This window comes from Schistocerca serialis, chromosome 3 (genome assembly GCF_023864345.2).
Source record: "Schistocerca serialis cubense isolate TAMUIC-IGC-003099 chromosome 3, iqSchSeri2.2, whole genome shotgun sequence".
Lineage (NCBI taxonomy): Eukaryota > Metazoa > Arthropoda > Insecta > Orthoptera > Acrididae > Schistocerca > Schistocerca serialis.
Genome location: NC_064640.1, coordinates 17,938,464 through 18,082,642, shown reverse-complemented (window position 1 = coordinate 18,082,642; position 144,179 = coordinate 17,938,464). Strand labels below are relative to the sequence as shown.

The window sequence follows — 144,179 nt, the reverse complement described above, 5'->3', positions numbered from 1 at the left end:
AGCATGAGCAGGGATAGTAGGAACATCAATAAGAATACTTATTCGTGCTGAACTCAGTCAACCAGGGTCTCTAATTGGAGATGATCAGATTTATAATGTCATTATTACAGCCCATGCATTTGTAATAATTTTCTTTATAGTAATACCTATTATAATTGGTGGATTCGGTAATTGACTTGTACCATTAATAATTGATGCACCAGATATAGCATTCCCACGAATAAATAATATAAGTTTTTGATTATTACCACCTTCATTAACCCTTCTTCTTACATCTTCTATAGTAGATAATGGTGCTGGTACAGGATGAACAGTTTACCCCCTCTAGCAGGAGCTATTGCACATGGAGGTGCATCTGTAGATCTAGTTATTTTCTCACTACACTTAGCAGGTGTATCATCCATTCTTGGTGCAGTAAGCTTCATTACAACAGCAATTAATATACGATCAGAAAGTACAACTTTAGATCAAGAAAGAGGAAAAGTTGAATCATTTGGAACATTACGTATAATTTACGCCATACTATCAATTGGACTAATAGGATTTATTGTATGAGCACATCATATATTTACAGTAGGAATGGACGTTGACACATGGGCATACTTCACATCAGCAACAATAATAATTGCTGTACCTACGGGAATTAAGGTATTCAGATGACTAGCTACACTATATGGAACTAAATTCAAGTTTAATCCACCATTATTATGAGCTCTAGGATTTATTTTCCTATTCACAATTGGTGAATTAACAGGATTAGTACTAGCAAATTCATCACTTGATATTGTATTACATGATACATATTATGTAGCAGCCCACTTCCATTATGTATTATCTATAGGAGCAGTATTTGCAATTATAGCAGGTGTTATTCAATGATACCCACTATTAACAGGATTTACTATAAACAATACATGATTAAAAATTCAGTTTACAATTATATTTATTGGAGTAAACTTAACATTCTTCCCTCAACACTTCTTAGGATTAGCAGGAATACCACGACGATATTCAGACTACCCAGATGCATATACATAATGAAATGTAGTATCAAGAATTGGGTCTACAATTTTTATTGTAGGAATTATTATATTCATTATAATTATATGAGAAAGAATGGTTACAAACCGAGCAATTGTATTTAGAGCTAATATAAGATCAACAGAATGGCTACATAATAACCCACCTGCAGAACACAGTTACTCAGAATTACCATTAATTTCTTGATTCTAATATAGCAGTTTAGTGCAGTAGATTTAAGGTCTATAAATAAAGGTTTGACCTTTTATTAGAAAATATTATAAATGGCAACATGATCAAATTTATCCCTTCAAGATGGAGCTTCACCATTAATGGAGCAACTATCATTCTTTCATGATCATACTATGGTCATATTATTATTAATTACAGTAATTGTAGGTTATGCTCTAAGTTATTTACTATTTATTGCCTATACAAACCGAAACATACTTCATGGACATTTAATTGAAACAATCTGAACAGCATTACCAGCAATTACCCTAATTTTTATTGCTTTACCAACATTACGACTATTATACTTACTTGATGATTCAGTAGGTGCAATAATTACAATCAAATCAATTGGACGACAATGATACAGAAGATTTGAATATTCAGGCTTTATATACACAGAATTCGACACTTATATAACACCAGAACAAGATTTAGAAAATGATGGATTCCGACATGTAGGTGTAGATAACCGAACAGTTCTCCCAATAAATACAGAAGTACGAGTATTAACGAGAGCATCAGATGTTCTTCACTCATGAGCAGTTCCTGCATTAGGAGTTAAAATTGATGCAACACCAGGTCGACTAAATCAAGGAACATTTACAATAAACCACCTGGGCTATTCTTCAGACAATGCTCAGAAATTTGTGGAGTAAACCACAGATTTATACCAATTGTAATTGAAAGAACTCAGTAAATTTATTTATCAAGTGATTATCTAAGATAATCTACGGAGTTAGTTAGATAAATAACATTAGAGTGTCAATCTAAAATAACTAAACAATTAGTACACCTTGAAACATCAGATGACTGAAAGTAAGTAATGGTCTCTTAAACTAAACAATAGTAAATTAACGACTACTTCTGATGGGGAAATTAAATCTAAATCCCTCAAATATCCCCTCTCATTTGATTCTCCCTATTCATTATATTTTCAGCTACCCTAATCCTATTTAATCAAATAAACTTTTTCTCATTTAAACCTAATATTATTAAAAGAGCAGAAAAAAGAACAATTGAGATAAAAAACTTAAACTGAAAATGATAACAAACTTATTCTCAACATTTGATCCATCAACTAACATCTTCAATTTATCATTAAATTGAACTAGAACATTTTTAGGACTGTTATTAATCCCATCATTGTTCTGACTTACACCATCGCGAATTAATATTATCTGAAATAAACTAAACTTAACCTTACACAACGAATTTAAAACACTACTAGGACCAAAATCATTTAATGGAACAACATTCATCTTTATCTCAATTTTTATTATAATACTATTTAATAATTTCATAGGATTATTTCCTTATATCATCACTAGAACAAGACATTTAGCATTAACATTTGCAATCGCCCTACCTATAAGATTAAGATTTATGTTATTTGGATGAATTAATCATACTAATCACATATTTACAATATCTTGTACCACAAGGAACACCATCTGCATTAATATCATTCATAGTATTAATTGAAACAATTAGAAATGTAATTCGACCTGGTACACTAGCAGTACGACTAGCAGCAAATATAATTGCAGGACATTTACTACTAACCTTACTAGGAAATACAGGACCATCTATAGCAATAAACCTAATCTCACTACTAATTATTGGACAAATACTTCTATTAATTCTAGAATCAGCAGTGGCAATAATTCAAGCTTATGTTTTCTCAATTCTAAGAACTTTATATTCTAGAGAAGTATACTAACCTATGTTAACAACTCCCTCAAATCACCCATTCCACTTAGTAGATTATAGACCCTTACCACTAACAGGAGCAATTGGAGCAATAGTCATAGTATCAGGATTAGCAAAATGATTTCACCTATTCAACATCAACTTATTTATAATTGGATTCGGAATTACATTACTAACTATAATTCAATGATGACGAGATGTAGTTCGAGAAGGAACATATCAAGGACTACATACAGGGTTTGTATCAATTGGATTACGATGAGGTATAATCCTATTTATTGCATCAGAAGTATTATTCTTCGTTTCATTCTTCTGAGCCTTCTTCAGAAGACTAGCACCAACAATTGAACTAGGAATATTATGACCTCCAATAGGAATTCTACCTTTTAATCCTATACAAATTCCATTACTTGGTACAGCTATTCTTCTAGCCTAAGGAGTAACTTTAACATGAGCACATCAGAGTTTAATAGAATCTAACCATACGCAAGCATTGCAAGGACTATTTTTACAGTAATATTAGGACTATATTTCACAATACTTCAAGCATACAAATATTGAAAAGCACCTTTCACTATTGCAGACGCAGTTTATGAATCAACGTTCTTTGTTGCAACAGGGTTCCATGGTCTCCACGTAATTATTGGAACAATTTTCTTAACAACATGCCTACTTCAACACTCAATAAATCAATTCTCGCCAAGACACCACTTTGGATTTGAAGCAGCAGCATGGTACTGACACTTTGTAGACGTAGTATGATTATTCTTATACATCTCTATTTATTGATGAGGTAGATAATTGTTTTTGTAGTATAAATAGTACATTTGACTTCCAATCAGAAAGCTTGATATAAATCGAGAAAAACAATCCAAATTCTATCTACAAGAGATTTTATTAAATTTATTATTCCAATAATTGTTATAATCCTTGTAACAACATTATCAAAGAAATTAATTAATGATCGAGAAAAAAGATCCCCATTTGAATGTGGTTTTGATCCAAAGAGATCAGCACGAATACCGTTCTCTCTACGATTTTTCTTAATCGCAGTAATTTTTTTTAATTTTCGATGTGGAAATCGCACAAATTCTTCCAATTGTAAGTATTTTCAAAACCTCAGACATTATAATCTGAACATTATCAGCAATATTCTTCCAAAATTCTAGTCCTACTAGGAGGACTATACCATGAATGAAATCAAGGAGCCTTACAATGAGCAGAATAAAGGGTTGTAGTTAACTACAACATTTGGGTTGCATTAAAAAAGTATTCATATAATCAATCAACCTTAAATAGAATAAGAAGCGAAATATTGCAGTCAGTTTTGACCTGGATGATTGGTAAATAAAATACTCTTATTCTCATTAATTGAAGCCAAAAAGAGGCATATTACTGTTAATAATATAATTGAACTATAAAGTTCCAATTAAGAAAATGTAAAGCCAATATGAAAGCTGCTAACTTTTTATATTAGCGGTTAAACTTCGTTAACATTTCTAAAATTTATATAATTTAAATAAAACAGTACATTTTCACTGTAAAAATAGTATATCTATATTTATAAATATCTAAAAGTAAAAACAGTTCCTTAACATCTTCAGTGTCACGCTCTAATTATAAGCTATTTAAGTACACGAAAAATAATATCACCAAAATAAATATTCAAAAAATAAAAGTTAAAAGATAAATCTTAAAATTAGAATCATATCAACCCTGAATATATCTAATTAAATAAATAAATAGTCTATATAAACCTTGACCACCAAATAATTCACCTCAACCATAATGAAATGATTTAGATGAATAATAACCTAACTTTAAAAGGAATATATCTAACGAACTTAGTTGAAAGAAAAGGTATAAACCATATAGCACCAGCAAATCTAATAAAAGAAAGCATACTTAAAGAAAATAAATCATGAGAAAAATCAAACTTACAAATAAGGTAACCCAAATAAGCACCTAAAACAACTACTATAAGGCAAAGCAATCACATAAGGAATAGGAATAATTAACCAAGACAAAAGGCTACTACCAAAAAGAGCAACAAATAATAAACCAATTATACCAAACGAAATATATTAACCCTTATCATCAAAAGAAAATCTAGAATAAAAATTATTATCCCCAGATATTGAATAATAAAATAAATGAAAAGAATAAGAAGCAGTTAAACCAGTAGAAAAAAATAAAGAAAGAAATTTAACAATTAATTCATCTTAAACAAACCATTTCAAGATTTTAAATCCTTTGAATAAAAACCTGCCAAAAAAGGTATACCACACAAAGACAAACTAGAAAAATTAAAACAAACAGAAGTTAAAGGTATAAAATTAACAATTGAGCCCATAAAACGAATATCCTGAGAATCCTTTAAATGATGGATTATTGAACCTGCACACATAAATAATAACGCCTTAAATAAAGCATGAGCTAATAAATGAAAAATGCAAGATTTGGATAACCCATAGCCAAAATTCTTATTATTAAACCAAGTTGTCTTAAAGTAGAAAGAGCAATAATCTTCTTCAAATCAAATTCAAAATTAGCCCCCAATCCAGCCATAAATATAATTATACAACCAATCAAAAGTAAAAATCAACCACAATTATAAGTATCTAATATTGGTCTGAAACGAATTAATAAATAAACTCCAGCAGTAACAAGAGTAGAAGAATGAACTAAAGCAGAAACAGGAGTAGGGGCAGCCATAGCAGCAGGAAGTCAAGAAGAAAAGGGAATTTGAGCTCTCTTAGTTATAGCTCCAAAACAATTAATATAGTAATAAGCTTTATTTCAAAAGAGTGCGAAATAAAGTCATAATAATAAATATAATTCCAACCACCAAAATTTAATTTTCAAGCAATAGAAATTAAAACAGCAACATTAGAAAGTGCAGTTAATATACCAGCACTATAAGATTTCACATTTTGCTAATAAAAAACTTAACAATAAGAAACCAAACCTAAACCATCTCATCCTAACAAAATTCTAATCAAATTAGGACTAATAATTAAGAACCCTATAGAAAGAACAAATATTAAAACAATAATAATAAAACGATTTATATTCTTTTCACCCAATATATAATCCTCTCTATAATAAATAACCAAAGAAGAAATATATATAACAAAAGATATAAAAATAAGAGACATTCAATCCAAGATTAAAGATATAACAACCATAGAACCATTTAAATTAAAAAGTTCACAATCCACAAAAACTCTATAATCAATTATTAAATAATAAATACCTAAAATAAAAATTATAGTTCTAGAAAAAAATATAGAAAAAAAACTCAAAGAACAAATAGAAAATAAATTCATGGCCTAAGATGAAAAACTTCATATCATTGATTCCACAAAACAATATTTTTAATTAAAATACTTAAGCAAATTAAACAAAGAAATATTCACCCTTTAAACAGAGAATATTTAAAGGCAATCAATGTAAAAGTAAAAGATGATATTCACGAAAATAACCAAGAGAACAAGTATAAACCCCAGAATAATAATTACCATGCTGAGAATAAGAATATATATATAAAACATATACAGCTCTAAAAAAAGATAAAAAAATTAAAGCAAAAAATCTAAAAGAAGATCGAGACATAATTCTATTTAACAATCTAAGTTCACCTACCAAATTTAATGAGGGAGGAGCAGCTATATTTGAAGATCTCAAAAGGAATCACCATAAAGCCATTCTAGGTATTAAATTAATTATACCCTTGTTAATTAATAATCTTCGTCTACCTAAACATTCATAAATAATATTAGATAAACAAAATAACACAGAAGAACATAAACCATGACCAACCATTAAGGAAAGAGAACCTATACAACCTCAGCAAATTATAGTTATCAATCCACCAATAACCATTCTTATATGAGCAACAGAAGAATATGAAAATAAAGACTTTAAAACAACCTGACCAAAAGAAATAAATCTACCAATAACCCCACCAGATAAACCTAAAGATAACCAAAAATAATTAAACTTTAAACCCAAATAAGAAATAACCTTTATAACACGAAAAATACCATAACCGCTTAACTTCAATAAAACACTAGCAAGAATTATTCTACCTGAAATAGGGGCCTCTACATGAGCCTTAGGAAGCCATAAATGAACCAAAAATATTGGTATCTTAACTAAAAAATCCAAAATTATAAACACATAAAATATAAAATAATAAGAACCAAAATCAACCAATAAAGGAAAATGTAAAGTGTTAGAAAAATCATAAACCTTAAATAAAACAAGCAATAAAGGCAATCTAGCAATCAAACTATAAAAAATTAAATAAACACCAGCCTGTTAACGTTCAGGTTGATAACCTCAACCCAAAATCAAAAGTGAAGTAGGAACCAATCTAGCTTGAAAAAAATTATGAAAAGAAAGAAGACTTAATCTAGCAAATGAACAATAAAGCATAATCATTAAAATTAAAACCATAAAGACAAAAAATTAGAATGATAAGAACTTAAATAAACTGAACCTCTAGCAGTAAATATTAAAGAACAAATTCAAAAACTTAACAAAATCAAACTAAAAGAAAAATAGACAATACCAAAATAAGATCTAATTATATTCAAGTCTGCATAAGAATAAATACAAATCATAAAAACCAAACTCGACAGAAACATTAAGGAATGAACAAACCATCAACAATTATTCAGCAAACAAAGACAGATCAAAAAAATAGTTATAAATAAATACTTTAACATAAAGATAATCCAAAAGAATTAAAAAAATCATTACCATGAGAACGAATTATTGGAATTAAAGTAGAAAGACCTAAAGCACCTTCACAAACAAAAAAACTAAAAAAATAACAGGAAAGAAATAATCATATTCAAACTCAATAAGAAAAACAATAATCAATATAAACAAAGAAGGAACAATATACTCTAATTTCAGAAGAACCATCAATAAATGTTTATATTTAGAAGAAAAAACATAAACACCAGCACAATAAACCAATAAAGAAGTAAAATCAGAGAATATGAACATTAGTTTTAATAGTCTAAAAAAAAACCCGGTCATGTAAACCGGAAATAAGTCTAGCCCCCATTTTTAAAACTTCAGAGGTGAAAAATCTTCCATCATCGGTCCCCAAAACCAATGTTTTAAATAAACTAACCCCTGAAATGATTAAAAAAATAATTATATCACTATCAAACGTAATAAATATTAATTTTATCAAATTAAGACACCCAATATCAATAATGCTTTTCATTATCCTACAAACCTTTTTAGTTGGATTAATAACAGGAACAATAATGGAAAGATATTGATTATCATATATTTTATTTTTAATGTATCTTGGTGGTATATTAGTTCTATTTATTTATATTACAAGAATTGCATCACATGAAATATTTCAACCTAAATTAATTACACATTAATTATCCTAGATACAACAATATTTATAGACTTTTCCAAAAATACTGAAACTATAAAAATTGATAATTCAATCAATTACCAAGAAATAACAATATCTTTAGAAAAATTATATAACAGCCCAACATTCATTAGTACAATAATAATAATAATATATTTATTTTTAGCACTATTAACAGTAGTTACAATTACTAATATTAACCAGGGGCCTAGTCGTAAAATAAGATAATTTACTAATGAATAAACCCTTACGATTAAGACATCCTTTAATTAAAATTATTAATAACTCTTTAGTTGATTTACCTGCACCAACAAATATTTCATTTTGATGAATTTTTGTGTCCCTTCTAGGGTTATGCTTGGTAATTCAAATCGTAACTGGACTATTTGTAGCTATACATTATACATCATTTATTGAAATAGCATTTAGTAGTGTAGTACACATCTGCCGAGACGTAAGTAATGGTTGAATTATTCGAACTTTAGATGCAAATGGTGCTTCTATATTTTTTATTTGTATTTATTTGCATGTAGGACGAGGAATTTATTATGGATCTTATATATACATGCACACCTGAATCATTGGTACAGTAATTCTATTTTTAGTTATAGCAACTGCATTTATAGGATATGTTTTACCTTGAGGTCAAATATCATTTTGAGGTGCAACAGTAATTACTAATTTATTATCAGCAATTCCATATTTAGGAACAGATTTAGTTCAATGGGTATGAGGGGGATTCGCCATTGATAATGCAACATTAAATCGATTTTTCACATTTCATTTTGTATTACCATTTATTATTGCAGCTATAGCTGCAATTCACTTATTCTTTCTTCACCAAACAGGGTCTAATAACCCCTTAGGACTAAACGGAAATATTGAAAAAATCCCATTTCATCCATATCACCCATACTTTACTTTCAAGGATTCTATTACATTCGTATTAATAACATCATTATTAATTATATTATACTTAATCAATCCTTACCTTCTAGGAGATCCAGATAATTTTGTACCCGGTAATCCATTAGTAACACCGGTTCATGTTCAACCAGAATGATATTTCTTATTTGCATACGCAATTCTGCGATCAATCCCTAATACGTTAGGAGGTGTTATTGCATTATTTTTATCACTCAGAATCTTAATAATTTTACCATTTTATAATAAAACACCGTTACAAGGTATCCAATTCTATCCTATTAATCAGATTTTATTCTGAATTATAGTAGTTATTGTATGCTTATTAACATTAATTGGTAAACAACCTGTTGAAGAACCTTACATTATAACAGGACAAATCTTAACAATTATTTACTTTACATGCTTCTTAATTAATGTCCATGTTGCAAAACGCATGAGATAAGCTAATTAAGAAACAATAAGTTAATTAGCTTAGGAAAAGCATATGTTTTGAAAACATAAAACTCTTCTATTAACTTTTCTTAAAAAATTTCACTAAATAAATGAGATAAATAAAATCTTTAAACCAACAAAGAAAATAAAAAAATTTAAAGATAAAGGTAAAAAAACTTTTTCAAGCTAAGTATATTAACTTATCATAATGGAACCATGGTAATGTACCACGAACTCAAATAAAGCCAAAGGATATAATAGGAAGCTTAATAAAAATATAAAAGAATAAAAATCACCACCTAAAAAAATTAAAGCTAATAATATTCTTATAAAAACAATTCTAGTACACTCAGCTAAAAAAATTAAAGTAAAGCCACCCACACCATATTCAATATTAAACCCTGAAACTAACTCAGACTCACCTTCGGCAAAGTCAAAAGGAGTACGGTTAGTTTCGGCTAAACAAGAAGCAAAGCAAGCTAAAGCTAAAGGAAAAGAAATAATAACAAATCAACAATAAAGCTGATAATTTATAACATCAAACATGTTAAAACTACCAATTAAAATAATTAACGATAATAAAATTAAAGCTAAACTAACTTCATATGAAATTGTTTGAGCAACAGAACGAAGAGAACCTAATAAAGAATAATCTGAATTAGAAGATCAAGCAGCAATCATAACGGTATAAACACCTAATCTAGTGCAACATAAAAAAACAAAAACCCATAAGAAAAAGAACATATATAAGTTAAGCAAGGGAAAATTACTCAAACAGCCAAAGAAATTATTAAATTAAAAACAGGAGAAAAATAATAAAGTAAATAATTAGATATAATAGGAATTGGCTGCTCGTTACAAATCAACTTAATAGCATCACTAAAAGGTTGTAGGATTCCTACAAATCCTACCTTATTCCGACCTTTACGAATCTGAATATAACCTAAAACCTTACGCTCTAATAAAGTTAGAAAAGCAACACTAATTAAAACACAAATAACTAATAGAAGAAAATTTAAAATAAACATAAATAAATCAGAAAGTATCAATACTATTAGTAGAAAAAAATCTACATAAATGAATTCTAAATTCAACACATTTATCTGTCAAACTAGTAAATTAATTAATATTAATCAATATAATAAAAAATATTTCAACCATATGGTCCTTTCGTACTAATATGGATTAATAATCTTAGGATAGAAACCGACCTGGCTCACGTCGGTCTGAACTCAGATCATGTAAGAATTTAAAGGTCGAACAGACCTAATTACTGGGCTCCTGCACCCAAAATTTTTCTTAATCCAACATCGAGGTCGCAATCTGCTTTGTCGATATGAGCTCTCAAAAACAATTACGCTGTTATCCCTAAGGTAACTTAATCTTATGACCATAAATTATGGATCAAAACAACAAACATAAATCAATGATATAATAATGAAGAGTTTATTTATTCTTCATGTCACCCCAACAAAACATCATCATTAAATATAGAAAGACAAACAAAAAACTATATAAAAATAAAATGTTAAGTTCTATAGGGTCTTCTCGTTCTAAAGAAGAATTTAAGCCTTTTGACTCAAAAGTTAAATTCAAAAATTTATTAAGAGACAGTTGGTTTCTCGTCAAGCCATTCATTCCAGCCACTAATTAAGAGACTAATGATTATGCTACCTTTGCACGGTCAAAATACTGCGGCTCTTTAAAAATCCGCTCAGTGACCAGGCCAGACCTCAAAATATTTTCAAGAGGACAGGCGGAAATCAATTTTGCCTAGTTCCTTATAATAAATTTACAGGGTAAAAATGTTATACAAATAAATATACTAATTCCATCATTATTACAAAAATTTTAAAATTAAATTAATAATCTTAATAAAAAAACCTAAAATACTTATAAAATCAAAATAAAAAATAATGAACTAAAATGTAATCTTAAAGATAGCTGGTTTAAAGCTTACTATTATATTTTTATAAAACAAATTATAGGTTATTAACTTCAAAGTTTATCCCTTAAATAATAAATAAGTTAATATTTATACTAAAAAAATAAATAAAAACAATTAACTTCAAAAAATTAAATTTTTTCTTAAGAAACTAGATATCTTAGGAAACGATTAACATCTCATTTCTATAAATAATTTAATAATAATTATGATACATTAACTATAAATTATTTATAAATCAACCCAAATCAAGACAAGTAAAATAAATACTAAAATTTTGATAAACCCTCTTATAAAAGGTACAATAAATAAAATCTACTTTAAAAAATTTAAAATAATATTTCATAAAACACTTACATTACCAATAAACTATAATTTAAAAAATCGATTCTATAAAATATACTAAGACAAAATTCAACAAAATTATTTATATTAAATAATTAAATAAACAAAAAATAAATGTAATAAAATAAATAATCAAGATATCCTGATTTGCACAGAAAAATTTTCAGTATAAGTGAAACACTTTACTAATAAGTTATATCTTGGACCTCTTCCTAGATACACTTTCCAGTACATCTACTATGTTACGACCTATCTCATCTAAATTGAAAAAATAATAAAAATAGAATACAATAATGAGAGCGACGGGTGATGTGTACACACCTCAGAGCCAATATCAGTTACATTAAATAAATTAAATTACTATCATATCCACCTTCATTAACAGTATTTCACCATCAAATCCGTTATAAACAAAAATCTATTGTAACCCACCTCCTCTTAACTATAAGCTGCACCTTGACCTGAAATATTTTATAATTATAAATCTTGAGAATTATAACTCTAAAAATATTCTCTGATAACGGAGATATACAAACAAATAAATTAAGTAGAGTAATTGGTCCATGGCCTCTTAGCCCGGAAGTTTTAATTACTGAAGAACAAGCAAATAATGAATGAAGTTTACTGCAATGCAGAATGAGAATGGCTGTGAATATAAAAATCTATAAAAATAGGTTGATCTTTGAGTTGGCACAATGCAAATATATTCTTAGCATTTAGTTACTGAATTTAGTTCTGGATGTTTGCAGAGAAAAAGGAAAAGTCGGTACTTCTCGCTAGTGTAATACAATGTGAACCAGTAATTACCCTTTCCTTAGTACACGACTCAAGCAGGTCTCCAAGTAGCTACCAAGGCACTGCTGCATTTTGTTCCCTGACATTGCTCTGATGACGGTTAATGCGATAGTTCCAATTATGAAATACAAAACGTATTGCAGGTTAGTTCCTAGGATAGTGATATTAAATTTGCGATGTAGATGGCACATGAACGTGATACGACTATCCAGATTACTCGTCAATATATAAAGACAATATTTTGGGAATTGAGCATGGTCCTTCGGCACCAGTCCTGAAAGAGAGTGAATGACCACAGGCGTGCCAAACCCTTTCAAAACGTCTGCCAAGTACCAAAAACAGTAGCAATATGAGTAAGGCATTGGACAGATCAGAAAGGCCTCACAGCTATCCACAGCCTGTTTCTGTCAGCCCTAGTGAAGCTGCGCTGCCAGACGCCAACCAGATAGCACATTACACCGCTGAAATCGACCAATGAATTGTGCACTTATACTCATCAGCTTCAGTGAAATTTGTTATACATGACTAGGATGTTGCTGCCATAGTTAATACATCAATAATAACCTCGTTAATTGCTTCAGTGACTGTTACCGTCTTGTTTGACACCGAGATAATGTAAACAACACAAATTCTAGTCTCTTCAGGGACTTAGGCTTGTTTGGTTGTTGTTGTTGTAGATTGGCATTCGCGAAGAATACTACTGTCACAAATCCTGAGAGGTTTCCGAAATACATATACGGAGGGCTAAGAATAGTCTCTCAGTTTTGACCTTTAGAATAGTAGTTGCCACGCAGTGTAGCCGCGCGGTCTAGTGCGATGTGTCACAGATTTCACGGCCGCTTCTGCCGGAGGTTCGAGTCCTCCCCCGGGCATGGATGTGTGTGTTGTCCTTCGAATAAGTTAGTTTAAGTTAGTGTAAGTAGTTTCTACGTCTAGGGACTGATGACCCTAGCAGTTTGGTCCTTTAGGCATTAGAACTTAAAAAGAGCACTAGCGGAAGGAATTGATAAGATCAAGCTTCTGCAGAAAAACTGGAACTAATGAAAAAAAACAGCTACAGTTATATAAATTGAGCACTCTACTGCAGCAGTACCTTGTTTGCACAGTAGTAAATACTGCCCTTACCATAATCGTAGCTGACGTATACAGCTCCCAACGTGAAACATGAAGAGTACGACCACCTTTTGCATGAAGCGACCATTTTGAACTGAAATACGTTTCCTAACTCAAAACCACTCCTTCTGTGATAATTATTGACAATATTTGATCGAGATCACAAGAAAATATTAACTGGATGCAGCAGATACAATGTAGTCCCACAACCGCAAATCATTCTCATACCAACACAGTTGCCAAGAAAGGTGTACGATGTTGTGAGTCCTAGACTACGTGAGTGGCATGAAGATTCCGTTTCCTTAGCAGGAATTCTTCACGAACGGATGCGGATGCAATGCAGTCCGAATGACAGATATGGCGGTATGCCTACATGTCTAAAAAGAGCTGAAAACCTAATTGTTAACCCTTTGAGTAATATTCCCACGTCTGTGACTCGTATCATGGTTAAAGCCCATGTATTACCACTGTTTGTGCTTACCTACATCATCAAATAACAGCAGAAATGGAGATAAATACTTTCGGAGTATACGCCTTGATATTTGAATTCATTTTTGGATGTAGCAAGTTTTCTTTTTCAGTAAAGCTATTGTTTCTATTTCCAAACAACATTTCATATCCTTCTTACTTCTGCTGCAGCAGTTATTTTGCTGCCCACATGGGAAACCACGCCTACGACTACCACCGTCTCATTTCATGACCTAATACCCTCTGCATAGCCTTACGTAATTTTACTGCTGCTCATTACCCTTTTATTAAAGGCTATACATCAAGGAAAGAGAAATAACATCTACATGCAATGTTTACCGTGATGCAATCAGAAAATTGTGCTTATAAAAGCGCTCAGAACCGCTGAACGAGCCTTTCAATTTGCATCACACTCCAGACCGAATGAAAGAAAATAATAATAAGAGGAGCAAGTTGACCATAGCGAGCGTCCAGAGGGTTTAATGTAGTGCCGTGAAGTTGGACCAGTTTCCATCGAATTTAGTTCCTGATATACCAAAATGTGATCTTGATACACAAGCATCAGTGTACTCATATGGGAACTACTTCCAACGTGTAATTGATAGAATACCTGGTCACGTTAGGTAACGTTTCGCTTGCGACCATCACTGCTTTTAATTTCAGCCCATTCCTTGATGACTCACTGAAATGTTTTCAAACTTATTTTTATTGTTTCCGACCTCAAGGAATTCCTAAAGCGTTAATATCGTGTGTTAGTCACGCCATAAGTTATTCACCCATAAAGCTCTGACTTGCTTTAGAGCATCAAATTGAGCAGCGATTCGAAAATACAAAAGACCACTTCTGAAGAAGGGCCTGCTGGCAGCAAGTCCCGGAATACAACACTGTGAGCAGTAACAATGCCCATGTTTTACGTCACAAGATACAGAAGTGATTTATATACTTTGCGAAAAATTCATTTATTGAATGCTTTCGAGACTGGTAGCGTATGGGAAGGGTGTTTTTGTGATGAGAAAAAGTCGGGCAACGCATATTTCACTAGTTTCGTTGGATTTGAGAATGGGAGTCGGTTTTTGGGTAGTCGAGTGATGTGATCATGGTCAAGACCGACTGCTATTTCCACATCACGGTGGCTGCCGCGGCGTTCCTGTTTTGTCAACACAAACACCACGTGACCAGGCACACTGCTCATCACGTCACATGCTGCGAGTGGCAGTGTCAAGAGGGCGCACTGTTTTTTCAACATGTTACTGAAGTAATAAGTCAAATGGATTACATGAATATTATAAGTGGGACAGAAACCTTAATTTACCTTTCATTGCTTATTTGTGGGCTGACTTAAATGAACAACAGCATTGTTTAATTTTTTGCCTAATGATTGTCATTTCCTTCTTAATAGTGATTCTTGACAAAGCATTTTAACAAAGTTTATATTTTTGTGTGTCAGATAACTGAAAAAAGATATTCTTTTATTTTGTCAGTCGTTGTTTCTCCACTGAGTTGTAAATGGTTCTCTCTATAAAACGCGTGGTAACGTCACAAGGGCGACAGTCGCAATGCAGTCGCAGTGGAATCGAGAGAGTAGGGTGCGTGTGGTTGCACTGATTGAGCATGGCAACTACTCAGCATCAGAAGCTGGAGAAAAGTGTGGAGTACCGGCAAGAACAGCTAGATGCTGGTGGAAAGAATACCAGGAAAGGGGCTATATAGGGCGGAAAAGAGGAAGTGGCCGGCCCCGTGTGTCTACTGCAGCAGATGATCAACGTGTTTTGGAGAATATACGTGCTAATCCATTCCTCAGTTGCCGTGGCCTGAAAGAGATATCTCAGTTTCCCGGCAGTGGATAGACTGTTGCGAGGAGACTGAAAGACGCCAGATTATATTGTCGGAGAGCTGCTGTAAAGCATCCATTGACTGACTATCAGAGGATTGACCGCATGTCTTTTGCAGCACAATATATCGACTTTGATTGGAGTAGAGTCATCTTTTCGGATGAAAAAATATTTTCTTCCTGTAGCGACGCCCCTGATCAGGTGAGACACGAAATTTTCTCCATAAAGTTATTAGTTTATGCTGTTAGTGACATTACATTTGTAGTAAGCACAAAATAATAAATATAAACAGTTTCCTATATCATGATTTTAGTAGTGCATCCCTTAACTGATAAGTAAATGTAACCCCTGAATTTGTGAATATTTGCATTAACACGCAAATGTTTTTTGCGTTCGGTATACCGCCCACGAGGACAACGCTTCCAGCCAATGAATCTTAACGAAAGACAAAGAAGTAGACGGTTCTCTGTAGCTGTATGGGGCTATATTTCGGCTCATGGGGCAGGTCCTCTCTGGAGAATAGAAGGAATTCTTAATGGAGAGGCCTACATTAACATACTGAATTCCATTATGAAGCCGACTGCTGAAATGCTGTACCCAGATGGGGAAATATATCTTCTGTAGGTATTAACAGTGGACGTGTGGAACAATTAAGAGTGTTTCCGGTTTCTCCTACGATTTATTCATTACTTTGATAGGCTTTACTTCTTATCGAAGTGACTAATCTACTTTGTCAGTCGTATAATTTTGATTTCTCCACCTTGCTTTGATATTGATGGCCGTGAAATATAGCTTTCCCGGGCATCATCTTATTCTCTTTCTTAGTGACTCGTTCGGTAATTGTATGTGTAAGGAAGACGCCGTGTATAAATAACTGATATATATAAATTTTCCTACTTACAAATGGCTCTGAGCACTATGCGACTTAATTTCTGAGGTCATCAGTCGCCTAGAACTTAGAACTAATTAAACCTAACTAACCTACGGACATCACACACATCTATGCCCGAGGCAGGATTCGAACCTGCGACCATAGCAGTCCCGCGGTTCCGGACTGCGCGCCTAGAACCACTAGACCACCGCGGCCAGCTTCCCTACTTACATTTTCTCTTCTTAGGCTTCTCTCCACAGTTACTTCTTACACGACTCTGCGATTCGTTTCTATCTCCTACCTTGTTTTGGTCATTTTCCACAACATTCAGTATCCTGTTACCTGTAGGCGGACCATACTTTAATTTTTCAGATCCAGTCTTTCACTTCCAAAGAAAAGAGTACTCCACATCGTCCATTTTGCAGTGTGTTTCTATGTTTCTATCACTTGTATGTTTACTTGAAAGAACATTATTCGTAAACATAAATGGTTTGCTAGCACTTTTATTAGCTTTACTTTTGTTAAGCATCTATTTCTCTCTCATTCTGGTCCTGGCGTGGCTGAAGTGCTATACTTTTAATGCCATCAGTTTTTATTGCTGTGTTCATATGTTTATTACTTTTTATCATTGCCATTACCATTGGTGGTTGTTCTTACATTCCAGTGTTATTATTTTCTCGATTTTCGGGTAATACCTGCAAAATGTTGTGCATTTTGTTTCTAAATTTGGAATTATTAGGAAATCGTTAACAAATGTGATGCAGCGTATCTTTTCACAATTGAATTTCACTTTTAATGTTAACTGTTCCGTTGTTTGTATTGCTTCTGTAATGTATATACACGGTGTTAAGGAAAGTGGTTTTCCATGCTTTGCGAGTCGGTAGTATGGACTAAAACAAGACAAACTGCATATCGTAAGAGCTACACGCACTACTTCTGTACAAGAGAAGTGTTTTAAGTAGAACACCATATGTTTTTCACAGTGGTAAAGGTGAAGAAGTACTCATTGCTCTTAAGATATTCATTTCAGACTCATTGCTCTTGTTTACTGAATATGTTTGTCTTATTTCTGTCCATCCTATCAGCTCTCGAAATATGGATTACTTGTTTTTAATACCCTATATTCGAAGCAGATCTGTAGACAAAGGACGTCCTCACTTACTCATTTCCAGAGGTCATATTCCCATTTTATTCCATTTGTATTGATTATTGAGCTAATCAACTCAATCCAGGACAGTTTTTGTAATAGTAAAATTATACCTTCCATTTCGAGCCATTCCTAAATCAATGAAGGCATTATTTCTTTATCGGTTCATTTCTTCTCTTTTAACTAGCAGCACATACGAACCTGTAACTGATTTGGTTGTTCTTACTTTGTTCCCGAATAGGCCTGCCCCAATAAACCGATCTATATTTCCTTTTATTAAAATAGTACAATATTCGTACGTTTCTTGGAGGCATGCCATACTTTTCACTGTTGACTGCCTCGACTGATTTTTCTTTTAAAGTTAAGCATGAGATAAAATATACTTTACAGTACTTTACTAACATTACAGTCATGATCAATAACATATCCCCCAAGGTATACACTCTTTTTCTCCAGGTCACTTCTCGTAACTTAGAATATAACTGTGCAGTAATGTCCACATGTAAAATTAAAATGTGTTCAACGTCTTCGTAAGTGTATTTCCTCACCTCCTGGCATGGGTGAATGATAACATATCTGTCAAACAGGTCGCTCGCACTTGTTTCAGCCAGCCACTTTGACATGGGAAGTGCGTGGTGACAGGGCTAGGAACCGGAGAGTGAACGTACTGGTGACGTAGTTAGAGGTTCCTTGTGTCTCAACCTAAAGCCGCTCACCCTAGTGTGCTTTCTGTCAGGAAATATCGTCCTCGAAAAGTTGACAGGATGGTTTTCTCATCCTTTGAAATTGTGTGATAGCCAGATCAGCACGTTTCCAGGATAGTACAGAGTTGTTCATGGGTTCGAGATTTGTTTCTCATATATCTTTTTCATTATTCCTTCTTTACATTCAGTTTTGATATCAGCTGGCAAATGTCCGCATTGCCTTGATTAAAAATTATATGACAAAGAAACAAACTGTTTTCATGTTTAATATTCTGTAGGTGCATGCAAATATATGAATTGGGTTACTATTTGCAGATTTTATGATCTTAGTCATAACAGCACCGTTGCATACACGAATTGTTCTTGACCAATGAGCATTACATAAAGATACGTACTCATAGTGCTATTTAGTTCTCACTAATATGAAGGGAAGATTTATTTTATTAACATTCCTGAAATCAGCCGTTTATCTCAACTGCAGGCGTTTACTCTGAGCGCGGGGCCGCGTTGACACGAGGTGTGAACAGGTGACGTCAGCGGCCATGGCCGCCTTCCGTAAATGCAACACGTTGAGCGAACGAGCACGTGTAAAGTCCGTAGAGAATATCTCACTATAAAACAGATTTGTTTCTTCTATATATCTTTGTCAGTGGAAGTACAGAAGAAAGAATTCTATAGTGAAGGCTATCAATCGTTTTGAATAAGCTAAGCAGATTAGCTTTACAACCATGCAACGAGTCTTAACAGTTCAACAGACTGCTGCACTGTATTGAACAACTTACACTCCACCTCATCATTACCAAAGCATAGGAGTGGCCGAGCGGTTCTGGGCGCTTCAGTCTGGAACCGCGCGACTGCTATGGTCGCAGGTTCGAATCCTGCCTCGGGCATGGATGTGTGTGGTGCCCTTAGGTTAGTTAGGTTTAAGTAGTTCTAAGTTCTAGGAGACTGACGACCGCAGATGTTAAGTCCCATAGTGCTCAGAGCCATTTGAACCATATTCCGAAAGAAGGTCTACCTGCGTGTTATAACTGGTGCCTTAAACTATATTACCATTCGCTCTGTATTCTGATCTCCATCCCAGCACCCTCACCTTGTCAGTGTAGGTTTTTGTCAACAGCTATCAGCAAAGTATTTTATACTGTGGAATCCTCCGAATGATTTATAGACCTGTAGCTTAGACTACACAGCCACTGCAGTTGTCGAATTTTTTCACAGTATGGAAATTAAGTATTCATAGTATTAGAAGTACTGAATTTCGAAATTAATGGATTATCATTTCTTTACAGGATCCTAGCCCGATTCATAATAGCAGAGCCGTCCAGAACTGGTTTCAAGATCAGCAGAGAATAAAACTACTTCCTTTCGTGCCAGAATCACCAGACTTCAACCCAACTGAAAATATGTGGGCGGAGGTTACGAGGTCATTACCACCTGGGTCAAGGAATTCAGAAACTCTGTGGGAAAATATAGAGAATACATGGTGGGACATCAACGATCATCAGAATCTCTCGAGGAATTTAGCCTTATCACTTCCCAGACGCCTTCGAGCAATTATAGAAAACGAGGGAGGATGGGTAGAGTACTGAAAGAAAAATAAAGGTCAAACCAGTTGCGAGGTCCTGAAGTGTTCCGGAAACCTACTGATGCTAAATGGTCCCTGTGTATTCTCATTAAATGTGTCACTGCGTGATTCTTCCACATAGCAACTACTAATTAAATTCTTTACTCAAAGAAATAAACAAATGCATGCACAACAGATAAATGTTTGATTTTGTAGTATTAACCCCAAATTTGGTACACTGTTAATCACCCGACTGTGTTTAAAGAAAAAGTGTAAGTAACCAGAATCGTAACTGGACCTGCATAATAACTCCTCTTCCATTCTACAATCTATTTCTTTTCATTCTGTCTTACTTTAATCTCTTAAAACATAACAATGGTATTACCAGTAACATACAGGATTAAATTCCCGAACAGATGATATTGCAACAGCTCATACAAAGATATTTCTACTTCCTATGATTTCTTATGAAGATAACCTTTTTCTCACCTACGGGAAGGAACGAAGGATAGCCCACAGTGCTTGATTCATAACGTCACAGCCACACACTATCACTCTTATTACCATTGGACAAAGCAATGATCGTATCTCCACGCAGACTAGTACTAGAAAAAGTCTGTAACTTCTTCAATCACTGTCTCATCCCAAAAACACCTCTCACTTATTGATGTGCCTCGATGTTAACTAAGTCTCGCGTCGTTGGAAAGTTCGCGCGGTCGCGATTCTGAAATTTACGTTCCCCTCATATTCGTGCGCGGCACGTTATTCCAACTGAAAAAAACCTCCACAAGTTACTTAGACTGATTTCCTAGTTATATCTCGAGACCATTGAACAATATACCATCCAAAACCTCCCTTCCAAAAGATACATAAATACACACACAGAACTTTTCACAATACTTACAGTTCGTGTATAGCGTGCATAGCATGGCTACACGAATTACTGTTTCCCCTTTATTTAATTCAGGAAACCTATCTCACTGATTCCCACGTATCTTTCAAATCCTGTTGTTCTAAAAATCAGCTTCACACGTAAAAATTTCTACTGACTCATTTCACAAAACGTGACTTCTTATTCTTTCATATTAAATTAGCAACCTTTCCTTTATCCATGAATTTTAGAAACCCGTCAAATTACAAATTGAAACACATGCAAGCTGCAAATGGCTTCTTTGAAAACTAATTTTTTCCGATCAAAATTAAGAACATTACTTTCTACCATGAATTTCTGTTAGCAGCTCGATTAGTTGGAGCCATGAGTTAATATTTTCCTGCACTTCCAGATCACATTTTGACACAAACTAACCAAAATCATGAATTTAAATTGACCATTACTAAAACAATTATGGTAAATCAACACATTCCTACTTATAAACTAATGGTTTCTAGCACTCAAAAATGGTTCAAATGGCTCTGAGCACTATGGGACGCAACTTCTCAGGTCACCAGTCCCCTAGAGCCTAGAACTAGTTAAACCTAACTAACCTAAGGACATCACACACATCCATGCCCGAGGCAGGATTCGAACCTGCGACCGTAGCAGTCACGCGGTTCCGGACTGTAGCACCCAGAACCGCTCGGTCACATCGGCCGGCTCCTAGCACTCAGTCATCCACACTTCATCATTTCTGCATCAGCCCCATGTGGTGAGTGCCAGGTCTTTTGGCTATAATAGTTCATCACATGCATCCTATTTGTGTCGTACCTGCTTCACAATTGAATTCTAACACTTTACTGTTCACCGAATTACTCAAACGAAATATCAAATTCCGTTAACTTTCAAGTTACTCTTCACGGTCGTGATATAGTATTCTCACATTCGCCTATCTTTTACCTGCCTATAAACAATTTGGTTCCCACCAAAATATTATATTAAATGAAATCTACCCTGAAAGAGAAGGTTTCTACCTAAGGTGGAACATTAAAGCCTTAAATAACTCATTTCCTTTCCCTTTGAGGACAGCATTTTTGCTCCGCCACTTCCTCAGTCCATCCGGCTGCTTCAGTCGTCCTCAGGTAAATGCCTTTCTCTTACCACGCTACCGCTCTCTCCCTGCCTACGGTAAGGGTGGTGTGCACCCTGGCCAATCAAGGCTCCAGAATTTCAAGCATTTGAAACTCCTGGCTGTCTTCTCCCCAGCACACAATGAAATCTGCCAGCGCTTTTCTACTCAATGAGCTTAACGTAAGAATACAGACAAACCTAGTCCCCGTCTCTCCAAAGTCAGAGACAGACCTTTACCTCAGAAAACTATCATGTCGCTGCATGTCGATACGTCATTGCCTTCCCATGATTCTAATAATTTCGTTTCAATATTCACTCCCATCTATCCACATTGCATACTATTTACCTTTCTCTCAACCCAAAAAAAGGCTCTGAGCACTATGGGACTTAACATTTATGGTCATCAGTCCCCTAGAACTTAGAACTACTTAAACCTAACTAACCTAAGGACATCACAAGCATCCATGCCCGAGGCAGGATTTGAACCTGCGACCGTAGCGGTCACGCGGTTCCAGACTGAAGCGCCTAGAACTGCACGGCCACACCGGCCGGCCTCTCAACCCAATCATCAAATATTTAGGATAGGATAACTGGGAAAAAGTGGGTTTTCATACATTATACCAAAATAATAACTCATTCAGTTGATCTGATCAATTTCCTTGACACAGCAGGTTGATTCAATAAAAATTAACTGTGTCTGATAACAGATACCTGATACCTGACGTAGCAAGGTATTCTAGCAATTACATGTGGATAGTAATTCCCGTGTGAATATGCTGATACTTTTGTAGTGACAGCGCCTTTGGGCTATCAGGAAGTAAATTCGGAGGAATATGGCCAAATTCAGGGCACTGCATTGACAGTGCCCACGCTCAGTATGATGAGCCTGCTGCTCTTCCTGTTATTTTGTTTCTTTCGTTCTGAGGTGTACCACGAAATAAAGTTCTCATCCGCTAAGCGATTTTCGCTTCTATTCGAAAAGCTTCTTGAGTAACCCCGCAGTGAACATTACGTAGAGATGATACTTATACTTTTTGAAATATGGACATATGTCTAAGGATAACGAACTGTAGTCGAAATTAAACCAGATGATGCTGAAGGAATTACTGTATGACATGCAACACTGAGAGTGGTAACCATTGTTTGCTATGTGGGAAGCAAGACACCTGAGGCCTTCAGTAGTAACTTGTATGTCAAATGCAATAACAAGAAATCCTTTTTGATGGGGTAAGGATGCTAAAATCATATATGTCTGAGGTTCAGGAAACATTATCTGAAAGTATATGACAGGCTTCCTGCTATTATGTAATGTCGCTTGCTTTCAATAAACATATAGATAACCCATGGCAGGGCTTTCTCGTCATCCGAATCACATAAATGGGAATAGCCATCAGAGGGTTATTACTAAATTGTAGGCACATAGCCAAAAATATGGAGAGCAGAATCTCTCGCGACAGATTGGATGTCTGGATCTTATCATGAAATATTCAGGCTACGATAACACGTTCTTCTTGCTGTCAGTGTAGTCCAGACTGGAACGTTGTAGGCATCATTTGGCAATCCTGTTGGCATAATAATGATTTGCAGCTGTGGGACAGATTTATTCTGCTAAATTCGCCTGACATTTTCTGGTCATCTCTATGAAATATTCTGAATATTTTGTGAATACAAGGTCATTTCATGCAGAAGCTACCCCTTGTCTCATCCTTCATGTTGCGAGTTATCAGTTATCTACTGCAGCCGCTATTATGGCAATGAGAGTGTTTATGCTGGAATTCCTTGGCAGCACAGTTTTAGTGACTTTATAAAATGGTAGTTGCCTCCGAAAGCTGTTCCAGGTTTGCTGCAAAAGATGTATCAATTCCTTTCAGTAAATTTTAAATCAGGTGCTACCTGTCACATGTAAATGTGTCCTAGCAAGCTCGCAGGGGTTGCCGTGATCGTAGACCTAACTAATCTTAAGTCACATCAAAATAACTGACACGATTACTGAACAGATTCGAAGCATCTGTAAGAGTCATGAATTTGTACTTTTTTTGATCAATTTGGTCTGAAACAAGAGGGAAAAAACTACAGGGACAATGACCAAGTTTGTCAGTATACATTATCTGTGGTAGATCTCGAGGTGAAAATGTACGAAGAAGTTCAACTGCTGTTTTATTTTCGCATCGATAGTGTTGTGAACCCACCATCTGGTATCGATGCATTACATTAGCATCCATTATATATAATCATTTGGATAGTACACCGGATATTATAGATGAGTAGGACACAAGACAGGATGTATATAATGTCCGTTTGACATCAACAGTGTTTAACATTTTACTTTTTTTGAATAGGACAATGTTGCTCCCCAATCATTTTTAGATTAGTTACAATAAGCTTACTCTGCAAGAGAATTCGCTTGTATTTTTCAATATGTGGTATGTTGTCGGTTTGAAGGTCTTCCATTACATCGGCAACTTAGTGCAGCTCCACCGAGGGCTCTCTGAAGTAGGGTGCAGATAGCAATGTGAAAGCCGCGAGCTGTTGAAGATGATCTTCATACTGTTAGTGCGACTGGGACTTCGAATACTCTTGACGACGTTTAGCACCTTTTAATGAAATAAAAAAGAAAATATTTATATATATTTATTATGTAAAAATTGAAAAAAAATGTGAATAGATTTGGAAATGGGGAGAAGTGTTGCTTTGTATATTTTTGTTATTTACTCTTTCAGTACGAACTTTGTTGTAGAACCTCTTATTTACGCGTGATAATAAAAATTCATTTAGACAGAATTAAGCACATTTAAAATTACGTGAACCTTAGCAACCCTCTCATGCTGATAAATTCATATTAACTGATTAAGAACATTTAGTTGAAAATTGTATAAATTAAATTTTTTATGTGTTTCGGCCTTGGCACACATTTTCTAAATGCAGTGGTTTTTAAATAGTTACTGAATTCTTTCCCAGCGTTAGCTATGGAACACAAGACTGTCTCTGTTAACAAAAAATGGTTAAATATTGCCAAGCCGACCTGAACGCTTAATTATCATTCACAAAACACACTTCACTATACGTTTAAGTTATTTGCTTTAGAAATTGAAAGAACCAACAGATTAACAACTTCAACGTTAATTATCCACCTATGAATGCACAAATGTAAAACCAGTAATAAACTCCGTCAGCCTCAGGATCCCTGTAAAAGAAAAATATTTCATAATTCACTGCTAATTTTATTTGCTCCAGATTTACGGGTTTGGTTAATTTTTTTTAAGCGGAACAATTTTTTAAATGTGCCGCCACTGCAAATCGTTCGGTCGCGGCACAGCCCAGCAACACCAACGATAATCGCTAAAAATGCTGAAAATTCTTTAAAGAAATAATATAAATGACATGGGCAAGCTAATTTACATTAGTAATACACAATTTTGATAAATTATAATGTATTTAGACCACAACAATAATTAAACTTACATTACTTTGTAATTTCTCCTCTAATGGCGGCTAAAGATATAGACAAAAGAAGTCTACTCATTCATAAAATGCTACGTCACAGGTTCCTCTCTCTCTCTCTCTCTCTCTCTCTCTCAGCTCTCGAGGAAGACGACAAAGAATGCACATTATGTATTCCTATTTATACTATTGCTGATTGTTAATGTCTCTTTGTAACCTTACAACATTATTTTCCTCTGTGGCTGTTTTTTACATTTTTTTTATCGCAGATATTAACATATTTCGTAATTACATTATGAGTATTGAAATATTACGATCATAAATACATCGAGAATATTATTACAGAAAATATTACAATAATAACGAATGTCCTTTATACAAAATTCAATAATATTTTTTTGTTAAACAATTATAGTACATACGAATTGCTTCATAGTGGCGTACATAGTACAATTAAACGTCATTTCATTTTATTAATAGTGTGTGTGCTGCCAGGGAACGTTACAACCTGTGCGATCAGTAACCCAATTTCAGAATTCATGTTGAGTAATCCTGCTCCATTCAAAAAATATTGTCTTTTTATATTGATGAGTAATCTGGATAGTTGTCGCGTTCATGTGCCATCTACATCGCAAATTTAATGTTACGATCCTAGTAACTAGCCTGCAATACGTTTTGTATTTCATAATCGAAACTGTCTGCATAAACCGTCATCCGAGCAATGTCAAGGGAACAGACTGCAGCACTGCCTTGGTAGCTACTTGGGGAGTCGTGTTCTAAGGTTCACATTATATCACACTAACGAGAAGCATCGACTTTTCCTTTTTTCTGCAAACATCCAGAACTAATTTCAGTAACAAAACGCTAAGAAGATTTTGCATTGTGCCAACTCAATGATCAACCTATTTTTATAGATTTTTATTTTCACAGCCATTCTTGTTCTTCACTGTAATAAACTTCATTCATCATTTGCTTGTTCTTGTTACGATTATTATTGTCATTCTCTCACTCGCAAGAGTTTTCACATCCCTATTTGGTATCGATGCACATGAAGAGTGGCTATGAAAGAAGGGAATACTGTATGTTGCGTTATGCAGAATACACTCATTTACTTCTACTCCTCGTGATCAACACTAGAGGAGAAGAGAGATACATAAAGTTGACAATGGGAGGACAGATATGCTGGCACAGCTCTGCAACTATTCCTGTTGTTTTGAAATAGCGTTACCACATAAACAGGTGCTGCAGAATCGAAAATGTAGTACGGACTTTGCCACAATAGCAGAGAGCTGCTAATTTCGGACCATGACCGTGGATTACCCTTCAGTCGGCTGCTGGTTAGAGTGTTGCAACTGTAAATGGATGACTTTGTTTGAGAGTATTGTGCTGATGCTGTCTGAATAAAGTATGCCATTGGATAAAAAACGGTTTAGTTTTGAGACCTAACCCTCGAGAGGGGAAGGCACAGTGGTCTGCTTAATGAATTCCAAGCAAAAAACACAAACAATACAGGAAGGGTTCAAACAACTACTTTCATGTGGAGACATGCATTTGGAATCTGTTCATCGTTAAGGGGCCAAACAAGAGCGTAACATTACGGAAACAATGATCAAGCTACTTAGTATATAATAAAGCATACAGATTTCAAGGGGGAAACGTATGAAGACGCATACTTTCTCGTTATCCATATGTCTGGTATATCTTTCGCGTTAACGAAAGTAATATCACGCTTTACCTCTTCTTACATCTCAAATGAAATGAATGCCATGAGGAATCGAATATTTGTTGACTGCGTCTCTTCTTGTTTCCATCCCCACCAACATATTTCTTCATTTTCGTGGTAATCATGACATTCTATACGTTGCTGCAAAAGATTGCACGTGGACACATTCGACATAGAGGTGCAAAGCGTTTGCTATCTTAAATTATATTCAGTTCAAATAAGCTTCCGATGTATTTTCACTTCGATTGAATTTTGAGATGATTACGAACGTTACGGAAAATTATCTCACATGATTTATGCTGAATGAGGAACACTGAATCATCCGTTTTGCTTTCCCAACGTTGAAATGATATAATGTCAGCGTCAACAGCCTTTTTCCACGCCGGAAAAATGGCTCTGAGCACTATGGGACTTAACATCTTAGGTCATCAGTCCCCTAGAACTTAGAACTACTTAAGCCTAACTAACCTAAGGACATCACACACATCCATGCCCGAGGCAGGATTCGAACCTGCGACCGTAGCAGTCCCGCGGTTCCGGACTGCAGCGCCTAGAACCGCAAGACCACCGCGGCTGGCGTTTGGTTTTCCTGCGGCGTTCTCCCCTGACAGTTTCTGACGTCGCCTTGTGGGCTATGTATACATTTGAACCATTTGAAAACGTGCACGCGCATCTCTCCTCTGAAGAACCGTATCGGACACCACGACAAGCATTTCGCTAAAGAGCTATCTCGTAATAGAGCCGAGAATTGGCACCGTCGTAGCAAATATTTGTCAACACTGTGATAGAGCATTTACTTATAAAAGTTGCGTGTTGAGGCACAGGCAATATCGCAATGACTATCGTGTGTCGTTAGCTCAGTGGTTCCCTTATGTGCTGCAATGCTTGTGCTATATGAGATTGCAGTTCCAATCTCTATGAGAGCCGCTGAGTACAACTTTTCAATTTTAATTAATGGAGTTGCAAACTGCTAGAGAAAATTCCTTATACGAAATCTGAAGAATGCCTTTACACATCAATCTTCGTGCAATTTCAACTTAGTATATTATGTTAATATCATGGATGTCTGCTTTCCAAATGCCAAGGTGCTTCACTGTAAAATACTTCCTGAAAAGATTCAAATCGACTATCAATGGTACGAATTTGAGCTTTGTTCGTCATATATCATTTCCGATCAACGTTAAACACTTCATGAAACCATACATGGAACACCAAATGTGTAGTGTTCCTGCACTGCTACAAAGCATGCATTGCAAGGTATTCACACAATTTATCACATAGACTTACCATAAGGAATGAAACAAGACTGTAATACACTTTACATCACAGACGCTCACTCTGGCTTGACGAAAACATCCGAATATTGGCCGAAAGTTGCACAAATAATTGACTTTGAAAGGAAAAGAAACGAGGTATGAAGCAGTTATTAATTCATCGAATGTAGTGAGGTGGTTTAATTTCGTCCCAGTCTATAAAATTAATTTCGGGCCATACTCAGCTCATGCTGATTAGTGTAATACAGTACCCGCTTACTAATCAGGGCGTCTGTCTCCGTTGCTTTCGAGCGTGAATGGAAATCGTAGAAATTTTCTGTGGATCAACATTAAAAAATAAAGCGTTTTAAATTATCAAAAGCGACGAGTGGTACGAGGCGCTTTCGATAAAGAGCGAGGGAGTGCAGCCCCACTGCTGTGGCCACGGCTGCTGCCGGTAGCCACTACCTGGATCCCTGAGCTTTGCCGCATACGGCGTCCAGAGGAGGAAAGTCTGCAAGAAATCTGCCGCAAAATGGTTACTGTATAAAAGTTTGTCATCGGTGTGTCAGAAAGCGAAATAGATTGAACCTGCGCTACCATTACATTCACGTCTTCAGCATTCAGACAGAGGAGGCTATAAAAATATTTTGCGCCAGCTGTTCTCGATCCACAGACGTCGTGAACAGGAAAAGCACACGCTACGGCTAGACCACAGGCGTGAACAGCGTACGATTTCTCTATCGTGGGACAAGATTTCCTCCAGGAAGTGCCGCAGTCTACAGTGTTGCCAGATTGTGCAGATTACCGGACTTAGAGAATTAGCGAAGTGGTCAGTTTATTTGTCCCATGTCGCGATCGGCACGTACTTAACCTCTGCAGCGGCCGGCCGCCGGTCGAGTTTTATGTCAAAGAGTGTACATATACAGCCAACAGCTTCAATTTTTGAACAAAACAGAAGCACGTCCAACTGCCGACAGTTTCTCGCTGAATAAAAATGCGACCCCAGAAAGATCAGTTTCTGAGGACACTTTTTCCTTCACTGACGATACTCAGGATCCAGAAACTGATTGTAACGAGACATTCACAGAGGAAGTACGTAATTCTGACATACCGAAATCACGCAGTGACAAGAAGAGGAAGCTTGACCCTGTAGAGGTAGAGCTGATCAATGCACTGCACAGAAAATCCAATCGCCATATGTATTTTTTCAGCGGGATAGTTCCAACGCTGGAAACATTTGACGACGATGAGGTAGTAGAGTTTCAATTAAGAGTTATGCAGATTGTTTCCGAAATTAAAGAACGTAAAAAGTCGTGAGATAAAAATAATTCTGCTGCTCATCCTAGTACCTCACGTGAATACACATGTTTACCCATTTATGAGGTGCAACCAATTACAAATGCAGAAGTCAACAGGCAACGACCCACAACCTACACACAGTGTTACCAACAAGCAGTGGAGCATTTTTCAGGGACATGTTCCAGATCCTCTACGCCATTACAAACCTCTGAAAATTCATGTGCTGGGTCGTTCAGTTTTTAAGCTATGTTTCAATTTTTTAATATGATTACAAAAATGTACATCCTTCAGAATAATAAACATTTTAAAAATTTAACTATTGTTTATCCCACTAACCTGATTGTAATTGCCAACATTTGTTTAGGCTGGATACATTCTCGGAAGGACGTGTTGCGGCGCTGAATGGAACTCTTCATTCGATCATGTAGATCGTCAAAAGTTCGTAAAACTCATCCGAAAATAATTAAAAAACTTATCTTCATCTCCCCTTAATTCCTCAAAAAGAACAAAGAATGCACCCACTTCGTCTCTTCTCACATTGAGTGGATGAACCCAATGCAACTTTCTTCTTCTTCTTTTCTAACATCTGTACAAGACAAGCCACGCTAATAACTGGTCGGGCTCCATTTGCCATCTGAAGGCAACTGCCGGCGGAAGGACGGCGCGACACGGCATGCCGTGCTGCTGTCGGGTGAGTGTGAGGAGACGCGGCTCTTGTGTAGGCCCGGCAAGAATGCCGGCTTGTTGGCTGCCGGTTAGATGTGAAGTAAGCCTTAGCAAGTGCGGGCAGGTGAACATTGCACCGTGCGTGCTATCTAGTAGCCGCAAGTACAACCTGGCTACTTAACATTCAATAAAGACAGACGAATATTATGATGCACATTATTCAGTACATGATGTAAAAGGCAATATTTTGTTTAACAGCAGCAGATAAAGTAACATTTTGTCTACATCATCAGAGCTTAGAAGTACAGTTTGAAGTATGAAAACACCATTATAGAAAATACAAGAATGTTTTCTCCTTCATATTGTTTTAAATGTCTTCCTGTCCGCTTATGTCTCTCGGCTGAAGAGATATGAAAGATGGTTAAAAAAAAATGGCTCTGAGCACTATGGGACTCAACAGCTGTGGTCATCAGTCCCCTAGAACTTAGAACTACTTAAACCTAACTAACCTAAGGACATCACACACATCCATACCCGAGGCAGGATTCGAACCTGCGACCGTAGCGGTCGCGCGGTTCCAGACTGAAGCGCCTAGAACCGCTCGGCCACTGTGGCCGGCTATGGAAGATGCATGGAAGACGCGGGTACGATCTGAACAGTATGTTTCCTTACGAAAAACATTCAATGATATTATTTTCTTCTACTGTAAGCGCCAAGAAAGTTTAATTGGCGGGCCTCGTTTTCGAGTTCGATGGTGAAAGATATTTTCTCAAGAAGTTCATTGAAGCCATTGAAAATACGGTCAATGGCATCAGCAGGTCCCTTGTAGATGACTAAAATCTCATCATTGTATCTGAAACAGGAGAGAATGCCTAGCGCTGTACCTAAACAACAGTTGAAAAACTTTTCTTCTTGAGAGTTGATGAAAATATCAGCAAGAATACCAGCTAAAGGATTGCCCACAGCGAGACCGTCGGATTGCTAGTACAATTGTTCATTAAATTCAAAATGGTTGTATTTGACAACGACTGTGATGAGATTCATGAAGTCAGTGATTTGTTCATCTGAAAGATCTTTTTTGAAATGACGTAGATTTTTTTCTACAATTGTAAGCGTTTCTTGTACAGGAACGTTAGTATAAAGATTTTTGATGTTTAATGAAAACAACTTGGTATCTCAACTGCATTCTATATCTTTTATTTTATGGACTAAGGCGTGACTAATGGGGATGTAATAATTGTTATCAAAAGAGAATGATTTTTTTCAGTTTCATGCAGAAATTTGGCCAAATCATGGTACGCGCTATTCACACTATTAGATATCGGCCGTATCGGATGGTTAAGTGTGTGAATTTTAAATTGAGACCGAAGTTTTGGGGGCTGAGGGTGCATGTTCATAAGAATTTTCTTCTGGAATGGAATTTTGCTTTATTGATGGCTGACCTGACTTCTTTTTGTAATTCTGGAGTCGGGTCGTCATGCAGTTCCGAAATATTATTTTCGTTAAAAAATCTAAGGTTTTGGAAATATATTCAGAATTGTAGGCAATAACTAAAGAACAACCTTTGTCAGACTTAGTTATTAGAGCATTAGCTTCTTTAAGTTTATTATTAATGGATTTAACCAAATTTCTATTGTTTTGCGTAACATTATGAAGAGAGGCTGTGTTTTTACATCATCAACAATTCTAGTTTGACATGAATTATGTATTTTTTTACAATCAAGACCAATTTTTAGGTCGACATGCATTTTTTCTATTACATTCTTCTCTGACAGGTTGGGTATGACATTGTAATTCAGCCCTGTTTCAAGTAAGACAGTTTCATTCTGTGTAAAAATAATGTTAGTTTTATTTAGAATTCTTTTATAAAATACGTCACTGCTTTTCTTGAAAGTACTTGAAGGACATTTTTCAGCAGGAAACAGACAAAAAAATTTTATTAAGTTTCTTTTCGTGCTTACACAATATGCCTTGTTTGCAAATTTCTAAATGTTCATTAAGCTGCATCCATAAACAGTCAACATTAAAATTATAATTAATATGGAAGATACAGAACTCACAAATATCTAATAGTGTGAATAGCGCGTACCATGATTTGGCCAAATTTCTGCATGAAACTGAAAAAAATCATTCTCTTTTGATAACAATTATTACATCCCCATTAGTCACGCCTTAGTCCATAAAATAAAAGATATAGAATGCAGTTGAGATACCAAGTTGTTTTCATTAGACATCAAAAATCTTTATACTAACGTTCCTGTACAAGAAACGCTTACAATTGTAAAAAAAAAATTACGTCATTTCAAAAAAGATCTTTCAGATGAACAAATCACTGACTTCATGAATCTCATCACAGTCGTTGTCAAATACAACCATTTTGAATTTAATGAACAATTGTACTAGCAATCCGACGGTCTCGCTGTGGGCAATCCCTTAGCTGGTATTCTTGCTGATATTTTCATCAACTCTCAAGAAGAAAAGTTTTTCAACTGTTGTTTAGGTACAGCGCTAGGCATTCTCTCCTGTTTCAGATACATTGATGAGATTTTAGTCATCTACAAGGGACCTGCTGATGCTATTGACCGTATTTTCAATGGATTCAATGAACTTCTTGAGAAAATATCTTTCACCATCGAACTCGAAAACGAGGCCCGCCAATTAAACTTTCTTGGCGCTTACAGTAGAAGAAAATAAAATCACTGAATGTTTTTCGTAAAGAAACATATTGATCAGATCGTACCTGCGTCTTCCATGCATCCACAATCTCATAAAAACGGTTTCTTTCACTCTGATAGTCACCGAGCTACTTCTATTCCACTCTCGAAAGAAAAATTCAATGATGAAATTAATTTACTCAAAACGATAGTTAATAACGAATATGAACCTGGCATAGTGGATGACATCCTTAAAAAGAAAACTTAAGAGTTAGTACGCTCAGCACCTCTATCATTGAATGTAGCCCAAAAAAAATTTTATATTCCTTCTTGGGGCCCATCTCCTATCAGATCCAACGCCTTCTTCGTAATAAATACAACTGTAACGTTGCCTTTTCTACCAATAATAATTTGGAAAAAAAACTTCATTCGTACCGGTAATTTAAATTTGACTCGCTCCCCTTTGGAGAGTTCTGTCGTCTATAGGATTTTCTGCGACACCTGGTCTTCTGATTACTTCGACAAACATGACGTACGTGTGCCTTTACAACCAGATATAAATAATCTCTTTTAAGAAAAATTGCACTAGCACCCAGAATTCTTTTGCCGACCACTTTCTGATTACAGGTCACGCGCCTAAAGCTATTCACGATATCAACATTTTGCACACCGAGAAGAATGGGCGTAGATTAGATATTCTTGAAGAACTAGGAATTTTTAAACATATTTCTCGAAATGATAGTCTCATTCTCAATGGGCAGTTGCAGTTGCGTACTAAAAACTACTTCAACGGTATAAAGCCGTTACTTGATATTTAATTTCGCGTTTCCTCATGCAGTTACCGAAATGCTTTTTCCATCTAAGTCAATTCATAATTTTTAGTTTATTAAATGGTTTATATTGGATGTATTTCAAGTTATATCTTTTTCTACAGCCCTTCTTGTATTTTCTATAATGGTGTTTTCATACTTTAAACTGTACTTCTAAGCTCTGATGTAGACAAAATGTTACTTTATCTGCTGCTGTTAAACAAAATATTGCCTATTACATCATGCACTGAATAATGTTCATCATAATGTTCGTCTGTCTTTATTGAATGTTAAGTAGCCAGGTTGTACTTGCGGCTACTAGATAGCACACACGGTGCAATGTTCACCTGCCCGCACTTGCTAACGCAGACGCCTCAGTCTGTTGCTACCTGTGGTTTCATAGGTATGAGCAGCCCATAGTGGCTCGCCTTTCATGTATTCTTTTTATCTTTTTAAAACTTTTGTGACTAAAGCCTTTCTGGCTTGATATTTATCATATACGTGACGTGTAAGTAAAGTTTCTTTCTTGTACTGTTAGTATGTACACTTTTTTGTACAAAAGTTTTTCCCATAAATTTGTACTTATCTTATAGACCAATTTGAATATTTAATTTCTGATGAAGGCACTCATCAAAGTGTTGAAACCTGGTGAAAAGACTTAAAATTTGTGACAGATGGCCTATTTAGTTTAACACTCACACTTAATTGGTGTCACCCATCTTGCTTCTCCTGGAACACTGCCGAGCAAACTCTTTTTGGAACTCACTCATCCCATTTCTCCAGAAGTGCCCTGAGAACTCTGTACTGTGTGGTACCAACCTGTGCAAGAGCTTCGTCCAAGGTGAACACAAACATCTTTGCTACCTGGTATGTGCTTTATACGGTTGGCTATTCTGCCACAGTAGCAGACTACTTTTACTCCCACAGCTCAAGATACTAAAATTTACCTTGTACACACCCATGCATGCTTTTCATTCAACAAGTGAGAGGAGGAAAGGATGTATATACTGCACATAGATATATTGAATATGTGTATGGGGCTACCATAATCACCAAAAATCTTAGTAAAATGTGTGGTGAAAGAAAGGAATATACCTTGTGGCCACTATCGACACTCAGTTGCTCCGTCTTTTTTTCATGTAGTTTACAGAATTGAGGTGCCAGAGGCGGGTACATAAGTTAAATGTTAAACAAAATGATGATTAGGCTCATGTAGACACCCTTCAAACTGACTTTTGTGATTTTGGATTAGGGGATGCAGTACCTATACACCAGATTTTTTTGAACCTTACACATTGCATCTAAATGGTGCACAAGGGTGGAATGACCATAGTTCATCACATATGCCACTTCTTGAGTGCACTGGTGTGGATCATTGTGGATTAATTCAATTAAATTACCTTCGCCAAATCCCAGATGTCTTCCTGAACACAGATAGTCACCAAGGTCAAAACAATTCCCCTTAAAATGAGATTCTTGTCGTAATCTGTCCAGTTGCAGTATCCCTATACATAGCAGAGCTATTTCTGGTTGCCTCCTCTGCTGTCAGCCCTCGACAAAAAAACAAAAGAATATGTTGGAAATGTTTAGATTTCCCCACTTGGTACTACATTTTCTATCATCTACAGCTCCACTTATTATCTACAAATGACAATATGTAAACTCAAATAGCAACAGTGAACTACCAACAAAAGCGACAGTTGATAAGTCAACCCATAGCAACCAGAATAGTAACATGCAAAATAAAAATGCTATGAACTTATGCACCAACCTAATAACTAACCAATGTTTAAACACTGTGAATATTTGGTTTCAATTCAGTAATATTCCTTAGTTCGAACAACTTTCTACATTTTGGATATATGGGTCTATAGACGTTTGAGTGTGGGTTTGCCACTACAGCAAACAGACGTATGTAAATGTCAAAAACGTTTTTAACTCACTTGTTAACAATTTGGATCTCTTGTGGCTCTTAATTATGACTATATCTCCTACCTTCAACTGCATTACTTTAACCCTAGCATCATGTCTCTTCTTTCTTGCTTCATATTGTTACTTCATTACTTCTTTTACTATAGCTTCTCTCTCTCATGTTGATATATGAGGATTTACATTCTGGAAATTCAATAAGTCTGTTAATGAGATTAGCACAATAAGTCTGTTAATGAGATTAGCAGGCTTTCTGTCTAATAGTATTTCATATGGTGAAAAACAATGCCTTCCATGATTTAGAGACTCACTGTGATCCATTATCAGACCTCATTCCTACATGTGCACCTGCCTGTGTAAAATAGTCCTTGTGTATTTATTGAATCAATGCCTTAATTTTTTTTAACAGGGTATATTTCGATATATTAAGAAAATATATCCACTATGACAAATATAAAATAGTATCCCTTTCTTAGTCATGACAATGAACCCTAAAAATCTGTGGGTACTGGACTCATAGGTTCCTCTGGTAGTATGATTTACAAACTAATCTGACAAGATTTGTTACTCACCTTTACTCATTTGCATTTGACAAAAGTTGAGATTTGATTTCTTACCTTTTCACCACACTGTAAAAGTACACATTTTCCTGTAATTTTTTAAAGTATTTCTGAGCACCAAAGTGTCCACAATTTTCATGAGTGTGCATATACTGACAGAAAAAATATCTCAGCACCAAGGAGTTTTGAGACAAAAAAAAAGATGGTAGGCATGTTTCTGCATCTGAAATATGATGTCTATTCAGATTTCATGCCAGTCGCATAAGACTGATGCTAGTATCACCACTATGAGGATGCAAATCAGGTTTACTTTAAATACACAATGTAACAGTCACGAGCATTAGTTACCTATGAAATTAGAATGGTGAGTTGATGTTAGTCAAGAATGCCTTTATGGCAACAAAGACACCATTATCAACACCTCACTGAGTTTGAAGAGGTCATGCAATAGAGCTACTGCAAAAAGACTTGGCAGGAATGTAGCCACTGCACACAATTGCTGGCAGCAGTGTTCATGAGAATGTATGGTTACAAGAAGACCAGGCTCTGGATGGCCACATGGCACTATTGAGAGGGAAGACCATTATGCTCAGCATATGGCTCTGGCGGACTGTACTGCATCTGCACCAGCAATTTGAGCAGCAATTGGCACCACAGTGACACAACGAGCCAGTTGCCCTGTAGGGTGCATTCCATTGATCCCAGTCCACCGCCATTTGCAACTTCAGTGGTGTTAAGTGATATCTCATTGGAGGGCAGGGTGGAGGTCTGTTGTGTTTTCTGATGAAAACTTGTTCTGCCTCAGTGTCAGTGTGGCCACATGTTGGTTAGCAAGAGGCTAGTTGAAGGCCTGCAACCAACCTGTCTGCATGCTAGACAAACTGGACCTACACCTGGAGTTATGGTCTGGGGTACGATTTTGTGTGACGATAGGAGCACTCTCGTGGTTTCCCACACATCCTGACTACTTATTTTTACATCAGTCTGTTGATTTGGCCTGTTGTGCTGCCATTCACATACAGCATTCCAGGGTGTGTTTTTCAATATGGTAACACTCACCCACATACTACTGTTGTAACCCAATAAGCTCTACAGAGCGTCAACCTGTTGTCTCAGCCTGTTCATTTACCAGATCTGTCTCCAATTGAGCATGTACGGGACATCACTGGACTACTCCATTATCATCCACAACCAGAGTTAATTGTCCCTTTACTGACCAACCAAATGTGACAGGCATGACATTCCGTCCCAGAAAACCACAACCGGCACCTATACAACTCTATGCATGCATATTTGCATTTATCATTCTGGTGGTTACATTACATTGGTTATTAATGTACCAGAATTTCACATCTGCAATGGCTTACCTCATGCTTACATTAACCTGTTAACTTGCAATGTTAATCACTGAAGTATGTTATCCACATAAATTTATTCACAAAATTTCATTGCTCTACATTATTTTCTGATGTTGCAACTTTTTTTGTGCAGTAAGTTTGGCAGTACACTGCTTTGGCCAACACAATCTTCAAAGGTTTGAGTCTAAATCTGTTCTCCAAAATAGAATTCTCTCATTTACTTGTCAACTTTTTCGCAATCCTCCTTATCAAAATGACTTTTTGCTTGTTTCCTATTATCATCGTAATTCTGGTTTCTAGAAATATCATTATGGATGCTCTTCATTATTTTCTCACCTTTAACACCTTTCAGATACATAATTATGAACCCTGTTTTCCTCCTCATAATATTATCATCCACCTTCTATTAGTATCTACAACTGGGCTTCCATATCCCTTAACATACTGAATTTCAGTCAAATTGTTCTAAGAATATGGCCAACATTGTTAACCTACTGTAATAAAGCTTGCACTGTTTTAAATATCTTAAGGCCCTGTGGTCTGAGTAGACAACAGTTTTATGTCCCACCAAGTAGTTTTGAAATTTAGTAAATGCCGAGTGTAGAGCTAACAGTTTTTGCTCAGTTACAGTGTAGGTTTTTTCATGGTTTTGGAGGGTCCTACTTCCTAAAGCAATAGTCTGGTGTTTATCTTCCCCATTTGCAAATTTTAATTAGAAACAAATTTATGCTAAGTCCACAATCAGTAGCATCACACGATACACAAAATAGTAAGGATAAGCCTGGTCTACACAGAAATTTCCAGTTGTACTGAACATTATATATATATGATCTTCTTCGCATTCTTCATCCCACATAAAAACAGAATCATTTTTAAAAAATAGTACAAACTTGATGCATTCATAGTCTAATTCCTAATGTACTTCATATAATATCCACATTCAAAAGGAAGATTTCAAATGTCTCTTATTTTTAAGTATTACAAGACTCAGCAATGGCTCTGATTTTGTCAAAACCTGCTAATATCCCTATCTCAGCAATGCAATGTCCCACAAATTTCAGTTCATTAAACACAAATTTACATTTTTCTAATTTAGTGCCATCCTTCCTAATCTCAATTTGTCCAACACTTCTTTTAGCAACAAATAATACTCATCCCAAATCTGACCATAAAGAAAAATGTCAAAACACATAGTTCATTTAGAAGACAATTCCTGAGCCAAAACATTTTACCATTGTACAAACAATGCTGTGTAGTTCTGAAATACTGGAGCAGATGGAACTTGATGATATACAGAGGTTAAATTTAAACTTGTCATCAGTTTAATACACTCAAACTTACGTAATAACTCATTTATGTTCTCAGAATGGTCATTTTCTCTACTTACAAATTTATTCATAAGCCTGGAATCTGAAGTAAGTCTACACCTCCATCACATTTTGCCACAGTTGCCAAAGCATTACTATAATCACTGCAAATTCTCTCGATCATACCATATCTTTCCATCTTTTGCAACTCATTTCAACAGCTGGTCTCTTTGCAACTGGTATACCATACAGTTTTTAAAAAAATGGCTCATGAGGATTCAGTTTTAGTACAAATTCAAAAATATTCATACTTCTTGGTATTTCACAGCACATATTTCCATATATCTACAACAAACCTTTTATCTCATTCTTTTGTTTGCCATTCAGCCCCACAATTTCAAATTTTCCTCAGTTGTTCTCATTGGCCCCCTTTTCTTCAACTTCTGGCACAAAATTACCCTCTGCTACATAACTCCCCTCTTTTACTAATGTAAGCCCGTTTTTTTCCCCCCAATCTTCTTCCTTTTCCTCATCTATTAATTTTTATCATACTTATTATTTTTGCTTTCTTATTTGCCAAATATGTTTTCTATTTCCATTCAAGGACTGCACTAAATTTATGTAACCACTCTGTTCCCAAGATAAATTCTTAACCTAATTCTGTAATTATCAAACAACCATGTTCACATTCTGCACACCCAATTTCAAATTTTGGTAAAGTTTTATATCTCACTGACTTGCTGTGTTTACCAGCAGTCCCTCTAATCATAAATCCTGTCACTGCCATTTCGATGTAATTCTGACTATTTTATTTCATTACTTGAAACTTCTGACATCCCAGAAATTTTGCTACCTGAATCAAGTAACGCTTTACCTTCTCAATTTCCTACTTTCATTGGTTTCTTATTTCACCTTTGTATCAATGCTTTCATCTATTCAGTCCTTTTGAACTTCATTGAACTGCATATCCTTGCTATTTTGAATACCCTTGGGCCTGTTCTAGTTAAGTCACTTACCTCCTTCATCCACTTTATATCAGAGTCAGCACTGCCACTTATATCATAGTGGTCATTATACAAGTTACATAAAAACAACTCTTCACTCACCCGTACCTTTCTTTTATATGATTCATAAATTAAATTGCAATTTTCTTCCTACCAATCAGGGTGAACTCTTTTTGCAACAGATTGCTAACTTTGGAAAAAGTGTATCACTAAATAGCTCTTGCAAAATATTTGTCCAAACTGAGCGTAGAAAACTTTCGCCATTAACTTCAGGATTTAGAACTGAAGACTGATTAGAGAACTCACACACAGATTTTTTCTGGACACTAAGTCATGAGCATCATCATTCTTATACATATCACACTTTTGCACTTTCGCATTTCATTGGCAACTTCATCTACACTTCTGCTTATCTCCCCACTCCAGGTCCGGGGGCTAGAATAGGCCTGAGATATTCCTGCCTGTCGTAAGAGGTGAGTAAAAGGGGTCTCTCATGTTTCAGCCTTTATGTGATGGTCCCCTGTAGGGTTTGACCTCCATTTTTCAAAAGTTTCCCGAAGAGTGAGCCAATTGGGGAAGGGTGCTTTAGATGATGCATAGTGTCCATCATGCGCTGAGACCTCTCACATACTTCATCGACGTGGATCTGCACTTCTGCTTATTCTCCAGCTGTTGGGTGAGGTCACCCTCGTGGGTGCATTTTCCTCCATCCTCTGTGCGGTATCGCTTTTTGCGCTGTTAACAATAATGGACTTCTTCGCTTGCTTGTGCTTGATATCCAGCATGGTAGCCAGTCCATTGTGGTGGGGCTGCCATGCACCCTGTTGGTTGTAGCCCCCTGACCACACAGGGATCACTCTGCTGATGCTTGTGCCGTTAACTCCCCACCTATGCCGAGGAATAGATGCCCGTCATCCAGGGGCATCGGGACTCCCAGCAATGGCCATCCTGCCAGGTGGCCTTTGCTGCGGCTGGGTGGTACCCATGGGCAGCACCCTTGTTAAAGAGGGTGGCATCAGGGCGGATGGCATGCCATGAAGTGTAGTACGTCATCTCTTGCCGGTGGTCAAACACCAGCAGTCTCTGAGCAGTCAAGGTCTAACTTCAATGCTACAAAATATGACCTCAAATCATCCCCTCCCCCCCCCCCCCAGCCTCACCATGGGAGGAACACTAGGCTAAGGATGGCAGCAAAGCTTATTACCCCAGTACCTTGCATGTACGAGAGATGATGGGTAATCTTTCTTGTTGATGAAACCTCAGTTTTTTGTGGAGCATTTAAAGGACAAGTTTGGGGAGGTGGGCTTGTCCAAAATGCAGTCAGGGTCAGTCTTGAGCCAAACAGCATCCTCTGCCCAGTCATGGGCACTCCTCACCTGTGACAAGCTGGGGGATGTTTGTTTCCATCACACCCCATAAGAGCTTAAATATGGTCCAGGGTATCACATTTCACAGGGACCTTCTTTCGCAGTCTGACAATGAGCTGCATGCCAATTTAGAGCAGCAAGGAGTCCATTTCTTCTGGCATGTCCAACAGGGTCTGAAAGATAATCAGGCTGCCACCAGAGCCTTCATCTTGGCCTTCAAGGGTGACAAATTACCCAAGAGCATCAAGGTGATGCTCTACCGCTGTGATGTAAAGCCATATATGCCTCCTCCGATGAAGTGCTTTAAGTGCTGGAAGTTCAACATATGTATTCCCGTTGCACTTCCAGTGTCACCTGTTGGGATTGTGGATGTCCTTCACATCCCAATACTCCCTGTGCCCCGCCTTCCATCTGTGTGAACTGCGGAGACCACCATTTGCCTTGCTTGCCAGACTGCAGGATTCTCCAGACAGAAAGAAAAATAATGGAATACAAGACCCTTGATCAACTGTCCTACACTGAGGCTAAGACAAAATATGAGAGCCTACATCCTGCGCATATGACATCAACCTACACCACCGCTGTGACAATGGTTCTACCGCTTTCCATTGCACTGTGTACAGTGGGCTCTGAGGCGTCAGACTTCACCTACCCCTTTGATGGTGGGGGGAACTTCCCTCCCCATTGCTCCTGCACAACCTACTTCAGGAGCGACACCCCCCCCCCCCCTCACCCAAACCATTGGGGATGTCAGTCCCCAATTCTCAGCCGGAGAAGCGTAAGTCTTCTTCGGCTCCTCTCACTAGGAAGGGGTCCCTTGGGTCACTCCCTTCCCAGGTTTCTACCAGTGGCAAAGCTGAGCCGCCAGTGGCTGAAGCAACCACAGGTAGCTGGTCGTAGGGCTTCACGGTCCTCCTCAGTCCCTGATACTGAATCAGTGAAGCCCTCCCAGATGGACAAACCTAAGGGGCAGTGAGAGAAACATAAAAAGAAAAACCCCCAGGAACCAAGGCACTGCGGTGGCATCCACACCACCACTACCTACAAGCTCTGTGTCTGAGGATGAGGTGGAGATCCTGGTGTCCGATGAGGCCCTAGATCTCGCTGGGACCTCAGACACAATGGATGTCAAAAGCACACATACTCATCTGGTGGCAGCAGGTGACCCTGAGGCATAGACCACATAATTGTTTCATGCCTTCTCAGTCACATGATCACGTAATCCTCAAGTGGAATTGCGGTGGTTTTTTCCACCACCTGGCAACTGTTAAGCTTTACACCTGCTTTCTGTATTGCCCTCCAGGAAGGACATCTGGTTCCCAGCAATGCAGAACCCTGCCCTCCATTACTGTAACAGATATTACAGGAACTGTAGGGACTATAATAGTGTGTCAGGTGGAGTTTGCATCTATGTCCTAAATTTAGTATGTAGTGAACCTGTGCCCCTTCAAACCCCTCTTGAAGCTGTGGCTGTCAGGATAAGGACAACACAGGAAATAACTGTCTGCTATATATTTCTTCCTCCAGATGGTGCAGTACCACTGAACATATTGGCTGCACTGATTGATCAACTCCCTAAACCTTTCCTACTTTTGGAAGATTTTAACACCCATAACCCCTTGTGGGGTGGTGCCATATTTACTGACCGACATAGAGAGGTCAAAAATTTACTGTCACAACTTGACCTCTGCCTCTTAAATGCATGTGGCCCCACACATTTCAATGTGGCACATGGCACATATTTGGCAATTTATCTCTCTGTGTGCAGTCCTGGCCTTCTCCCATCTATCCTGTCACTCCCCCAGTGTCATGCCCGCAGACGTCTACCCAGATGGACTTTAAACAAGGCAGACTGGGATGCCTTCCCCCCTGTCACCACTGAATCTCCCCGACACTGTGCCATCGATGTTGTCATTGACAATGTTACTACAACGATCGTTTCTGCAGCGGAAAACGTGATCCCTTGTTGTTTATGGTTCCCCGCAGAGAAAGACGGTCCCTTGGTGGACGCTGGAAGTCACTGAGGCAATTAAAGAGCATTGGCGAGCTCTACAGCGTCCCAAGTCTGGACGAAGATCAGACGTCTTTTTGGGTACCTTCAACAGGTGTGCCTGGTATTAACATCAATGGTGTGTTATTTACCAACACAAACGCAATTGCCAAGCACTTTGCTGAGCACTATGCCCAATCCTCTGTGTCGGAAAACTACCCCCAGCCTTTCACACCCTCAAACAGCGGGTGGAAAGGAAAGTCCTCTCGTTCACTACACGCCACAGTGAACCCTACAATGCCCCATTTACAGAGTGGGAGCTCCTCAGCACCTTTGCACATTGCCCCGACACAGTTCCTGGGCCAGATTGGATCCATAGTCACATGATTAAACATCTCTTATCTGACTCCAAGAGACATCTCTTCGTGATCTTCAACCGGATCTGGTGTGATGGTGTCTTTCCCTCGCACTGGCGGGAGAGCACCATCATTCTGGTGCTCAATCCCAGTAAAAACACGTTTGATGGGGACAGCTATAGGCCCATCAGCCTCACCAACATTATTCGTAAGCTGCTGGAACATATGGTGTATCGGCGATTAGGTTGGGTCGGGTCCTGGAGTCACGTGGCCTACTGGCTCCATGTCGAGGCGGCTTCCGCCAGGGTCGCTCTACCACTGATAATCTTGTGTCCCTCAACTCTGCCATCCGAACAGCCTTTCCCAGACGCCAACATCTGGTTACAATCTTTTTTGATTTACAAAAAGTGTATGTCATGACCTGGAGACATCATATCCTTGCCACATTGTATGAGTGAGGTCTCCGAGGCCCGCTCCCGATTTTTATCCAAAACTTCCTGCCGCTCAGCACTTTCCGTGTCCAAGTTGGTGCCTCCCATAGTTCCCCCGTATTCAGGAGAATGGCGTTCTGCAGGGCTCTGTATCGAGTGTATCTCTACTTTTAGAGACTATAAACGGTCTAGCAGCAGCTGTAGGGCCGTCAGTCTCCTCATCTCTGTATGTGGATGACTTCTGCCTTTCGTACTTCTCCTCCAGTGTTGTTGTTGCTGAGCGGCATGTACAGGGAGCCATTCACAAGGCGCAGTCATGGGCTCTAGCCCACGGCTTTCAGTTTTCAGCCGCGAAGTCGTGTGTCACGCATTTCTGTCGGTGTTGCACCATTCATCCAGAACCAGAACTTTACCTCAATGACGATCCATTCACTGTAGTGGAGACACACCAATTCTTAGGACTGGTTTTTGACACCCGATTGACTTCCCTACCTCACCTTCGTCAGCTTAAGCGGAAGTGCTGGCAGCACCTCAATGCCCTCCACTGCCTGAGCAACACCAACTGGGTTGCAGATCGCTCCACACTGCTGCAGCTCTACAGAGCCCTTGTTCAATCCCGCCTTGCCTATTGGGAGTCTTGTTTACAGTTCAGTGGCGCCCTCAACATTGCATTTACTCGACCCAGTGCACCACTGTGGCGTTTGCCTAGCGACAGGAGCTTTTAGAATGAGTCCAGTGACCAGTGTCCTGATGGAGGCCAGAGTCCCTCCATAGAAGGTTAGTTGTGCACAACTGCTCGCCAGTTATGTTGCATACATTCGTAGTTCTCCTGTGCATCCGAATTACTGACTCCTTTTCCCTACCATGGTGGTTCATCTCCCACATCGGCGGCCCAGGACAGGGCTTACGATTGTGGTTCACGTCCGGTCCTTTCTGTCTGAGCTGGAGTCCTTCCTGTTACCACCTATCCTCCAGGTCCATTCACATATACCTCCATGGTGGATTTCATTAACCCTGTAGCTCTCCTCTATAACTTCCTCTCGATTCTCGACATGTACATGTACCGGAGCCATGAAGTGGTTTACACAGATGGCTCGATGGCTGATGGTCACATTGGCTTGGCATATGTTCATGGAGGACATATTGAACAGCACTCCATGCCCAATGGCTGCAGTGTTTTCACTGTAGAGCTGGCGGCCATATCTTGTGCTGTTGGGCACATCCGCTCATGCCCTGGTGAGTCATTTCTCCTGTGTACTAACTGCTTGAGTAGCCTACAAGCTATCGACCAGTGCTATCCTCGCCATCCTTTTGTAGCGTCCATTCAGGAGTCCATCTATGCACTGGAAAGGTCCCGTCATTCAGTGATGTTTGTGTGGACCCCCAGTACACGATGGAATCCCAGGCAACGAAGTTGCCAACAAGCTCGTCAAACAGCCTACGTGGAAAGCGCTTCTGGAGATCGGCATCTCCGAAACTGACCTGCATTCTGTCTTACACCACAAGGTTTTTTGGCTTTGGGAGACAGAATGGCATAACAGCACGCAAAACAATCTGTGTCATTAAGGAGACTACAAATGTGTTGAAGTCTTCCATGTGGTCCTCTCGCAGGGAATCTGTTGTCCTCTGCCAGCTCTGCATTGGCCATATGTGGCTAACACATGGTTACCTCCTCCGTCGCGAGGGCCAACCTCGGTGTCACTGTGGCTCACAAATGATGGTCATCCACCTCTTGCTGGACTGCTCACTTTTAGCCGCTCTGTGGCAGACTTTTAACTTTCCCAGCACCCTGCCTTCAGCAATGGGCCACAATGCCTCAACAGCAGCTTTAGTTTTACTTTTTATTCGTGAGGGTGGGTTTTATCATTTGATCTGAGTTTTAGCAAATGTCCTTTGCCCCTCTGTGCCCTCCACCCTAGTGCTATTAGGGTGGAGGTTTTATGTGTTGCAGAGTGGGTGGCTTCTCCTTTTTACTCTCATGGTCAGCCAGCCATGGTAATCTGCTATCTTGTTTTGATCTCTCCTACATGTTTCTTGCGTCTCTCTGTTGTTCTCTTGTCCGACTATTTTACTCCCCCCTTGTGGAATTATTTTAATTGGAATGAGGGAGCGATTACCTACCAGTTTGGTGCCCCCCCCCACCCCCTTTTAAACCAACCAACCAAGCTATATATCTCTGTCAATTTAATTAATAACGTAGACTCATGTTCCTCCTCATCTAACAAATCATCTTTCATCCAAAAAATAATGCAAGTTTTCATTTTAATTATTCTTTTTTACTCCCTCATCGCTATAATCATTTATATTACATGTACTTGCTGAATCCTCATCTATCATACATCTCACTCTGCCCATGTTCCACTGCTACTTCACTTCCAGAAAAGATTTCATAAATATTTAAGCTATTATCACCAGTCTCATTAAAATTTTTTCCCTATATCAATATTGTAAAAGTTTTCTACATCACCTTCCTGGTACTCATAGTTTAGATTTTTTTGTTTCTGTTGTGTTCTGTTCTTTAACTCGTTCTTTCCAGAAAGTAGGCCCACTCAAAAACTCTTTATCTACTCTTATTTCATTAATTTGGTATTTTTGCGCAATTACTGCCCAGCTGTAGCAACAATTTTCTTTAACAATTTTATTGCCCTTATTTGTCCATGTATTTAAGTTATTACCTTTCACTCTCACATCCAGCACAGTGATCTTCAGTTATACTGCTCACTAATTTTAGCACCATTATACAAAAATAATTATTTCTCAAATTTCCATTGGAATCCCTTGTCTGACAAGCAGGGGATGCCTACTCATTATCGCCAAATTCGTCCAAACTAATTTTGCATGTAGGGCATGGTGAAACATGAAAGTGTCCCAAGTGGGAACTTCAGATGGCGAAGCATTTAGGAAATAAAAGGAATTTTGATATGGTTTTGTCACAATGCGCACGTTATCAATTGTCCCTGTGACAATGTCTTTAGGAAGCGGTGTTTGGCTCAGCGATAAGCGAACGGATTGGTATTGAAAGGGTTGCAGGTTCAACTCTGCCCAGCAGCAAGTATTTTTGTGCTCATTGGCAATGCGCACACTACTGACGTCACCATTAACCCACATGTCATCCTATGCCCATACTTTTTGTGCTTATATAAATTAATAAAGTAATCTATATGATGTTGCGGTTAATTGTCATGTCAGTAGTGTACACACTGCCAAGGAGCATAAAAATATTTGTCACTGGGCAGAGTCGAACCTGCAACCCTTTCAATGCAAATCCGATCTGTTACCACTGAGCCAAACACGCTTACTAATCACGCTCTCACAGGGACAATTGATAAGGTGCATATGGTGATAGATCTTTATCAAAATTCCTTTTATTTCCTGAATGCTTGGCCATCTGAAGTTCCCACTTGGGGCACTTTCTTGTCTTACCACACCCTACATGTACCATAAATTTGGACAAATTCGGCAATGACAAGTAGGCATCCTTTCCTTGTGAAATGATTTGAGCTAAAATCCTGTCTGTCATTTACTTGAAAAGCTATGCTATTTGCACATCTCCTCTTTACTGTGCATTATTTCCATCCCAAAATGTTTCGAAATATATTTTCAAATAAGAGATCACAAAGAGAAAAGTGGTATGCACCTACTCTGTCCTAGTAAGCGGTAAGAGGTTAAGATTATCAGCAAAGTTTGAAATGAAATTGTCTATACAGTGTTGTAAGAAATCAAATGGATGCAAACTGCCATCTACAGGAAAAGTTTTCACGGTCAAATTAGAAAACTATTACAACCTGTATAAAAATATTTTTTTAGCCATACCTTCATGTAAACTAAGAGGGTGATTTCAAAAGTTCTCGGAAGAGATTAGGAAAAAAGTACTTACATCACTGAAACTTTTTTTTATTTTTTAGTGTAGTCTCCTTGTAGATTAATGCACTTGGACCTATGATGTTCCCGTGCCTTGATACCATCTTGAAATTGAGTTTCCTTCAGGCCTGCAAAATAGTTGTTAACTCCGGCTATCAATTCTTCATCTGAAGTGAATCTTCATCCATCAAGAAAAATTTTCAGTTTTGGGAAGAGATGGAAGTCTGACAGAGCCATATCAAGTGAATAAGGCAGGTGTGGCAACAATTCATACCTTAGTTCGTGTAATTTTGCCATGGCAACAGCACAGGTTTTTGATCCAGTGTCAAGAGTTGTGGCACCCATCTTGCAGATAATTTTTTCATTTCTAATTCTTCAGTTAAAACGTGATATACCCTTTCAGATGACACCTGGCAAGTGTGCGCAATTTCAGTTGGCAATCCTCCATGACCATTTTGTGCACTTTTGCAATGATTTCTGGAGCAGTGACACATCTAGGCCAACCACTGCACTATCTAACAGGCAACAGTCCAATGAATATCATGTGAACAGCTCTTTGTGCTAGTGCTGGTGATTCTGAGAACTTTTCAAACCACCCCATACTTAAGTGTTTTTGATCATCAAGAAAATTATTCTTCAAACATAACACACTAATTTTTCATCCGCTATCCTTATCTGAAGCGGTCTTTTCAACACTGCAAAATTTTGTTTCCCAACAATTGTTAACCGGTACAACTCCATTACTTAAATTATGTTCTACTTTTGAAATCTCACCTTGTAGATTTATTTCCAGATCAGTTACTTTCTTATTAACAATCTCTCAGACTTTTAATTCTGTGATTTTGAAAGTCTGTTTCAACCAGTTGACTTAATTTATTTCTAAGCAAGGACTTGCCTAGTTGGTTCAGCTCACTATTCCATAATCTGATTTACTACACTCAGTATAACAGTGCCACAACTTTCAGAAATCTTATATCTTAAAGCATCATTGTTCTGAGCCACAGTAATTGCTGTTTTAAAGCTCCCTGCTTTCTGTAATTCGGCTGTACTGAGTTTGTTTTCAATAATCTGGTTGCCTAGAGCTTCAGTATCAGAATTCGACTGTTTCAATAATTTGCTTACCTAAAGTGTCACATTCTAGTTAAAACCCCTATTGCTGTTGTTGTTTCTCTCATAAATTGTACTAACAATGGTTTGTTTTCTGCATATCCCAAACTTTGATTCTGAAGTCCTAGCACTGACCTGTCTGCCACAGACATATCCTGAACTGAAGCATTTTTTTCCTTTCTTTAGTGCCATTTCCAAAAATTTAAGCAATATTGTAAGTTAACATACAAATTCCAGAATGAGAAGGTTCGCAGGAGAGCTTCTGTAAAGTTTGGAAGGTGGGAGACGAGATACTGGCAGAAGTAAAGCTGTAAGACCAGGCGTGAGTCGTGCTTCGGTAGCTCAGATGGTAGAGCACTTGCCCGCGAAAGGCTAAGGTCCCGAGTTTGAGTCTCAGTCGGGCACACAGTTTTAATCTGCCAGGAAGTTTCAACATACAAATTGTTTCAAATGCAAAACTGATGTCACTAGTAGGACTTATGTGTCTATTACATCCTCTCTGTTCTCCAGTCATATTGTTCATAAGTTGTCATTTGCAGGACATGATGCTGGCCGCAGATCCTGTTCTCATACAAAGAAACATTAACTGATGAAAGGATTGCGATATTCAGGTGACTTCTGAAGAAATTTGGTACAGGGGGTGTAGCTTTGGGACAGCACATAATATTCAGCATTTGAATTAAGCATGAACACTATTTGTTTGAAGTTTGCACGCAACTGCTGCTACCATAAAGTTATTGTGTACTGCCCTCTGCCAGTGTTTGGAAGCCATCAAGCAACTCTCTCAATAGATCCCATTTGTTTCTAGCACCAAATGTTCAAGGCTCATTTTTCCCATAAACTTTTATATGCCAGTAGGAAACTGTGCATATTACATTACTAAGTTGTATTTATTTTGAGAATTACATGCTCTGCTTGTGATCTATTAGTTCTTTAAATTTGCATTTATTACCTCCAAATTGTAAAAAGTCGGCCATGGGTGGGGTAGTTTTGGACTGTCCCAAAATTAATCCCAAGTGCTATTTCAAATATTTTTTCACCTTTCTCCAGTGTCATAACTGACTAACGATGCCCAGAAATCCATAAAACTCTTGGAACATGACCAAACAATTACTCAGAAGAAATGTAGAATGAAATGATTCGAGTAGAATCCCATCTAGCCACACTCTGTTGAAACACCTCAATGACATTTCCAACACTGGAATAATTATCATGAAAAGGGGAACTAAGTACACAGAGATGATACAAAAATCACGTAACTGTGAAGCATGCAAATCAATATTGATGTGTGGAAATGCAGCAGAGGACATCACACCATTTTATGTAAACTACAAGGAGTAAATGAGGACATCTTGGACCAAAACTGGCACTTCCAAAGGATATTACAATTAAACCAAATCAGGTTGTTTGATGTGTACACCTTAGAGCCTGGTTCAAATCAGCACATTACCTAGTTTGAAGTGCGAGGATGGACCAAGGCCACTACTGGTGAAAACCTTAGTTCCCACATTAATCACAAAAAACAGCTGTCATTTTATTATTAAAACCTTTTATTTTTGTCTCAGATGTTCATATGGTTAATGTTTAACTGAAGAAAAAAACAGATTTCTGCTTGTACTTCAAAGCAAAAATTTAGCTGTCCCAATGGTACCCCACATAACGCAACAAGATTGGGACATCGAAACAGCATTTATTACTAATACTTTGCTCATAAAATAGACTCATGTCCATATTTTGGATGAGGAAGGTCATCTTTATCTACAGTCTTGGTGTAATGGCTAGGTAAGTACTGACAAGAGACAAAAGAAACCTATAAAAGTGTCCCTAAGTTACTCTGTTTTACAGTATTGAATGAAATAAAATTTCAGAACTTTGAAATAATTATATTCTGCAGTATTTCACACTCTGCACAACTGACACAAAATACATCTGCCTTCAGCAGTTCTACAGAAGCACTTGACCCCCATTTACAACTACATCTTGCCAAGGTTGTGCACAACAAAGAAAAACTGAGATGAAACACATAATCCAAAGTGTTTATAACTTAAACAATAACAAATCACTGGTACACTTTAAAAAAACAACAACATGAATTTACAGCATCTTAAGTAAAATGCTTCAACATTAATTCAGATATGTCAGGAATGAATATTTAAGTATTTAATAACTAGTTTTTATGGACATGTTATTTTCATTTATTTTTTTATTTACACATCAAGATCCGTAGGAGCAAATCTCCAAGGACATGGAATGTGTCAGTACATGAAATTACTACGTAAAAGTAATAACAGATAAAAATAAAATGTTTATGAACCCAAAAAGAGTCAAGCCACAATTTTACTTAAATGCAATCAACAATACAGGGTTATTACAAATGATTGAAGCGATTTCACAGCTCTACAATAACTTTATTATTTGAGATATTTTCACAATGTTTTGCACACACATACAAAAACTCAAAAAGTTTTTTTAGGCATTCACAAATGTTCGATATGTGCCCCTTTAGTGATTCTGCAGACATCAAGCCGATAATCAAGTTCCTCCCACACTCGGCGCAGCATGTCCCCATCAATGAGTTCGAAAGCATCGTTGATGCGAGCTCGCAGTTCTGGCACGTTTCTTGGTAGAGGAGGTTTAAACACTGAATCTTTCACATAACCCCACAGAAAGAAATCGCATGGGGTTAAGTCGGGAGAGCGTGGAGGCCATGACAAGAATTGCTGATCATGATCTCCACCATGACCGATCCATCGGTTTTCCAATCTCCTGTTTAAGAAATGCCGAACATCATGATGGAAGTGCGGTGGAGCACCATCCTGTTGAAAGCTGAAGTCGGCGCTGTCAGTCTCCAGTTGTGGCGTGAGCCAATTTTCCAGCATGTCCAGATACACATGTCCTGTAAAGTTTTTTTCACAGAAGAAAAATGGGCCGTAAACTTTAAACCGTGAGATTGCACAAAACACGTTAACTTTTGGTGAATTGTGAATTTGCTGCACGAATGCGTGAGGATTCTCTACCGCCCAGATTCGCACATTGTGTCTGTTCACTTCACCATTAAGAAAAATTGTTGCTTCATCACTGAAAACAAGTTTCACACTGAACGCATCCTCTTCCATGAGCTGTTGCAACCGCGCCGAAAATTCAAAGCGTTTGACTTTGTCATCGGGTGTCAGGGCTTGTAGCAATTGTAAACGGTAAGGCTTCTGCTTTAGCCTTTTCCGTAAGATTTTCCAAAACGTCGGCTGTGGTACATTTAGCTCCCTGCTTGATTTATTCTTCGACTTCCGCGGGCTACGCGTGAAACTTGCCCGCACGCGTTCAACCGTTTCTTCGCTCACTGCAGGCCGACCCGTTGATTTCCCCTTACAGAGGCATCCAGAAGCTTTAAACTGCGCATACCATCGCCGAATGGAGTTAGCAGTTGGTGGATCTTTGTTGAACTTCGTCCTGAAGTGTCGTTGCACTGTTATGACTGACTGATGTGAGTGCATTTCAAGCACGACATACGCTTTCTCGGCTCCCGTCGCCATTTTGTCTCACTGCGCTCTCGAGCGCTCTGGTGGCAGAAACCTGAAGTGCGGCTTCAGCCGAACAAAACTTTATAAGATTTTTCTACGTATCTGTAGTGTGTCGTGACCATATGTCGATGAATGGAGCTACAGTGAATTTATGAAATCGCTTCAATCATTTGTAATAGCCCTGTACATCAAGAATCAGCTTAATTTTTCAAGGAACTCCTCGACAGAATAAAAGTAGTGACCCCACGAGGAAATTCTTCAGTTTCGATTTGAAAGCACCTGGATTACTGCTAAGATTTTTTAATTCTTGTGGTAGCTTATTGAAAATGGATGCAGCAGTATACTGAACACCTTTCTGCACAAGAGTTAAGGAAGTCAGATCCAAATGCAGGTTTGTTTCTTGCCAAGTATTAACTGAGTGAAGGCTGCTAATTCTTGGGAATAGGCTGATATTGTTAACAAGAAATGATAATACAGGATATACCCAATAGCCAGACTAGTGAACAGGGGTTGACAAGAGGTTTGCAAACTTACACCACTTATTGCCCGAATTGCCCGTTTCTGAGCAAAAAATATCCTTCTAGAATGGGAAGAGTTACCTCAAAATATAATACCATGTGACATAAGATAATGAAAATAAGCAAAGTAGACTAATTTTCACGTCAAATGGTCACTAACTTCAGATACCATTCAAATAGTAAAACTGGCAGCATTAAGTCTTTGAACAAGACCCTGAGCGTGAGCTTCCCATGACCAATTACTATCTATCTGAACACACAGAAATTTGAACTGTTCAGTTTCACTAATCATATGCCCATTCTGTGAAATTAAAATGTCGGGTTTTGTTGAATTCCAGGGAGGGGGGAGATGAGTTCTGACACCACATCCACTCACACCCCAAATGATTTGGTGAGTTGGAGGGCCAGCATATCAACTTGAACTCGCCTCTGTCTTCCTCAAGCCACTCTATCACACTCCTGGCCTTGTGACATGGCACATTATCTCTTTGAAAAATGCCACTGGAAATAAGATCACAAAAAGGGTGTACGTGGTCTGCAACCAGTGTACAATACTCTTTGGCCATCATAGTGCCCTGCACAAGCTCCACTGGACCCACGGATGGCTATGTGAATGTTCAAAGCACAATGGAGCCACTGCCAGCTTGTCTCTATCCCACAGTACAGATGTCAACAAGCTGTTCCCCTGGCATACGATGGATTTGCACCCTCCAATTGGCATTATGAAGAAGGTATTGGGATTCATCAGACTACGCAAAACTCTGCCACGGCACCAATGTCCATTTCAATTTTAGTTACCGATGTCGTTGTGTTAATATTGGCACACTTGTGGTTCGTCAGCTGCAGGTGGTGGTGGTGGTAATAGGGATTAAACTATTGGATCATCAGTCCTTCCATTTCATGAGAGAAATGTAAAAAGGTAAAAAGTGAGGACTTGGCTGCTCCAACTATATAAGCAAGTCAAAGAGGTAAAAAAAGAATGTGACAGTAGTCATAACACACTAGGCAAAAAAAATTTGAGATAACCCAGGCAGCATCAAGCACAAGAGGCTCTAAAGGCACAACAAGGTGAGGCGGGGGAAGAAAGTAACCTGCAATCGGATGGGGGGTAGCTGCTACAGGTGGTGGCTCTCCTCAGCCCACGACCTCCCCTAACATTGAAAGTGGGGGAATTTTATCGATTAGCATAAAATCTGCTTTCCCTCAGGAAATCCAACACTTTGGCAATGGCTGTCTTGTCATCCGCAATGATCTGAGGGAGTGAGGTAGGCAAGCACAGCGCGTGCCGCAGATTGGCCAGCATGGTGCACTCAACAAGAACATGTGCTACCATCAGTAGACTACTGCAGATGCAGTGAGAAGGATCCTTCCAATGCAGAATCAACTCGTGGATGAGTCTCGCGTGGTCAATATGCAGTCAGCACAAACAATGGCATCTTTCTGAGAGGCCTGGAAATATGTATGCCACACTTTAGTGGACCTCTTAATCGCTCTTAAATTGCTTTGGGTCACAGTAACCTGCAAATCGAATTACCAGAGCCTCAAAATATGGCATCAAAGTTGTAATCATAAGTCTGGACCCTGTGTTCTGATGTAAAGTTAATCTGCAGTGGTGTCTTCAGCAAAACGGTCAGCAAGTTCATTACCTGGAATGCCTATGTGGCTTTGTGTCCAGATGGTCACTGTACTTCCAGAGCTGTAGAGGCCAGCCATTAGGCCCTCGATGTTGGTGACCAAAAGATTTTTGAGACAGCACAGGGATACTCCTTTTAAGTAACTCATCAACTCACTACAAATCAAAGTTTTTCGTGGCTAGGGATATGACATACCATGAAGCCTGAGATATGGCAACCAACTCTGCAGGGTATACATTGCAGACACTCAGCAGAGAGTACTTCTTGTCCCCTCTTGCATGTATAAAAGCATAACCAACCTTATCGTTGACTTTTAGATGCATACTGAATTAAAATTATCATGGAGGATTGAACAAAGCAGGTGTCAAGCAAGGGTAGGATCAGCATCATTCTTGGGGCAACAAAAGAGGTATCACAGGACAGGGTACAGACCACGGGGGTGTTGAGTCGAAGCCCTAGGAACACAGACTAGAGGAGGCTGTTGGAGGTCCTTCTAGGGTATCAAGTCAGACCTCACCTGGTCTACCCAGTTTTGGGTGGTGTGCAAGCTGTCTGAACTTTGGTCATGGAACAGTGTTTATGACATGTGCGAGTAGGCATCTGACAGGTTGTGACTGCGTAATTAGCCAGAAGCTGCAGTTGTCTAAACCGCAGTGGTGGAACACCGGCTTCTGCCAGGAGGCTGTAAACAGGGCTTGTATGGAAGGATCCCTATTGCCAGCTGCATGACTGGGTGGTGAACAGGTTCCAGCAAGCTCAGTGTGGACAGTGTTGCCAACCCATAGGCAACACATCCATAGCCCAAGCAAGATAAAATCAGTGCTGTGTAAAATCTCAGAACTATGCACAGTCCACACCCCATCAGAAGTCACTAAGAAAATGGAGAGCTTTTAGCATCTTCATTCAAGTTGCCTTGAGCCAGCAGACATGTGGCAGCTTGTTGTCAAATAAAATACCTAAGAATTTAAAACATGAAATGACTTCACAATAAATTTCTGGGTGCTGGTGCACAGTCCAGAGTCAGCAAAAATGCACAACTCGTGATTTTGCAGCAGAGGGTTGATAGCCATGATCCAAAGCCTAGTCATGTACTCTCCAGAAAGTCATTGAATTTGGCACTCAAGAGTGCGCAGTGATGCAGAGTATAGTACAGGCAATGATCATCCACATCAAGTGATGGAGAGGCTGTGAGGGCTACTGCATTTACAATGCCATTGATGGCGATAGTGCATTATGCTCAGAACCGATCCTTAAGGTATTTCTTTCCTGTACATATTGGTTGCTGAGAGTTGAACCTATCCAGGCCTAAAAATGTTGGATATAGGAAATTCTGGATAAAGACAGGTAAACTGCCCCAGTAACCCCACTCATGCAGTGTAGACAGGATGTGATGTCACCAGGTGGTATCGAATGCCGTCTGTAGGTCACAGAACACAGCAGTCAGATGCTGGCAATATGCAAAAGCATAGTGCACTGCAGATTCCAGACAAACCAGGTGAGCTATGGTGGACCAGAAACCCACTTTGGAATCATGATATTTGCCATCTGGCTTCAAGGCACCACCACAGGTGGCAATTGACCATTTGTTCAAATAACTTACACAATGCATTTGTCAGAGAGATTGGCCAGTAGTTAGTTAAAATATGAGATTCCTTTCCCAGTTTCAGGAAAGGGATAATAGTATCTTCCCATCATTGAGAGGGAAATTCTCCTTCCTGCCAAATACGATTAAAAAGTCTGACGTATGTCTGATGCTGTCGGCACAAAGATGTTCGAGCATTTGCTTGTGGATTTTGTCATGTCCAAGGGCCGTACCTCAATACAGTTCGCATTCACTAAAACTGGCGTTGTATGATAGTCATGTGCATGGAAGGATACCAGGTTGCACTCAGTAAGGTGTTGCTGTGTCAGGAAATGAGGATGGTAATTACTGCAAGCGGACACTTCAGTGAAGTGAGTCAAAAAACAGACAGCAAGTACCACGGAATCAGTGCAGATGTTACCATTGACAAGGACACGAGGAACTGCCGTGGGTGGTTGATGACCACAACTGCAACAGAGTTTAGTCCATACTTAGGACGATTGGGTGTGGCATCGCATAGATTACACAGAGTGCCCAACACTCCTGGTTCATTTTTTCATTAAAAACCACGCTTGCACAAGGAGTCTCTTGAGTGCTTTTAAATTATCCACTGAAGGATGGCGCTTGTGCTGTCGAAGTGCCCTGCAGCATTCCCTGACAGCTGTGACTATATCTTCACATCACCATGGCACCGGCAGTTGTGACGAGCCGGAGGAGTAGGGGATCATTGCTGCTGCAGCACGAATAATAGTATCAATAGTATCTTGTACCACTTGGTCGATATCAATCGCACGACTGGCTGCAAAAAGGGATGTGGAGGAGAAAGCCTGTCAGTCACCTTCCAAAAGTGACCAATGTGGAGCATGTTCCAGATGTCTATAAGTGGAGAGGGAGAGAATGATAGGAAAATGGTTGCTGTCACAAAGATGACCATGGAAACACTGCTGATCAGGGGTAATATACTCGGGCTGCAAATGCCGAGATCGATAGTTGAGTATGTTCTGTGTGCCACACTGAGATGGTTGCAGCTCCAGTGCTGATTAGGCGGACATCCAATTGTGGAAGGGAGTGTTCTAGTACCCGGCACCTGCGAGACAGTGTCACCGCTCGAAAGAGGATTATGGACATTAAAATCCCCAGTAAGAGGAAGGGGAAAGGTAGCTGCTCCATTAACTCTAACAGCACTGGATAATGGAAACGTCTGTCTGGGGGGAGATAAACATTACATATTGCCCTCCGAACTGACAGGTAGACACTAAAGGCCATGGCCGTTCAGTGCTAAGGGGCACCTGCAAACTGAAAATATCGGTGTTTATGAGGGTACAAACCCCACCAGACATTCTCTCAACAATAACGCAATTTGTACAGCAGGGTTTGTAGTTTTTCAGAACCGGGAGATGTGTTGTCATAAACTGTGTTTCCTGAAGTGCTATGCCAATTACGAAATAAGTAGCCAGTTAACAACAGAGTTCAGTCAGATGGCAATAGCAGCTGTTACAGTTCCATTGAAGGAGTGTTGGACTAATGTCTGAGAAAGTTGTGAATGTAAAAGATGGGTGTGATTACTTCACTACCGTGCTACAGTCCACCTCACCTGATTGTGTCAACGTGCAAAGGCTCGATGTTCACAGTGATGGATGGAGCGGGGGAGGGGGGGGGGGGGGGGGGGGCAGAACATCTGAAGCCTCAGAAAGTAATTTACCTTACTGATTATCCTTCTTACCCATGTAAGACTTCGGTTTCTGTGAAGATTTCCCCATTTTATCTTCCAGGAGAGAAGAGAACCATACATTTCTTTGGCATTTGTCCTGAGTGAGGGGCACCTTCACCGGTGCCCTCATCCCTGATGACATTATGGGGCAGGCCCTCGAATACAAACAGGACCAGAAGGTGTCGTGTGATACCTCGTCATCGCATGAGATGTGGACTGTGACACAAAATTTGATACCATATCAGTGGGATGAAGTCTTTCAAACTTTTTCTTTGCATATTGATAAGACAGGTGATCAAGTGTTTTATGCTCTTGAATTTTCGTCTCCCTCTTAAACACTAAGCACTGCAGTGAACAAGGAGGGTGAGGTTCCAGACAGTTGACACATAGGGGGTGTTGATCACAGGGGCTGCCCATCCATATAGACAAATAGCCTCATTATAACAAAGGGAGGACATGTCCAAACCTCTAGCACCTAAAAAATCTCATCAGAGGAGGAAAATAAGGCATGACACCACACCTATGAACCATGACCTTAACCTTCGCAGGCAAAATGAAGCCGTCAAAGGTCAGAATGAAAGTTCCAGTGTCCACACTTACCTCTGGGTCCCTTCTAGATGCAGCAAATAAAATGGACTCCATGCCACGTCAGATTAATATGCAGCTCTTCATCAGTTTGTAGCATTAGGTCCCAGTGGAAGTTGACACTTGGAATTCTATTGAGGTTATTTTGAGGAGAAATGGTGACTGGTATATCTCCTATCTTTACACAGGCCTGAAATGCCCACGATTGGTTGGTGTGCAATGTTTTGATCAGCAAAGATCTACTTGTCTTTTTGTATTGCTCCAATCTCCCCAAACCGGTCTTCGATGTTTTCAATGAAAAACAGTGGCTTTGTTGTAACAAAAGATTCACCATCAGTTTGGGAACACACGAGGAACTCGGCAAACTGTCCACTTCCATTTCTCCTAAACCTGGCTCTCGTCTATAGGCATCGTGAAAGATGGAAATGCCATAGGACAGTAAACCTCTGCATTATAACCACTGTTCCTGACTGCTGATGTGGTCGTGTTGGCACAGCCAATACACAGTCAAGAGTTAATGCACTGCAGTAAGGCATCCATCCCCAAATGACCCGCCCTTCTGTAAAATTTGGAAAATAGAGATCAAACCCAAAACGGGGACCAGAATTTAAAAAGCCGAAAAAGGTGATGGGGGGGGAAAAAAGAATTAAAGAAAGTGAAAGAGCAAAAACCTCAAGGTAAAACTGTAAACAAATAAAAGGATTCCTCTTAGTTGCCTCTTACAACAGGCAAGCAAGAGCTGCTGGTCTATTCTAGCCCTCCACCACTGCAGGGGGGTTGGGGGTGGGAGACAGTAACCTGTGGTAGCACGTTATTAGTTGTACTCTGTCCAGCATTAAAGTCTGATGTTAGTTGTGCCACATTTCACAGTTGGTCCTGTTTTACCAGTCTGCCCAGCCTACGATGTCTGACATCTGCACAATGAGGGGTGGTTGCCCAACCCCATGATATTCGGACGTGGTTTCGTCATGTGTTGAAGACACTCACTACAACACTCCTCTAACATGAGACAACAGTTCTAGCCCAATAATTATTGAGTTATATAATGCATAGTCTAACGTTATTTATAATTACCTGGGTTGTGCAATGAATCCCCCCATTCATATCTCCATTAAGACTGATACTGAACCTTAGTATCACTGAACAAGGCCCAACTGGTTGATGTTAAAAAGGCACCATAATGGCAGATCTGAACAAATCAGACACAGAGGGTTGGTTATGCAAGTGTGGAATTCAGACTTACCCCTTTCCATGGCCAGGACAATTTCTAACCAAGCTCTCATTTTCTTGAGACAGAGACTGTAGCAGGTATCCCATAGGGTGTTCTGACAAGAGACGCCATTGCTATGGTTAAGCATCTCCTTCGTGAGCACACATTTACTGGAGGAGAAAATATTATACCCAGCAAATGAAAATGCATTAAGTGAGAGAACAGTTTCATATGAAAACAGTGGGAAATAGACATTATGTTTCATTCTATGAGCTAACCTGATGGTAATATTGCTGGACGATCATAAGGAAATGCTGAATAATGTCTTTCAGTCATCGTACTGAATGGCAGCACTCTTTGGATTTATATGAATGTCTGATAATGCATATAACACATATAATAAATCTGATAATGTCTGGTTAGAAGATCAGTCATAAACTTCAGGAACATATCATATCATTCAAATATCTTAGGGTAATACTCCTACAGCAATATGAAACAGGGTGAACGTAAGAAATCAGTTGTGGGAAATATTTTAATTTATTGAGCAATAAATCTGATAATGTCTGGTTAGAAGATCAGTCATAAACTTCAGGAACATATCATATCATTCAAATATCTTAGGGTAATACTCCTACAGCAATATGAAACAGGGTGAACGTAAGAAATCAGTTGTGGGAAATATTTTAATTTATTGAGAAGTTTCTAAGAAAGTAGGGTGCTAATGTACAAGAAACCATATGTAAGGCACTAGGTCCACCTCATCTAGAGAACTTTGTCACTATTTGGAGTCCTCGATAAACATCCACCACAGCAGATGTCCTACATATTCAGAAACTAGCAGCTCAGGAAAATAACACATCCAAAAGCATAAGAAAGATGTGCAGTAAACGGGACTCTTTGGAGAAAAAGAGACTGTTTTCATAGAATCCTATGGAGTAAATTTAGGAAACTGGTGTTGGAGGACTGTAAAACAATTCTGTTACCATCATTGCATGTTTTGGGTAGGTACCATGAGAACAAAGTAAGAATGTTTATGGCACATCCCCCCCCCTTTTGCTTCATTCATTAATTTAATGTTGATTCAGACTGCTGTCAAAAGTAAGAAGATTCTTACCTGGGGGGGGGGGGGGGGGGGGGGGTAAAGTTGGCTTGGGTGATGGCCCTGCCACCCTCCCCCTCCTAGTGCTTCTGTAAAGAAAGGATGCACTCTACCTGCAGTCAGGCCAATAGCCCACCCGGGGTGGGTGGGTGCCACAGACTTCACCTTTACCTTCTTACAGTGCAGTGGCTTACAGAATATGCATGAAAATACAGATGGTGAATTTAGTGTCTCAAGTCATTTATCACTATATCAATTGCATTGTAATTGGTTGCCCAATCCCATTGGTAATACCTCCAAAAAGATTTATTTTTGAAACAGTGAACTTGCTTGTGTAGCACTGATAACTTTCTTCTTGCTTACTGGTACTTTATTATTGACTTTTGGAGACGATTAGTACATGTTGTCCCTTAGTAACGTACACAATCTTTGAAACAATCCCTCTTTACGTAAAGCAGATAGAAATATTTGTTTTTGTGTGTAGTAATTCAGAGTGTAGTAAAAAACGTTTTAACACTTCTGTTTGTTGCAGGATTGGAAATAAACATTTCTTTATCATTTCAAGATCAGAAGTGTTACTGGGAAACAAAGAATGTGAGAGGTTCAGCAACATTTGAGAATTGAATGTGGAACACCGCCGCCTTCACAGTTAACAATTTCAAGAATCAAAGACAACTTTGAAGGCGATGAAATGATGCATGATGTGAAGATGAGATGTAGCTGAAGAAAGAAATGTTAATTCAATGATACAGCAATGCACAAAATTACCAAATAAGTTTGTGAGGCAATATTCTCATGAGACTAGGATCAGCAACACCGGTGTTCCCAGAACTTTGTAACTCAGATATGGAAACCTTATATTCTGACACGCTTCATGCTCTGAATCAGGATGAAGCCAATAAGTGAACTAAATTTAGTAAGTGGTTTATCACCACTTCTGAAGAAGATCAACAGTTCCAAGAACTAATTCCTTGGCTGGATGAGTTCTCCTTTAAACTTTATGGAACAATTAACTGTTATAACTGCTTGTACTGGGGCTAATAAAAATCCATACATAACAGAGAGAAGGCTTATTAATCTACCAAGTGTGTCTGTCTGGTGTGGTCTATCATCTAGAGGGTCAAATGCACTACTTATTTGAAGGGACTGTCACAGGTGACTCTTGCCTAGAAAAGTAGCACATAGTAACTATGTCTTAATGACTACTTTGACAAAGGAGACTGTTACTTTCAGCAGAATGGGGCATGTAAGGGAATTTCTCAATCACACTTTCTTTCAATACTGATAGGATGAAGAGGGAGTGCTGTGGAATACCTTGCTCTATCATTGGAATTCACCCCCTTCAGACTCCCACCTTTGGGGTACCATCAGGAACACAGGGTGTGTCACAAAACCACTGGATGATCTACGAGAAAAAAATTGAGCAAGCCTGTGACGCTGTTTGATTAGAAACAAGACAACTGGTATGCTGCTCTGTTCTAAGTCATTGTTAATGATGCACTGCAACGGAAGGATGTAATTTTGAGCATATACCATCTTAAGGTAATTAAAAACTTTGTAACACTTCCATTTGTTGCAGGACTGGAAATAAACATCGCTTTATCATTTCAAGAATCCCACACACTAACGTCTTTTATGGTTTTTCTTTTACTGATAGACCGGACCTTCCTAGCATGCTTCCAGCAAGTCTACGGGTTCGTTTTGCCTTTCATAATACTGATTTTACGTGTTTAACCCATTTCTTATGTACATGACACCAGAAACATTTCATCTGCTTCAATTATAAAACATATTCAGTTTCAAAGAATGTATACATTCTTTTGGGACACCCTGCATAAATGTGGGAACTCAATGGTGAAATAAAATAAAATAAATAAATAAAAATCCAAAAAATGTATCATTTAGAATGAATACAGTTTTCTCAAGAGTGTTTCCTGCAGGACAGTGTCAACAAGTGCATTTAGGTAACTTAGTATCTTATGTATGTTTGAAAAATCTGCTAAACAATACATGACCAGACAACTAGATGTTGCAAAAAATCTCCATTTCTGAGAATTTGTACAGTATAGGGAGTACATCAATGTTTACAGATTATTCTAAACACAAACATACATAACACATGCCTACATTACTTACTAAATATTCACCTGGCTTTACTATTTTACTTGATACTTCATTATACCTTGAAGACTTAGCACTTTTAATGTATTTCATGACTTTATAACTTCATCCAATTCGTGTATGCAGAATAAAAATGTCAGCAAAGATATAATACAAGGAAAGGTACAGTGGCTGTAGAAACAAAAAAAAAAAACAAAAAACAAATTACTAAATTACATCCCAGCCATAGATCCAAATGAGTACTACAATGGGCACTCTTTCAGTGCCATGTTTTAATATTAGACCCACAAACATACAAGATAGCAGTTCTGACAATGTGTGTAACCCCAAAAGGAATTATTTTAAATTTAATCAGACTGTTAGAGAGTACTAACAAGATTTAGTAAAAATAACTAGAAAGTAACTGTGTATGGTGATTTCAAAATTGGTTTCATTTCAAATATTACAGATTGTGGACTCTAGACTTACTAATACTCAACTTTGGCTAGTTCTCAACAAGAATGGAAGCATGTAAGATAAGTGCAATTCATAATTTATTTCTATATCCAATTTCTTGCATGAAACAGATGTGAACCCCTACAATAATTGGGCTGTCTTATGATGATAAAATGGCAACAGCAAAATACCCCATCAATCAAGTTAAGCAAAGAAGGGAACAGTACAATTTCACAGACTCATTTTCTGACACACACTATCCAGAGAGACGTTACTGGATCAATAATGGGGAAAAAATTTACTAAGGGCACATGGTAGATGAGATATTTTATTATTTTCTTAAAGGATTCTTGTAACACTGTTAATTTAGTTTATATTTAGAATCGGTCACAGACAGGGCAGGTCCTGGGTTTGGTTCTTGAAAGGACATGGGGGAATCAATCTTCAACTGCCTCACTCCCCACCCCGCCCCCCAAATAACTTTTTGCCAAGCTTCATTTCACTTGCCACAGATACAGAAGGATTTAATAATAAAAATAAAATATACAAAATACAGGGTGATCCAACTGAGATATCTGAACACACTATATACAATGAACCATGCACGCTAGTTGCTTATTAATAGTATATACATGTCAAGGAGAGTCTGGACTGTGTGTCTAAGTTTGTGTCACAGCACATTAGCACTCAGCATGTCCACCACTGCGAATGCAGCACGTGTCATATTCCGTCCACGTTGTACCACAAGGTGTGCAGCATTTCTTGAGTGATTTGATGAAAGGTCTCTGTAATCTGCCTCCACATGTTGGCCAGATTCTGTGGTCTTTGTGCATACACTCTTGCCTTCACACAGCCAGACACAAAAAATCTATAGGCATTATGTCGTGTTACTCAGAGACCACGGGATAGGTCCACCATGGACAAACCAGTGATATTTAATATCTGTTTAAATTGTTCCCGTATTATTTGACCCAATGTGGTGGAGCACCATCCTGTTAGATACTGGTGTCCAGTATCACATCTTGCTGTGATCAAGGGACCACATACTGCACGATCAGTTCAAGATAACTGATGGCACAAAGAGTCTCTTCCACAAAAAAGAATGAACCAATACCATTCACCAATGCCTGAAAGCTCCCTGGGTCTGTACCACACTCAAAAATTTCACATACCATAAGACACATTGACCTTGCTGTCGTGGCATAATGACCATTTTCACTTAACAATTGAGACACACTGTTTGCATTAACTTGTGCCACCTCCAAAGGTTCTACAGAGTGTTTCTGACATCTGCTATTTGCACTTTTGAACTACGCACTGTTGGCTTGCCTCCCGGAGCATGGTTACTCATTGTTAACTTTCACCATTTTCATGTACACTGAAGAAAATTGCTCATACACTTGCCGCAACAATATCAATTTCATTGTCTTCCCGTGATTCCATCACAGAACGATGGCGGCTACGGGGGATACGAAGTTTTTCCAACAATTTGATTCCATGCCGAATTCAATTGAAAACGGCCGTCTCGATTAATAAGAAACTTACTGTCAGACAGTCTTATTTCCATGGATTCATTAATAACAGAACTCCAAAAGTTACTGTCTGACAGCGAGTCTCTTATTAATCGAGACGGCAGTTTTCAATTTAATTCGGCATGGAATCCAATTATTGAAAAACATCGTGTCCTCCGTAGCCAGCGTAGTTCTGTGATGGAACCGCAGGAAGACGATCGAATTCATATTGATACAGAGAGTTTTCACCACGGAGGGCACATGGTGCAGCAGAATCGAACGCGCTCAAGTAGTGTACGTGCAACACCAAGTGAATCCACCACACGTTTGCTGACGGGGCCTTAAATACCAGTACTCTGTGTGTTTTCGTCAGTACCACCTGAAGATGGCCAGAAGATTCTGCACTGAAATATTGTGGCAAGAAGTAACAAACATCCAGCAGTTCACCAGAAATTTTGTGAAACTATATGTACGCTGGTAAAGTTTTAAATCTCATTTATTTTCCTATTGTATATGTATGATGTCTACTACTAGTTGCAATTTTTTGTTTAATGCTGCATGTAGATACTTTTTACGCAATACTCAGATATGCCTCTGTAACTTTGGCCAATTTTTGTTGCTCAAGCCATAAATACATTTTGCTTGCTGTGTTATTTTGTGTGTGTATGCACATTATGAAGTAGACATTAAGGCTTTGTAAAAGCTATTATGTACTTCACTATGCCTTCAGTTACACACAACCCAAACAGCAGTTTTTGGTAGTATAAACATTAATTGATGATCAGACGACTGAATTGCCTCATTTTTATCTGCACAATGAGTATACTCCTTAAAGAACACACAAATTAACTGTTTATTGTGATAGTTGTTTGGTAATGAATATACAAACATTCTGCTTGTTGCACTCATTTCTTTTTAAATTAAACTGACGGAAATTAATGAGCATTTTGTATATCTGGCTTCTTCAGTCTCATTTCATCAGCAGGTAAGTTCATAGCCTCTCTGTTTACAATTTTGAGATTTACTGCGGACTTTCATTTTCAGTGGCCTCATCAGAAAGGTTTCTCATCACAGGTCATCCCACATTTGCTACTTTCTATTTGTGTATACAGTTCCTTGTAGTGCTGATGATTTGTTTTTGTGCCTCTTAATTCTCCTGGACTCTTTCTTTGATTTTCCTTCTATAATTATCTGAATTAATCGTTAAGTAAATTTTCATGGTAACTATAAGATTTAAATTCCATTATCTTCAAATTTATTAACAGTTAATTCAGTTTTGATAGTTTTCTTGTAATGTATATGAACATCAATTTCATAACACACATCCTTAAATCTTCGTGGTTCACGACAGGTTTCACCAAACACTTTGAACTGACATGTGTTCACTGCTGACTGACTGACTCACTATCCTTACACTTTAATTACTGGACACTGACTGCTGCTTTGTGTATGACACCTATTTATTAACACGCATACTACAGAAATCACAAAATTGTAAGTACAGGACTATTATATTTTATATCTCAACATGAATGATAGAGACAGTGAAAGATACAATAGGCAAGTAAAGTAAATTTGTGCAACCAAATGCCATATAGTTTGAAAATAGCAAAACAGTAGGTCCAGTTTTGAGAGATGGAAGTTTTAACATGCACGGAGTGTCCCAATGCCTGCCCAGGATTAGCTAGAAAATTTGGTTTCATACTGTGAATAATTGACAAAGTAACATGTTATTTTAGTAAAAGCATACATTTTTGGGAACAAAAAAATTAGGCTACAAAACTGAAACACTTGGTTTTGAAAAGAATTACATCTCAAGATGGAACATTCTGGAACATAAAAATTTTGAATATGAATAATTATTGAAATACCATTTTTGGACAAATCAAAGCGTTTATTAAAGAGAAAAAAAATGATAAGTATCCCAATGTTTAAAAAAATAAAAATAAAAAATAGGTTTCAAATTTTTATGTGAACCAGGTTTATAGGTATTGCAAATTTTAAATATTTCCCTTAAATAAAATGTTTATGGATGAACACTTTACAATATTGTCACTGTAAATTGTAGCAAGAATAATAATGTTTCCTGAAATACTGCACGAATAAGAATTTGGCAATTTTAGTTCATGCACTGTATGTTTATTGAAAAAACTAATTTATTTATTCAAGGAGTAGAATTGCAGCAAATGGAGTTATTGTGCCTTTTCTGCGTGTCTTTATTTTGAAGCTCTTCATATTGTGACTGTCTGTATTGCATTCCTGTAATTGATTTTTATTTATATTTGGCAACAGCCTAATAATTGTGTAAATAGTTATGAAAAATTGCACAAAGCTTGATGGACATAAGAAATCAAGAGTCCGCAGACCAGGACGTGGACTCCACTCAACTCTGGAACACTTCTGTATCTTGTAGCATGCATTATATGAGCTGTTTATTTTACATTACCCATTGTCCCACGTGTTAAATTCTCCCCTCTCAGCCAGATCAACATTTTTCTCTTATTTCAGAAGCAACACATTACCAAATGCAATACTTTCTTCTCATTTATGATACTTAATAAATTTATAAAAAAAACATTAGCTCCAGTATTTGACATTGTGGTAAACTGTCTTTAATGACTTTAATATGTAATGTATCTGCAGTGCCTATTATGCTAAATCATTTCCCAAAAGTAAAATTGAATTTTAGATTCTCTATTTCATGTCACATTTTCTCCTTAGAATTTTTGGAAGTACGGCGAATTGCTAATGATGGTACCTAATAATTAGTGAATGTAAAATTTCTTAGTCACAATAAATTTTGTTTGAAGCATATCATCTTTAATGATTTTACTCTCATCATGCAGCTTTCATTTATGTTCTCATAGCTGATACACATACACTGTCAAAATTTAATCAAATTTGGTATGACATTGAAATTAATTTTGTGCATTTTTTATTTGAACACTAACTTCAATTGTACAAGCATAAAATATCAACAAAAATAATCAATTTTGTAATACTGTGAGTGGATGGATAAAAATCTACTCACCAAATGGCAGCAGGAGAAAACAGAAAGGTTAACTAAATTTGCAAGCTTTCACAGCCAGTAGCTCCTCCTCCTGTCAGGAGCAGTCTTGTAGCTCTGAAAACTTGGAAATTTTCCTAATCTTTGTGTGTTCTCCTGCTACTGCTTGATGAGTAGTTCTTTTATCTGTCCAGTTACATTACAAGCATAATAGATATCCACAGTGGCTACAATTTGAGCCTTCCGGAAATTCCTCCACTAAACACACAATTATTATTTTACACTCATCCATTCATTTAAAAGTTCTATTCTGTAAATTGTCAATACAGAGAGCTTTCAGGAATGTTGAATGTATGATGTTCTACATTAGTGGGCAGAGACATATTACAGACTATTTATGTAAAGTATTATAACTAATTACAAATAATGCAACATTCACACTGTTAATTACATAATTTATTTTTAGATTAACTTTTTTCTTAATAAATCAAGATATCTATAACAGTACAGGAGGAAATATCTTGAACAAAGCCACTGCTCTTCCTCTTAAACTATTCAGTTGCTGCTATTACCAATAACTTCATATTAAAAATTTACGTAATTCTATGAATCTCAGCCAACAATGTCAAATTTTTACCTGCTGCAAAAGTTAGATCCTGTTACAGTTTCATGTTCCATGGACCATTTGTATGATTAATCATAATGACATGGAAAGAGTCAATCTACATTCACATTACACATTTGTACATAAGTATGGCTGCATGCTGACCATTTACAAGTATTTTTCCTTCACAAAAATATAGATGTGAGTTAGCAATTCCTACCTCACCACCTTTCACACATTACAAAAACAAATAGTACTATTCAGTAGGAGGAGTTGTCAAGAAGATATTTACTTTCCTGACTGTCTAATATTTTATACCACTGCACAAATGATCAAAAACTTTAGCTGCAGCATTATGCACCCTTTTTTGTGTGAAAGACAGTCTTAATGTGGAGTAATGCTGATGACACCTCTATCCTCATCAACAAAACTCCCAACCTCAATCTTGAGGAATCTGCCAATATTGTCTTTAGTGAAGTATGTAATTGGTTTGTAAATAATGGGTTATCACTAAATGTTAATAAGACCCAGTTTGTACATTTCCAAGTAAGGAAAAAATTTGAGGATCAATTACGTATTACACTGAATTATAGTGAGTTACTACAAGTTGAGTCAACCACGTTTTTGGGTGTACACATTGACAACAGTCTAAAATGGTCTGAACATATTTTGCACCTCCACAAAAAACTCAGCTCAGCAACATTCGCTGTTCATATTATTTCCACTATATGTGACCGAGACACCACAAAAACTGCTTATTTTAGTTATTTCCATGCACTATTGCTGTATGGCATAGTTTCCTGGGGTAATCAGCCACTATCCAAAAAAATATTCATTGCCCAAAAGAGGGTTATTAGGATAATGAGCGGAGTCCAGCCTAGACATTCTTGTAGGAACCTTTTCAAAAAATTGAGGATACTGACAACTGCATGCCAATATATCTGCCCCCTGTTATGTTTCATTGGTATAAAATGGACAATTGTACAAAACCAATGATTCATACCATACCATACCATACCATACCCACAATACCAGGAGGAAGATGGACCTCCATTATGAATCAAAAAACCTTACTATTGTACAAAAAGGAGTCCGTTATATGAGCTTCAAGGTGTTCAATGCTCTCCCACCATCACTGAAATTACTTATCCACGAGCTTCCCACATTTAAACAGCAGCTCAAACAGTATTTATTAGATAATTCCTTCTATTCAGTAGAAGAATATTTCAGTAGAGTTTATTGTAACTCATTTTTCCATTTACTAATTTGATGTACTATTGTGCACTACGATACTCACAATCACTGTTAACATCACTGTGACTTTCATTTAGCTATTAAGACCTACCATTTTTGTTAATGTAATTTTTTCTTCTATACCTATTAATGTGTATTTTGTCTTATACCAGATATCCTCTTGCAAGAGGTATTTTTATGTATTCCTTTTGTATTATTTGTAATAATTCTGACACATCCTACATCCACGCGAATGCCTCGCAGTACTGGATTTATGGGATGTAAATAAATAAATGCCATTTTTCCTTCTTGAGTTGTCATTATGCTCATCATTGTTCCTTTTAAACTGCAGTGGATTATTTACAATAAACTTCACGAGGCAATAAATATACCGTGAACCTGTAGCCGCTATGGTTATCTCCCTAAACAGTCTGTAATGCTATTGTAAATATAATACTATAACAAAAGTAAGCTTTTGTTAAGTGTGGTTTATCTGTTTCAAATAACCGCTTTGACATAGGTGGAATAAATGTACTAAATATATATTTTGTAAATAATTATGTAATATTTCAAGTAAAACTGTAATTAATTATGTCAATTTTGTATGTATATGCTGTCATGCAATTTTAGATGGTTCATACTTAGGGTTTTTGTAAGCAGAAGTGTAAATAGAAAAGGTGTAGTGATCATAGGTAGAACAGAACTCCATTCTGTGGTGGAATGGAAAAGGTGGTGGGCCGCGCGAGTGAGAATTGGCGCGCAAGTGGCTCAGTCAGTTGGTAGCTGCACTGCAAGGGCCCAAATTTACCAGCAAGACTTGGTTTTCGCCTCTGACGTGTTCTACACGATTGGCGCAGTACGGCAGATATTTGCATTTTTATCATCGCCACCAAGAGGAAGACAGAGCTATGTACATCAAGAGCCGTACCGCGCAATGTTACTACACAGCACCACCTCACGCCTCCTTCGACATCAGTAACAGGCAAAGTACTTAATATATAAGTGTATCACAGTATGAACCATCCATCTTCAATCAGTGGAATATAAGCGTTAAATGTACCTTTGTGTTTAACCATAATTTTCCTATTTCATTTACCTCAGTAGGGTCCTTACCTAAACAAATTTATTCCGAGTATCCGGATGTTTATTAAAGCTTGAATAATAGTAAATTACTGGCAATAGTACTGTTTTGGTAGTAAATTCTGAAAATCATTATTAAATACTAAAGTTTGCGCATATTAGTTTAAGGGCCACTGCTTTGCGTGACCATGAGGATAAGTTTTCAATAGCATTTTTGAAAGTAAAATAACAATTGTTTAACTGCAACAATCTTAACAGTAATTTTTCATGCTGCTTCTCCATGTCAAAGAAGGCCAGACAAATATTGGTGTTAGTAAAACGTTAACAAATAACAGTTCAAAAGAAATGAATTTTAGTCATGCTAAATAATAGTTTGGGTCATATGAATGATAGCTATAAGTTTAATATTTTTTTGTATCCTTATTGAAACATGTGTGTGTCTTCCTTAAATAATTACCAAAGTATAGTGTTAAATTCCGTAAGTAACAGAAAGTGGGATTAATAGTACTTACTGCCAAGTGACTGTAGTCAATGGAAATTAAGTGGTTGTGTCTAAATTACGTAGTAAGTGTAAGTAGTTATTTATTCAGTGTCAAAAATTGACTTCATCTTTTTGTGTAGACACTGTGCCCGATTTGGGCAGGCAGCCGTTTTATTAAGTGAACCAGTTTATTGTTATAACAGGCTTTGTCTGATAAAAGGTTTCCAAAAGTAATTATTCTCGCTGCTTTTCCCACAAACTGTATGATTTGGAGAAAATTGTTCGATACTTTACCATTAGGTTGAACACTGTTAAAATCTCTGACAGTCTATGGTTTGGAGTGTTACTGCTGCGTAATTTTATGTTGGTGTTCCTGTCGCTACTTACTACACAGTTCTGACATTCCAAATCGCAGGTCTTCCGTCTTTACAGTGGTAGAACTTAAACATTCTAGTACCGTACTGACGAGAATGCGACAGAACCGTTGCACATGTCACTGTGTGACAGGACTTTTGAAGCGGTGAAAGTCTAGAACAAAGGTCCAGAGACACAAATTTGTAGCAGTTTGGGAGGAGTGAGTCAATTACAGGACCATTTAAAAGTAAACTGTTAGCTATATTCAATAAAATCGTGGATAAAGAAGTAGGCACGAGTACCCCAGTAACAACAACAGGGAATGTAATTGAGCAGGCCGAAATGGACAGTCAGACAGACAAACATACAAAGCAACAACAAAACATAGCAGGAGACAAAGAAAGGGACGATGACTTCTGTGATATGTGGAGTCCATCACCCATTAAGAAAGAAAGAGTAGACGAGGAAACTGTAGAAGAATTGCGCTATGTAACTGAGAAAGCCAAAATTGAAAGTAGTAAGTAGTAATGTATCGGACATTCACGACTTACTGAGAACATGAATTCAGCAAAATAGTAACCTAGAAAAGCAAATGAAAGCACAAATTAAAGAACAGGGTGACCAAATTGGTACACAAATGAGAGCACAAAATCAACAAATTAAGGAACAATGTAACCAATTAGTAAACAGGGAGAATACATCATTCAGAGAATTGATGATATGGGCGAAGTATTAAATACAGTTATAGGCTAAGTTAAAGAAGTGAAAACCAGAATGCAAGAGGTCGAGAATAGAGTAATAACTGTAGAAAGTCAGGTCAAGGGAATTAATGAAAGATTCGACTCCGAAATTGAACAGATTCAAGAGAATGTCACACCCCTCATTAATGAGACTATAACTAAGCGGTTTGAAGAAATTAAATCTGAAGTACATATCGAATGCCAAACAGAAGTCTCAAATTTGAGAGAAACTGTTTGGTTGTCTGAAAAGCTGTTAGCAGAGAAAGTAGACAATTGTAAACAGAAGTGTATTAGCAACACTTCCAATATTCTCGGTCATATTAATGTGCTGGAAAAGAAAATACAGGTGACACCTAGTCAGGTGGTAACTAGAGTATCGTAAGTTACTGGAAGGGGAGGAAAAATTCGATCCTTCCAAGAAACATAATGGATGACATCCATTAGACTTTCTGAAAAATTGTGAAATAGTTTTCCCCAGAAATCTGAGTGACCAGGAGAAAATAAATTTGGTAACTAGTGCTATGACAGGAGACGCCAAAAGATGGAGTCTCAATCTGGAAACTGAACGTATGTCTTTTGATGAATTCAAACAGCAATTCATCAACGAATACTGGTCCACACAGAAGCAGTATTGCTTGTGGTGTGAGTTTATAATGGCTAAAATGTATGACAACAGGGGCAGAATGTCTATGAAAGACTTCTGTGAGTTGTGGTACCAGAAATTGATACATTTAAGGGGTTGCAGATCCGACTCCAAAATTATCTGGGAGCTTTGGAAAAAGCTTCCGGAAGACTCGAAAAGATACGTAGGAAGCAACCAGCACAATTTCACGGTCTTCCTAGAGCACATTGAAGACAAAGACCACTGGAGAAATAACCGTGACAATTGACCGAAAAATTCTAATAGGAACTATCTGAATGTACACGATGATAACATGGACAATCACGACTGTTGGTACCACGTCAACGCCATGGTGCGGGGGCGTGGGAGAGGTTGCGGTCGGGGTGGACAAAGTGATCGTGGGAGAAATTATGGCCCCCGAACACAAGAATTCAATGAAAAAGAAAACTAAGGCCCGCGTGGGTGGAGGGTCGTCGCCGCGTGGAAAAACAATATAGACCCAATAGAGAAAAGTTTCAGCCGCTAGGTAGGCTGCGTACGCAAAGTAATGGAGAGCGCAGCAAGGTGAGCAGAGCAATGCAATGTAACGCTCACAACCTGCCATATGGCGCCAGCAGTGGAACTCAGCCGGCAATCCGTCACTTGTCAACAGGGACTGGGCGAGAAACAGTACAGAGATACGTCACAGAACTACCTACCGCAATACCGCATCATGAGGCGGAGCAGTGCGTGACGACACAGGAGAGTTCGGTGAACTCTTAACCAGCAGGGATGATCTGGTGCGCGTGAAAACAACGCAGAATTGCAATCAAGTAAATCATGCTCATATCAGCGCAGCAAATAAATATGAAACAAAAGATACGCAGAATAGTTTCCAAGATCAGCAGGTACGGGAACGGCATGAAGAAATGAATAATTTAGTCACAGACTTAAAGCAATATGGATGGGAAGAGGCGACGAAGGAAGAGTTAATGAAGTTTGAAGAGAAGGAAGACGAAAAGCAGTTCGTCCAAAAGGAGACAATACTTGCTAATGTTATAAATGAGGAAATAATAGACGCCGCACAAAGATCGTGAGAAGTCGACATAAATGATAGGGAAAGACATAAGGAGGAAAAGGTAGACAAGATATTTGAGTATGTTTCTGATGAAGATGACAATTTGCCAAGCGTGACTAAACTCGATATGGAAGCCACCCAATATCCTCACGGTCGGAAAGTAAATGAAATTCAGGCATATAATGTAACAGGAGAAAATGAGAACATACGGATTAAGGAAATAGGGGAAGATTATACAAAGTTTGAAGTGAAAGCGGCGGTTCGTAGGTAGTTTAATTCAGAGGATGACTTAAGAGAAACAGCTTTGAAAGAAACTAGCCTGGCTGAAACAAGTAAATCAGATACTATATTGTCAGGCAAAGATGTTACAAATGAAACAGGTTTCTAAACAGAAGAACTGGTTGACAATTTCAATGATGATAGATCAGGTGATGAACAGTTCGCAAAGGAATTTGTGATCGGTAAAAGCAAAGAACCACCTGATATAGTACTGGTGCAGGGGCATGTCGCAAAAATCATTGCGGATCCCACACAGAAGAAACCACCCGATATTGACCAAACACGAATAAGCAACATTTCTTGGGAAGACCTAATGGTTGAACAGGATCTGTTAAGGGAGGAGCAGGAAGGCTCCGATAAGAAGAGCATTAAACAAACTGTTATATCTGTCAATATTTACAACTGTAAAGTACAGGTTTTGCAAGACACCGGTTCTCAAATAAGTGCCATATCGGTATCATTTTTCGAATACATCAAAGACCAACCAGGGATAGTCATTATGTCTGTGGTAGGTGTAAAAATCATAGGAGCTACTGGAAAACCAAGCAAGCCTATGAAACATCAGATACTTGCTGAATTTAGCATTAAAGGACAGACTTTCGAACACTATTTCGTAATAGTATCGGATCTAAGTACTGAAATGATTCTGGGGATTGATTGGTTGATTAAACAGCGAGTAACTATTGAATATGCGAATGAAATCATGAAGATTAATACAGGAAAAGGCTTGTTAGAAGTTACTTTCGAAGAATCATCCAGTGATGCAAATAACACATATCAATCTTTGAAGGTAGAAATCAATTCAGAAAATAATAGTTTATTAAATGTGCATGAATGTTACCACGTCAAGCAATCACGTGGTGAAGACGAACTGAAAGACAATGTATTGGAAATAGCTGATATAAATGAGGAGCAGAAAAGAGGATTAATTAAGACCATAGAGGAGAACCAAAGTGCGTTTTCTGATCGACCTGGACTAGTGAAAGGCTTTGTTGGGTTGGGTTGTTTGGGGGGAAGAGACCAAAGAGCGAGATCATCGGTCTCATCGGATTAGGGAAGGGTGGGGAAGGAAGTCAGCCGTGCCCTTCCAAATGAACCATCCCAGCATTTCCTGGAGCGAATCATGGAAAACCCAAATCAGGATTGCCGGACGCGGGATTGAACCGTTGTCCTCCCGAATGCGAGTCGAGTGTGCTAAGAAAGGCTTTGTCTACCAGATTGAGATGTTGCCACATGAATCATTTTTCGTACACCCATATTCAGTACCGATTGCCAAGAAATCAGCTGTTCAAGACGAAATAGACAAAATGATGGAATGGGGCATCATTGAACGCTGCAATAGTGAAGATAATAACCCACTGCTCATTGTGAGTAAACGCGATGGTGGCATCAGAATAGTGACTGATGCACGAACTCTGAATAAAGTAGTAAAAAGGGAAGTGGATAGACCAGAAGGTTTGGATGAAGTGCTTCAAAAATTTCATAACGTGCAGTACTTAAGTAGCCTCGACTTGACTGCTGGATATTGGCAAACTTCCCTCACCCAAGAATCTAGGAAGTATACAGCTTTCCTTTTTGGTGGAAAGTGTTGCTAGTATAAGGTAATCCCATTCGGACTGAACACTTCAGTATCTGTTTTTATTAGAGCCCTAGATTTTGTACTAGGTAGGAATTTAACCAACAGGTTGACTATCTATGTTGATGATTTATTAATAGCCACACAGGAATTTATTTATTATCATCCCAATGATCACATTTGTGATATAGGATTTGTCAGGGTACATTTTAACAACTATGTAATATCTTTACAAAATTGTTATCTGTGCTGAATTCATATAAATCTATCTTACGTTTACTACAATATACAACTAGTAAGTGTTTTTATAACATAATTTCTTATATGCTTGACAGACATATTCACTGATGTAATTTCATTTGTCACATTTACTTAAACATATATTCTTATACAGTTGCACAGAGATATTCACTTATGCTGTAATAACATTTGTCAAACATGTGGTTCTTTATAACAGTTTTAAATGAATCCTCATTTCCAGCTCTGATATGTTTTGGTAGTGCATTAAAAAGTTTGATGCCTTGATTACATACATGTTTCTAACTTCGGGTACTTGTTACAGCTTGCATGTGGAGATCTTTACACTGCCGTGTATCATAATTATGGCAGTCTGTGTTGGTTTTCATTTTGTCCTGATTTCTTTTGATCACCAATAAACATTTCAGAATGTATAATGATGGAATTGTTAAAATTTTTCAATGCTTTAAAAAGGGGGCTACAATGTGTTTGAGGTGGGCTCTGGGTTACTATCTGAACAGTGCGTTTTTACAATTTGAAAATCTCATTTCGATGACAATTTGTTTTTCCCCAGAATAATATCCCATAGGATGCAATGGACTGAAAATAGCCAAAATATACTAATCTGGTACAGTCATTACTACAAACTCTTGAAATTATTCTAAGTACAAAACATGCTGAATTTAGTTTTAGTACTAAGCTCACCACATGGTCCTTCCAGTTAATCTTCTCATCAATGCGCATACCCAGGAATTTTGCACACTGCACTCTTTCAAGTTGTTTGCCCTCCATGGTGGGATTTAGGTCGTCATGTTCACTTATTTTTCCATATTGCACATAAGAAAGATATCCACAAATACAAAGACTCGGGTTCAAATAACTCATTTATAATAATAGCTGGAGCGAATGATGTTTACAAAAACGAAGCGAAACATGCAATAAGAGATCTGAAGAAAATGCTAGAGTGTGTGCCAGCACTCAAAATAACTATTGTTAGTATTCCTGACCGACATGACCTAACAAAAACATCTTGTGTAAATAAAGAAATAGAAATTACAAATCATAAAATTGAGAAAGTGTGCAAACTGTTCTGCAACGTGAGCTTTCTTAAAGCTGCCAATCTAAGAGAAGACTTCACAACACATGATATGCACAGGAACAGCAGTGGCAAATCTAGATTGTGTGACTTAATACTGGGAAACCTAAATCAATTCAATGAATCACAATATCCACCAATAGCAGTAAGTATGGTGGAGCCTAATCTAGGATCACAGAGTGGTACACCTGCAGTGACTTCAGATAAATTGAGAAACAACTCAAGTAAAGAAAGCGACATAGATGATTTGTCAAGCTCAGTTCTTACTACATCAACTGTCCCGTCATCAGTGGAAGTGTCATTAACTCCAGCTACAGCAACTACAGCACCAGAAACATTAACAGTAACTGCAGCAGGATCAACAACTAGCTCACAGTGCTCCATCAAAGCTACTGTAGTGTCACCAAGGCCTGCAGCAGTCTACAATCAGAGAAGGAGCTTGAGGCCTAGAAAACCTGCTCTGTTAAATAAAGATTTTTTTATGGTTTCGCAACAAAAAGGGGAAAACCATGACTTAGGTAAGTCAGTCAGAAACGACACTCAGCAAAAGATCAATTACGTAATGAGTGTGTGCAAAAACTCACCCATCTTGAAACCCAGCGACTCACTTCCTCAAAAAGTCAATACTAAATGTGACAAACTGTATTTTACATCAAAATATAAGAGGGCTAAGTAGTTAACTAGAACTGTTGACAATGAATATTAGTGACATTAATACTATTGATAATGCCGATATGCTTTGTTTTACTGAACACCATGTAAAGGAAGGTATCAATATGCTGAATCTAGATGGCTATCATATTGCCTCTCACTTTTGTAGAAAAAGTGTGCAGAAGGGTGGTGTAATTATATATGTAAAAAAGAATATAATGAATAGATCTCTAGAGCTCACAAAATACTGTTTTGATCAGCATTTTGAAGCTTGTGGTACAGAAATTAGCACCAACACCCTGTCACTCACTCATAACTTAATCATAGCTAACACTTTGTTTAAGAATCATAAAAGAAGGTTGTATACATGGAAGAAGCCTGGAGATACTGGAAGGTCTCAGGTTATATAAAGGTAAGACAGAGATTCAGGAACCGGGTTTTAAAATTTAAGACATTTCCAGGGGCAGATGTGGATTCTGACCACAATCTATTGTTTATGAACTGTAGATTAAAACTGAAGAAACTGCAAAAAGGTGGGAATTTGAGGAGATGGGACCTGGATAAACTGAAAGAACCGGAGGTTGTAGAGAGCTTCAGGGAGAGCATTAGGGAACGATTGACAAGAATGGGGAAAAGAAACACAGTAGAAGAAGAATGGGTAGCTTTGAGAGATGACATAATGAAGGTAGCAGAGGATCAGTAGGTAAAAAGACGAGAGCTAATAGAAATCCTTGAGTAACAGAAGAGATATTGAATTTAATTGATAAAAGGAGAAAATATAAAAATGCAGGAAATGAAGCAGGCAAAAAGGAATACAAACGTCTCAAAAATGAGATCGACAGGAAGTGCAAAATGGCTAAGCAGGGATGGCTAGAGGACAAATGTAAGGATGTAGAGGCGCATATCACTAGGGGTAAGATAGATACTGCCTACAGGAAAATTAAAGAGTCCTTTGGAGAAAAGAGAACCACTTGTATGAATATCAAGAGCTCAGATGGAAGCCCAGTTCTAAGCAAAGAAGGGAAAGCAGAAAGGTGGAAGGAGTATATAGAGGGTCTATACAAGGGCAATGTTCTTGAGAACAACATTATAGAAATGGAAGAGAATGTAGACAAAGATGAAATAGGCGATATGATACTGCATGAAGAGTTTGACAGAGCACTGGAAGGCCTGAGTCGAAACAAGGCCCCGGGAGTAGACAACATTCCATTAGAACTACTGACAGCCTTGGGAGAGCCAGGCCTAACAAAACTCTACCATCTACTGAGCAAGATGTATGAGACAGGCAAAATACCCTCAGACTTCAAGAAGAATATAATAATCCCAATCCCAAAGAAAGCAGGTGTTGACAGATGTGAAAATTACCGAACTATCAGTTTAATAAGCCACAGCTGCAAAATACTAACACAAATTCTTTACAGACAAATGGAAAAACTGGTAGAAGCTGACCTCGGGGATGATCAGTTTGGATTCCGTAGAAATGTTGGAGCACGCAAGGCACTACTGACCCTACGACTTTTATCTTAGAAAATACATTAAGGAACGGCAAACCTACGTATCTAGCATTTGTAGACTTGGAGAAAGCTTTTGACAATGTTGACTGGAATATCCTCTTTCAAATTCTGAAGGTAGCAGGGGTAAAATACAGGGACCTAAAGGCTATTTACAATTTGTACAGAAACCAGATGGCAGTTATAAGAGTCAAGGGACATGAGAAAGGGAAGCAGTGGTTGGGAAGGGAGTGAGACAGGGTTGTAGCCTATCCCTGATGTTATTCAATCTGTATATTGACCAAGCAGTAAAAGAAACAAAAGAAAAATTCGGAGTAGGTATTAAAATCCATGGAGAAGAAATTAAAACTTTGAGGTTCGCCGATGACATTGTAATTCTGTCAGGGACAGCAAAGGACTTGGAAGAACAGCTGAACAGAATGGACAGTGTCTTGAAAGGAGGATATAAGATGAACATCAACAAAAGCAAAATGACGATAATGGAATGTAGTCGAATTAAATCGGGTGATGCAACAAGAATTAGATTAGGAAATGAGACGCTTAAAGAAGTAAATGAGTTTTGCTATCTGGGGAGCAAAATAACTGATGATGGTCGAAGTAGAGAGGATATAAAATGTAGACTAGCAATGGCAAGGAAAGCGTTTCTGAAGAAGAGAAATTTGTTAACATTGAGCATAGATTTAAGTGTCACGAAGTCATTTCTAAAAGTATTTGTATGGAGTGTAGCCATGTATGGAAGTGAAACATGGACGATAAATAGTTTGGACAAGAAGAGAATAGAAGCTTTCAAAATGTGGTGCTACAGAAGAATGCTGAAGATTAGATGGGTAGATCACATAACTAACGAGGAGGTATCGAATAGAATTGAAGAGAAGAGAAATTTGTGGCACAACTTGACTAGAAGAAGAAGGGATAGGTTGGTAGGGCATATTCTGAGGCATCAAGGGATCACCAATTTAGTATTGGAGGGCAGTGCGGAGGGTAAAAGTCGTAGAGGGAGACCAAGAGATGAATACACTAAGCAGATTCAGAAGGATGTAGGTTGCAGTAGGTACTGGGAGAAGAAGAAGCTTGCACAGGATAGAGTAGCATGGAGACCTGCATCAAACCAGTCTCTGGACTGAATACCACTACCACAACAACAAGAACAAGAACAACATTAACTTTCTAGATTATGATAGTAATAGAGCTGACCTGTTACATATAATGAACACATACAACCTTATACCCATGGTACACTTCCCCACAAGGGTTATGAACTACTGTTCAAGTCTTATAGATAATATTTTCATTGATGAGAATAGAAACACCAATGCAACTGTAAAACAAGTCGTAAATGGTCTTTCAGACCATGATGGCCAATTGCTAACTATCAATGATATATGCCCACACAAGAAGGACAAAGTCTGTAAAAGGTCATTTAGGGTAATTAATAATGAAATCTCATGATCTTCAACTCATTGACTGGAGTCCAATTTATAGAGCACTGAAAGTCAATGACAAATTTAACCTATTTATAAATGAATTTGTGTGCCACTTTGAAGCGGTCTTCCCTGTAAGAACTGCTAAGAACTAGTACCAGAGCCATACCAGCAAACAGTGGCTCACAAAAGGAATAAAAACATCATGTAGGACTAAAAGACTGCTTTATGTTTCTCCCAGAAATACTAATGTTCCTGAAATAAGAGCTCATTATAAAAGGTACTGCAAGATCTTAAATGAAGTTCTGATAAAGGCAAAAAGTATGAAATAGATAATTCTGGCAACAAAATAAAAACCATCTGGGGTATTATTAAAAGTTACTCAAATGATGCAGAAAATATTGAAGTTAGACATAATGGGAGTATCATTGATAAAGGTGAAAATGTTGCAAAAATTTACAACAAGCATTTTTTGACTGCAGCAGATAAAATAGGGAGTAATGGTTCTATAAATGAGGCTCTGAATCTTTTACAAAGAAATGGACTTAGTGCAACACCCCAGATTAGCATGCCTCCTGTCACTTTTGAGGAAATTAATAAGATAATAAGGACCATGAAAAACAAAAACTCAACTGGTATTTATGATATTTCCATCAAAGTGTTGAAACACACACATTTTCATTTGTGAAGCCCTGTGCCACATCTTTAATGAATCACTGAGACTAGGAATTGTCCCTGATAGACTTAAATATGCAGTGGTGAAACCATTGTACAAGAAGGGTGACAGAAATGAAGTAACCAATTATTGCCCTATTTCACTCTTGAATTGTTTCTCCAAGATTCTCGAGAAACTTGTACACAGAAGGATTCTTGAACATCTTAGTAAATACAATATTCTCAACGAAAGTCAATTCAGTTTCCAGAAAAACATCAACAGAAGATGCAATATATTCTTTCACCAATGCAATCAGTCAAAAATAAAATGTCCAACTGGAATTTTTGGTGACCTTTCTAAGGTGTTCAATTGTGTGAACCATGACATTTTTCTGAGAAAGGCAGAATTTTATGGGTTAACTGGAGAAGCAGGGATGTGGCTTGCCTCCTATTTAAAGGACCAGAAACAGAAAGTCATGGTAAATGACACTAATGGGAAACCAGTGTCCTCTTCTTAGGGCACAATAAACTGTGGAGTCCCACAGGGCTCTATTCTGGGTCCTCCACTTTTCCTTATTTTCATAAATGACCTTCCAATGTGTACAATGGCTAAAATAAAATTTACTTTGTTTGCCGATGACACGACGATTCTGGTAGACAACTCAACAAATACTAAACTTGAAATCACTGTAAATGAAATTTTTCAGGAGACCGTTAACTGGTTTACCTCTAATGGATTATCACTAAATTTTGGAAAAACTCGATTGATTGAATTCCATACAAGCCAAAATATTGAAGGGGAGATTAATGTTAAATACAATGATGGGAATTTAGCAAGAGTGGAGTCAACAAAGTTCCTGGGTCTACTTATTAATAGCAATCTAAACTGCTCCTTACACATTCCTTACCTATATAAAAAACTAAGCTCATAAATTTACGCTATTCATGCGATTGCTTCCTTCGGTGGCATAAATACTTTGAAAGCTGCCTATTTTGGTTATTTTCATGCCCTGATGGCCTATGGAATTATATTCTGGAGAAACCAGCCAAAGGCAAACAAAATCCTCATAGCCCAGAAAAGAATCATTTGGATTCTGTGTGGTGTCAATTACAGACATTCCTGCAGGAAACTCTTCCAAGAACTGAGAATACTCACAACAGTATCTCAGTACATTCTCTCTCTCTCTCTCTCTCTCTCTCTCTCTCTCATGTGTTTCTTGTGTAAAAACCATTCCCTTTTTGAAATGAACAGCATGTATCATAACTATGAGACTAGGGTAAAAAATGATCTACACCTTGAGCAAAAGAATCTAAGCATGGTGCAAAAAGGAGTACACTACTCTTGCATAAAAATATTTAACACTCTCCCTCGGGCAATAAAAATGTCAGTTACTGATCCACCTACTTTTAAAGATCAACTTAAACAGTATCTTCTAAGTAAAACCATTTACTCATTGGACGAATTTTTGTATGAGAATATGTGAATTGATTTTGATCTATTGTAAGTCTGTTCAATGTAATTTGTAACTTTTTACAGAAAACAATTCTTGGAAACATTTTTTCTATGTAATATATTATTCATTGTACAACCCATTTTTATAAACAACTGTCTCAAACCTATGTAAATCACACATTCTACACCCAAGTAATTTATCGCTAATGGGTCTACAGAACACAAATGAAATAAATAAATAGTTTTTTGCATTCAATGTTAGCTTGTTAGCACTAAACCATTTTTGTGTATCTTGTAGGACACAGTACTGTGCAATGACTGCTTCAGATCACTAACTATGAAACTAGTATCATCAGCAAATAACATGATTCTAGCTTTTCTCACTGCCACCTGAATATCAATGTAAATGAGGAACAGCAAGGGGCCTAATATACTTCCTTGGGGTACTCCTACTGTGACCTCCCTTGGGTCTGATCTTAGTTTAATTTTTTGATTAATATTTGGTGCTGTAATTTCAACCATCTGCATCCTCTTTTCCAGATAAGACTCAAACCACTTTTTTACCGGTCCTCTGATACCTATAGCTTCACGCTTTTGGAAAAGTATGCTGTGGTCAACAGTTTAAAAGGCTTTTGACAAATCTAGATTTATCCCAACTACACTCTTTTCCCCTCTTCCAATTTAGTGATTATTTCTTTTGTGTATTCCAGTACAGCTGTTTCAGTACTTCTCCCAGCTTGAAATCCATGCTGATTACTGTTTATCAGATTGTGGATATTAAGATAATGTGTAACTATATTTCATTAGTATCTCTAAAACCTTAGAGAAAGTTGGGAGAAGTGAGACAGGTCTGTAGTTTTGTATTTTAAGCATATCACCCTTTTTCAACAGGGGGAACGACTTTAGAAATTTTCAGTTTCTGTGGAAACACGCCCTCAGCCATTGACAAGTTTGCTATGTGCGCCAATGGTTTCGCTATTTGATTAGCTGTTTTATTTACTAGTATTATTGGCACCTCATCTACTCCAGCTGACATCTTGGACTTGAGACTTTTAATCACTTAAAACTTCCTTTTCATTTGTTGGAACTGCAATCATACTGCTGGCTGCCTTGGGTGCTTCCGTCTTAATCTGCTCCCCAAAATTCCTGCTTAATGTCTGGGGTACATTTAAAAAGTAATTATTTATATAATTAGGCAAGGCATATTTATCTACCATTTTATTCTCCTCATCTTTTATAATAATTTCCTTGTCTTTGATAGGTACCCTGGTTTCTTTTCTCACAATTTCCCTTGCTATTTTAGTTTTATTTCTGGACTGTTCTATTTCCATATCATTACTTAATAACTTTGCATTTGCACTTTCTCTGCAGTATATTTTCCTATACCTTTTTACATATTCTACAAAATCAGTATCTGTACACTCCCTCAGCTCTGAATTCAGTTTTTTCATATTTTCACACGATTTCTTAATGCCAAGAGTCATCCAAGAACTTGACTGTGTGTGTCCAGTAGACACTATTCTGGTCAGTTTCTTTGGAAAACACATCTCAAAGTTCATCATATAAATCGATGCAAATACACTATATGCCTCATCTGTACTTGTTTGTTTCATAACATCTAACCAATTTTCATTTTCTAAGATACTTATGAACCTTATGACAGCTGTCCACAAAGAAGTTTCTTTTGTAAATATTATTTACACCTTTATCTTCCTTTGACCTTAAAGGCAAGAACATATTGATCTGTTAAAAGACGTCTTTGTAGCACTAATTAAAGGAGGTATGACTCTGAAGCTAAAGAAATGAGAGTCCATGCAGAAGCAAATAAAATTTTTAGGACACATCATTACCACTTCAGGAATTTGCAAAAATCCTGAAAAACTAACAGCAATAGAAAATTGTCCTCCACCTAAAAACAGGAAGCAGCTCAAAGCTTGCTTAGGCCTGTTTGGATTTAAAAGAAAATTTGCAAAAGGACAACTGTTCAATAGTCCACATTTGAATAAGTTACTGGGAAAATTCGGGCTTTCATTTGGACACTGGAATGTCAAGAAGACTTTGACAGGTTAAAAGCTGAATTAATAAGAATATAAGGTACTGCATCATCCAGAGCTATCTCAACCGTCCCATATGGGAACAAATAGTAGTTTTTATGGCATTGGTGTCTAAATATTTCACAAAATTCAAGAGTCAGGAAAAGTTTTACATAAGACTATTGCTTTTGCTAGCAGAGCTCTAACGCAATATGAAAAGAACTATACCATCTCGGAAAAGGAAGCATTAGCAATTATATGGGGCCTTAAAAAGTTCAGGCATTATCTATGGGGACACAAAGTAGTCATTCATACAGATCACAAGGCATTAACCTTTCTGAAAGACTGCTGAATTGGAGATTGACATGTTGGGCGCTGTGTTTACAACAGTACGATTATGACATTCATTATGTAAGAGGAGAGGAAAACATAGTTGCAGACGCTTTGTCTAGGTTGCCAGAGGATGTAGATTCTATCCCCAGAGAAAACCCAGAAGAAGGGAAGTTTCAGATATTCCATCTTAAGGAAGTACCTGGTAGGAAAAAGATTGAATCCATTTGTAAAAGTATGAGGCATTGCCAGAATGACGAAAATTGGAAATCAGTAAAAGTCAAACTTGATTCCACCCAACATCCACAGATAGCCAAAGTCTATAAAATACACAAGGGCATACTTTACCAAAGGAAAAATCTGACAACTGAAGAGTGGCGAGTGTGTTGGCCTTCGCAATTTGAAACTGAAATAATCGATTATGTCCACTTAGCGTTAGGTCACTGTGGAAGTAAGAAATGTCTGGAAAAGTTGTCCAATATAGTAGTAATTTTAAACCGAGCAGTTAAAAAGGTAGCAGACAGGGTGAGATCTTGTGATGTTTGTCAGAAAGCCACAGTTCCCAATCTAATTAGCAGAGGACCAATGTAAAACATTATTCCACAGGATACTTTGGAATTGCTTTCTGCCGACTTGTACGGAACCCTCCCAAAGACATCTGGAAACTGTATCTGTATACTAGTAGTGCTGGAAGTATTTTCAAAGCACATAAAGTTGTATCCTTTGAAGAAAGCTAGTGCAAAAGCTGTTTTTAACAGAATGGTTGAATATTTTGACAAAATCGGAAATCCTAAATTTGTAATGTCAGATAATGGACCCCAGTTTATTTCAAAGATCTGGAAAGAAGGAATGGAATGTTAAGGTGTACAAGTAATACATGTTTCAGCATACCATCCAGCCAGCAACCCAGTTGAAAGTAGTAACAGAAAATTAGGACGTTTATGTAGGACATATTGCCACCACAATCCTAGAGCCTGGGGCAAGTTTGTGTCCAAATTTGAAGCAATTATCAACTCTTAGCCTCACGAATCTACAGGGTTCTCACCGGAGGAAATCTTATTAGGTAAAAAAGAGCAAGAGTGTGGTAGAAGAGATGTTAGAATGCCCTCACAGAAATGAATTAAGTATAGATGAAAAAAGAGTTAGTGAGAGAAGGAATGAGGAAGAAAGCAGACGTCAGAAACAAAAGGCACAATGCAAAAGCTAAATTTGTGGAATTTGACAAAGGCAACCTTGTCTTAGTTAAAACTCATGAAAAATCCTGTGAAATTAATCATGAGATTGCCAAATTTAAGTTCATTTACCACAGTCCCTTTCTGGTGGAAAATGTTTGCCATAACAATGCTTATTATCTGGTGTACCCAGAAACTAAAAGACAATTAGGGTTAAGAAATGTTGTAGACCTTAAGCCCTATGTGGCTAGAGCCTGATGTGACTAATCCTTACTATGTCTAGTATATGATATTTAGATTTTGTAAATATTAGTGTAGAAAATTAATTATGTCAGAATTTCTAATACTGGTATATAAGTTTCAGGTTGAATACTAAATATGCAACGAATTAGTCGTTACTAATTCGACCTAATGACATGAAACAAACAGTACAGAATTGTAAAATATGGATGGACTACCAAATATTACCAGAGGCAGCAAAGTAACTAAATGCAGTAATATGCATATGGCGTAGTACCTAATGGACTGCACAAAGTGGCGAAAAACGTGGTACCAAGTGTCTTTGTAATGGGAAGTGGACTGCACTGTGCAGTATAATGTAATTGGATTTGGAAGTAAATTGTTTTGCTTTTCTTTTGTATGTGTAGTTGAAAAGGACTGCACTGTGTAGCATGAAGTTGAAAATTGTCTAAAGTAGTTATTTGTTTATGAAGAGAATAGTAAATGGACTGCTTTCATTTTTTCATGTTGCAGCCGAATTTTCTTATGAAAAATAATAAGGTTACTTAAATACAGTTGAAACTAAGGTATACCTAAAGATCTGGCATATAACTGGAAGTTATGAGAAAAAACAGTAGGTTAGTAAATTTCTTGGGTAATGATTACCTGATAGGTTGCTGTAGGTAAAAATTGGTGTATTTAATGGTAAAGCTATGTTATGAAACTTCATTTGTAGTTATGTTGGAACATATGTATAATAATTTGTACAGGTTTAGGATTTCTTGGTACACATAAATATTATTTTTCTGTAACATTACTGTTTAACACCAGAATTTGTAATGTGTGTGGAAGAAGGAGGGGGGAGGGAAAGGGGGGGTGGGAGATTTTGAGGGGGGGGGGAAAAGTTTATTGCAACTGAAGAAATATATTTTGTCCACTATTGCTTTGAGATATGTATGTATAAAATGTAATGTAATAAGTTTTAAAGAAGTGGCCCCTTTGCAGTCAATAGCATTTGGATGTTTTGCTAAGATTGCCTTGACAGAAATAATTACCAATACAGGGGCACATATAATGCTATTGTAAATATAAAACTATAACGAAAGTAAGCTTTTGTTAAGTGTGGTTTATCTGTTTCAAATAACCTCTTTGACATAGGTGGAATAAATGTACTAAAATATATTTTGTGAATAATTATGTAATATTTCAAGTAAAACTGTAATTAATTACGTCAATTTTGTATGTATATGATGTCATGCAATTTTAGATGGTTCATACTTAGGGTTTTTGTAAGCAGAAGTGTAAACAGAAAAGGTGTAGCGACCATAGGTAGAACAGAACTCCATTCTGTGGTGGAATGGAAAAGGTGGTGGGCCGCGCGAGTGAGAATTGGCACGCAAGTGGCTCAGTCAGTCGGTAGCTGCACTGCAAGTGGTGAACACGCATTACGTTGGTCAAGCACTACAGGCCCCAAATTTACCAGCAAGACTTGGTTTTCGCCTCTGACGTGTTCTACATGATTGGCGCAGTACGGCAGATATTTGCAATTTTATCATCGCCACCAAGAGGAAGACAGAGCTATGTACATCAAGAGCCGTACCCGCGCAATGTTACTACACAGCACCACCTCACGCCTCCTTCTACATCTACATCTACATCTATACTCCGCTAGCCACCTTACGGTGTGTGGCGGAGGGTACTTATTGTACCACTATCTGATCCCCCCTTCCCTGTTCCATTCACGAATTGTGCGTGGGAAGAACGACTGCTTGTAAGTCTCCGTATTTGCTCTAATTTCTCGGATCTTTTCGTTGTGATCATTACGCGAGATATATGTGGGCGGTAGTAATATGTTGCCCATCTCTTCCCGGAATGTGCTCTCTCGTAATTTCGATAATAAACCTCTCCGTATTGCGTAACGCCTTTCTTGAAGTGTCCGCCACTGGAGCTTGTTCAGCATCTCCACCTATGGCATAGTCGTACTGGAATGGATTTCTGCCCCTATGTATGCGCATTATATTACATTTATCTACGTTTAGGGAAAGCTGCCAGCTGTCGCACCATGCATTAATCCTCTGCAGGTCCTCCTGGAGTACGTACGAGTCTTCTGATGTTGCTACTTTCTTGTAGACAACCGTGTCATCTGCAAATAGCCTCACGGAGCTACCGATGTTGTCAACTAAGTCATTTATGTATATTGTAAACAATAAAGGTCCTATCACGCTTCCCTGCGGTACTCCCGAAATTACCTCTACATCTGCAGATTTTGAACCGTTAAGAATGACATGTTGTGTTCTTTCTTCTAGGAAATCCTGAATCCAATCACAAACCTGGTCCAATATTCCGTAAGCTCGTATTTTTTTCACTAAACATAAGTGCGGAACCGTATCAAATGCCTTCCTGAAGTCCAGGAATACGGCATCAATCTGCTCGCCAGTGTCTACGGCACTGTGAATTTCTTGGGCAAATAGGGCGAGCTGAGTTTCACATGATCTCTGTTTGCGGAATCCATGTTGGTTATGATGAAGGAGATTTGTATTATCTAAGAACGTCATAATACGAGAACACAAAACATGTTCCATTATTCTACAACAGATTGACGTAAGCGAAATAGGCCTATAATTATTCGCATCTGATTTATGACCCTTCTTGAAAATGGGAACGACCTGCGCTTTCTTCCAGTCGCTAGGTACTTTACGTTCTTCCAGCGATCTACGATAAATTGCTGATAGAAAGGGGGCAAGTTCTTTAGCATAATCACTGTAGAATCTTAAGGGTATCTCGTCTGGTCCGGATGCTTTTCCGCTACTAAGTGACAGCAGTTGTTTTTCAATTCCGATATCGTTTATTTCAATATTTTCCATTTTGGCGTCCGTGCAACGGCTGAAGTCAGGGACCGTGTTACGATTTTCCGCAGTGAAACAGTTTCGGAACACTGAATTCAGTATTTCTGCCTTTCTTCGGTCGTCCTCTGTTTCGGTGCCATCGTGGTCAACGAGTGACTGAATATGGGATTTAGATCCGCTTACCGATGTTACATATGACCAAAACTTTTTAGGGTTCTTGTTTAGATTGTTTGCCAATGTTTTATGTTCGAATTCGTTGAATGCTTCTCTCATTGCTCTCTTTACGCTCTTTTTCGCTTCGTTCAGCTTTTCCTTATCAGCTATGATTCGACTACTCTTAAACCTATGATGAAGCTTTCTTTGTTTCCGTAGTACCTTTCGTACATGATTGTTATACCACGGTGGATCTTTCCCCTCGCTTTGGACCTTAGTCGGTACGAACTTATCTAAGGCGTACTGGACGATGTTTCTGAATTTTTTCCATTTTTGTTCCACATCCTCTTCCTCAGAAATGAACGTTTGATGGTGGTCACTCAGATATTCTGCGATTTGTGCCCTATCACTCTTGTTAAGCAAATATATTTTCCTTCCTTTCTTGGCATTTCTTATTACACTTGTAGTCATTGATGCAACCACTGACTTATGATCACTGATACCCTCTTCTACATTCACGGAGTCGAAAAGTTCCGGTCTATTTGTTGCTATGAGGTCTAAAACATTAGCTTCACGAGTTGGTTCTCTAACTATCTGCTCGAAGTAATTCTCGGACAAGGCAGTCAGGATAATGTCACAAGAGTCTCTGTCCCTGGCTCCAGTTCTGATTGTGTGACTATCCCATTCTATACCTGGTAGATTGAAGTCTCCCCCTATTACAATAGTATGATCACGAAACTTCTTCACGACGTTCTGCAGGTTCTCTCTGAGGCGCTCAACTACTACGGTTGCTGATGCAGGTGGTCTATAGAAGCATCCGACTATCATATCTGACCCACCTTTGATACTTAACTTAACCCAGATTATTTCACATTCGCATTCGCTAATAACTTCACTGGATATTATTGAATTCTTTACTGCTATAAATACTCCTCCACCATTGGCGTTTATCCTATCCTTGCGGTATATATTCCATTCTGTGTCTAGGATTTCGTTACTGTTCACTTCCGGTTTTAACCAACTTTCCGTTCCTAATACTATATGCGCACTATTTCCTTCAATAAGAGATACTAATTCAGGAACCTTGCCCTGGATACTCCTGCAGTTTACCAATATTACGTTGACTTTTCCTGTTTTTGGTCTCTGAGGACGGACGTTCTTTATCAACGATGATAATGTCCTCTCTGGTAAGCCGTCAGGTATTTTATCGTTTCGCCCAAGGGGGGGTCCCTCTAACCTAAAAAACCCCCGTGTGCACGCCACACGTACTCTGCTACCCTAGTAGCTGCTTCCGGTGTGTAGTGCACGCCTGACCTGTCTAGGGGGGCCCTACAGTTCTCCACCCAATAACGGAGGTCGATGAATTTGCAACCATTATAGTCGCAGAGTCGTCTGAGCCTCTGGTTTAGACCCTCCACACGGCTCCAAACCAGAGGACCGTGATCGACTCTGGGCACTATGCTGCAGATATTAAGCTCAGCTTGCACTCCGCGTGCGATGCTGGTTGTCTTCACCAAATCAGCCAGCCGCCGGAAGGAACCAAGGATGGCCTCAGAACCCAAGCGGCAGGCGTCATTCGTTCCGACATGTGCTACTATCTGCAGCCGGTCACACCCAGTGCGTTCAATAGCTGCCGGAAGGGCCTCCTCCACATTACGGACGAGACCCCCCGGCAAGCACACCGAGTGCACACTGGCATTCTTCCCCGACCTACCCGCTATTTTCCTAAGGGGCTCCATAACCCGCCTAACGTTGGAGCTCCCTATAACTAATAGGCCCGCCCTCTGTGACTGTCGCGACCTTGCCGGAGAATCGGCCACTGGCCCAACAGGCGAGGCATCCTGTGGTGGCTCGGAAACGATGTCATCACCACTAGGAAGCACCCCGTACCTGTTGGAAAGGGGTAAGGCAGCTGCCACGCGGCCAGATCCCACCTTCGCCTTTCGGCCAGGCACGCGCGAGCCCACCACTGTCCGCCATTCACCCTGGAGTGATGGCTGACCGGTAAGATGCTCACTGCCGGAAGACGCAGCGACATCAGGGGTTCCATGCGATTCCAAGGCCACCGAAGTAGGCATAGGTCTCACCACAGTTGCCCCAACGCCACTACGAGCCGACGCCTGCGCCTCGAGCTCGATGAGCCTGACAGACAAAGCCTCCACCTGCCCCCGAAGAGTGGCCAATTCTCCTTGCGTCCGCTCACAACAACCACAGTCCCTACACATGACTATGTTTACCCTACAAGCGAACGGTGTACTCGCCTTATTAGCAGCAGGAAATCGAAGTGCTCTCTCACTGACGGTCTAACCGACACTGAGCTGTTCTAACAAAACAAACGAAAGCCTGTACGATACGAGGGTCGATAGCAACGGCGATACTGTACACTACACTTATTAAAATAAAAGGTTGTGTCTAGTAGGCACTCAAACACGCAAGAAATTACAAAAATAAAATAGTAACTACCCAGATAACTGAAAATAAGTTGTACCTGTTTGAAGCTCGTAAAAATGTGTAACAAGCGAACGGTGTACTCGCCTTATTAGCAGCAGGAAATCGAAGTGCTCTCTCACTGACGGTCTAACCGACACTCCTTCGACATCAGTAACAGGCAAAGTACTTTATTCGTAAGTGTATCACAGTATGAACCATCCATCTTCAATCAGTGGAATATAAGTATTAAATGTACCTTTGTGTTAAACCGTAATTTTCCTATTTCATTTACCTCAGTAGGGTCCTTACCTAAACGAATTTATTCCGAGTATCCGGATGTTTATTAAAGCTTGAATAATAGTAAATTACTGGCAATAGTACTATTTTGGTAGTAAATTCTGAAAATCATTATTAAATACTAAAGTTTGCGCGTATCAGTTTAAGGGCCACCGCTTTGGGTGACCATGAGGATAAGTTTTCAATAGCATTTCTGAAAGTAAAATAACATAATTTTTTAACTGCAACAATCTTAACAGTAATTGTTTGTGCTGCTTCATGTCAAAGAAAGCCAGACAAATATTTGTGTTAGTAAAACGTTAACAAATAACAGTTCAAAAGAAATGAAATTTAGTTGTGTTAAATAATAGTTTTGGTCATATGAATGATAGCTATAAGTTTAATATTTTCTTGTATCCTTGTTGAAACATGTGTGTGTCTTCTTTAAATAATTACCAAAGTATAGTGTTAAATTCCCTAAGTAACAAAAAGTGGGATTAATAGTACTTACTGCCAAGTGACCATAGTAAATGGAAATTAAGTGGTTGTGTCTAAATTACGTAGTAAGTGAAAGTAGTTATTTATTCAGTGTCAAAAATTGACTTCATCTTTTTGTGTAGACACTGTGCCCGATTTGGGCTGGCAGCTGTTTTATTAAGTGAAACAGTTTATTGTTATAACAGGCTTTGTCTGATAAAAGGTTTCCAAAAGTAATTATTCTCGCTGCTTTTCCCACAAACTGTATGATTTAGAGAAAAATAGTTCGATACTTTACCATTAGGTTGAACACGGTTAAAATCTCTCAGTCGATGGTTTGGAGTGTTAGTGCTGCGTAATTTTGTGGTAGTGTTCCTGCCGCTACTTACTACACAGTTCTGACATTCTGAATCGTGGATCTTCCGTCTTTACAGTGGTAGAACTTAAACATTCTGGTACCGTATTGACGAGAATGCGAGAGAATCGTTGCAAGGCCCTAAGCTTGCCAACAACTATCTGGAAAATTACATTTCATAATTCGAGTGACTGACTACCACGTTATTTTAGAAAAGGCATACTATTTGGAAACCAAAATACCGAGGCCACAACAATGAAACAAACATTGGTTTTGGAATGAATTGCATATTAAGGTTGGAACATTCTGTAACAAAAAAATTTTGAATATGAGTAATTTTTAATATCATTTTTGGATAAAGTAGAACATTTATTTGAAGGAAATTGAAAGTACGCAACAAAAGACAGCTTACCGTCTCTCCCCAAAACTGCAATGATTTTAAGTGCAAGCATGGCTGAACTTAGTTGTTTCAGGATTTCAAAAATGTGTTTTTTCCTGTTTAAATTCTCATCAATATGGACACCTATGAATTCTAATGTTTCAGTCCAATTTATTATTTCCTCACCATGTGTTACACTTATATGTATAAAACTGAATCGGTTTCCTGTCTTTAAAACTGAAGATGAGACCATTTGCAGCTAACCAGTCAATGATACTTTTAAGAACATTGTTCATAATTTCCTGTTTCCATATGTATGCTTTGATTACAATACTAGTGCCATCTGCAAAAGGAATTTATACTGATTTTTGTGTATTAGATGGAAGATCATTTACATACACGAGGAACAATAGTGGACCTGAAATTGAGCCTTGGAGAGCCCCATACAAGATTTCTCTCTGTTCTTAAGTATAGCTGTGGACTATATTGGCTGAATTACTAAGTGCAACTTTCTGTATTCTTTTGATTTGGTATGACATTAGCCATTGGTTGGCTATACCACCAATCCTATGAAACTTCAATTTATCCAGGGGAATACTGTGATTCACACAGCCAGATGCTTTCTACAGATCACAGAAAATACCAATATATGTAATGCTTGTAAGATTTGAAGAGTGAACATATAAATGGCATTCCCAGTAGAGCAACTCTTCTGAAACCTAAACTGTGAGATGGTGAGAATATTACTGTTGGTAAGGTGAGATACTATACTAGAATACATCACCTCAAAAAATTTTGTAAAATGTCATCAGCAGTGAAACAGAACAGTAGTAACTGACATTTCTCTAAGAAGCTTTCTTAAAGAGGGGGGTTTAAGAATTGCACACATCAGCCTCTCTGGAAAAATGCCTTAAGTTAGTTAAGCATTAAATATTTCAGGTAAGACCAGCCTTATTCTAGGTGAACAAATCTTTAGTACTCTATTGGAAACACTATCAAAACCAGATGAGCTTTTATTTCTGAGAGAATCTATAATTTTCTTGACTTCAACATTAAGATAAGTGTTCATTGGAATTTATATCGTGTCCAAATATTCATGTAAATTAAAATTCCTGACAAAGTGAAGTATACATAAGTTGGTAATAAAATCAAATGCAACTTCACAGGTTGAGAAAGTATGTGGTGTTATTTCACTGATTACAAAACCCAGTCAAATTTACAAAGAACTTTGGGTAGGCACCCACTTGCCAGGACGATGTTGCAGACCCTTGGCTTGTATGCATAACTGGTTCAGTTGGGATGAGTGTCATAAAAACCATTGTGTCCTCTCCTGAGGCAAGCTGGCCCATAACTGTTGTAACTGGTTCTTGATATCCAGACAATGGCACTGAGACTGGTTGGTTGATTCAGAGCAGGTGGCCACACAGTGAGGTCATTGGTCTCATCACATTAGGGAAGGAACACTAAACACAATTCTACAAGGACATTCATCATCAGTCCATGGCATCACTTTAAATGTAGCCACTCATGTTGTTGTGTTAACAGCAGCATACACAAGGCATGGGGAAGTTCCTTATTATGGCTGCTGCTAGTCACCAACCAATGGTATGCAATGGCTGTTGTAGGGAGTCCATTACTTATTCTTTAATGGCAGGCACAGATATGAACGGGTCCCAAAGTGCTTAGTGCATATTATACTGACCCTCCCATGTGGTGGTCAGACATGGCCAACTGGAAGCTTGATAGTGAGTATGCCTGCCCTCATGTATACATACAGTCCTCTCAGATGAGAATGCACAACACATCTTGACATTCCATTACTTTGCTATTGTAGACTCACAATGACGCCCCTTTGAAACACTTTTGTGTTGATAATATTATCTCACATGGGTATGTGGCAGCTGTGTGTCCTTCAATGATCACTGAACATATGATGCTGTTAATGCCCCTTATATAACCTACCACAACTGGGAACAACACTAAACATCAATAGCACTACCATACTCTGGTGGACATTCTATCTGTCACAAAGAATTGCATATCTTACCATTTATGGACCCTTTGATGCTGTATATGTGTACAAAGTTACATTGTCATCCAATCATATCTTCCAAATGCTTCACTTTATGTCAGGCAGTGTATTAAGGGTGCATAAAAATGGATACTCAGTAAGAGCAGTAACAGAAAATCTGTTTTTCTGCATATGAGGTTGAATTTCTGGGAAAAAATAATTTTCTGTTTCATCAATACATGACAACAGAATTACTAATACAGCTGTGAGACCCTGTTAGCGGTAATACACTGATGCAAAGTTGGTGGATGTACATTTGAACTTTAAAAAGGGAACGCAGGTTATTTACTGGCACTAGAAGTTTGAGAATGTTGCAGTGGTGCAGAACCAGTGGTCACTGGAGTATAGCACTGAGCCACCTACAAGGTATACGACCTGGGCACATTTTGGGGTGAGGTTCAAGTAGAATGCACAGAAATCCCATCGGTCATTTTGGTGTATGTTATAGCATCTGTCATGATTTGCACTCAGGAATTTATTGATACTGAAGCTCAAACGTCTGGTTGGTTGGTTTAAAAGAGAGGGAAGGGACCAAACTACAAGATCATTGGTCCCTTGTTCCTAATAAAACAATGCCAAAAGTGTGAAAATAAGGCAGAAGAGACATGTAACACAAAAGGGAAAGAAAGGAAAAACCACAACAATGAAGGAAAGGCAACGAACACTAAAAGGAACAAAACAGGACAAGAAAACAATAGAGCGATGCTAGAAACAGAAGAGAGTAAAACAAGAAAGCAGATTACACTGGCTGGCCGACCATGAGAATAAAAAGCAAAAGCCAGCCACTCTGCAACACATTAAAACCTCCACCCTAAAAGCACTACTCACAAATAAAACTTAAAACTAAATCAGCCAATGAGGCGTTGTCAGATAAAATGAGTGGCAATGAGTCCGGTAATCCAAGATTTCGTCACTGGGCAGTCAAAGTGGGACAGTGCACCAGAATATGGGCCACTGTCAACCACGCGCCGCACCAACACCAAGCGGGTCTTCATGGTGCAGGAGGTAACCATGGGTCGCCCAAGTGTAGCCAAGGCGGAGCCTGCAGAGGACAACTGATTCCCTGTGAAAGGCCCCCATGGAAGACTTCCACACATTCATAGTCTCCTTAAGGACACACAGTTTTTTGTGCGTACTGTTACGCCATTCCATCTCCCAAAGCCGAAAAAGTCAGAATACAGCTCAGGTTCAGAGATGCCCATATCCAGAAGCAGTTTCTGTGTAGTCCGTTTTGCCAGCCTGTCAGCAAGTTCATTACCTGGGATTACGGTGTGTCCTGGGGTCCAAACCAACACCACTGAACGGCGGGACCAGTCCAAGGCACAGATAAACTCCTGGTTGGGGGTCACCAAAGGATGGCGAGGGTAGCTCTGGTCGATAGCTTGTAGGCTGCTCAAGCAGTCAGTAAATGATTCCTCTGGGCATGAACGGATAGACAGAAGTGGACAAGATATGGCCACCAGCTCTGCAGTAAATACACTGCGGCCATTGTGCAAGGAATGCTGTTCAATATGGCCTCTGTGGAGAAAGGCGAAGCCAACATTGGCATCAGTATAAACCACTTCAGAGGCCCAGAACACATCAAGAATTGAGAGGAAGTGACACCAGAGAGCCACAGGATTAACGGAATTCTTAGCGCCACGCAAAAGGTCCAGACGAAGCTTCAGCCTACAGCTACACCAAGGAGGTGAACCTGGAGGGACCTCACGTAGAGGTAGTGAAGGGAAGAACTCCAGTTCAGACAGAAGCGATTGTACGTGAACTGCAATCATTAGCCCTGACCTGGGCCACCTATGTGGGAGGTGAATCATCGTGGTTGGGAAAAGAAGATGGTAATTACGATGTTCAGGAGAGCTATGAATGTGTGCAACGTAACTGGCTAGCAGTTGTGCACGTCTAATCTCCAATGGAGGGACTCCAGCCTTCAACAGAATGATTGTCACTGGATTCATCCTAAAAGCTCCTGTTGCTAGTCTAATTCCACAATGGTACAATGGGTTGAGCAAACGCAATGCTGAGGGTGCTGCCAAACCATAAATCACACTCCCATAGTCAAGGCGGGATTGAACAAGGGCTCTGTAGAGCTGCAACAACGTAGAGCGATCTGCACCCCAGTTGGTGTTGCTCAGGCAGCACAGGGCATTGAGGTGCTGCCAAAACTTCCATTTAAGCTGACGATGAGGAAGCCAAGCCAAACAAGCATCGAAAACCAGACCTAAGAAACGGTATGTCTCCATTAGAGTGAGTGGATCGTCATTAAGGTAAAGTGCTGGTTCTGGATGAACGGTACGATGCTGACAAATGTATGACATGTCTTCATGGTGGAACTGGAGCCATGAGCTAGAGCTCATGACTGTGCCTTGTGGATTGCTCCTTGTAAGAGATGCTCAGCAACACCAGTACTTGAGGAGCAGTACGAAATGCAGAAGTCATCTGCAAAAGAGAAGGTGAGACAGAGGGGCCCAACAGCTGCTGCCAGACAGTTAAGGGCCACTCAAAATAGAGAAACACGCAATACAGAGCCCTGCGGGACTTCATTCTCCTGGATATGGATGAAACTATAGGAGGCATCAAAATTGGACACAGAAAGTATGGAGCAAAAGGAAGTTTCGGATCAAAATCCGGAACGGACCCTGAAGAACCCATTCATACAATATGGCAAGGATCTGATGTCACCAGGTCATGACATACACTTTTTGTAAATCAAAAAACATGGCAAACAGGTGTTGGCACCTGGAAAAGGGTGTTCAGATGGCAGACTTGAGGAACATAAGATTATCAGTGGTAGAGCGACCCTGGTGGAAGCCGCCCTGACATGGAGCCAGTAGGCCACATGACTCCACGACACAACCCAACTGCTGACACACCATACATTCCAGCAGCTTATAAAGAATCTTGGTGAGGCTGATGGACCGATGGCTACCCCAAGCGGGCTTTTACCAGGTTTGAGCACCGGAATGATGGTGCTCTCCTGCCATTGCGGTGGAAAGACACCATCGCACCAGATTCAATTGAAGATGACGAGATGTCACTTAGTCTGACGAGAGGTGTTTGATCATGTGAGTGTGGATTCGATCACCCAGGAACTGGGTAGGGACAATGGGCAAACACACAGAGAAGCAACCACTCTGCAAATGGGGTGTTACAGGATTCACTGTGGCATGTAGTGAGTGAGATGGCTCTCATTTCTAGCCACTGTTTGAGAGTACGAAAGGCTGGGGGATAATTCTCCGACACAGAGGCTCAGGCAACGGCAAAGCACCCGGCAACGGCAAAGCACCCGGCAACGGCAAAGCACCCGGCAACGGCAAAGCACCCGGAAACGGCAAAGCACCCGGCAACGGCAAAGCACCCGGCAACGGCAAAGCACCCGGCAACGGCAAAGCACCCGGCAACGGCAAAGCACCCGGCAACGGCAAAGCACCCGGCAACGGCAAAGCACCCGCCAACGGCAAAGCACCCGCCAACGGCAAAGCACCCGCCAACGGCAAAGCACCCGGCAACGGCAAAGCACCCGGCAACGGCAAAGCACCCGGCAACGGCAAAGCACCCGGCAACGGCAAAGCACCCGGCAACGGCAAAGCACCCGGCAACGGCAAAGCACCCGGCAACGGCAAAGCACCCGCCAACGGCAAAGCACCCGCCAACGGCAAAGCACCCGCCAACGGCAAAGCACCCGCCAACGGCAAAGCACCCGCCAACGGCAAAGCACCCGCCAACGGCAAAGCACCCGCCAACGGCAAAGCACCCGCCAACGGCAAAGCACCCGCCAACGGCAAAGCACCCGCCAACGGCAAAGCACCCGCCAACGGCAAAGCACCCGCCAACGGCAAAGCACCCGCCAACGGCAAAGCACCCGCCAACGGCAAAGCACCCGCCAACGGCAAAGCACCCGCCAACGGCAAAGCACCCGCCAACGGCAAAGCACCCGCCAACGGCAAAGCACCCGCCAACGGCAAAGCACCCGCCAACGGCAAAGCACCCGCCAACGGCAAAGCACCCGCCAACGGCAAAGCACCCGCCAACGGCAAAGCACCCGCCAACGGCAAAGCACCCGCCAACGGCAAAGCACCCGCCAACGGCAAAGCACCCGCCAACGGCAAAGCACCCGCCAACGGCAAAGCACCCGCCAACGGCAAAGCACCCGCCAACGGCAAAGCACCCGCCAACGGCAAAGCACCCGCCAACGGCAAAGCACCCGCCAACGGCAAAGCACCCGCCAACGGCAAAGCACCCGCCAACGGCAAAGCACCCGCCAACGGCAAAGCACCCGCCAACGGCAAAGCACCCGCCAACGGCAAAGCACCCGCCAACGGCAAAGCACCCGCCAACGGCAAAGCACCCGCCAACGGCAAAGCACCCGCCAACGGCAAAGCACCCGCCAACGGCAAAGCACCCGGCAACGGCAAAGCACCCGGCAACGGCAAAGCACCCGGCAACGGCAAAGCACCCGGCAACGGCAAAGCACCCGGCAACGGCAAAGCACCCGGCAACGGCAAAGCACCCGGCAACGGCAAAGCACCCGGCAACGGCAAAGCACCCGGCAACGGCAAAGCACCCGGCAACGGCAAAGCACCCGGCAACGGCAAAGCACCCGGCAACGGCAAAGCACCCGGCAACGGCAAAGCACCCGGCAACGGCAAAGCACCCGGCAACGGCAAAGCACCCGGCAACGGCAAAGCACCCGGCAACGGCAAAGCACCCGGCAACGGCAAAGCACCCGGCAACGGCAAAGCACCCGGCAACGGCAAAGCACCCGGCAACGGCAAAGCACCCGGCAACGGCAAAGCACCCGGCAACGGCAAAGCACCCGGCAACGGCAAAGCACCCGGCAACGGCAAAGCACCCGGCAACGGCAAAGCACCCGGCAACGGCAAAGCACCCGGCAACGGCAAAGCACCCGGCAACGGCAAAGCACCCGGCAACGGCAAAGCACCCGGCAACGGCAAAGCACCCGGCAACGGCAAAGCACCCGGCAACGGCAAAGCACCCGGCAACGGCAAAGCACCCGGCAACGGCAAAGCACCCGGCAACGGCAAAGCACCCGGCAACGGCAAAGCACCCGGCAACGGCAAAGCACCCGGCAACGGCAAAGCACCCGGCAACGGCAAAGCACCCGGCAACGGCAAAGCACCCGGCAACGGCAAAGCACCCGGCAACGGCAAAGCACCCGGCAACGGCAAAGCACCCGGCAACGGCAAAGCACCCGGCAACGGCAAAGCACCCGGCAACGGCAAAGCACCCGGCAACGGCAAAGCACCCGGCAACGGCAAAGCACCCGGCAACGGCAAAGCACCCGGCAACGGCAAAGCACCCGGCAACTATGACTGTCATACACACAGGATGCAGGTGTTCATATTTTCTCTTAGCCTCAGTGTAGGTCAGTCTGTCCAGGGTCCTGTACTCCATCGTTTTCCTTTCTTTCTGGAGAATCCTGCAGTCTGGTGAGCAAGGTTAGTGGTGCTCTCCACAGTTGACACAGACGGGAGGCGGGGCACATGGAGTATTGGTATGTGATGGGCGTCCATAATCTCAACATGTGATGCTGGAAGTACAGTGGGAAGACCTATGTCCTAACTTCCAGCACTTAAAGCACATCATCGTGGGAGGGGGTAAGTGACTGCTCCCCCAGCCAAATAATCAGCTAGCTCATTACCTGGGATACCCACATGGCCAGGGAGCCAAAGGAAGTCAACAGAACAAGCAGCATGGTGAATATCAGCGAGATGGTCATGGATAGCAGATACCAAGGGATGGCGCGAAAAACACCGGTCAATAGCCAGAAGGCCACTCATTGAGTCCGTACATAACAAAACACGGTTGTGTTGGGACTGTTTAGTAAAGGTAAGGGCCTGGGAAACTGCCATCGATTCCACAGTAGACACCCCACGTGTAGGTGGCAGCAGATGATTTTTCCGTTCCAACAGAGGACGTGAAGCCATATCCCACATGATCAGCAGATTTAGAGCCATCGGTGTAAAAAAACTATAGCATCCTGAAACTCCATTAAAATTTGGCAGAAATGGAATGGAACAGCATCGGGGGTATGGAATCTTTCAGACTTCGGTGGAGATTCATCCGAATTCGGGGCCGAGGAACTAACCAAGGGGGAGGGGGGTGGGGGGGGGGGGGGGAGAGGGAGCGTGGAAGACAGAACAAAAAAGGAAGTTGAAAATCACAGCGAAGAGATGCAAGGTGGAGCCCAACCGGTGAACCCGCCCAAGGGCGGGAATCAGGTGGGCGATGTCCACGGTCTTTGAACAGGATAGAATAGGAGGGATGAGTGGGAGAGGAATGGACAGCGATTGCTTAAGACACCAGAAGCTGGGACCACCGAACATAAAGGAAGGGGGGGGGGGATCCCAGCTTCATCCAGGAGACTATCATTAGGGCTAGTAGGGAAGGCACCGGTGACCAAGCAGGTACCACAATGGTGGACTGGATCCAGCACGTGCAGTGTGGAAGGAGCAGCTGAACCATAAACCTGACAACCGTAGTCCAAGCGAGACAGAACTAAAGCACGATAAAGGCGGAGAATGAGGCGGCGGTCCACACCCGAAAAGTAGTGGGAAGGAAGTGAAGGACACCGAGTTTACGAAAACATCCTACCTTCACAAGTCTGATATGGGAAGCCAAGTCAGCTTGTTGTCGAAAAAAAGACCCAGGAAACGAAATCACAGGCAATTGTGCATCAAGATAGAGCTCTGGATCAGGGTGGATTGTAGTACGGCGACAGAAGTGGACCACCCGCGATTTTAAAGGAGAGAAATGAAACCCGCGTGAGAGGGTCCATGCAGAGGTACGCTGTATAGCTCCCTGGAGCTTCCGCTCTGCAGAGGCCATCGAAGATGAACTAACCCAAATGCAGAAATCTTCCACATACAGAGCAGGGGCAACCAAAGGACTGACAGAGGCCCCAAGTCCATCGATAGCAATGAGGAAAACTAGTACACTCAATACAGAAACCTGTGGGATGCCTGTCTCCTGGGTCTGTGGAGAACTAAAAACAGTACCAACCCAAACCCTGAATGACCGATGGAACAGGAACTGGCGGATATAAATCTGGAGTGGGCCCCGAAGACCCCAGTGATGAAGTGTAAGTAAGATGTGATGGCACCAAGCCGTGTCATAGGCCTTGCGAAGTTCAAAAAATACTGCAACCAAATGGCGGCGCTGGGAAAAAGCCCGCCAAACTGCGGATTCCAAGCGAAGTAAATGATTGGAGAGTGTCCCCTCTCAGAAGCCACACCGGTAAGGGGCCAATAGATTCCGAGATTCGAGGACCCAATTGAGCCAATGGGCTACCATCCGTTCAAGTAACTTGCAAACAACATTTGTCAGACTAATTGGCCGATAGCTTTCATCAAATAGGGGGTTCTTACCAGGCTTAATGACAGGAACCACGATGCTTTCCCTCCACCGAGAAGGGAAGTCACCCTGGAGCCAAATACGGTTAAACACCCGGAGAAGATGTTGCCGTTGTGGAGCACTGAGATGTTGAAGCAGTGGGTTATGAATGGAGTCTGGCCCAGGGGACGTATTATGAGAAGAAGGAAGTGCAGAAAGAAATTCCCATTCACTAAAAGGTTCGTTGTAAGATTCTGACTGACAAGGGGTAAAACATAAGGCGGAAGCTTCGGCCCGCTGTTTCTGGTGAAGGAAAGCAGCCAGATAGGAGGCTGATGCTGATGCCATTGCGAAATGGGCCGCACAATGTTCCGCAAGAATCAACGGGTCTGTACGAAGGCCATCTGGGAGGTGAAGGCCTGGGAGGTTGGACTGCCAATAGCAACCTTGGAGAGAGCGAAGTGTAGCCCATACCCATGACATAGGGACAGTAGAACCAAGGGAAGAAACAAATCGTTCCCAACATAGCCGTTTGATTAAATAATGGGCTTTAGCACGAAGGCATTTAAAGGTAATAAGGTTGGCAATGGATGGCTGCTCTTAAGGTGTTGCGAAGCTCGACGATGATCACGGATGGCAATGGTAATGACCATACTCTACCACGGGACTTGTCGGCGACAAAATGGTCCAGATGAGCGTGGTACAGCAAGGCTAGCAGCGCGAACAATTGCGTCAGATATGTCACATAGGATGTCATCAATACAACCCGACAAAGAGGGAGAAAACACGACCTGTGCAGTGTATAGAGGCCAATCGGCGCGTTGGAAAGACCAATCATGTAACCTGTCCATCGGGGAGTGGGAAGGGAGCCAAAGAATCAACGGGAAATGGTCACTATCACAAAGCTTTTGGTGTAACGTCATAAGCGTGTGACTGCGTGTGAGATTGCTCTCTAAGTTTTTATATATTTTTAGGTTCCAGATACATATTTCAACGGTTTTTGTGATATTTACTATATAAGTGATTTATTAGTTGTTTCTTCATTCACCTCTGCCTTTCTTGTGTTGTGACCTGATATTTGTGTGTTTCGTATCGAGCAACTTAACCTCTTACCTGTGTTTACCTTCTGCACTGACCAGTTGCAGCTGTAGCGGCACATCGAAAGCTAAGAACTAATTAATTGTTGGAGTATAGTGGTTTATTTAGGAACTGTAGTAGTCTTCAACCGGTGTTCTTGGTGTTTCCTGGTGAAATAATTTCAGAAGAACTTTTTGGGAAATGTTTTCAGTTTCGTTACTGTGTCATTAGATGTTTGATTTTCTTTCTGTGTTAGTCTTTTGTTATATTCTCATTTGTTGTTGATTAATACTGTTAAGAATAGTAGTTACTTCCCTTGTAGAGTACGTTTGTGATTATTATAATCAGTTTTTTAACATCTTATCGTAATAGTGGAACTTAGATACAGTAGTTTTCTTGTTTAGTAACTCTAAAACTTTACCATGAGTGAGAAGTGTCGGCTTTGCCGTAGGTTCGTGAGTAGTGGATTGCGGTGTGAGACTTGTTCGAAGTATTTTCACTGTGGGGGTGGGGGGGGTGGGGGGGGGAGGGGGGGGGAATTGCAGTGGGGAAGCCAGTGGGCATTCTGGTAAGATCCTCTCCTGGAACTGCAGGTTATGTAGCAAGAGTACGTTGATAAGCAGGAGCAGGAGTGTAAGATTTGTGCCCTTCAGGTGCAGTTGAAAAACTGCACAGGAGGAGCTAGATAGGATGAGGAGGGAGAAGGCGGTTGGAGAATGGGAGCTGGCTGTTGGCAAGATATCTGCTAGGAGAAGGAGATTTTCAGATAATTTTACTATTGGTGTTTGCAATAGATATGACCAACTGTCAGAGTCTAGTGGAGAGGAATCTCTAGTAGCTGTAGATGTAGGAAGTATGCAGCAGACCTCAGCAGTTACGGTGGCCAGGACAGTTGCGAAGTCTAAGAGAAAGAAGATGGTTTTGCTGTTAGGTAGTTCTCATGGCAGAGGTGTAGGCCAGCAGTTGCAGGAACTGTTGGGGAGTGAGTACCAGGTCACCAGCATTGTGAAGCGTAATGCAGGATTGGCTCAGGTGACTTAACATAGGGGGGAGGGGGGGGTTAAAAAATGGCACTGAGCACTATGGGACTTGACATCTGAGGTCATCAGTCCCCTAGAACTTAGAACTACTTAAACCTAACTAACCTAAGGACATCACACACATCCAAGCCCGAGGCAGGATTCGAACCTGCGAATGTAGCAGTCGCGCGGTCCCAGGCTGAAGCGCCTAGAACCACTCGGCCACACCGGCCGGTTAGGGGGGTTATGTAGGGAGTTTACTAGAGAGGATCAGGTAGTGATCGTGGGTGGGGCTGGTAATAGTATTGATAGGGATGGGGAGTATGACATAGATGGTGACCTGGAAAAGGTAGCCACTCAGACTGGCAACACGAATGTTCATTTCATGGAACTGTTTCAGCGTCACGATCGGCCTCATCTTAATACAGCCGTCAGGCGTAATAACATGAGACTTGGGGGTGTGCTGATGTCAGAAGGCATGGGTCACATTTCAGTGGTGTCGGTGGGGCCTATCAGCAGGACAGGTTTCACTAGACATGGCCTGCACCTCAACAGGCATGGGAAGGGGAGGTTGGCTAAGCTTATAGGTGACAGCATAGGTGGGGGTGGTTGGATCACTCATCGGAAAATTCCTCTAGTAGTGGGTGTTAGAGCTGCACCTTTTTTTAGATTGAAGTCAGCTGATAGGTATTCCAGCTTAAGGGAAGTCTCTCTAACAAAGGAACCACTTTTGACAAAGCTTAGGTATCTGAGTAATGAGGGAATTAATATATTTCACCAAAATATACAAGGTATTAGAGATAAAGTTAGTGAACTGCTTATAGATGTTGACTCTGAAATTATTGGTATATCTGAACACTTCTTAAATAAGGAGATAATTCAGAGGCTTCCTTTACCAGGATACAGGTTGGCTGGCAGCTTTGCTAGGAGCTCTTTGCGGTGTGGGGGAGTGGCCATGTATGTGAAAAACGACATCACATTTGAGTCAATTGATGTTTCAAAGTACTGCACTGAAAAGGTGTGAATGTTGTGCAGGTGTGGTTAAATTTAGTGGAGCTTAACTTCTAACTGTTGTTATTTATAGATCCCCAGACTCCGATTTCACAACATTTTTGTTAAAGCTAGAGGAGGTTCTTGATTCACTTTATAGGAAATACAAAAAGTTAGTTATATGTGGTGGCTTCAATATTAATTGTATAAGTGATTGTGCAAGGAAAAGGATGCTGGTAGACCACCTTAATATAATATCTTATGAAAACCATATTTTTCCAACGAGGGTGCAAGGGAACAGTAGAACAACCATAGACAACATATTTGTTCATTCCTCATTACTAGAAGGGCATACGGTTAGCAAAAAGGTGAATGGCCTTTCAAATCATGATGCACAAATTTTAACTCCAAAAGATTTTTGTGCTGCAACTCATGTTAAATATAGTTATCAACTGTTTAGGAAAGCTGATTCAGTTACTGTAGAGACCTTTGTAAACCTTATCAAGGAACAAGGGTGGCAAGATGTTTATACTACTGATACAGTAGACGATAAATATAATGCTTTCCTCACGACTTTTCTCGTGCTCTTTGAAAGTTGCTTTCCGTTAGAACGTTCAAAACAGGGTACTAGCACAAACAGGCAGCCTGGGTGGCTGACTAGAGGGATAAGAATATCTTGTAGAACGAAGTGGCAATTATATTAAAACGTTAGAAACAGTCAAAATCTAAATGCAGTAGCCCATTACAAACAGTATTGTAAGCTGCTTAAAAATGTTATTAGGAAGGCAAAAAGTATGTGGTATGCAGATAGAATAGCTAAGTCTCAGGATAAAATTAAAACCGTATGGTCAGTCGTAAAGGAAGTGGCTGGTCTGCAGAGACAGGTCGAGGATATAGAATCAGTGCTTAGTGGGAATGTCCGTGTTACTGATAAGTCACATATAAGTACAGTATTTAATAATCACTTTTTGAATATAGCAGGTGAACTAAATAGAAACCTAGTCCCAACAGGGACTCGTATAGCACTCTTAGAAAGAAGTGTTACGAGACTGTTACCTGAAATGCTCCTCCACGATACTGACAAGAGGGAGATTGAGTTAATAATTCAATCACTGAGGATGAAGAACTCTCATAGATATGATGCGGTATCTAGCAGAATACTGAAGTATTGTTCTATGTCTGTTAGCCCAGTACTCAGCCATATCTGTAACTTTTCCTTTAGGAGTGGTCGGTTTCCTGACCGATTAAAATATTCGGTAGTGAAGCCACTTTATAAAAAGGGAGACATTGATAATGTTGACAATTTTAGACCTATTTCTATGCCATCGGTGTTTGCTAAAGTTATCGAGAAGGTTGTATATACAAGGTTACTGGAGCATTTAAATTCACATAACTTGCTGTCAAATGTTCAGTTTGGATTTAGAAATGGTTTAACAACTGAAAATGTTATATTCTCTTCTCTGTGAGGTTTTGGACAGATTAAATAAAAGGTTGCGAACGCTAGGTGTTTTCTTTGATTTAATGAAGGCTTTTGACTGTGTTGACCACAAAATATTACTGCACAAGTTGGAGTAAGGGGAGTAGCTTACAATTGGTTCGCCTCTTACTTTAAGAACAGAAAGCAGAAGGTAATTCTCCACAATATTGAGAGTGGTAGTGATGTTCAGTCCCAATGGGGCACTGTTAAGTGGGGCACTGTTAAGTGGGGCATTCCCCAAGAGTTGGTGCTGGGGCCACTGCTGTTCCTTATTTATACAAATGATATGTCTTCTAGTATTACAGGTGATTCACACATATTTCTGTTTGCTGATGACACCAGCTTGGTAGTGAAGGATCTTGTGTATAATATTGAAACAGTATCAAATAATGTAGTTCATGAAAAGTTCGTGGCTTGTGGAATATAATATGATGCTAAATCACAGTAAGAATCAGTTTTTACAGTTTCTAACTCACAATTCAACAAGAACCGATATTTTGATCAGACAGAATGGGCATATTATAAGTGAGACAGAACAGTTCAAGTTCTTAGGTGTTCGGACAGATAGTAAGCTGTTGTGGAAAGCCCATGTTCAGGATCTTGTTCAGAAACTAAATGCTGCTTTATTTACCATTAGAACAGTATCTGAAATAAGTGACCGTTCAACACGAAAAGTAGTCTACTTCGCATATTTTCATACACTTATGTCATATTTTTTTTTCTTTTTTTTTGGGATAATTCTTCCGATTCAAAAAGGGTATTTTTGGCACAAAAACAGGCTGTTCGAGCTATATGTGGTGTAAGTTCGAGAACCTCATGTCGACCCCTATTCAATAGTCTGGGAATTCTGACATTGCCCTCACAGTATATATTTTCTTTAATGTCGTTTGTTGTTTAGCAGTATTAGCTTATTCCCAAGAGTTAGCAGCTTTCACTCAGTTAACACTAGGCAGAAATCAAATCTGCATGTGGAATGCACTTCCTTGACTTGTGCAGAAAGGAGTGCAGTATTCTGCTGCATCCATTTTCAATAAGCTACCACAACAACTAAAAAATCTTAGCAGTAGCCGAAACACTAAGTCTAAACTGATGAGTTTCCTCATGGCTCACTCCTATTCTGTCAAGGAGCTCCTGGAAGACCTGAAAAATTAAGCAATTTCCAGTGTTACATTGTTGATTTTCTTTATTTAAACTTACGACTTGTTGCCTGAATATGTTTCTTTTATTTCATTTTATCTGTTGCTATTATCGTGTTATAATTTCATTTATTGACTCGTTCCATGATCATGGAGACTTCATTTGGTCCCACAGGGGGAAAAAAAAAAAAAAAAAAAAAAAAAAAAAAAAAAAAAAAAAAAAAAAAAAAAAGGGTCGTGTGGCGACCAGTGTAATGAAGGGAAGAGGGAGGGAGAAGAAAGAGAAAGATCAATGGCAGAAAACGTACCATGACCGGCACTGAAATGAGTAGGAGAGCCAGGGAGCCATCATTAAGAAGGCCCAAGTCGTGGTCTGTAATAAACTGGTCTACGAGGAGACCTCATCCGGATGGAAATGCACTGCCCCACAAGGGATGATGAGCATTAAAATCCCCGAGAAAGAGGAAGGGAGGAGGAAGTTGCTGAAGAGGGGCAGTTAAGGCAGCATGTGTAGGATCCCTGTCAGGAGGAAGATAAAGATTGCAAACCGTGACCGAAGAGTCCACGTGGACCCTAACAGCGAATCCACGTGCTAGCAACGTCTGTATGGACCAATGTTCAAACGCCAGCAGAAGCCCACAGGGGTCCGACCTGATTTCGACAGAAAATACGGAACCCACAGAGGGTCGGTGAGCGATCATCAGTAAAATGAGATTCCTGTAGAACCACACAATTCCATTGGATAACCACAGAACGATGATTCCAATGGGGTTGAAGAGGCTAAAGCCAGTCATACCGCCGGGTCACCAACAAGGAGGGGGCAACGTCCATGAGCAACAGGTCAGAATCTGGTTGTGAAGCCAGGGATGGGACCTCTGGTGACACCAGAGGCTCCTTGTCCCAGGACTTATGTTTCTTCTTCTTTTCTGTTTGAGATCGAGGAGGGCTGTGTGGCATAAAGGAGCCAGCTGCAGTAAGATCGGGAACAGAAAGAGATCGGGCGACCTGTGGGCCAACAGACTGGGGTTCTCGCAGTCGTCGCGTAGCAGCAGACCTTTGGCCTAGAAGGTGCCAGGAAGGGGCATCCCGGGAGGGGCACCCTTGACTGGCAGACGCCGAAGAAGTGGGACACTTCTCTGGCTGGGGAGAGGGAGCAGCACCCGAAGGAGAAGGTGTGGGAGCCGCAGTGGAGGGGGGGGAGGAGAGGGGTCCGGGTTTGGGGTAAGGAAGGGGGAGGAAGGGGTGAAGATTTAACTAAAGCATAACTAGACGTCATGGACACAGGGTGAAGACGTATATACTTCTTACGAGCCTCAGTGTAGGTTAAACGATCAAGGGACTTATACCCCTGTATCTTCTTTTCCTTCTTATATACTGGGCAATCTGGTGAACATGGAGAATGATTGCCATGACAATTAACACACACAGGAGGGGGAACACTGGAACTCCCCTCATAGGGTCGACATCCACAGTCACCACAGAGAGCGGCCTGGGAACGGCAGGAAGACGTGTCCAAAACGCAAGCACTTAAAACACCTCATAGGAGGTGGGATGTATGGCTTCACATCACATTGATAAACCATAATCTTTACTCTCTCCGGGAGGGTATCCCCTTCAAATGCCAGGATAAAGGCACCAGTATCAATGCAATTGTCCTTCGGACCCTTCTGAACACGCTGAACAAAGTTAACACCCTGCCGTCTGAGATTGTCCCAAAGTTCATCAGTTTGAAGGATGAGGTCCCTGTGAAAAATCACACCTTGAACCATATTTAGAGACTGGTGGGGGGTAATGGACACAGGAATTGTGCCAAGATGGGTACAGGCACGAAGGGCCGCAGACTGGGCAGCTGAAGCAGTTTTGATCAACAACGAACATGACTGCATCTTGCTCAGGGAGTCCACTTTGCCACACTTGTCTTCAATGTGTTCCACAAAGAATAAAGGTTTGGTATTGGTTTAAGTATCCCCATCAGTCCTGGTGCAAACCAGATAGTGGGGGAAAGGTTTCGCCCCTAGCCGACAGGCCTGACCCTCCTCCCAGGGGGTAGCCATGGAAGGGAAGGCCGAAGGGGCAGGAGAAGCAGCACTAGAAGAATCAGTTCCACACAGAGAGACGGCTGCAGAAGAATGGCCAGAGTTCTGGACCCGTATGCGTTTCATTTGCATAGCGTCCACCATGATACCACCCACTCCAATCAGGGGCTCTCCTCACGGGCTCCACCCAGCCACAGCAAGGGCCGTCTGGCACGGTGGCCATTGCCAGGAGTTCCGATGCTCCAGGATGACAAGCAACCACTCCTAGGCTTACATGAGGAGGTCACAGCTCAGGTATCAGAAGTGTGATCCCTTGTGTTCAGGGGGCTCAACCAAAAGCGTACACAGCGATCCCACCACACGGGCTGGCTACTGTGCTGGATACCGTGCTGGCTATGCAACCCAACATCAGACAACGACGTGAAAAAAAAAGGGTGGAATGAACTAAGAGGACACACGTCAGAGACACTAGGTAAGGTGCTCTTCCCCAAATGGCTCACACTACGGAAGGGCAAGGACACCAAGAGAGGGAGAGGAGAGAGCGAGGGGGAAGGAGCAAGGAGATGAAAGGAGGGGAAGGGCAAGGAAATGCAGCCCTGGAAAGAAGGAAGGCTGCAATAGCTCGGGGTCCCATGCTCGCCACGCATGTGCTCACGAAAGAACCTTGAGCCCCCTGGGGGGAGATGAATGGGTGGGACTGAAATGTGACGATGAGAAAGTGGGTTAAAGGTCTCAATGCACGATGGACAAGATGCACTATGTAAGGTGCCCTTCCCTAATTGGCTTGCTCTTTGGTAAAATTTTGAAAAATGGAGGTCAAACCCTACAGGGGACCATCACATAAAGGCCAAAACGTAGTAGACTCCTTTTAGTCACCTCTTATGACAGGCAGGAATACCTCGGGCCTATTCTTACCTTCAGACCTGCAGCAGGTCAAACGTCTGCACATATGCTTTACCATCCACTGGAACATTTAGTTTGAGTTGATAATACACTTTTACTATTAAAGTTTATTTTTGTTTTGGTTTTAGGGCGCAAAACTGCTATGGTCATTAGCGCCTGGTCCGTGACTTAGGAAACAGTAAAAAACCGAAAATGGAAACCAGCAGCAATGGGAACGAAACTCAAAAAATTGGAGAAACTGAAAGCAGAAGGAAGGCTTAAAAATCCACTACAGAAAGGGGTTGGTTGTCCCCAAAAAAAGCTTCAAATGACTGACGTCATTTCACTGGCACTAATAAACTCGAGAACGCGATCGGCCGAGCGCGTGTCATCTGCTAAAATTGATGATATATCAGGCGACAGCTGTAGACGGGCACGTAACATAGTAAAATAGGGGCACTCAATTAAAAGGTGTCTTACCGTCCACAGCTGAGAGCAGTGGGGACAGAGTGGGGGAGGATCGCCGCTTAAAAGATGTCGATGGCTAAAAAGACAGTGCCCTATCAGGAGTCTAGTTAAAATTACCTCCTCCCGACGACGCGTTCGGGAGGAAGAGGTCCAAGCACAAGGAAGAGCTTTCACGTCCCGCAATTTATTATGGGGAAGTGTCGACCAATGTGCGTGCCATAAATGAAGAACACGACGACATAAAACGCTCCGTAGATCGGCGAAAGGAATCATGCGAATAGCTGGCCGAAGAGACTGCAGCCTTGGCCGCTATATCGGCCACCTCATTGCCACAGATACCAACGTGTCCTGGGAGCCAGAGGAACGCCACCGAGACGCCCCCAGGTGGAGCAAGCGCAGACAGTCCTGAATCCGGTGGACCAGAGGGTGGACAGGGTAAAGAGCTTGGAGACTGAGGAGAGAGCTGAGAGAATCTGAACAGATAACATACTGTATCCGCTGATGGCGGCAGATGTAGTGGACAGCGTGGAGAACAGTGTAAAGCTCCGCAGTATAAACCGAACACTGGTCGGGAAGCCGAAATTGATTTGGGGTGTCGCCAACAATATAGGCACTCCCTACACCAAACGATGTTTTTGAGCCATCAGTGTAAATAAATGTGGCTTCCTTCATTTGTGCACATAGAGCAGAAAATGCCTGACGATAAACAAGTGAAGGGGTACCATCCTTGAGAAACTGACAAAGGTCACGGAGCAGGCAGATCCTGGGACGGAGCCAAGGCGGTGCTGTACCCCCAAGTTGTCAAGAATGTTTTAGGAAAGCGGAAGGAAAGAGAATGGAGCAGTTGACTGAAGCAGACTCCCAGTGGTATTAGGGAGGAGGGGCGGCCTGCATACCCTACATCAAAGGAGGCGTCAAAAAAAAAAAAAAATGTCATGGGCTGCATTAGCAGGCATGGAAGACAGATGGGTAGCATAACAACTCAGAAGGATTGCTCGCCGATTGGACAGCGGAGGTTCAGCAGTCTCAGCATAAAGGCTTTCCACAGGGCTGGTGTAAAAAGCTTCAGACACTAAACATAATCCACGGTGGTGGATAGAGTCGAGACACCGAAGAATAGACGGCCGAGCAGAGTAGACTATGCTTCCATAGTCCAATTTCGAGCGCACTAAGGCGCGATAGAGGCGGAGAAGGACCACTCGGTCCGCTCCCCAGGAGGTACCATTCAGGACACGGAGGGATCGCAGACAGCGAGCCGAAAGATAGGAAACGTGGGAGGACCAGCACAGTTTTCTGCGAAACATAAGACCCGAGAATTTAGCGACGTCTGAATACGGAAGATTGACAGGTCCTAGATGTAAGGAGGGTGGAAGAAACTCCTTACGTCACCAAAAATTAACACAAACGGTCTTACTGGGAGAAAAGCGGAAGCCGGTTTCGATGCTCCAAGAGTGGAGGCGATCGAGACATCCTTGAAGACGTCGTTCAAGAAGGCTGGTCTGCTGAGAGCTGTAGTAGATCGCAAAATCGTCCACAAAGAGGGAGCCCGAGACATCAGGAAGGAGACAATCCATAATTGGATTTACAGCAATGGCAAACAGTACAACACTCAGCACGGAGCCCTGGGGTACCCCGTTTTCTTGGGAGAAAGTACGGGCGAGAGTAGTGTTCACCCGCACTCTAAATGTGCGCTCTGCCATAAATTCGCGAAGAAAAAGGGGCATCTGACCTCGAAAGCCCCAAGAGAACAGTGTGTGGAGGATGCCTGTCCTCCAACAGGTATTGTATGCTCTCTCCAGATCAAAAAATATTGCTACTGTTTGGCGTTTCCGGAGAAAATTGTTCATGATATAAGTGGAGAGAGCAACAAGATGGTCAACTGCAGAACGATGCTTTCGGAATCCGCATTGGGCAGGTGTTAGAAGACTGCGGGACTCCAGCCACCAAGCTAAACGGCAATTCACCATACGCTCCAAAACCTTACATACACTACTCGTGAGAGAAATGGGGTGATAGCTAGAGGGGAGATGTTTGTCCTTTCCAGGTTTCGGAACAGGAACGACGATAGCTTCCCGCCATCGTCTGGGGAAACTACTGTCGGTCCAAATTTGCTTATAAAGGCAAAGGAGGTAACGCAGACTATGGGTGGATAAATGCAGCAACATTTGGACGTGGACACCATCCAGTCCTGGGGCGGAGGAGCGAGAAGAAGAGAGTGCATGTTGGAGTTCCCGCATGGAGAAGAGAGTATTGTAGCTTTCGCGATTTTGAGAGGAGAAAGCAAGAGGTCGCACTTCCGCTGCACGTTTCTTCGGGAGAAACGCTGGCAGGTAATTTGAAGAGCTCGAAATCTCAGCAAAGTGCTGACCCAATGAGTTAGAAAGTGCGACGGGGTCCACTAATGTATCATGTGCGACAGTGAGCCCAGAGATGGGGGAGAAACTAGGCGCACCTGATAACCGTCGAAGCCGACTGCAAACTTTCGAGGAGGGAGTGAAGGTGTTAAATGAGCTAATAAAGAATTTTCAGCTTGCCTTCTTGCTATCGCGGATGATGCGACGGCATCGTGCATGGAACTGCTTATAGCGGATACAGTTGGCCCAAGTAGGATGGTGGCAGAAAACGCGAAGGGCATGTCGCCGCTCACTTATTGCGTCACGGCACGCCTCGTTCCACCAAGGAACTGGGGGGGCACTGGGGCAATTCGGAGGTGCGTGGTATTGAACGTTCCGCAGCTGTAAGAATAACGTCGGTAATATGTGTGACCTCATTGTCGACGCTAGGAAAGTGACGGTCATCGAATGTCGCTAGAGACGAAAAAAGTGTCCAATCGGCTTGGGCAAACTTCCAGCGTCGCGGGCGCATATATGGCAGTTGAGGCTGCACTCTAAGGACACATGGAAAGTGGTCACTCGAGTGTGTATCACCAAGGGCGAACCATCCGAAGCGCCGAGCTAGGGAACAGTACCGACCGAAAGGTCCAAATGAGAGAAATTTGTCGTGGAGGCAGACAAAAATGTAGGGACCCCAGTGTTGAGGCAAACTAGATCCACTTGGTGGAAGACGTCTAGCAATAGTGAGCCACGTGGACAAGGATGTGGAGATCCCCAAAGCGGGTGGTGGGCATTGAAGCCCCAACCAGCAAATAGGGGGGTGGAAGCTGACCAAGAAGATGAAGGAGATCAGCTCATCCCATTGGTGTGGACGATGGAATGTATACAGTACAAAGAGAAAAGGTATATCCAGAAAGGGAAAGACTGACAGCGACAGCTTGGAAGGAAGTGTTTAAGAGGATTGGGTGATAATGGAGAGTATCATGGAGAAGAATCATGAGTCCTCCATAGGCTGGAGTGCCTTCAACAGAGGGGAGATCAAATCGGACGGACTGAAAATGAGGGAGAACAAAGCGGTCATGGGGACGCAGCTTTGTTTCCTGAAGACAGAAGATGACCGGCGAGTAGGATCGTAAGAGGATCGACAATTCATCCCGATTGGCTCGAATGCCGCGGATATTCCAGTGGATAATGGACATAGGGTGAACAGAAAATGGTGGAATGTGACCAAGGTTGCCGTCAACTCAACGACTGCTCAGAGCTTGCGACCGACAGCACGGAATGGCATTCAGCCAAAGGCAGAAGATCCTGATCCATAGGTTGTTCAGGAACTGCTCCTGCCACCAGCGAGCGGCCGGTTGATCGGCCACCAGCAGTGCGCCTCGGCGACACGAAAGACGGCCGAGGGCGATTTCTGCCAGGTGGTGCTGTAGATGGGACACGCCTTGGTGGAGAAGGAGATGAACTGGGTTTCTTAGAAGCCTTCTTGGAAATATGATGTTTAGATGAAGGAGGAACCGATGGTTGTGAAGTTGGGGTACATAAAAACTCGTCACGAGTATGCTCTTTTTTCGAAGTCTTGGTGTCTGACTTTTGAGCTCGAGATTTAGCAGAACCCGATGAAGGGTGAGCCATAGAGTGGGCAGGCGAAAGTGGTGAGGTTGAACGGGCGATCTTTGCACTGGCCGATCTGACGACCGTGGCACTAAAGGTGAGGTCGCAAGTCTGCGTGGCCGCCTCCTTTGTTGGCAGAGGAGAGGCAAGGACAGTGCTGTACTTTCCTGTCTGAGGCACGGTGGGCTGTCGACTGGCAAATAATTTTCGAGCAGCAAAGGTCGACACCTTTTCCTTCACTCTGATTTCCTGGATGAGCTTTTCGTCTTTAAAAATGGGGCAATCTCGAGAGGAAGCAGCGTGGTCACCCATACAGTTGATGCAGCGAGGGGATGGAGGTGGACAAGCACCCTCATGGGCATCCTTGCCACACGTAACACATTTGGCCGGATTGGAACAGGACTGGCTGGTGTGATTGAACCACTGACACCGATAGCAACGCGTAGGGTTTGGGACGTAAGGACAAACGGAAATTATCTCATAGCCTGCTTTGATTTTCAATGAGAGTTGAACTTTGTCAAATGTCAAGAAGACAGTGCGGGTTGGAATGATGTTCGTGTCAACCCTTTTCATAACTATGAACAGCCGTTACGCCCTGGTCAGACAGGTAGTGCTGAATTTCTTCGTCAGACAATCCATCGAGAGAACGTGTATAAATGACTCCACGCGAGGAACTTTAAGTGCGGTGCGCTTCAACGCGGACAGGGAAGGTGTGGAGCAGTGAAGTACGCAGCAATTTTTGTGCCTGGACGGCACTGACTGTTTCTAACAACAAGGTGCCATTCCGTAATCTGGAACAAGACTTTACAGGACCTGCAATTGCATCAACACCTTTCTGAATAATGAAAGGGTTGACCATGGAGAAGTCGTGACCTTCGTCAGACCGAGAAACAACAAGGAACTGTGGCAACGATGGAAGAACTGTCTGTGGCTGAGACTCAATGAACTTACGCTTGTGAGCAGACATAGTGGAAGGTGAGGAAACCATTGCGGAAGAATCCCCCATGATTATCGGCGTCTCCGATGGCGCACTCCTCCCTTGTGGGGGCCCTCTCTGAGGGCACTCCCGCCTTAGGTGATTGTTCACACCTCAGGTCACACCTCCCGACAAACGGATGGAGGGACCAATCGGTACTTTCGGAAGGTATCAGCTCGGGTAATCACCCCTCCCTAGACCTGGCCGTTACCAGGGGGTACGTACGTGTCCTACCTGTCTACCCGGGGCGGGGAATTATGCGTTACCCCGTCACCGGCTACGCACAAAAATGCGTGGGTCTGCCTTCAGACACGCACAGGGAGGAAGAAAGAGAAAGGGAGAAACAAAGAAAGGGAAAGGAAAGAAGATAGGTCTCAAACGCCACAGCAGAGAAAAGGGTAAAGAGAAGAGGTAAGGAAAAGAGAAGGACAAAGGAAGGATGAAGACATACAAGCAGAGAAGGCGAAGAATGTGTTACATTTACGAGCGTCCGTCTCCGGACGTAGGCACAAACCATACTCCCAGAGGCGGAGAAAGGGAAGGAAAGAGCCAGAGGTGAGGGGAGGGGGAGCGAAGATAGGGGATAGGGAAGGATGCGGAAAAGGAAGGAGGGCCACATTAGCTCGGGGTCCCGTGTTCGCTACGCACGTATCCACAAAAGAGTTGTGGACCCCCTGGGGGCTATTAAAGTGTGACAGTTCAAAATGTTTATACTTTTTTTTGACACATGCTGAAGAATGAATTGCTGTAAAGGTACTTTTAATACCACTAACTGCGTGACTTATCATTTAAAACAGATCTGGAAGATAAGAATTGTTGTGCACCATTATTTTAGGATTATATTCTGATGCAATTGGATCTCTGTGAAGGGCAAGTTTTATGAAGTGATGGTGGTGTTAACCCATCGACTGCCATGCCTTTGTCTTTGTAACAGACTTTTGTATTTGTAATTATGTTGGCAGTAATTTTTACTATTTTGCATTGTTGTCTAGACCTTCGTCAAGCTTGCGCATTGAGTGTTAGTCAGTTGTTGAACAAGTGAACTTTACAGGACTATTTGTGTGAAAGTGAAGGTTATAAAAAATGAAAGAGTTAAACATTTTCAAAACAGCATAATTTGCATTATTATGTACATAACTTCAAGCATCCGTGTACTGGTGTGTTCTGTAATGGTTTTAGATATTTATCAATCATTTATTTCCAAGGACTATTTTATTTTCCTATGACAGCTCTGAATTTCAATCCCCATTTGGGGCTCAGGACAGGTACTGCATAAAACATTGTTTTTATTTTCCCCCAGGCACCAGTGAAGACATTGTGAATGGCCCCAATTTCATGGCATCTTCTGGTGATGAGGGTGAAGTGAGCGAGACCACTGACACGGTCTAGCTCCCTCCAGACCTCATGAAATGAGATCTCCGACTGATGCTGTACACGAAAATGTGCTGGAAGATACTCTTTCACCTGATGTTCCATGTACATTGGACATTCACACTAACGAGGAATGGGAGGACGAAGAATATACAGGGCATTGTAAGAAGAAAATGAAAGCTAATATCACTTCTAATTGAACAACTGAAGATTCAACTTACAGTAAAACCTGCCCTAATCTTGTAGAATGCTAACAGCGCTACTGCCACTTGGTAGCACTGCTAAATGTAAAGTTTGGAGCCAACAGCTTTGATAGATTTTTCAATGAACAAGCACTGGACTTTAGTGCTAGTGGGGTTGGGTTGATTTTGGGGAGGAGACAAAACTGCGAGGTCATTGGTCGGATTAGGGAAGGATGGGGAAGGGAATCAGCCATGCCCTTTCAAAGGAACCATCCCGGCATTTACTTGAAGCAATTTAGGGAAATCACAGAAAACCTAAATCAGGATGGCCGGACGTGGGATTGAACACTCATCCTCCCAAACGTGAGTCCTGTGTGCTAACCACTGCGCTACCTCGCTCGGTGTGATTGCTAGTGAAAGCATCCAATAAGCTATACAGAATAATGATCACAGCTTTGTTCCAATGAATGCATAAAAAGTTCTTAGGCATCCTGTTCTTCACTGGATACCATGTTCTTCCACAGGAACAGTTATACTGGAATGAAGACGAGGACTTTGACAAAGTACATATAACAGAGTATGAGGCACAACAGATATCTGGAAATAAAGTGCCACTTTCACTTCAATGACAGCACTTTTGTGACCAGAACCTCAGATAATGAAACGGATTAACTTCCCAAATTTCTTGTGGTGGTGGACTTGCTAGTAAGAATGTCATAAAATTCCAAGTTTTGTCATACAGCCTGAGCATTGATGAGCAAATGGTTCCATATTATAGACACCATTATCTAAAACAATTCATTTGTGGGAAACCAGTGAGATTTGAATTCAAACAGTGGGTCAAGTACTGTTCCCACCATCAACTGCCTCAATCAAAATATTCCAATGCTCCAGTCCAGAAGGATGATGAGAAGGGTGTATCATGCTCAATCATCTGCTGCTTGTGATCCAAAAATGGACAGGTCATCAATCATACCCAAACACTTCCACTTAATGTGTTCCAGTTGAACTCAGGACTTTTCAAACCAGACACATGATTGAACTTGCAACATTGGGGAAGGAAAGAAAATGAAAAGAATGCAGGGAATCACTGCTCTGTGTGCACTGTGAGACTCCGTATTGGGTGCTTTGTGTGGCACAAAATGCGAAAGGAGAGTGGCATGTACCATGATCTCCCTTTGGGAATCAACTAAAATATAGTGTTCATTTCCAGGTTATTTCTTTTTTTTATTTTGCATTACATTCCTTTTCCCAACCTCTGTCAATCAGACAACCCAAAAATAAATGTAGACTGAAGAAACAAATTTGGCAGTCAATGAAAAGTGTGATAAATTCACTATTTTGTGAGTGTTTATGCATATCCTGACACCTGATATCTCCTAATCCTCAATAAATACTAGTTAGACAATGCAGAAGATTTTGCATATGTAGCACTATCTTAGCTCAAACATGTTACAAACTGGTGATAATACTTTCCAATCTGTCTGTAACAGAGGAATCAATGATATTTACAAAAAAAATTGTGGAGGTTTCATTCAGCAAAGGGCACATGACAAGCGGTAGCAGTAAAATCTTTTCAATCAGGGTCACAAATAATGTCACAGAAGATATTCACTGAGTATTCTCAGTGATGAGGCTATTATGAATTACATGAAAATGAGCCCATGCCCTTCATGTAAGAGGGGGCACAGTTAAGATTCCTATTTATTTACACCTGATAAAAAAGGAGGGAAAAAAATGTAAGATCTTCAGTAGTTTGGTGTATTTTCCTGTACAAAGTCTAAAATGCCTTACAAGGAATCCAGTGAGTGCAAGGTCACAAAAGGCCAATGCTGTTTACAGCACTTGACAGCCCACATATTGTTTACCATGCTACCACAATATTGATGGCTAATGGCAACAGGGAGCAAGACGAAGTATACAATGGTGAGCACAGGACAAGGCTACAGAGTGTAGTTGAACTGCTTGGTCAATGAGTAACTCGCAACAGTGATGGTCGATACAAAGCAGAGCAATGGCAATAAAAACAGAGCAAATATTGCATATCTACAACAACAGTTGCCAAAGCTGACATTTCACCACAAAGGAACCCAATAAATTTCGCAGAGTGAAGGAGACGTGGCAGATGAAATATTAGCATTTCTGCAAGATCAGATGCTCTACTGTGCGGACTATGTACACAAGGAGAACGATGATGACAATATGTGCTTAATGAGTGAAAGTGACACTGGAACGGGTGTCAAACAGTGTAGTTTGTCATCTTTGTCAAACAAGGAGCCACAAATCCCACCTCCAGTGAAACGTAGTAAAGGAAAATAGCTGTCCAAGGATGGGTACTAAACATACTTATGTACATGGAAGATCATCCGCAACACAATAATAAAAAAAGTTATGAAAAAATTTTGAGTAAGTTCGCAGTAATATGACCGTATGTATATAAGGGAATTTTTCAACTCCAGCCAGTCAGGATTTGATGAGGAAATGCATGACAGGAACCTTGGAAATTAGAGGTACCAAGAGAGTTGTCTAACGATCAACTAACACCAATGCTTTAACACATTCATATGCAATTATGCTGACCATTAATCTGGATGGTAAAATGGCTGGAAAGTTATTTATTGTGTTGTGAGAAGTTGGAGGTGATCTGCCCCTTACAATTCTTTCTTGTATGTGTGATCTTGCAAGGGCAGTACAGAATATTTACATCACAGCAAGCAAGAGTGGGAAAACAGGTGTAAGAGAACTACAGTATTAACACTGCTTCTGGCAGAGATCTGGTCAAAATAAGTTGCCTCTGCTTGAATCTTATCTGCATATAAAAATCTTACTTCTTTAGAGCAAACTAACCCTCCTTGAAAGTGTGGCTGGTTGGTTGGTTTGGGGTATAAAGAGGTCAAACTACTGGGTCATGCTCAAAGTACAAAAACACCCAACACAACACCTAAAAATAAAACAAATGGAATGAACAAAAAAATGGGGAAAACATAAACCACAGGGAAAAGTAGAAGAAGGTATTAAAAACCATAGAGCAGATGGTCTGGGCAGGCTGATCACAATAATAAAAGAGGACGAGCCAGTCACTCTGCAACACATTAAAATGTCCACCCCATAAAGACAAGCCGAGATGAACACATGTAGGGAAGAGACGACGACCACCAAAACAAACAAATGTAAAGAAAGTGTGACAGAGTTAAAATGGGAGGGAGGGTGGCAACCTCAGAGTGAACATTAAATGCCGACCCTTAGTTGGTTAATGTGCCAAGGATATGTCACCAGGTGGTGTCATATGCTTTTCGCAAATCAAAAAAGACGGCAACAAGGTGTTTGAGTCTGGAAAAGGCTTTTTGGATGGCAGACTCGAGGGACACAAGATTATCAGTGGTAGAGCAACCCAGGTGGAAGCCACCCTGGCACTGAGCCAGTGGGCCAAATGACTCCAGGACCCAACCCAACCACTGACACACCATATGTTCCCACAGCTTACAAAGAATGTTGGAGAGACTGATGGGCCAACAGCTATACATATCAAGAGGGTTTATACCAGGTTTGAGCACTAGAATGATGGTGCTCTCCTGCCATTGCCATGGAAAGATGCCATCACACCAGATCCGACTGAAGATGACGAGGAGATGTTGCTTGTAGTCTGACGAAAGGTGTTTGACCATCTGACTGTGGATCCAATCTGGCCCAGGAGCTGTGTTGAGCAATTTGCAAGGACGCTGAGGAGCTGACTCTGTAAATGGAGCATTATATGGTTCACTGGGACATTCAGTGAACGAGAAGGCTTTCCTTTCCACCCACTGTTTGAGGGCGCGAAATGCTGGGGGATAATTCTCTGACGCAGAGGCTCAAGCATAGTGCTCAGCGAAGTGCTCGGCAGTCGCATTTGCATCGCCAGATAACACGTCATTGTTGTTAATGCCAGTAACACCTGTCGTGGTCTGGTACCCACAAACACATCTGACCTTCGTACTGATTTGGGAAGGTGACATATGGCAACCAATGGTCAAGACGTACCTCTCCCAACACTCCTGTTTCCATCTTTTTATAAGCTGGTGAACACAGGCATGGAAGCGTTTAAAAGCTATTAGGTGCTTTTGGGAAGGGTGCCACTTGTGTCGCTGTAGAGCTTGCGAACACATTTTAATGGCCTCAGCGATTTCTGGCAACCACCAAGGTACTGACTTTCACCAGGGGCACCCTAAAGAACAAAGGATCGTGTTTTCTGCCGTAGGAACGATCATTCCTAGTGACCTGCTCAAACTACCACATCGATGGTACCATGTGGGGGAGATTCAACAGGGACAGCAGAGGTGAAAGCATCCCAGTCTGCCTTGTTTAAAGCCCACCTTGGTAGACATCCAAGGGAATAGCGTTGGGAGAGTGACAGAAAGATAGGAAAGTGGGCTCTAGTGGACAGATTGGGGGAACTCCTGGGCTGCAGAGGGATAAATCAATGCCCGCGTAAGTCGCACGAGCCACACTGAAATGTGTGGGGCCCCAGTATTTAAGAAGCAAAGGTTGTGGTCGAGGTCGAGTTGAGACAGGAAAGTTGACATCTCTACCTCAGCCAGTAAGCACAGTGCCAACCCACAAGGGGTTATGGACATTAAAATCTTCCAAAAATAGGAAAGGTTTAGGGAGTTGATGTATCAGTGCAGCCAATGTGTTCAGGGGTACTGCACCATCTGGAGGAAGAAATACACTGCAGGCAGTCATTTCCGGCATCATCCTTATCCTGACAGCCACAGCTTCAAGAGGGGTTTGAAGGTGCACAGGTTGACTGCACACTGAGATCAGGACAGACACAAACTCCATCTAACACACTATTATAGTCGCTAAGCTTCTTGTAATATCCCCTATAGCCACGAAAGGCAGGTGTCCGCATTGCCAGAAACAAGGTTTCCTGGGGAGGGCAATGCAGAAAGTAGATGTAAAGCTTAACAGTTGTCATAGCTCTGCCAGGTAGTGGAAAAAACTGCAGAAATTCCACTACAGTATGACGTTATCGTGAGGCTGGGAAGGCACGAAACATGCAAGGAGGCAGGTTATGCCTCAGGGTCACCTGCTGCCACTAATCTAATATCTGTATCCTATTCCTATTGAGGATGAGACATCAGTGAGATTCAGATCCTCAGGGGAGGCTGCGATCTCCACCTCATCCGCAGGTGCAGAATTGGTAGGAAGTTGTTGTGTTGGGGCCACCGGAGGGTCCTTTTTCTTAGCAGATTTCTTTGTTTACTTGCCCTCTCGCTTCTCTTTAGGGGCTTGCTGGGAGGCACGGAGGAAGACTGAAGGTCTTCGTCTAGCAGCTTTTGGCTCCTTTAGCCACCGGTGAGAGTCCGCTGTGGCATTAGTGGAGAACTTGGGAGAGAGGAGCCAGAGTAGGCCGTTGCTTCTCTGGCTGGGGGGAGGGGTCTGATCTCCCCTGCGGGGGGGCAGGGGGGGGGGGGGGGGGGGAGCACCCTTGCTCCAAAGGTAGGTACTTTGGGAGCAGCGGAAGGAGATTTTCTCCCTACCACAAAGGAGGGCAGATGTATTCTGGAGGCACTGAGGACCCACTATTCGGGGCATACAGTGTGGTACAACTGGTACTTGTGATGGTGATGGTGATGGTGATGGTAATGTAGCTGCAGCAGTGTATGTGGACATCAACCAAATGGGGTGTAATCATTCAAATTCGCATTTAGCCTCTTGGTAAGTCAACCAGCCCAGCGTCTTTTACTCCCTGATTTTCTGCTCCTTTTGGAGTACTGAGCAATCTGGCGAGAAGGGGAGTGCTGCTCTCCACAGTTGATACAAGTGGGAGGAGGCACACGGAGTATCTGGATGCAGCGGACGTCCAGTCTACACGTGTGGCATTGGAAGTGCAGCAGGAAGACGTGCCCGAATTTCCAGCACTTAGGCACTGCGTAGGAAGAGGGATGTATGGTTGAACGTCACAGTGGTAAACTGTCACCTTGACCTTTTCAGGCAATGAATCACCCTCAAAGTCCAAGATCAAGGCACCGGTAGCAACCCTGTTGTCCTTGGCTCCCCTGTAAACACACCAGATGAAATGAACATCCTGCTGTTCTAGACTGGCACGGAGCTCGTTGTCAGACTGCAAGAAGTGGTCACGATGGAAAACAGTCCCCTGGACCGTGTTGAGGCTTTTATGGGAAGTGACAGAAACAGGAGTATCACCCAGCCTGTCACAAGCTAGTAATGTCCAGGATTGGGCTGCAGATGCTCTCTGAATCAAGACTGCACTGCTTCTCATCTTTGAGAGCGCTGTTATTTCCCCAGACTTACCCTCAATATGTTCAACAAAAAACTGAGGCTTCATATGTAGAAGGGAGTCCCCATCCATTCTGCTACAGACTAAATACCAAGGCAAATATGGCTCTCTTCTTTCTGTAGCCCCGTGTTCCTAATACGGTGTAGCGAGGGAGGGAAACGATTTAGGGTCATAACTGTAAGCACTGTACTCGATCGTGCTGGTGCCATATGGTCACCAGCAAGAGATGATTTAGACCGCTCCACTGCGGGTCACCCACCCTGATGCCACCCACTCCGACCATTGGCTCTCCCCACGGGCACCACCCAGCCACAGCAAAGGCCACCTGGCATGAAGGGCATTGCCGGCAGTCCTGATGCCCAAGGAAGACAACAGTGTGATCCCTGTGTTGTCAGGGGACTACCACCAAATGGGCATGTGACGGCCCACGACAATGGACTGGCTACTGTGCTGAATACTGGGCACAGAGAAATCCAATAGTCATGAGAGTGGAAGAGAACAGGAGGCAACAGAAGAAGATGACACCCCAGGAAGCGTCTTCGCCCAAATAGTTGAATTGCAGGTGGAGATGCAAAGCCATGACAAGTGATTCAGGAGATCGAATCTAAGGGCACTCGTGCAACACATAAGGCGTCCTTCCGCATATGGCCCGCACTTCTGTAGAATTTGGAAAGTGGCAGGTCAAACCATAAATTGGAACCTGAACTTACAGGGCCAAAAAGTGTGAGACTCCTTTTAGTCACGTCTTACGACAGGCAGGGATACCATGGGCCTGACTGTTTCACATTCCGTTGTATGCCATCACATTCCATCAGTTATCCCATAACATCAATATGGTGCAAACCTTCAAGATCACTGTGGTGCACAATTTTTCATTCGTTGTTCATAGTGCAAGATAATGGTTTGTTTTGGACATACCCTGAATGTGAACAACATCCTTTTTGTTGAGTGTAATACATACATTCCATTGAAGATTGACCTCTGCACTTCCTAGACACTCATTTTCTGTCTGTGATTAACAGCTAATATTTTTGTTGTCATTATTGTTAACACAATGCTTTTAAATGAACTTTACTAAAAATTGAATTTGAGACCTCACACTCAAGGGGTTCCGTACATAAATGGTTATGAGGACAAAAAATTCAATATCCATATTTCTCATTAGGAAGATACACAGTTCGAAGCCACATAGTTTTTTAACCACTGCAAACATTCTTCGTTGATAATTGGGTGTCTACTTCACTACACAACATGAAACACACCCCACCTTTATGACTACATGCAGCTAGTTTCCCACAGTAGACATGAAAGTTTTAGCTATGAACTGAAGTGATTCACTTCTGCTGGCAGGTATGATGAAACTGCTAGTAACTTTGCTATCATCCCATCCATGTGCGGCTGTTCTGACATCTGCAATTTAATAATGATAGTAACAATACCATAATAACAAGTTAGGTCCATAGCAGTTATGACGACGTTTATGAATATCAAAAGCTGGTAATTTCATCTACACTATAAGGTATCTGACTGGTCAGGATGATGGTGGGGGGGGCGGAGGGTCTTAGGGTGAGCCGGTGATCAGCATTTGAACACAGTCGAATAATTTACTTTAACTTTTATTAAAAACTCGTTACATACATACTCAGAAGCGGTCAGTGTCCTCGCAGCCTACCAACCCAAACGTGATGCGGAAGCCCGGTGTCTGATGACAACAGCCACCCGGCCAACAGAAAGACCCACTTTCATTCTGCGTTGCTAGCTGACACGCGCGTGCAGCGACCCGGCAATGCAGAATCAGCGGTGACGGAAATATGTGTACCGCGCTGGAGTGTGAACGATCGCTTGCCTACTTCACCCGTTCCCTTACACCACCCTCCCGATTAAAACTGAGCTACCTGGTGGCTCATCAACAATCCTCTACCAAATAACTTTTAATAGCCTTAGGCTCCATTCATAATAGGTGCCAAGTCAACTACAATGTCACTGGCAGTAACGCGTTTGAGCTCAGCAGGTGCAGAGGGCCTTGACCGCTTTAATACATAAAAACCAAAGGTGATCAAACATAACAAAATTATCGCAAAAGTTGCAGTTAGTCCAATGGAAAGCTTTAAAGTAATGGTACTCCGAGTAGCTTGTTGATACTGGTTAATACTGTTGAAAGCATGAAACAAATTCGAATCGTTGCCATTAGTACTTATGGATTGAACTAATTGGTTGTACAGTTCGACTGTCCCACTTAAAGTTGAATGAATTCATTGACTCAAATAAGTAAGTATTATTGTGGAATACAGTAGAAATGGGAGTTACAGATAACTTGCCTCCTATATACAAGGTGCCTTGGGACATTTGGGGTACATGGAAAAAGTCACTTGACAGCTCACAGTTTTCTATGCCTACCACAAAACCACTACCTTGTATCTTTTGGGTAAAGGGAGAGAAAGACTTGTTACACATGAAGGTCAGGTCAATTGAGTTGAAAGAGTAGATGATACCCTCCGCAAACCATTGTAGGAAGGGTTGAGTGAGTGTTTTCAGGTTCCTGGGACAGTAGTTCTGGGGTTGAACATTCATGAAAAGATCTCTCTCACAGCTGTATACACGACTGTCGAAAAATATGATATTCGAGGACAAACAAGTTTTTTTGTTTGCTCACATTCGCGCAAAGTGCTCTGAGATAAAGCTAAGAAATATCTTCAGTCCTGACTAATTAAAAACTACTCCTGCAGATGGTACCGAACATAGGTATGGTGGGGCGCCCAAAATACTGGATAGGTATACACGCGGTAAACTTCAAAGTGATGTCCGGAGTCTGCTAAGGGAATGGTGACAGATCCAATTCATTGTCCATCATGATTGCATCTACATCACTCAATTGGTAGTAGAAACACAAATTTTGCATATTGACAGGTAGGATCATAGTCGCAGGATTAGTTTCCTTTCCATAGCTATTAGCAATGCCAAAATTTTTTTAGGATGCAGCAAAACACTGCCCAAATGATTAGCTGAGCTAGTTTCAATGGTCTGCCTCAGATTAGAAGCATCTAGTCGTGCATTTGACAAACTATCGGCAATCCTAAACAACGAAGTACTTAATTCTACATGGGCATTCAAGATATTGACTTTGTTCCATAATTTCCTTTGGACTCTTGTCTCATTGTACAGATCCCTAAAATGAGCTATGAACTACTTAACAACCTTACCAAAGAACACGGTATTATTACTAACTGTCTGCTGCATATCACGTAGTATCACTAAATGTTGCATTGGAATGTACTACTTCCCCTACCTGCTCTAACTTTTTACTCACATCAACCAAGTCCCTGTTAGTTAATGTTCCGAAGACAGTTCTGAGTATATTGTCAACAAACTCAAACCAAGCCCGCTTACGTCTAACAAGATTATTGTGGGGTAAAAGATTTAAAAAGCAATCAATTTCCCTTTTATACATGGTAAAGGCTACCTTCACTTGGTTTTTAGCCATAACCCAACTATGATACCATGACAGTGCTGGATCCCATATCGTATGGAATTGCCTCAATAAAATTAATGCGTTCACTTATGTTCCGAAACTGCTCTTCTACCTAGCTTAGGTTATACTTCAAAATAATATTAAAATTACCACTAGCTACTACCATACTAGTTTGTGGTTCGAAAAGAACACCCGATTGAAGCGGAAGGATTCTAAAAGACAGACAAAACCTAAAATAAAAGCAATTGATCAAAGCAAAAACAATTATTATCCTTAAATTTAACATAATGAAGGCAAGAAGTTAGTCTTCTGCAATAAGAACAATGTTAACACTGACTCAGTTGGTTGTTACCAGAATAACACACTTCCACTTCTGCACATACACAATTAGACACTGCACACTGCTGTTAACGACGTATACGCACTTAGCACACACTTAACGTTGTCTCGTCCATAGCAGATACCTTGACGAGGGGGAGCTTGGGGCCGCACCGTGGTACGTTTGGCGGTGGCCTGGCTCCTCAGCATCGAACTGTGGATCTCGGCGTCGATGGCACACCGGCTGGTTACCATCGGGAGTGCTCTGCGGATGTCTCAGCTGCTTCCGGTTCATCAGCTGGCTCCGGCACTAGATTTCTCAATTATGGCTTTACACGGTTCACGTGCACTATGAGAGAGTAAAACGGCAATTGGACTTTTAATGTGACTGGGGAGATAATTTCAAGGACCTTATATGGCCCTTTCCAATGCAATTTAAATTTCTTAACATTACCCTTCTTCAACAAGGGGTTACTCAAATAGACTAAGTCTCCGACACAATAATTAGGTATGACTGCTGCAGAAAGGACTGATGGTTTCGAGCCTTTACATGCTTCCATACTTCCTGCATTTTGCAGGCTAGGTCCCAAACAGAAAAGATTTTGAACGAACCAAGATAATCCAACGAGTGTACAAGATTCAGTAATGGATGAATACCCGGTAACGTCACAGCATTCAGCTTCCGGTAATCAACACAGAATCGGTACTTCTGTTCTCCTGTAGGCGATTTCCTTTTTACGATCATGATGGGGGAGGCCCAGGCTGGACCAGATGGCGCCATGTTCAATAAACCCGGGTTCCATTTCTTTAATCACCTCGTCGAATAAGGCTTGTTGGCTATAAGGAATTCTGTATGGTCATTGAGCGATGGGTGCTGCTCCTCCGGTATGTATTCTATGTTGAACTAATGGAGTTGCTGGAAGATTACCCCACTCATGGAGGACATCCAAGTAGCTAAGCAGCACTGGTAAAATTATTTCCCGATCCTCCAGTGACAAATGGTTTAATTTAGTAACCAGCTCTTGCTCGATTGATCCACGTGCTTCGACAGTTGCCTCTCCTTTATTGACATTCGGTGGACCATAAGTTGCTACTTATACATCTTTCTCCTTGGTAGGGATCTCTATCACGTCTTGTGGATCTAGGTTTGATACTGTTGCCACAGTAGTTCCACATGGTAATTCCACTTCCGCATTACTCATGTTAGCAATATTCACTGGAACTCGCAGTTTCCCATTTGGTTCGTCCTCAATAACACTGACAGTTCTTGCTACATAACAATGCTCTGGTCTAGCAAATCACCGTTTACTGATGGCTCTGTTAACAACAAATTACTTCCTCGGCACTTTGGTATCTTCACATCGATATACAGTGTTTTTCCTGTTCCCGGGGGATGCGCTCACTTTCAGTCAAATGTACATTGACTCTGAACGGTATACTTGTGCCGCTCCTCTGTTTGCGCATTACCTCAGCGCCACTAACATTCTTGTTAGTCTGACTCTTAAGAGTTCCCATTGCAGCCAAAATCATTATGACCGAATCAGATTTCTCTCTTTGCTACATCGATCTGAGCGTTGTTAGCTGACAGGAAATCCAACCCTAGTATACCTTTGTAGTGTCTCTCTCTACTTCTTATCACTTGCATTCCGGCCTCATATTCGTCTTGGCCTATCACGAAGTTAATCACATCTTATCCGTAATTGTGCACCTGGTTGCCATTTAACCCTTTCATGGTACACCTTGGCTGCCTCCAGCTTCTCTCTTTAACTAAATGGCAGCACATTAGAGAAATTTGAGCCCCTGTATCAACTAGAAAATGGACATTCTGTCCACGGTAAATTATGTTAACAAGCAGGCCTTCAGAACTGTCATTCGTGGAGTTTGCAGTAACTATAGCTTACAGAGGGGAGGGCGTGCAGGGGGAGGGGGGGCGGGGGGGGGGGGGGGGGGGCGCGGAAGTAGTGGTGGCCTTCCCATCCCCTCTGTCGTTCAACATACTCCTTGCATTCCTTCCTCTACAGTTCCGCACTATGTGGCCTTCCCTTCCACAAATGAAACACCGAATCTTCTTCCCACGAGTATTGGCCACCTGTTGCCCATTCCCATGATAACTGGTTCCTGAATAAGCTTCGAACACATGCTGATCCAGTTTGCGGTCCATTTGAGGTCTCCGTAGTTCTTCCACAAATCGAACTGCTGTCTGTATGGCTTCTTCAAATGTCTCAACGTGCCAATGTGACAGCACAACCGACTTCACCCTGTAACCCATTCAATAACATATCTAATGCCCTTTGTCCTGCTTTAAACAATTTTCCTCATTGTGCTAATCATTCTCGCTGAGCCCATACGTATTAGCGTTAACTTTTCTAATGCGATCAGCAAAATGCTCAATAGATTCTCCGTCCAATATATGCATATTGTGCAGTTGTTCCCCGTAAAATCTTGCTGTCTTCTTCCCTTTGTACCGTTGCACCAGTGTCTGCTTAAAAACGTCATAAGTAGCTAATCGAGTGAATCATCTTGAATTTGCAATTTCGCCACGGTTACCGTATCTGAATCACTCCAGGATCCTAAACTTGCTGCATTTTCCAGTTTACTAAAAAACACGTGAATATCCTCATCAGTCTTCCCACGAAAGAAACTGTGGGGATCAAAGAAAAATTTTTAACTACTGCTGAATCTGTGGTGCTTTCATCGGCTACATTCCGAAGGCTACTATTCACTTGTCCCACATCCCTTCTACTTTCTGCATCTGTTTTCACTCACTGAATTATTTCTTGTAACTGTGCTATAACAGTCAGCAAATCTTGTTGTGCCTCTGCTATACTGAATAACCCGGTCACACTATTTATTTAAAAATTTGCCATCATTGCCGTTTGCATGCACGCCAAGCAAAGCCAGTATCTGCTGCAGTCCTACCTTCAGTGCTGGGTCTCGTTCTGTTGCATTGTCTGCAGAGACGTGCTCCGACAGAGGATGGTATCTGCCTTGTGATGCTTCCACGTACGGATACGAAACACGAACTTCGCGGACAATGCCAATCACCGCTATACCCTATTAGAAGACTGTAGGTTTTCTTCTCTCCCCAGGAAAGGATTGATAGGGATCAGGGCTACGGTATTCAGTGTGACCTGGTGAAAATAGCCTTGGCAACGACCCATACCAATGTTGGGCTGGTGCCTGCTTTCGTGCGGCATGATCAGCCCCAGTTGAACCGCTCTGTCAGGAGGGTAAATATGGAGCTGGATCAGTTGCGTAGGGCAGCCACTCTGTCAGACACTGGTTTGGTTCCTGTCAAGGCTATTGATAGGGGGGATTTCACAAGGCATGGCCTACACCTCAATAGGAAAGCGAAGGGTAAACTGGCAGGGTTGTTAGCAAAATCCATAAGGGGGGGGGAGACACTTGTACTAATGGATGTACCTCTTTTTTAGACTAATATCAGTGTCCAATGAGAAGTTCAGGCAGGCTGGTGCTAAAGAGGTCCAAAAACTCAAAAAATCTCACAACAGGAAAGTAAATAATAATGTTACCATATTTAACCAAAATATTGGATTAAAGAAATACAAACCCAAAATATTGGATTAAAGAAAAAAGTAGATTATCACAAAAGTAAAGTAAAAAATAATGTTACCATTTTCACCAAAATATTCCAGGATTGAAGAATAAAGTAGATGAGCGCCTGGTTTGTTTAGATAATACTGAATCTGATAATGTAATAGCTATACTATGCCTGTCTGAGCATCACATTGTGTCTGACATTCAAAAGGTAAATATCAGTGGTTATAAACTAGCTGCACATATGAGTAGAGAGAATAAGGTGAGAGGAGGAGTTGCCATATATGTCAAAAGTTATCACTGTGTAGAAAGCTTAGATACAAAAAAGGTTTGAGCAACATACAGAAGCATGTGCTTGTCAACAAACTGAAGGAGGGCTCTTTTATAATTGTAACAGTATATAGGTCCCCTTCAGGAAACTTTCATTTATTCCTGGAGAACTTGGATGCCTTGTTGTGCTATCTGTCAGATAGGGGAAAGCAAAGTATTATTTGTGAGGACTTAAATATTGATTCACTGAAAGAGTGTAATAGGAAGAATATCCTGGAAGTCTTGCTCGGTTCTTTCAATTTGACATCTCATCGATTTTCCTACTCAGGTAATGAAGGACAGCAGCACACTGATAAATAACACTTTTATAGACCAAGGTAAGTTTAAAAACATGAATTCTTGTCCTGCTGAGAATGGCCTTTCTGATCATGATGCTCAGCTACTTACAGTATATGACATAGCTCCATTCAGTAATTCAAAACTACCCTGCAAAGTTGTGCATTCAATTAATGACTCAAGAATTAGAAATTTCAGAGAAAATCTTCAGCAGTTAAGACTGGGATGACGTGTACAATGAACCTGATGCTAATTTATAATATAACTTATTTCGTGATACACTTGTAAAAGAATTAGAAAAATGTTTCTCCAAGAAAGTAGTTAAATCTAATTATAAGAAACCATGTAAAAAACCTTGGCTTACTAAAGAAATAAAAATATCTTGTAGCCACAAAAGGGAACTGTATCTAATAACAAGAAAGGGTAATGACGCAGAAACAACCAAATATTATAAATACTACTGTGCTACATCAAGAAAGGTTATTAAGAAGTCCAGAAGCTTGTGCATCATGTCTGAGATTAATGCCTCTGATAACAAAATCAAAACAATTTGGAATATTATCACAAGGGAGACAGGGAAACCAAGAGTATAGGATAACAGCATCACCATCAAAGCAAATGGAAACTTGATAAACAACAAGCCGGAAGTCTAAAACATTCTGAATAATCATTTTTTAAATGTTGTAGAGAAAATAGGAGCTAAATGTTCATTAGAAGACACAAGGCAGTTAGTGGAAGAGGCCTTACCCACACCATTTGATATAATTGAAATTCCAGCCACCTCTCCTCCTGGAATTAGGAAGATGATAAACTCTCTCAAGAATAAAAGCTCACATGGAATTGATGGCATTTCCAGCAGGATAATAAAAGCTTGTTCCCAAGAGATAAGTGGGATTCTTAGCCACATATGTAATAGCTCGCTGAAGCGGGGTATTTTCCCAGATACACTGTAGTATGCCATTGTTAAACCACTGCATAAAAAAGGGGATATGTCTGATGTCAACAACTACCGCCCAATCTCTCTTCTGACTGCCTTATCCAAAATTCTTGAAAAAGTAATGTATTGTAGAGTAGTTTCACACCTTTGTAAAAATAAATATTTAACAAAATGTCAGTTTGGTTTCCAGAAGGGTTTTCCAACAGAAAATGCAATTATATACTTTCACTAAAGAAATATTAAATGCTCCGAGTAACCTGATGTGAAAAATGTTGGATTTTTGTGATCTCTCAAAGGCTTTTGACTGTGTAAATCATGGAATACTTCTAGATAAGCTCATGTACTGTGGTATGAATGGGACTGTGCTCAAATGGTTTAAAATCATACGCAGCTGGAAGAGTGCAGAAAGTTGAAATAAACAATTCACGTAATATGCAAAAAACTGGTGATTTCTCAAACTGGAGAACAATCAAGAATGGGGTGCCGCAAGGTACGGTCTTGGGTTCCTCTGCTGTTATTAATATATATTAATGATTTGCCATTCTAAATTCACGAAGATGCAAAGCTGGTACGTTTTGCCGATGATACAAGTATAGCTATCATACCCAACAGACAAGAATTAACTGGTGAAATAGTAAACGATGTTTTTCAGAAAATCATTAAGTAGTTCTCTGCAAATGGGCTCTCATTAAACTTTGTCAACACACAGTACATACAGTTCCACACAGTAAATGGAATGACACCATTAATAACTATAGACTTTGATCAGAAATTGGTAGCTAAGGTGGAATATTCAAAATTTCTAGATGTATGCATTGAAGAGGGGTTGAACTGGAAAAAACACACTGAGGATCTGCTGAAACGTTTGAGTTCAGCTACTTATACTATTAGGGTCACTGCATATTTTGGCAATATACATCTCAGTAAATTAGCTTACCAAGTCTACTTTCATTCTCTGCTTTTGTATGGCACCATATTCTGGGGTAACTCATCATTAAGTAAAAGAGTGCTCATTGCACAAAAGCATGTAATCAGAATAACTGAATCAGAATAATTGCTGGAGCTCATCCCAGATCATCCAGCAGACACTTAAAGAGCTAGAGATCTTCACTGTAGCCTCACTATATATTCACTTATGAAATGTGTTATTAACAATCCAAACGAATTCAAAAGTAATAGCAGTGTACATGGCTACAACATTAGGAGAAAGGATAATCTTCACTACTCAAGGTTAAATCTAACTTTGGCTCACAAGGGGGTAAATTATGCTGCCACAAAAGTCTTTGGTCACTTACCTAATAGCATCAAAAGTCTGACACGTAGCCATATAGAATTTACAAGGAAATTAAAAGAATTTCTTAATGGTAACTCCTCCTACTCATTAGATGAATTTTTGGATATAGTAAATGGGTAATTTCCCCAACACCCACAAAAAAATATTAAAAATATTAAGTGTCATGTAATATTTTGTGTAATGTAATATCTTGTAAAGACACCTTTTATTAACCTGACACATTCCACATCATCACGAAGTGTCGTATTCATGATCTATGGAACAAGTATCTATGAGTATGAGACTGCACTTTCATGGAGATGTTAGCTTGGTGGCAATCATGAACTCTTGTGCACATTTTTACGAAGAGGTGTTAACTGTGTAATAACTGGATGTGGAATCACAGAGCGATGCAGAGAAGTTTACTGGTTGACTGCCTTGTTCAGATTTGTTATGCACACACCTTATATTGAATGATGACGACTGATTTTTGGGTTGGGGTGGTATGTAAAGACTGCATAATGACAATTTGTAGTTTTGATAGTTACACTGTAGTTTATAAAAAGCAAGGTGAAAATTGACTGGTATGGATAATTTGTAGGTGCCAACAATTATTTGGTTTAACTAAAGGATGGTGGTTTGGGAAATATAACAGTTCTCGGTACTATTTTACTAACACATTGTATGCCTACACATTGGATTACTTACTCTTAAGTATATTTGTCATATCTGAATTTTTATTTAAATTTAAGCATATTTTTAAGTAAGGGTTAGGCTGAATAAGAGCATTATCTAGTTAACAAAAACTGAGGCAACAGAAACAGTCAAATTCTGGAATCTCAAACAAGGATTCAGTTGGCAAATTTGTGATATGTTTAAATATGAATATCTTTTAAGTTAATTATGTGCCCCTCATTTAGGTCTTTAAGGCCCAAGGATATTTACCAGCTGCCGTGTCATCCTCTGCCTTGAAGTATCATGCACTCAGTATGGAGATACATGTGGTCAGCACACCACTCTCCTAGCCATTTTTATGACTTTCCAAACTGTGGAGCTGCTACTTCTCCCTCTGACAAGTTTTGAAATTATGTAGAATAGTAGGTAAATATGAAATTAATCCTTTTGAGTGTGTACATTGCATATGCCATGCTTGTGTAAGTACAATTAGCTCAAAGACAAGGAACCACAATAGTTATTAAAAATGATTAGAACAATGGCAAGTAGAATAGTTTCAGCTTGCCCCATTTCAGGTTCTCAAAACTGGCGACACACCATACCATTCTTGACTGTATAAAGGGCAGCAGAAATGAAGGATGTCGGTGCAATTGATTTAATTTTTTCAAATAAATTTTATAATGATAGTGTAGTTTACACTTTTATGTTCCTTACATAATGTGTAGCATTAGTAATTGGCACACCATTACCTTTACCACCTCAATGTTTAAATTTTCTGACATCAATACTGTTAGTAGCTACCTTGTTCTCACACCCTTCTGCCTTAAATACTTTCAAAACTAGGCAATTCTGGATAATGTCTAGCTAAATACCTATTGTTGTACTTGCCGTTGACTTCAGATTTTTGTAAAGAAAAACAAAGCGCTTTATACCCACCGAGACGATGCGTAGCAGCAGAGACAATGAACCATAGGCTGTCACTGTTCCACGGGAACACCCGGGTGGTGACTGGAGCCAAATCACTTGTAATTTCTTGGAGATCTCTGGACCATGAGGTGTTCACAGATGTACAGCCCCAAGAACTCTGTTGCAAAAATATTTTTGGACAGAACTATTTCATCATTATTGGAAATGACGTAAATTATGGTTTCTTTTTTACAGTCACTTTCCGTCTGCATACGGCCTAAATTAAGTATAATAATAATGGCTTCATTACCTCAAACAATTATTTTATGGTCGTATTCCATTCCTTAAAACACTAACATGCAACATCACCCCATTCCAGCACTACAGAACTACCATGCGGACACTGCTGTAAAAAAATCACACAAATCACAGTAAAAGCCGTTCCTTTTACGATGTCACAGAAACTAGAGAGATTTTATCGGGCAGAGCAAAAATTATGTCACTTTCTCTGTACACACCAGCCTTATATCATTCATAAATAAAGTACAATAAACGTAAGTATGTGCGCAAAAACACTGTTCGCAAGATTTATCTCCATGTCGCAATGCGAAAACTTAGAAGCTCATGTAAAATAACATGTATGGTTTGTTACCATAAACATAATATGAATGAAATGCTTAGGAAATTCGCAGGCTGTCCCAAACCATCATCAAATACGTCAAAGTAGAACCAATTACAGTATTTTAAAGACGGAATATAATCACTTTCATATGTTCTGGCAAAATCACGAAGAATGAAGACAATATTATCATAAACATATACAACATCCTCCTCAGATACTGGTGAAGTGCTACAATATTCCTATTCGAGAGCATCCCAGTTTTATGGGGACACTGACTCGTCAGTCGTCACCGTCTACCGCAACCGTAAACAAACGTAAACTTAAGACGGCCCAAGGGAGAGGTGTGGTGCCGGAAATAAACCCCGCCTCCCTCTCGAAGGGCTGCCATCCTAAGTCCACGTTCTGTGCTTCCACGAAAGCAGAACTGACATAAGTCATAGGGATCGCTGATTCCCTGTGTTATAGTGAGAATCGCATTCGAATCTCTATATGCACCAGGTTTAGTCTCTTCACTCATTTCAGAATGAGGAAGAAGGAGAGAAAAAAAAAAAGACAGTATGCAACACAAGGCAAACTGGAGTAACAAAGCATGTGGTTAGTGGTAGGGGCTAAGCGCAATTGTGTACTGCGGTTGGCAGTCGACCCAGTCGTAGTTCATGCCCGACCTCTACCGGTACCTTCCGCAACCATAGTTCAAAATGCTCCCCGCCTAAAACTGCCACGATATAGTGTGCGTACAAAATAGTTGCTACCGGTCGGGAGAGAGGTTCCATCCTTCACTTATGGTAATGCAATCCTGCCTTCAAAGATTTTTACATAACGTGCTTTGTACCTGTCACCAGGAAGTCATCTGCCAAGCAGAGATTTGCGGCAATTGTCAATATGCAGTACATATGACCCTAATATGTTACCTTTATCTGCCTCTGACGTCTCGTGAAGACTTTGCAGCCATTTAATTCACACGTGGTAGTTATCCTTCATTGTCAAACGTGTTACAAAACGGGATTGACATTGCACGTATGTTACGATAAGCAGACTGCTGAAAACCGTCAATCTTGATACTGCTCTGCCATCTGTTGGCGAAGCGATTCGACAGCTGTGTGGCACGACGTTCGATGGAAATCGTAGCAGGTTGCTGATTTTATATCTTATTTTAAAGTTTTATGGAATATTCGTTAATCTGCGAAGCATCTGGGTACTATAGATGTATTTAGTTCGTTAATGAAGTAGATATAAGCGGACATGGATTCTAATTTTTATTATGAGAATGTTTCACGCTCGTTAATACTATTCATCTTTAATGGTATATAGTTTTCTGGCAAGCTAACAGAAATTCGATAGATTGCTCTCACCATATAAATTTTTGGAGGCTAGGATTGCTATCTAGCAATCTGCGCCACAAGTGTTTACTGTAAAGTGATAAGGATGTGCTAGACTAGCAGGGTTGTACAGTGTACACTGTTTCTTGTTAATCTTTCAAGCATAACGTGTAACGAATTCTCCATCTATAGCCCACTTCTCTTGTTAAAAAAAAGTCTCTGCAGATACATACCAGTAAGCTGTTATAAGCAACAATCCGCAGTGGTTGTACCTGCTCATCACTCATTTGCTAGCCATTAATAATATTAGCAGTGAATTTAATCCTATTGAAAATGAAGGGTCATTATACAGTACTTCAGTGGAGTCCGATGCAAATGGTATTCTATCTTTGCAACTGTGTATGCTTTCCACTGGCTGCAATAACAGGTTTCAACAAAATGAGTACCTCAGTTTGTATAAAACCACATTTGTCAAAATCAGCTACTGTGATCAACACTGCCTGGAAGGATGAGATCAGTGTAGGTTATGTAGAAAACACAGAAAAATTGCGGAACAGGAGGCAAAGATTTGTGCCCTTAAGGCTGAATTAGAAATCGCGAATTTGGAATTATGTAAGGTAAGGGAGGAAAAGGACTCTGGACTTTGGGAAAAGGTACCAAGCAAAGGGTGAAAAAGGGAAACAATTGATAAAACTTCTGAAATGCAGTTAGCAAATCAGTTTAGCTTGCTATCTGAAGTATTGGGGAAGGGCCTCATTCAGATGCGGTTGAATGTAGGTTGAAGCAGAATACTAGCTTAAAGAAGAGACAGGTCAGGATCAAACCAGAATAGGAAAAGAAAAATTCTGCTTATAGGTAGCAGTCATGGGAGGGGTGTGGGCCAACAGCTTCAGGAGAAATTAGGGACAGAGTAACAGGTCACAAGTTTTGTGAAACCAACTGCTAGCCTTAGCCAGGTGACAGTAAACTTAGGTCAGCTATGCAAGGACTCTGAGAAGGAAGATCAGGTAATTATAGATGGGAGAGCAGGAAACAGCCTGGCTATGAATCCAAGATATAGTATTAGGAGCGACCTGGATAAAATAGGAACAGAAATTGGGCACACGAATGTGGGGTTTGTGGAGGTCTTTCAGCACCATGATTAGCCCTGGGTAAACACTGCTGTAAGGCATCTTAACACTGAGCTGAACAGGATGCTCCAGACACCAGCAAAGTCTCACATGAGTGTTGTTCCAGTTGATGCTATTGGTAGGTGGGGTTACACTACACATGGCCTGCACCTTAATAGGAAGGGGAAAGATAAGTTAGCTTTGCTATTACCAGATACTGTAAGGGGGGCCACAGTCACACAAGGGGTGATCCCTGTGGTTATTGGGACCAGGCAGACAGGTTTTTTAGGTTAAAGCCAAATTCCAGACAGATAACAACCAAGGAAAATAGAAGAAAAGAAACTTCATGCACAGCAAATAGGGATAAAGCTAAGGGTGGTACCAACTTACTTCACCAAAATATCAGGGGAATAAAAAATAAAGTAGATGAGCTGATAATGTGTTTAGATGATCTCAAAAATAAGAATGAGATTGATATACTTTGTCTGTCTGAGCACCATGTAACTGTGGGGATGGAAAATGTCAGTGTAGATGGGTATAATTTAGCATCTTACACTTGTAGATATAGTACGGATAAAGGAGGAGTTGCCATTTTCATAAAACAAGGATATAAATACAGAACTGTTGAAGTAAGCAAATTTTGTGTTGATCAGTACTTTGAGGTTTGTGCATGTGAACGTCGGCTAAATAATGTTGTGTTGATATTAGCAACAGTGTACAGGTCTCCACTAGGAGATTGGGAGCTATTCATAAAAAAGTTTGACTCCTTATTATGCTGTCTGTCAGACAAAAAGAAGAAGTTATTAATCTGTGGTGATTTCACTGTTAACTTTCTAAGCAATTTTGATAGGAAAAGTGAACTAGAAGTGTTGTTAACAACATAGAACTTAGAATCAGTAATCGATTTCCCTACATGTATAGCTCAGGACAGTAGTACTCTAATAGATAATGCCTTTGTACAGCAAGAGGATGTAGAACAAACACATGCTTTCCCTGTGGTAAATGGATTATCTGACCATGATGCACAACTGATTAACTTACAAAACCTAACAGGGTGTACACTTCAGAAACCATTAAGTAAATGTGTGAGGGTGCTCAACCCGGTATCTATAGATCACTTCAGAGAAAGTTTCGGAAATGTAAACTGGGAAGATGTATATAATGAGCCAAATGCTAATGAAAAATGCAGCATATTTCTTGATAAATTTATATCCCATTTTGAACATTGTTTTCAAAAGAAAATTACTAAATGTAACACCAAAAACTTTTCAAAGAAACCTTGGCTTACTATAGATATTAAAATGTCTTCAGAAAGAAAAAGAAAACTGTATGAGAAAGAAAGAACTAGTAAAGATCCAGAAGTAGTTTTACACTATAAAAATTATTGTAACATACTGAGAAAAGTTGTAAGGAAATCAAGAAATATGTTTGTTAGAGAAGAAATTAAAAACTCCAGCAATAAAACCAAATCAAAATGGAATGTTGTTAGAAGGGAGACAGGAAAAGTAACCACTGGGGTAGGTACTATTACTCTTAAAGAGAATGAGACCATCTTAACCAACAGTACACAGGTAGCCAATCTATTTAACAATCACTTCTTAAGTGTAGGAGAAAAAATTGGTGAGAATAGTTCAAAAGAAAAAGCCAGGCAGTACATGGAAGAGTCAGTTTTGAAAAATTTTAGTCAGATTAAGTTTCATCTAACCTCATCTTGTGAAATAAGGAAAATTATTAGATCTTTGAAAAATAAATGTTCTGTTGGAGTAGATGACATCTCAAACAAGTTATTAAAACAATGTGGAGCAATTACAGCTGATGTTTTGAGTCACATATGTAATGCATCACTGACTCGGGGTATTTTTCCAGACAGGTTAAAATATGCCATTGTCAGGCCTCTCTAAAAAAATGACAGATGTCAATAATTACTGGCCCGTATCCTTGCTTACAGCATTTTCATAACTCTTTGAGAAAGTAATGTACTCAAGAGTGGTTAGCCATCTCAACAGTAATGGGATACTTAGTAAATCACAGTTAAGTTTTTGGGTGTACATATAGATGAGAATCTTAATTGGAAAATTGATATTTTGGATCTCCTAAAGCAAATAGGTTCAGCAACTTTTGCAAACAGAATAATTGCCAATTTTGAGGATGTAGATATTAGTAAGATAACATACTTTGCATACTTCCACTCTCTGATGTCATACGGAATAATATTCTGGGGCAACTCAACACTTAGGCAAAAGGTATTCACCGCTCAAAAGAAAGTAGTTAAAATAATGTGTGGGGTTCATAGTCGCACATCTTGTAGGCATCTGTTTGAAAGGTTAGGAATTCTTACAACTGCTTCACAGTACATTTACTCAATAATGAAATTTTTTTTCAACAACATGGACCAGTTTAAAATCAACAGTGACATTCATGATTACAATACCAGAAAAAAGAAAGACCTACACTATCCTTTACTTAACCTATATTTGGCATAGAAAGGGGCAAAATATGCTGCTATAAAATTTTTTGATAAATTACCATATGAAATAAAACGTCTGACAGACAGCAGTAACAGTATCAAAAACAAATTGAAATCATACCTCCTCGACAACTCCTCCTGTACCATAGATGAATCCTTGAATATGAGTAAATAAATCTGGAGATATATAATATGCATTTTGTGCCATTTAAGGGAGTGGGATAGATAATAGAAATATTTATGTATAACACTATAATGTAAACAAAAAAAAGAAGAAAAAAAAACTTGTTTCCTGTGTGCATTTCTTGTGCATTCGACACATTCCACATCATAATGGTTTTCCGTGCTAAGCTTGCTTAGACTACCAATGCACATGACAGTTCCAGGCCCGGAATTGGGGGGGGGGGAGGGGGGGGGCAAACCGGGATATCTGCCCCGTGCGGCAATTTCGGTGGGCACCAGATTGATATTCTTGAAGGGGGAAAAAAAATCTTGTTTCACAAAGCGCCTAGCATCTATCGCATGTTGGTCTATCGAGTATTCATATGATTTTGAAACGCATCCCAGTTGGTTTTTGAATGCATTTTAGGTTGATTTCTGAACGAATCATAAGCTGATTGTTTAATATTTGCATAGTGTACATGATGTCTGTGCCAGGGGAATCCCCATCACATCTAGAAATAAAAAAACTTTCCCACAAACAAAAGAGGACAGGGCTGTATGAGCTGAGCCGAATAAACCCAAACGGGTGGAATGCCAATCATTATGTGGTTGACTGGGTGTACGAATGATTAGGGTTGTTAGCGATATCGATAGATTCAGATTACCAGAGTGGAAATAAATGACCAACAACAGTAACAGGTAAGAAAGATTACGTATTATCTTCGCGGTGTATCCAAGAAGACAAAACATTTTTGCCAGATTGCTACACTACAAGCAGTACATTTATGTAAATGAGGTGCATAAAAATAACCATTCGTGCCAAAACAGTCTCGCTTACTTGGCATGTGCTACAATTCTCAGAATAGCACTGTACGCAAAATGTATAAATGCCTAACTGGAAAATAAACGTGGGATAACTGTACTTGTGATCCTGGCAGGGATAGTGAAATTAACTGGAGGATAAGTTTTGACAATGGCAGGAACAGTTACAGAATTAGTGATCACCACATTGTTTGTTAGAACAAGGAAGGTGAAGAAACAGGGACATCACACAAATTATATGGAAGAATATGACAATTCCAAATTTATGTAAGAATTTCGTACTATACTTTTCAACCTCATGCTTGAGAAACTGGAGCGTGTGAATGAAGTGTGAAACTGTTTCCTAACATGAAACTTCCTGCTTGTAGTAGGCCTAATAGGCAT

General features: G+C 40.2%; 1 long non-coding RNA gene across 1 annotated transcript; it reads right to left on the bottom strand.

Annotated features, from left to right (window-relative positions):
* Positions 1–67,218: 67,218 nt before the first annotated feature.
* On the bottom strand, positions 67,219–138,230 carry LOC126469676 (uncharacterized). Its single transcript, XR_007586045.1, has 3 exons — positions 137,605–138,230; positions 137,325–137,472; positions 67,219–67,271 (listed from the first exon to the last, which is right to left on the bottom strand). It is a non-coding gene; the product is annotated as an uncharacterized LOC126469676 (long non-coding RNA).
* Between the last annotated feature and the right edge of the window lie 5,949 nt (positions 138,231–144,179).